At 33.3% G+C, this 134,201-nt stretch overlaps 14 protein-coding genes and 1 non-coding gene across 22 annotated transcripts; 8 read left to right on the top strand and 7 right to left on the bottom strand.

The window, feature by feature from the left end:
- The first annotated feature begins 23,564 nt into the window (after nucleotides 1-23,564).
- LOC130944947 (uncharacterized) lies at nucleotides 23,565-28,419 on the top strand. 3 transcript variants are annotated; one of them, XM_057873564.1, is made up of 6 exons: nucleotides 23,565-23,650; nucleotides 23,801-24,349; nucleotides 24,927-25,030; nucleotides 25,337-25,513; nucleotides 26,246-28,092; nucleotides 28,189-28,419. In XM_057873564.1, exons 2-6 carry the CDS (start codon nucleotides 24,162-24,164, stop codon nucleotides 28,318-28,320), a joined length of 2,448 nt encoding a protein of 815 aa, XP_057729547.1. In that variant the 5' UTR covers nucleotides 23,565-23,650; nucleotides 23,801-24,161; the 3' UTR covers nucleotides 28,321-28,419. The 3 variants fall into 3 exon arrangements, with proteins under 3 accessions (XP_057729547.1, XP_057729558.1, XP_057729539.1); XM_057873575.1 differs by having other exon boundaries at nucleotides 23,578-23,650; nucleotides 24,090-24,349; XM_057873556.1 differs by lacking the exon at nucleotides 23,565-23,650 and having other exon boundaries at nucleotides 23,669-24,349.
- A 1,204-nt stretch (nucleotides 28,420-29,623) lies between these two features.
- On the top strand, nucleotides 29,624-31,784 carry LOC130940891 (uncharacterized). The gene is made up of 4 exons (XM_057869172.1): nucleotides 29,624-29,679; nucleotides 29,889-30,367; nucleotides 30,668-30,827; nucleotides 31,469-31,784. Exons 2-3 carry the CDS (start codon nucleotides 29,938-29,940, stop codon nucleotides 30,796-30,798), a joined length of 561 nt encoding a protein of 186 aa, XP_057725155.1. The 5' UTR covers nucleotides 29,624-29,679; nucleotides 29,889-29,937; the 3' UTR covers nucleotides 30,799-30,827; nucleotides 31,469-31,784.
- An 843-nt stretch (nucleotides 31,785-32,627) lies between these two features.
- LOC130947310 (putative clathrin assembly protein At5g57200) lies at nucleotides 32,628-36,158 on the bottom strand. Its single transcript, XM_057875979.1, has 14 exons — nucleotides 36,069-36,158; nucleotides 35,894-35,963; nucleotides 35,547-35,644; nucleotides 35,308-35,446; nucleotides 35,062-35,195; nucleotides 34,860-34,952; nucleotides 34,535-34,651; nucleotides 34,378-34,443; nucleotides 34,212-34,292; nucleotides 34,047-34,124; nucleotides 33,692-33,868; nucleotides 33,530-33,608; nucleotides 33,282-33,397; nucleotides 32,628-33,071 (listed from the first exon to the last, which is right to left on the bottom strand). Exons 1-14 carry the CDS (start codon nucleotides 36,156-36,158, stop codon nucleotides 32,628-32,630), a joined length of 1,782 nt encoding a protein of 593 aa, XP_057731962.1.
- An 8,828-nt stretch (nucleotides 36,159-44,986) lies between these two features.
- On the top strand, nucleotides 44,987-49,940 carry LOC130961773 (pathogenesis-related homeodomain protein-like). Its single transcript, XM_057887781.1, has 12 exons — nucleotides 44,987-45,261; nucleotides 45,525-45,606; nucleotides 46,122-46,675; nucleotides 46,899-47,064; nucleotides 47,220-47,343; nucleotides 47,440-47,552; nucleotides 47,665-48,003; nucleotides 48,345-48,578; nucleotides 48,686-48,775; nucleotides 49,047-49,097; nucleotides 49,219-49,419; nucleotides 49,518-49,940. The coding sequence occupies exons 3-12, from the start codon at nucleotides 46,143-46,145 to the stop codon at nucleotides 49,782-49,784; spliced, it is 2,118 nt and encodes a 705-aa protein (XP_057743764.1). The 5' UTR covers nucleotides 44,987-45,261; nucleotides 45,525-45,606; nucleotides 46,122-46,142; the 3' UTR covers nucleotides 49,785-49,940.
- A 197-nt stretch (nucleotides 49,941-50,137) lies between these two features.
- LOC130940707 (tRNA-specific adenosine deaminase TAD2) lies at nucleotides 50,138-52,164 on the bottom strand. 3 transcript variants are annotated; one of them, XM_057868931.1, is made up of 7 exons: nucleotides 51,457-52,164; nucleotides 51,285-51,351; nucleotides 51,024-51,183; nucleotides 50,857-50,953; nucleotides 50,664-50,764; nucleotides 50,504-50,571; nucleotides 50,138-50,419 (listed from the first exon to the last, which is right to left on the bottom strand). In XM_057868931.1, the coding sequence occupies exons 1-6, from the start codon at nucleotides 51,546-51,548 to the stop codon at nucleotides 50,504-50,506; spliced, it is 585 nt and encodes a 194-aa protein (XP_057724914.1). In that variant the 5' UTR covers nucleotides 51,549-52,164; the 3' UTR covers nucleotides 50,138-50,419. The 3 variants fall into 3 exon arrangements, with proteins under 3 accessions (XP_057724914.1, XP_057724921.1, XP_057724909.1); XM_057868938.1 differs by having other exon boundaries at nucleotides 50,138-50,379; nucleotides 51,457-52,163; XM_057868926.1 differs by having other exon boundaries at nucleotides 50,138-50,429; nucleotides 51,457-52,161.
- Nucleotides 52,165-58,642: 6,478 nt separating this feature from the next.
- LOC130941563 (protein CHLOROPLAST IMPORT APPARATUS 2) lies at nucleotides 58,643-61,846 on the bottom strand. The gene is made up of 3 exons (XM_057870120.1): nucleotides 60,243-61,846; nucleotides 59,400-59,555; nucleotides 58,643-58,779 (listed from the first exon to the last, which is right to left on the bottom strand). The coding sequence occupies exons 1-3, from the start codon at nucleotides 61,308-61,310 to the stop codon at nucleotides 58,732-58,734; spliced, it is 1,272 nt and encodes a 423-aa protein (XP_057726103.1). The 5' UTR covers nucleotides 61,311-61,846; the 3' UTR covers nucleotides 58,643-58,731.
- Nucleotides 61,847-72,708: 10,862 nt separating this feature from the next.
- LOC130960700 (RNA-binding KH domain-containing protein PEPPER-like) lies at nucleotides 72,709-76,861 on the top strand. The gene is made up of 6 exons (XM_057886148.1): nucleotides 72,709-73,243; nucleotides 73,902-74,160; nucleotides 74,456-74,604; nucleotides 74,761-75,018; nucleotides 75,403-75,594; nucleotides 76,394-76,861. Exons 1-6 carry the CDS (start codon nucleotides 72,830-72,832, stop codon nucleotides 76,571-76,573), a joined length of 1,452 nt encoding a protein of 483 aa, XP_057742131.1. The 5' UTR covers nucleotides 72,709-72,829; the 3' UTR covers nucleotides 76,574-76,861.
- A 2,011-nt stretch (nucleotides 76,862-78,872) lies between these two features.
- LOC130967617 (uncharacterized) lies at nucleotides 78,873-80,298 on the top strand. Its single transcript, XM_057892566.1, has 3 exons — nucleotides 78,873-79,127; nucleotides 79,223-79,423; nucleotides 80,073-80,298. The coding sequence occupies exons 1-3, from the start codon at nucleotides 79,017-79,019 to the stop codon at nucleotides 80,106-80,108; spliced, it is 348 nt and encodes a 115-aa protein (XP_057748549.1). The 5' UTR covers nucleotides 78,873-79,016; the 3' UTR covers nucleotides 80,109-80,298.
- LOC130967612 (uncharacterized) lies at nucleotides 80,238-83,175 on the bottom strand. The gene is made up of 2 exons (XM_057892552.1): nucleotides 81,692-83,175; nucleotides 80,238-80,917 (listed from the first exon to the last, which is right to left on the bottom strand). Exons 1-2 carry the CDS (start codon nucleotides 82,778-82,780, stop codon nucleotides 80,759-80,761), a joined length of 1,248 nt encoding a protein of 415 aa, XP_057748535.1. The 5' UTR covers nucleotides 82,781-83,175; the 3' UTR covers nucleotides 80,238-80,758.
- Nucleotides 83,176-84,156: 981 nt separating this feature from the next.
- Nucleotides 84,157-88,051, bottom strand: LOC130941859 (transcription factor bHLH35-like). Its single transcript, XM_057870487.1, has 5 exons — nucleotides 87,796-88,051; nucleotides 87,541-87,709; nucleotides 87,117-87,386; nucleotides 86,553-86,723; nucleotides 84,157-84,787 (listed from the first exon to the last, which is right to left on the bottom strand). The coding sequence occupies exons 1-5, from the start codon at nucleotides 87,864-87,866 to the stop codon at nucleotides 84,698-84,700; spliced, it is 771 nt and encodes a 256-aa protein (XP_057726470.1). The 5' UTR covers nucleotides 87,867-88,051; the 3' UTR covers nucleotides 84,157-84,697.
- Nucleotides 88,052-91,348: 3,297 nt separating this feature from the next.
- Nucleotides 91,349-96,190, top strand: LOC130940760 (mannosyl-oligosaccharide 1,2-alpha-mannosidase MNS2-like). The gene is made up of 14 exons (XM_057868994.1): nucleotides 91,349-91,762; nucleotides 92,211-92,258; nucleotides 92,382-92,588; nucleotides 92,919-93,031; nucleotides 93,209-93,274; nucleotides 93,425-93,596; nucleotides 93,918-94,007; nucleotides 94,202-94,326; nucleotides 94,440-94,505; nucleotides 94,621-94,729; nucleotides 94,803-94,901; nucleotides 94,997-95,077; nucleotides 95,151-95,321; nucleotides 95,445-96,190. The coding sequence occupies exons 1-14, from the start codon at nucleotides 91,568-91,570 to the stop codon at nucleotides 95,691-95,693; spliced, it is 1,791 nt and encodes a 596-aa protein (XP_057724977.1). The 5' UTR covers nucleotides 91,349-91,567; the 3' UTR covers nucleotides 95,694-96,190.
- Nucleotides 96,191-99,213: 3,023 nt separating this feature from the next.
- Nucleotides 99,214-99,286, bottom strand: TRNAA-UGC (transfer RNA alanine (anticodon UGC)). The gene has a single exon. It is a non-coding gene; the product is annotated as a tRNA-Ala (tRNA).
- A 9,508-nt stretch (nucleotides 99,287-108,794) lies between these two features.
- On the top strand, nucleotides 108,795-112,870 carry LOC130984620 (protein SMAX1-LIKE 4-like). Its single transcript, XM_057907597.1, has 3 exons — nucleotides 108,795-110,296; nucleotides 110,994-111,132; nucleotides 111,214-112,870. The coding sequence occupies exons 1-3, from the start codon at nucleotides 108,795-108,797 to the stop codon at nucleotides 112,810-112,812; spliced, it is 3,240 nt and encodes a 1,079-aa protein (XP_057763580.1). The 3' UTR covers nucleotides 112,813-112,870.
- A 1,501-nt stretch (nucleotides 112,871-114,371) lies between these two features.
- Nucleotides 114,372-115,525, top strand: LOC130967590 (caffeoylshikimate esterase). The gene has a single exon (XM_057892522.1). It carries the CDS (start codon nucleotides 114,379-114,381, stop codon nucleotides 115,360-115,362), a length of 984 nt encoding a protein of 327 aa, XP_057748505.1. The 5' UTR covers nucleotides 114,372-114,378; the 3' UTR covers nucleotides 115,363-115,525.
- Nucleotides 115,526-116,494: 969 nt separating this feature from the next.
- LOC130967572 (protein TRANSPARENT TESTA 9) lies at nucleotides 116,495-124,372 on the bottom strand. Of its 4 annotated transcripts, none has more exons than XM_057892496.1 (22): nucleotides 124,220-124,372; nucleotides 123,848-124,109; nucleotides 123,667-123,718; nucleotides 123,503-123,579; nucleotides 123,283-123,416; nucleotides 123,076-123,172; nucleotides 122,880-122,937; nucleotides 122,421-122,529; nucleotides 122,173-122,296; nucleotides 121,884-122,070; nucleotides 121,447-121,772; nucleotides 120,792-120,880; nucleotides 120,647-120,717; nucleotides 120,049-120,159; nucleotides 119,870-119,935; nucleotides 119,563-119,700; nucleotides 118,762-118,867; nucleotides 118,599-118,688; nucleotides 118,444-118,502; nucleotides 118,167-118,326; nucleotides 117,254-117,420; nucleotides 116,495-117,149 (listed from the first exon to the last, which is right to left on the bottom strand). In XM_057892496.1, exons 2-22 carry the CDS (start codon nucleotides 123,898-123,900, stop codon nucleotides 116,820-116,822), a joined length of 2,604 nt encoding a protein of 867 aa, XP_057748479.1. In that variant the 5' UTR covers nucleotides 123,901-124,109; nucleotides 124,220-124,372; the 3' UTR covers nucleotides 116,495-116,819. The 4 variants fall into 4 exon arrangements, 2 of the variants coding, with proteins under 2 accessions (XP_057748479.1, XP_057748487.1); XM_057892504.1 differs by having other exon boundaries at nucleotides 118,599-118,670; XR_009081386.1 differs by lacking the exon at nucleotides 116,495-117,149 and having other exon boundaries at nucleotides 117,977-118,326.
- Nucleotides 124,373-134,201: the final 9,829 nt, after the last annotated feature.

Genomic DNA, 134,201 nt, shown 5'->3' with positions numbered 1-134,201 from the left:
GCTCTTACAGTTGGAATCCTCCCTTAAAAGTCGCAACTCCCGCGACGAACAAGAAGAACCACCCTTAGGTGGGGAGGATCCCTTCAGCGAGGACATAATGAGGGCTAAAGTTCCGAGAAACTTCAAAAGCCCTGACATGGACCTCTATGACGGAACCTCGGATCCAAAGCATCACCTGAGCAACTTCAAAAGTCGGATGTATCTAGCTGATGCTTCCGACGCTACGCGATGCAAAGCCTTTCCGACCACTCTATCGAAAGCAGCGATGAAGTGGTTCGATAGCCTCCCCCCGAGGTCAGTTACTAGTTTTGAAGACCTCTCAAGGAAGTTTTTGATGAGGTTCTCAATCCAGAAAGACAAAGTGAAACATGCACCGAGCCTCCTGAGAATAAAACAGGAGGTCGGAGAATCTTTACGAGCCTATATGGAAAGATTCAATAAAGCATGTTTGGAGATTCAAGACTTACCCACCGAGGCAGTAATAATGAGGTTAGTCAATGGGCTTAGAGAAGGTCCCTTCTCGCAGTCCATATCCAAAAGACACCCCACCTCTTTAAGTGATGTACAGGAAAGAGTTGAAAAGTACATCAACATGGAGGAAAACGCCAAATTAAGAGACCTGAGTTGGCGACCCGGACCCTCTCCCTCAACAAAAGAGAGAGAAAGGGAAACCAAGAAAAAGGAAGAACTCGGTCTCGAAAGGCCAAGAAAATATCACTCCTATACTCCTCTGAAAGTTTCTATAGTGGACGTATATAGAGAGATTTGTAACACTAAGAGATTGCCACCCCCTAGACCCATTAAAAATAAAAAAGGGGGAAGCCGCAACGATTACTGCGAGTACCATAAAATATATGGTCACTCCACAAACGACTGTTACAACCTTAAAAATGTGATAGAAAAGCTGGCTAGAGAAGGTCGGCTTGATAGATATCTCATAGAAAGGTCGGACGGTCACGGAAAGAGAAAGCGAGACGACATGGATAGAAGAGACCCACCACTGCAGACACCAGAGAGACACATCCATATGATCTCAGGAGGGTTCGCGGGAGGGGGACTCACCAAATCCTCTCGCAAAAGACATCTCAAAAGAGTTTATCAGGTCAGAGAAGAGTCATCCGACCTCCCTACCATTTCATTCACAAAAGAAGATGGGCAAGGAATAATCCCTGGACATGATGATCCAGTAGTGATAACCATGATCCTAGCAAATGCCCACCTCCATAGAACCCTAGTAGACCAAGGAAGCTCGGCGGACATCCTTTTTAAGCCTGCTTTCGACAAGCTAGGGTTAGATGAGAAAGAATTAAGAGCCTACCCCGACACCCTATACGTATTAGGGGACATGCCAATAAAACCGCTAGGATTTTTGCCCCTTCACACTACTTTTGGAAAAGGGGAAAAATCAAAGACTCTGAGTATAGACTTCATAGTCATTGATGTGGGGTCAGCATATAATGCTTTAATCGGCAGAGCTACCCTCAATCGACTCGGAGCAGTGGTATCTACTCCTCACCTCTGCATGAAATTCCCGACCTCAGCGGGAATAGCAACGGTAAGGGGAGATCAAAAGTTGGCAAGGAAGTGCTACAATGAAAGCCTAAATCTAAGAGGGAAAGGCAGAGAAGTTCACACGATAGAACTCGGGGGCGCAAGGGCCAAAGAAGAGCTGCGACCACAACCGGGAGGAAAAACCGAGGAGATACAGGTCGGTAAGGAGGAAGGGAAAAATACTCATATAGGAGCCAATCTAGGGGAAACCCTAAAACAAGGATTGGCTAAGCTCCTAAGAGATAACTCCGACCTCTTTGCCTGGAAGGCCTCGGACATGCCTGGAATAGATCCCGAGCTCATGTCCCACAAACTCTCGATTTATCCGGGATCCCGACCTGTACAGCAAAGAAGACGGAAACTCGGCCCAGAACGAACCCTAATAGTAGAAGAACAAGTACAGGCACTCCTGGAAGCTGGCTTCATCAGAGAAGTCAAGTACCCAACATGGCTAGCCAATACAGTGCTAGTCAAAAAACAGAATGGCAAATGGAGAATGTGTGTCGACTACACCAACTTAAATAAGGCATGTCCTAAGGACCCTTATCCCCTACCAAGTATTGATACCCTAGTGGATTCCAGCGCGGGGTACCAATACTTATCGTTCATGGACGCCTACTCAGGATATAATCAAATCCCGATGTATGAGCCCGACCAGGAGAAAACATCAGTCATCACTCCCAGAGCTAATTTCTGCTACGTGGTCATGCCATTCGGATTAAAGAATGCGGGGCCACATATCAAAGGTTGATGAATAAAGTGTTTTCCCCTCATCTGGGGAGTCTAATGGAAGTATACGTCGACGATATGCTGGTAAAGACCAAGAAGGAAGTCGACCTCTTGTCAGACCTCTCTCAAGTCTTTGACACCATAAGGCTGCACGGGATGAGACTAAATCCCGCAAAGTGCGCCTTCGCAGTGGAAGCAGGGAAATTTCTAGGGTTTATGCTAACACAAAGAGGGATCGAAGCTAATCCCGACAAGTGTAGAGCCATCCTAGAAATGAAAAGTCCGACTTGTTTGAGAGAAGTCCAGCAGCTAAACGGCCGACTTGCAGCCCTCTTCAGATTCTTGGCAGGATCGGCACTGAAATCCCTTCCACTATTCTCCTTATTAAGAAAGGGATGCCAGTTCGAATGGACTCCTGAATGCGAGGAGGCATTCCAGGAGTTCAAAAAGTTTTTAAGCCAGCCTCCTATTCTAACCCGACCAGTACCTGGGAAAGACCTCGTCCTGTACTTATCCGTAGCAAACAGGGCTGTCTCATCAGCCCTGATAAAAGAAGACGAGGTCGGACAACATCCAGTCTACTTCATCAGTAGAGTTCTACAAGGCCCTGAACTAAGGTACCACAAACTAGAAAAGTTTGCCTACTCCTTAGTAATAGCCTCACGAAGGCTACGACCCTACTTTCAGGCCCATACAATAAGAGTCCGTACGAACCAACCCATGAAGCAAATCCTCCAAAAGACGGATGTTGCAGGGAGAATGGTCCAATGGGCAATAGAGCTTTCCGAGTTCGACTTAAAATATGAAACTCGGACAGCGATCAAAGCTCAATGCCTCGCAGACTTCGTTGCAGAATACGCAGGGGATCAAGAGGAAAAACCAACTACATGGGAACTCTATGTAGATGGATCCTCCAACAAAACGGGAAGCAGCGCAGGCATAATATTGGTAGATGAAAGAGGAACCCAGATAGAAGTTTTCTTAAAATTTGAATTCCCGGCTTCAAATAATCAGGCAGAATATGAAGCCTTGATTGCTGGATTAAAACTAGCAGAAGAAGTCGGTGCTACAAAGGTGATGATATACAGCGACTCACAAGTGGTAACCTCCCAAATAAGTGGAGAGTATCAGGCAAAGGACCCAAATATGAGGAAGTACTTGGAAAAAACTTTGGAATACCTTGGGCGCTTCGCAGAAACCGAGGTCAAACACATAACTCGGGATCTAAACAGCAGAGCAGACGCCCTATCTAAGTTAGCAAGTACCAAACCAGGAGGGAACAACAGAAGCCTGATCCAAGAAACCCTTCAGGAACCCTTAGTAATAAAAGACAAGCAAGAAGTACTTGAGGTAGTCGGTTTAGACCTCGGATGGATGAACCCCTTAGTTGAATACATGAAATTCGACATCCTCCCTAAAGAGGAGAGAGAAGCTAAAAATATCCGAAGGGAAGCACAACACTACACTTTGGTGAGAAATATCCTCTACAGAAGGGGGATATCAACACCACTGTTAAAGTGCGTACCGACCTCAAGAACTGACGAGGTGTTGGAGGAAGTACATAGTGGAATCTGCGGAAACCATCTTGGAGCAAGGTCACTAGCCAGGAAAGTAATCCGAGCTGGATTCTATTGACCGACCTTGCAGAAAGATGCCACAGAATTTGTGAAAAAATGTCAACCATGTCAGATGCATGCAAATTTCCACGTGGCTCCACCAAAAGAGCTCATCAGTATCACTTTTCCATGGCCTTTTGCAAAATGGGGAATGGATTTGTTAGGTCCTTTTCCCGGAGCGCCAGGACAAGTCAAATACCTTATCGTGGGAATAGACTATTTCACGAAGTGGATAGAAGAAGAACCATTGGCCACCATCACTGCTCAAAGAAGTCGGAGGTTCCTCTACAAAAATATCATCACAAGATATGGGATACCTTATTCCATCACTACGGATAATGGAACCCAATTCACCGATGCTACCTTCAGAAGCTTAGTAGCCAGTATGAAAATCAAACATCAGTTCACCTCAGTGGAGCACCCACAAGCCAATGGGCAAGCCGAGGCAGCCAACAAAGTCATACTGGCAGGACTAAGGAAAAGATTGCAAGAAGCAAAAGGATCTTGGGCCGAAGAGCTCCCCCAAGTATTATGGGCTTACAGGACAACGCCTCAATCCGCCATCGGAGAAACGCCATTCCGACTAGTCTATGGCGTAGAAGCAATGATACCAATAGAAATCAATGAGCAAAGCCCAAGGGTAATTCTCCATAATGAGATCGGAAACATACAGGGGCACAAAGAGGAGCTCGACTTGCTCTCCGAAGTCCGAGAAGACGCCCAAATAAGAGAAGCAGCGTTGAAGCAAAGGATGATCACAAGGTACAACAAGAAAGTCATTCGAAGAACGTTTGCTCCAGACGACTTGGTCTTAATCAGAAACGACATCGGAGCCAACAAATCAGGAGAAGGGAAGCTCGCCGCAAATTGGAAGGGACCATACAAAGTCAATGAAGTTTTAGGAAAAGGTTATTATAAAATAACCGACCTGAACGGCACTGAGCTCCCGAGGTCGTGGCATGCTTGTAACATAAGAAGGTACTACAGTTAAAAGCGAACTTTACTCCCTGATGTACTCTTTTCCCAACTTCATGATTTTTTCCCAAAAGGGTTTTTTCTGGAGAAGGGTTTTTAACGAGGCATCATAGTAGAGGCTAAGGAAAATAGGCTATTAAAACCTTTAGTAGCAAAAAGGTACCTCCCCAATTAATAAAGATCTTTTTCATCTACGATATCTCTTATAAAATCCTTTTTATTTTCTAAAGTCTTTCTACGAAACGCGCCGACTTAAACTCGACAAAACGTGAAAATCCCATGAACCGACCTAGATGGTCGTCAGGATAAAACGACGAGGTACAAGTCGGTGTAAAGAGGTTATATGAGTCGATCGTAAAAACTCGGGAACAAATCCGACTCATAAGTCGAAACAAGAGCCCGAGTAGAAAAGCTCGGAAATACTTCGACCCGTAAATCGGAGTGAAGGACCGAGTAGAAGAAAAATGCATCGCAAAAATAACCTAAGTCATAAGAACTCGCTAAAACAAAGTTGAGTATAAGGGATAACGAAAAGAGATTGGAAAACCTAGGAAGAAGTTTAAAGGATGCCCCAAAAGTCCTTAAACAAAAAGTTCAGAAAAACAAACAAGCCAAAAAGAAAGGTTTTCAAAAAAAGGTCAAGGGGAATTCAGAAAATCAAAAAAGCATACACGCATAAGGTAACTTAAACCCTTATCCAAAAAAGGGTATTTATTTTGTTAAGTTAAAACCCTTATTAAAAAAGGGTACTCATAAAATATTTTGTTTACGGCCTCAAAAGGCCAAAGAAAATTGTTCAACGTCACCAACCAGAAATAAATAAAGAGTTTAAAAACGGGGGCCCATAGGCCGGACCCCAAATAGCCATAAATCATTTTTTAGAAGGATCACCACCACCGGAGTCAGGAGGAGCGCCACCAGAGGCATCCATGGGAGATGAAGAGATAGGAGGAACTACTGAAGAACTCGGAGCGTCTTTAGAACGAGGAGGGGACTCAATAATCCTCTGCCCCCGAGTCTTCAATTCTGACTCAGAAACGATTACGGGGGCAGGAGGATCCACGATGGCACCATCAATAACAACTTTGTCAGGATGTAAAGGAGAAAGATCCAAGTCGGGATCAATCACCCTGACTTGCTCCAAGAAAATCCTCCAAGACTCCTCGGCGCCATCAGCAATTGAGTCCTCCAACTCATCATATGCCTTCCGAGAATTCAGCAGATCATTCTTCACAGACACAAGATCTTTGAATAAACTTTGATAGCTGGCCTGCGCTGTTTTTCTCAACTCCATCTCCATGTTGCACTGGGCTTGCAAAACCTTCCCTTTCTCCCGGAAGGTATCTCTCTCCTCCCTCAGCTTGGCGATCTCCTTCTTCAACTCTCCCTCATGCTCTTGATATGAGCGAAGCCTTCCCTCCAGCTCCTCGACCTTCGAGGTCGTCCTTAAAGAGCTGAGGGGAGCCTTCTCAAAGATATCTAAGAGTTTGCCACAAACCCCCGCCGCTTTGAGACTCTCCTCGACCATAGTGGTAAGGTGGCTCCGAACAGACATATCATCCATGCCTATACGAACATGGGGATAGATATTCTTTCGAACAAACTCAATAGCATCCGCCTTAACCTCACCAGAAGCACCAGACTCTAAAGTCTTGCGCTTCTTTGGATCAGGGGAAGGTCGGACGACGGGGAGCGGCTGAGGGGGAGCTGAAGAAGAAATTACAATGGGCTTGGAAAGAGTCCCAATGTTTCGAGGAGGAGGAGGAGGAGAGATAACCCTAGCACCACCAGCCCGAGCGCGAGACTTGGCTTTGGCCTCCTGGACTCTCTGGAAAGATTCTTGAGCATTTGTCTTAGCCATTTCTGAAAAAGAAAAATAATAGCTAAGGAATCAAACAAGTCGGAATGATCAGTTGATAAGTCAGAAATTTAAAACAAGAAAAAGTTACATAGCTGCGCTTGGATAAAGGTCGGAGACCCTTGGAGAAACTTTTTAGTATCCAAATATGGGGCCCTCCCCCACACTTCTCGGAGGAACCCCACAATGGCAGCCTCTACTTCATCCAGGTCATCTAGACCATATTTCTCACAAGGGGAGGCCTCCAGCCAGTATAAGGGAAAGCGAGGAGAAAAGTTATCATCCAGAAAAAAAGGGTGGTGACCCTCTACAGCTTGCACTTTGAAAAAATAATTTTTGAAGTCATGGAAGGATTCGTCAAAAAGGGTGAAAATTCTCCGACCTTGTATGGCTCGGAAGGACACCCATTGCTGTTTGTTGTTTAGCCCACTAAAGGGCTTAGTCATGTGGAAAAGAAAAAAGAAAATCCTCAAAGAAGTCGGGAAGTCCAAAGCTTGACTAATAAATTGATAAATTTTCAGAAAACCCCAAGAATTGGGGTGAAGTTGGGTAGGGGCAACTCGACAGTGGTGCAAAACAGACATCTCAAAATCCGAAAAAGGAAGAAAGACACCCAGACGGGTGATCATACATTCATACATAAAGAAAAAATGAGAAGACGCCTCATTGGCCCTCCCAAAGCAAACCCGGTCTTCTGGACCTGGGACTACCAACTCATACTTCGGCTCGTCATCCTCAGAAACACAAATCCTGTGATGAGTACGAAGATGAGTAATAAACTCCGCATCGACCAAAGGTTCCTCTCTTAGGACTGTGACATCAACCCATTGAGAAAGAGCCTCTACAGAAGACATTTTTCTAAAAATACGATGAAAACCTACAAAGGAAAAAGGAAAAAGAATAAAAAACGAGAGTCCCTAAGGGGATACAAAGGCCTACAACGTCACTTCTCCCTCTCCAAAGAAAATAAAAGCATGCAATCACAAAGCATGTCATAAAAGTAAAACACTAACCTTTATCCAAAAGCGAAGGTTGGAAGAAGCAGAGGTCTCCGAATGCAAGAATGAAGCACGAACAAAGCAAGAAGAAATTCGAAAAATTGCAGAAACGAAAAAATGAAAGAGAGGGAAAGTATTTATAAACATGCTAAGGGGCATAATGGTAAAAGCAGGCAGTCATTAATGAGAATGCACCGTTACCAAAGTCTACGCACATCCCTAACGGACACGACGCTTGATTAGACGTAACTGCCAGAACCGAAGAGACACGGAAAGTCACGTCGGTTTCAGAAAATCACGTCGGTCCTCCAACAAGTCGACTACGACCCTGAGTAAAATACTCGAACCCAAATCTTATAAAGATCTTGGGCTCAAGTAGGGGCACTGTTCCTACCCTGGCCCAATAATAAAGGCTCAGGTCCAAATAAAAAGCCTAGTCCAGAGGATTGAGCCTTACTAAGCACCAACCTTCACACTAAGAAGTCGGTGTCAAACCCGACTTACTCCCAAGAAGTCGGGACGGAGAATAGTTGGCAGATAAGCACTCATTCAAATGAGTAACTGCCCCTAAAATCTCTCTAACTACTTTATCGAGCCATATCTTAACCTCCCTAAGATAATGAGACGGTTAACACCCTAAAAATATGGCACTACTCCAACGGTGGTTATTGGCTCACCACTATAAATACACTGACACCCCTCAGGTATCTCTAAGCCCAATACTCTCTAGACCTGCTCACACCCTTGCTAACTTAGGCATCGGAGTGTCTTTGCAGGTACCACCCCCCATTCATTCACGAGCACAAGTCGGAAGGAGGCTCCAACGTGCAAACTAGCTCAGAAGCCACCATCCGCGGACGATTGGGCCAACCAAAGCCATTTATCTTATTAATTTTCGGTTACCCACGGTAACACTTTGTATAATTGATTTTTTTTAATACATATAAATAAGGTTGAACATTCATCAGTAATATACTATAATGTAAATGATATAATTTTTTATATTTATTATTTATCTAAAAATTTTGAATTTAAACCTTACTTTTAACTTTAAAAAAAATATATATATTATGACCCCTGTCGAAAAGGATGGGAAAAGGGCAAAAACAATTTTTTTTTATTTCCCCGAAAAGAAAATCTACTTTCATTGGCAGTTGATGATAGCTGTCTGGTTGAAAAATCTATTATTAGTGATTAGAATTCAAAGTACCATGATTAACAAACATAAGTGCAATACTACTTTCATCTCTGTGAATTGATTACCTTTTTCCCCCTCGCTTTATATTATCCTTTTTATTTCACAAAAGTTTAAATAGTTTTCATGCCAATCATTCTATCATGCAATACATATACATTAGGGGGTGTTTGTGGTGCAGTTTAGATCAGTTTTGAGTTAAAAATTTATCCGATTCGAACACTAATTTTATTTGCGGGTACAATTTGAATTGAATGATTTTAAAAAAAAATCCGATCCGATCCATTTTAATTTCAAGCGGTTTAGATTATTGGATTGGATTTGCGGTTTATAAATTAAAATAATTAAATACATATAACAAGTCTCAACATCAAATTTTAAATAATCAATAATTATATAACAAGTCTCAATAATATCTTAAAAAGCCAACAATAACATAACGATAGAAATAAAATTATAAATTAGTTAAAATAAATAAATAAATAACATTTTGAACATGAAATATTTATTAAATAATAATAATACATTAATAATATAAAAATCTATGAAAAAATTAAACATATTATAAGTATAATTGTAAATATAATAATAAAATAATAATATTATAGCACATTGTGCGGTTTAAATTGAATTAGATCGGTTATAAAAAGTAGATCCGAAATCCGATCCGATCCAGCTGTTTATAAAAAATAGAATCTAATCAAATCCGAATTAGTACGGTTTTAATCGATTTTCGGTTTAGATTAGATTAGATAAACGGTTTAATTTGAATCGGTTTAAATTTAAACACCCCTAATATACATATTTTGAAGCTAAGAAAATGGAAAATTTTGTAACAAGATGAAGGACGAAGAATTTGATTCTTTAGTTTTGTTATTTTATTAGAATAATTTAATTATTAAAGTTAAAAATATAAATGAAATTAAAATATGATCAAGTCTCTCAAATTTAGAGAATTTGAATTGGAGGAGAGAGCTTTGGTTATTCAATAAAAAAATTTAAAATTTTACTTTTCTAATAATAATAAAACTCAAACAAAATTCAATCCGAAAACTTTTCATTTCACATCCTAAATATTTAAAAAAATTATAAATTACTCTAGTTAAATATGTTTTACTTGTCCACCTCTTTCACCTTTTATATAGTGTATTCCCGTGTGTAATAGGACACTCATAGTTGATGGATTTATAAAAACTAATAAATAAATAAATAAATAAATAAATAATTGATGTCCACTCGTTCATCTTGGTTATAAATGGGGACAAAAGTGGTTGCAAATGTGACAAAAGGCAATATGCTTTTTTTATGCCAATTAAGAGCACATAATCACCCTAGTAAATTCTACAAATGTATCCATTTTTATCCATTTGATAAAAATTCAAGGACAGTTAATTAATAGTCGTTATATAAAAATTTAGTAAAATTAATTAAATTATTTAATATTTTTTAATTATTAATTTTATATAAAATTAACTGCACATAAATTTTTAGTTATTTATTTATTATTTTTAAGAATATTATTTTCGAATTATTTTAATTTTTGAATTTTCATCGTTGCTAATCAACCACCCATCTGTGTAGAAGAAAATTTAGGCGATTAATAATTGTTTACCCAATATATATTAAATAATTTCTTTTTACTATTTTTATTGCAAAGAAAAGAAAGTAAACGCATTTGATTTAACTAATTTTCTATACATTGACTATAATAAATGGTAAAAATTTAGGTACAGATGACTTTATATGAAATTAATAGTTAAAAGTCGTTAGATAAAAATTTAGTCAAATCAGTCAAATTATCTAACGACTCTCAATTATCTATTTTACGTGAAATCGACTGCACCTGAGTTTTCATCATAATATATATAGATTGTTGAATTGGATTTTTCTTTCCCCCTTCTTGACCGTCATTCAGTGAATTATAGTAAATGCAATCCCTGGTTAGTCCCTACTAGTAACATGTTAATTTTTTAAAATTTGGTCCATGCTTAGAGAGTTGTGATATAAAGTTATAAACAATCTATCAAACATGTGAGGTGGGCTCTGAATTTCATTATTCTAATTTGAATAAATCACGGAAAAAATGAAAAATATGTTTTAATGTAGTGACTTGCGACATATTGTTGCTCGATTGATATAGTTATTGGCATCGATGAGCCAGAATTGATGATAGTTTGGATGTGATGGGAAAAAAAGCTATTGAAATAGTGCTTGAAGAGACACTAAATCGCAAAGAGTTACATCTTGATAATCATCGAGTAATAACGTGTCATTTATGATTATAAATTAAAGTTCTACGAAAGAATGAAGGTTGAAAATTCTTTTCAAAAACAGACTCACACAGTTATCACATCTTCAACGATTTTCTGAGATTTAGTGGTAAATTAATTTTTTATACGTTTTCTTTTATTTTTCTTTCTATTGTTCTTTGTTATTTTGTACTTTATATTTATGCCATCTTTATTTATTTTAAATTTCATTTATAACTTTCTTTTACTATTTTGTCAAGTATTGTACCGATTACTTTTGATTTTGAACTTTTTGAAATTATGGGCAATTTTTTTTTGTATGTTTGAATACTTTAAATTTCTGCAAATGTGTTCTAAATTCTATAAGTAGTTTTTGTTTGTTTGCTTGTCTACCATTCTGCATGTTATCATCTTTTTTATTGACAAAGCATAAATTTTGATGCACATGAAACTAATATTTCACTACCAGAAATGCGGTGATTAGCCACGGAAAAAACTGTGGCTAAAATCAAGAAATTCTATGGCAACTAAGCGTTAACAACGAATACACTTCCGTGGCTAACAAGGGCGACGCCTTTTCAATTAGCCACGGTTTTCGGCCGGTTAGCCACGATTTTATGATCCATGAAGACATTTAAATAGCTACGGTTTCTACGTTATTGGCTACAGACTAAATCTTGGCTAAATGACAACAGTGTAACCAATAAATATAGTTTCGCCACAGTCTTTCTGTGGCTAATACTGATAGGCTGGGCTTTTTTGCCACATTTTTTCTGTGGCTAAATATTGTTGGGTTATTTAGCCACGGTTTTTCCGTGACTAATCATAAAAGATAAATAATAATAATAATAATAATAATAATAATAATAATAATAATAATAATGCTACTTAGAACAAAATTATATCATACAAAATTAAAAAGATTAGCCATATCCATATAAGTAGTATTTTTAGTAATAAAAATATGAAATTTAAGTAACAGTGTTAAAAAGCAAATATTCTGAACTAAATGAGTTTAAACTATTACAAAATCAAGTATCAGAATGTATCATTATTAGATCTCTAACATCTTCATTGGAATACCTGCAAAAACATTCAAATAAGATTGTGTTATCTCTTAATTCATGAAAAAAAATCCCAAGATATTATTTAAAATAATATTTTAATGTACTTAAAAAAAAGTAGGAATGCATACCCAATAATGCTGAGTTTCTATTTTCACAACATAAAACATCTTATTGAACTCGTCATCAATCAATATATATATTACTAGACTTGATATCCTGGTGAACAACTTTCAATTCAATTGCTTCATGTAAGTAAATAAGCAAGCCTGTCAAGAATGAAGGTAAAATAGAGAGTGATATTAATGATATTTTCTCATATTAAAACCTAACTATAGTATTATTTAACAAGACAAAAGAATACTATTAACCAGATATTGAATTGCAATCAAAACCATTTAGAGACAAAGAACTTAAAGTAAAAATAAAAATGTGTTAGAAATTACCAAGGTCAATATTGTAAAGTAGAAAGTAACTATCGAATAAAACTTTCATGCGGACCTCTTAGGGAAGTGTTCCTTGTTCCCCGGCAACATGCATCCATTACTCTAAGTTACCATTATTCACATATTTATCCATTAGCAGCTTAAATATTGAAATAAACACTAAAACAAAAATGCTATTGATAATACAAAGAAATAGATAATTAGATACTATGTACTCGGGAGTTTGAACAATTTAAAAGAAAACACAAACTTGTATGGAGATCCCTGCATGGACAAGAGCCAAAGTTGCAGCATTGATACACGCAGATCTAGATCTAGTCCTACACAGGAATATTGGAGAAGAGTTAGTGAATAGTCAAAAAAATAGTCTTTTAAATAAAAAAAAGAATAAAGATTCGAGAGAATATTAGATAAACATAAAAAGGGGCTGCTTAGGGTTCCTTCCATTCTTCTTTGTAATTCAGGATTGCTTGCAAAATCTTGATTTCCGCTATTTTGGGACCTTCTTTGGTGACTCAACGCTGAATTTACTAAAGATACAGAGAAACTGAACAATAGTATGAACCTGTGAGGGAGTTCTTCTAATTTTCTAGTGAGTGGGCTTTACTTTGATGTTGAGTGAAAATTATTTTTAAGTTTTTCGTCCAAAATTTCACTTGTATTATTGTAAAAGTTCATTTGAATTTATTTCAGTAATTGAGATTTTTAATTTAAATTAATAGTTAACTATAAATTAAATAATATATACCATATTTCAAAGACGGTACATACTACTTACTGTTTCAAAAATAAACTTACGTTAATTTATGTTGGATTTTTTTTACTAAATTGATAAAAAGATAATAAAAAATAAAAAATAAAATTTAGAAAAACTAATGCATATTGTGAATAGACAAAAAAAAAGAGTACTCTTTTTTATCATGAATTTTATATATACTTTTAACATTTATTCTCAATTAATTAAAGCAATAAATATATACTCTTTTTATACTATTTCAACTAATGCATCTTCCGGTCACAAAAAAAACTAATGCATCTTCGGTTACTCAAGGCTAAATTTATTAAGGATACGGAAAAACTGAACAATAGTCTGAACATGTGAAAGAGTTCTTCCGATTTTCTAGTGAATGGACTTTACTTTAGTGCTAAGTGGAAGTTATTTTTTTCCGCCCAAAATTTCACTTGTGTTATTGTAAACGTTCATTTGAATTTATTTCAGTCACGTAATTGAAATTTTTAATTTAAATTAATAGTTAACTATAATAAAAAAATATAAAATTATAATTATATATCATATTTCAAAGACGTATATACTAATTAGGATTATGAATTTTGACTCGGATTTAAAAAAATAAAAAAAGTTGCCAGAGAAAAAAAATTAAAATTTTGTAACTATTTCAAAAATAAACCTACGTTAACTTATGTCGGATATTTTTTTATTAAATTAATTAAAAAAATAAAAAAATAGAAAAATTAAATTTAAAAAATTAATACATATTGTGAATTAGGGACAAAAAAATTATACTTTTTTTTATCATGAATTTTATACTTTTATCATTCATTCTCAATTAATTAGAGTTATAAGTATGTAGTCTTTTTATATTATTCTAACTAATGCATATCTTATTAATTGAAAATGGCTGGGAACGGGAGAGAAAAAATTATCGACAAACTAAATAAGTTTGCACTCTTAAAAATTGAAATTTATTATTAAGGTTTAAATTTGGAAAAAGGAGGAACTGCATATAAAATTTTTGAAAGGGATGGAAGGAAACACTAGAAGCGCGTAATTTGAAGATAAACATCGTTTGATTTCGCCACGGTGAGCATTGGTTTTGTGGCAATTGAGAGAATCCAATTCAAATTGGCCACAGACAAACAAGAACGTGGAAAACTTTCGCACAATTTAACCACAGAAAAACAAAACATTGCAAGTGATTACGACGATCATGGAGATTTATCACTGTTTCTTGTTCGTGGGTATTTTTCCGTGATAAACTATCGTATTTCTGGTAGTGTTTATTAAAAAAATAAATAAATTTTGCTCTCAAATATTAGAATTCGAACTACGATTTACTTTTTGTTTAATCGTTCTTTGCAAAACACAAAATCAGCATAACATATATTGACAAATCAGCATAATAATATTATGCTTTAATGTATGTGTAAATTTGACTCTCTTTCTCAGATTTGAAGTAAATTGTTAACAAAGATGAGGGCTTCATCTCAACACATATGAGCAATAGTTAGAGTAACAGACGATATATTAGCCTTAGTTAATAAGCCAAGTCTCTGGTGGCTATATCTATGGTAATTAGTGGTGGCTAAAGTCACACTTTTAATTTAAAAGTGTAGCAAAGAAAAGCGTCACCTAATGGAAAAAAGTAAATTAGAAGATTTAAGAGAAGAAATAATTAAGTTATCAAAATTAATAGATCAAAAATTAATGATTTTAACTAATATTAACTGTAATGACACTGAATTCTTAAAATCAATACAAAATGATTTTTCTCAAAATCTTTATTTTATTATAAGTTTTATTGAAGGACTTCAAAAACCTAAAAAACTTATTTTTCACACGGAATTTCTAAAAAATGTTATCATGGAAATGATTCCCCACATCTATATCATACTTTTAACCCACAATTAAATTCTATAGTAGATATGCTTGAAGAAATATTAACATCCATAAAATTTCAAAGAAATAAGGAAAAAGAGAATCCCAAGGAAGAAAATTTTCAAAACATAATTAACATAACAGATTTAAAAGTAAAACCACCACTAAAATTATGAATATTGAAGAAAAATTAGAAGAAGTTACAATGCTTTTTAAACAATTAAAAATGGCTCAAGAAAATAATATTATGGAACAGGAATTTCAAATAGAAGAGGAATTAGTAAATTCTGAAAATATAGAAAATGAAGAACACATTCTAGATTATTCAAGTGACGAAGAACCAGCAATTCCAATACAAGTAAAAAATGAAGCTGGAACATCTAAGGATAATCAATCTCAATTTAAATGGGAAACAGGTTTTGATAATTATGCTTTTAAAAAAGGGTTTATAAATAAAGATTCAAAATATACAAAAATACCATCAAAATACGTTCCTAAAATCCAGGAAATGGAAGGAGAAAGAATGCTCGATTTAGACTGCAAAAAGAACGAAAAAGAAATTTTCGAAAACTGGTTAAATTCCTTCTTATTAGAAGCCTTTACTAATCCAAAACTTAGTGAATTATCTGGAAGAGACATTTGGAATTACATAGGGTTTCATACTAAAGGAACTATAAGAGATTATATGACATCAATAGAAAACCAAATAATAGAAGAATTAGAAACAAAAACAACAACTTATGATAAGATATTATATATAATGATGATTCTATATAAAGAATTTTTTGGAAAAAATATTATAGATCATAGACAAGAAGTCTATAATAAAGAATATCAAGAAGCAAAAAACCATTTAGCTAATATCCAGATATATGATTTATGTAATGTGGAATCTTATATATGTGAATATAGAATACATTATTACAAATTAAAAGAAGAAGATAAAAATCATTATCTTAGTATGTACATAACAAAACTTCCATATCCTGCTAATGAATTTATAATGGGAAGATTTATAAGAGAAATAAATAGAGGAACAATTGAAAATAATTTTGGTGGAGCAACCTCTGCAATAAGAGAGGAAATAAAAGAACGTTGTATGCAAGAAGCAACTCAAAAAAGATTTGCAAATATAATCAGAATTTGCTGTCAGGATAATGAAGAGATACCTCAAAAATATGGTCTTAATAAAAATTTTCAAAGAAAAAGAAAATATCAATTTAGAAAAAGAAAATACTATCCAAACTGGAGAAAAAAGAGATATTTTAGGAAAGAAAATAACAATAAAAACAAAAGACAAAGAAATAACTATTGCCCGAATAAAAAAGAAAATTGTAAATGTTGGTATTGCCAAGAAGAAGGACACTACGCAAATGAATGCCCGAAAAAGAAGGATAAAAAGGATCTTACTAAACAAATAGAAATTGCTAAGTCTTGTTTCATGGAACCATTAGAAGAATCTGATGATAACTTAGACTATATTTTTGAATATGTCTCGGAAACAGACTCAGAGACTGAGTAATAATGCTACATTTATTACTATAAAAATAACAGAAAAGTTTATAAATGCTTTCATAGATTCTGGGGTAACACAATGCTTTGCTAGTTCAAATATAAAACTTGATTGGAAAAAATTAAAGAAACCATTAAGAGTTAGAATAGCTGACAAATCAATACATAAAATTGACCAAAAAACAGAGATGGTTGAAATTTTTATTCAAAATTATAGGTTCATTGTTCCATCTATATATATGTTAGATTCTGGAATGGATTTTATCATAGGAAATAACTTTTTAAAGCTATATCATCCATTCATTCAAGAATTAACATATATAGTTCTAAAAGCCCCACACGATTCTTCAATAAATCAAAAATCAAAACGTATAAAAATACCAACTACTACTATAGATAAGATCTTAAAATTTAAAATATTTTCTATATTAGAAACATGTTATTTAAATTTATACTTTCAGATAAATATTCCAAAAAATAATCTTGAAATAAAGATAGAAGAACTTTTGGATGAAATTTGTGCTGAAAATCCTTTAGATATTAAAAATACAAATAACGAATTAGTAAGCATTAAATTAAAAGATCCCACAAAAGAGATAAATGTTCCAAATAAAATTCCTTATTCCGCAAGAGATAGAGAAGAGTTCTCATTAGAATGTAAAGATCTTTTGGAAAAAGAAATTATAAGATTAAGTAAAAGTCCTCATGTGGCTCCAGCTTTTTACGTTGAAAACAATAATGAAATTAAAAGGGGAAAATGAAGAATGGTAATAAACTATAAGAAAATGAATGAAGCAACTATTGGTGATGCTCATAAACTTCCAAGAAAAGATTCTATTTTAGAAAAAATCAAGGGAGCAACTTGGTTTTCATCTCTTGATGCAAAATCAGGATATTGGCAACTTCGTTTAGACGAAGAAACAAAGAAATTAACTGCTTTTACTTGCCCAACAAAAGAATCAACAAGTGTGTTGTTTTATGAATGGAATGTATTACCATTCGGATTAAAGCAAGCCCCAGGTATTTATCAAAGATTTATGGAAGAAAATCTAAAAGAATTAAATGAATTTGTTTTAGTATACATTGATGATATATTAATTTTTACAAAACAGAATAAAGAAGATCATCTTCAAAAATTATTAATAGTTTTAGAAAGATGTAAATAGAAAGGATTAGTTCTTAGCAAAAAGAAAGCAAGAATAGCAAAACAAGAAATAGAATTTCTTGTATTAATTCTATCTACTCAAGGTAAGCTAAAACTTCAACCAAATATTCTAGAAAAGGTAAATTTATTTCCTAATAAAATAGAAGATAGAAAATAATTACAAAGATTTTTAGGGTGTATAAATTATATTTCTGATCAAGGATTTTTAAAGAATATAACAGAATACACTAAAAGTTTATTTCCAAAAATAAGTACTAAAAAAGAATGGAAATGGGATGAAAAAGATAGTATGCAAATTCAAAGAATTAAAGAACTTTGTGAAAAACTTCCAGAAAGATACATTAACAAGAGAATGGAGTTCGTCTACAACGCATTAGATCAAGAAATCCAGAAATACGAACAAGAACTCGAAAAATGCAAGCATTGTCAGCAAATAAGGACACAGATCCAATCCCTCAAGAAGGCCATCGAAGCAATGAAATCAACACAACAACCAAAACCATCAGAGTTCAGCCAGCTAAGCGTGGTGGACAAATCAGGTGAAGAAAAAATTTCAGAAAATAAAACAATTGCCGAAATTATCAAAAAATCCACCCAAGATAAAAAATATTATGTAATTTATAATGGCCCCATGAAAGGAATATATGATGCCTGGGAAAAAGTAGCACCATTTACACATCAATCAAAGATAATTCATAAAGGAGGATTTTTAACACTGGAAGAAGCAAAGGAATCTTTCAGGGAATATGAAACTCTTCATCCAGAGCAAACCCTAAAAAGAGCAGATAAAGCTCCAATTCAAATCCAGAGAACAGGAATAATAAGAAACATTCCTACAAGGGCTGAAATCAAGGAAAAGAAAAGGGTCTGTAGATCAAATCTCAGAGAAACCCTTAACATAGTCCTGAATTGGACTGAAGAAAAAAGGGCAATCTTGGGATATTATTCTATTGCCAAAGAACAGCTAACAAAGCTGGTTATATTTTCAGATGCTTCCCCATCTGACACCTATCAGTTTTTCCAGTATGGACTAATTGATACAATTTTAATTTTTAATGATTTGAAAATTATTAGTGAGTTTCCTGCAGGATTCATTGATGCAGTAAAGAGATTTAAAAATATGATTGACAACGTAAATCCAAGGGATATATCCCTAAAATTTACGAATAGTCAACCTATTTTTAATGAAGAAGAAGAATGCTTGGTTCCAGCACATCAAGTAATCTTCATGTCCGTCTTCCCAGGAAATTTTCAACCAATTGATCAAGTTCAAGATTTAACAATCTACAGTCATGAAGGAAGACTAGCCAGCACGCTAGCAATGGTCTTCGAAAGAACTCAAAAGATAACAAGGGAATCTCACACAAGAATCAATTATAAAAGTAGAAATACTTTGCTTGTGTCCAGTAAAAGGAATGAAATTGAAGAAAGAGAGATGAGACTCTTAGTGGAATTTGAATCAGCATTCTACAACTTATCTGGACTCTTAGAAAAGCTCCCCGAAGGGATAAAGAGGAATCTCTGCTATTTGATAAAAGACAGAGAAGACCACAAGTGCCAGCTATGTGTCTCAGAGTTATCTGAAGAAAGCAATAATGAAACAGAATCAACCCACATGATAAAGGAAGGAGACAACGCATCCGAAGGCCACATAATGAAAGAGGAGGACAACACATCTGAAGCATCTCTCAACATTATTGCATAATGACGTAAGCGCTTAGGTCATAGAGCACCAACAATGTAGCTGGTGCAAGATAATAAACAATGACGTAAGCAATGACGTCATAAGAAGGGTAAGGATGGGAATTGTCCATCAGACCCAACCATTATAAATAGGTTGCTTAGGCAATTGTAGAAAGCATCAAACCATAGAAAGCAGGAGGCTACGAGTACTCATATGCTAGGAGAGTAAGGAGGAAGCTGCCGAGGCGATTCTATAGTTTGAAGAAGAATTCCTTTAGGAAAAACCAATTCTAAACTCCCCTCTGGAGTTAGTATCTACAATCTCCCCTCTGGAGATAAAAATATCTTATGTAAAATATACTAAATAAAGGAAGTTTTTCTTCAGAAAGATACGCCTTTATCCTAATTTCTTAGTTATGAATTATTTAGAAAGCCTAGAATTAACAGAAGAATCTGATTATTATAGATTAATTGCTTTATTAGATAATGAAAAATAGGTTGTTCTAAAAACAAAATTAAATCTCAAATCAAATGAAAATTTCAATAAACAAAATCTTTTAAAAGAAGTTTTTAATAGAAAAAATATAATATACTATGGAAAAATTCAACTTGAAGCCCCTATAAAAATAAAATCTGCCAATGGAGAACTTGAAATAGCTCTGATAAATGATGAAGAATTGAGTAAACAGATTGAGAAAATTAAGGATCAACAAAAAAGATCTAAAATTGGATGGATTCATATTAGTACTATACAAGTCTTAATCAAATCTACATATATGAAAGGAATTAATTCACCAATAAGCTTAGCAATCTGTGATAAAAGAATTACTGATGACCCAATAGATCAAATAATTGGAATTGTTCATGGAAACTTGGCAAACGTAAATGTTAAATTCAATGCCCATCTTGGATATGCTATACCTTTATCAACTGAAAACCTTGGAAGATCTATAAGTTTGGCTTATAAATTTCATAGAAAGAATCTAATGGAACAAGACGATGAACCTTTTTCAATTACATATGCAATAAATTATGCTTTAACAAACAGCCATCATAGTATAATATTTAAAAACAGAGAAAGGATTTATGTTGATGAATTATTTTAGAAAATTGTAAAAACAGAAATACCAAAATATAAAGCTATTGAAAATCCAGTTCTATTACTAAAAGAACCATCAGGAAAATTAGTTTCATCGAATTTTCAAATAAGAGAATCTAAAATTAATAGCTCTTTAAGTTTATCTAAGTTAAAAATTAAAGAAGAAAGTTCTGAAATAAAAGAACTAACAAAAAAGGTCGAAAAATTAAATGAGACCCTAAACACTAAACTATGACAATAAATAAAGAAGAAATATATGTAACTTATCAAGACAAAAAACAAGAGCTCTTTGAAAGAGAAAATCGTTTGAATTATTTACAGTTTTCTGAAATAAATCAAAGAGCATTTGAAGCCCTAAAAATAATTTATGACAAGTTAAAAAGAGAAGTTGAAGAGCTAGAAAAATTAATAGAATCTCTGGAAAATAGTGATGAATCGATGATAGAGTTTGCGGAAATTTTAAATAATGAAGCATAAAAAGATTGAAAAACCAGAAAATAAAATAAGAAGAAATAGGACGAGAAAATTAAAAGTAAAATAAAGGAGTATAAAAGGGAATTAAATAATCTTCAGATTGAAATTGAAGATCTTATAATAAAAAGGATAGAAATAAGAATAACTATAAACAAGTTGGAATTAAACTTAAAAAATTTATAAATGCCTGGAAAACCATATTACGACTTAAAAGAATTAAAGCTGCTGAAAGAAAAAATGGAGAATGAAATTGAAAAATTAAACAGATATTTAGAAACAAGAGAAAGTGTAGAAATAAAAGAAGTAATTGAGGATTTGAGAAATTATATTAAAGAAAAAGACAAACAGATAAAAGATTTTATATACAGTAATCCATGCAAAAAAGAATATTATAAACTAAAACAAGATTAAAAAGTTATAAATATACATCAAAGTAGTAGAAATGGTTAATACTATAGAATTTATAAATTATTTTTATTCAAAATTCAAAATTTGGTATCAGAGCCAAGTTAACGATTAAGGGTAACACTTTCTCTTTAAACAACATTTTTAGTGATACGTTTTAAAAAAAAAAAAGTGACCAGATGTCCACAATTAATTGAAAAACTTCTTTGTAGTCACCATAGGTACAATAAAACAATAGGTACCATAGAAGGCACCTAGTTAATATTCCTTGTTTTGAACCCTAATTGTTAATATGTTAAGAGAGCTACACACTAAAATTTCCAATAATCAAACAAGATAGCTGCGGCTTGGGGAATAACTTGGACTTGGGTCAAGCTTAAATTAACTGTTGGACCTTAAAAAAATATATATTACATAGCATATTTTAAATCACTTAGTTGAAGTTGAAAAGTTTGAAATGAAGTACTTTTACTAATTGTTTTAATGACTAATTTTTTGAATAAGCTCTGTTTTCATCCTCCAGTGAGGCGGTGAGTATCAAATACGGGAGAAATGGTTAAAGAACATAGACCTTCATCCATATGTGCCAACTTGGATTGGTTAAATAATCAATTTTCACTGCTTTGATATGCATATTTTTTTAAAAAAAGTTGATTTAAAACATTTTATACTCTAACCAAAAAAGAATACACTAAAATATGAAGCTAAATCCTACCATTTTGATCCTATATATTGGCTATGGCCCAAACATGAAATTGGGTCAGACTCAAATAAATTATTGGGCCTTAAAACCACAAAATAATTTGGGCCATAAAAAACTGAAAACTCAGCAAGACACTTTTTTTTTTAAAGTCACAATTGACAATATTTGATCGAAAGCAAATGAAAATGAGAGAGCAGACCTATATGTATTGCTGATCTTTGAATATTGGAACTTAGCAAAGATGATTTGATGACCAAGTAGATGTTGATATATCATAATCATATGATACTCTCTTCATAGTTATTCTACCATGAGTTTGGTGTACAAAATGTAACAATAATAATCCTTCACAGAAAGCATACATGCTTGAGTACAAAAACATGTCACATCATGATAGGGTTAAACGACATAAGAAAACTTAGGCATGTCAAATAAAATTTGTCAAATGTATTTATAAAAGTCCATGTGAGAATGATTTGCCTAAGGTGGTGGTAGCTTTGTTCCTTTTCTATAACACGTGTAAACAAAATATTGGTAATAACTACTACCTAATAGAGAAAGCATAGAAAATTAGAAACGTTTATGAATGTATATATATTTAATTTAGAATATATATTCAAATATATCTTTAAAAAAATTTGCATCGGATATTTTTATTTTTAAAAAAATTTATTATATTGAAGTTTTTGAATTTTATAAAAATAAGATATATAAATTTTTATTTTTAGCCGAATTCATTATTTCTATTTAGATAAATAAATTTTTTAAAGTGTGACAAAAAAATATATATATCTTATTTTTATAAAAATTAAAAATTTTAATATAATAAAATTTTGTTGAGAACCAAACTTGGTAATGCAAAATTTTATAGGAATATATTTGAATATATACTGTTTTATTTAAGGTTGAAATTCAGGTGCAGTCGATTTTATGTAAAGTTGATAATTGAAAATTGTTAGATAAAAATTTAGTTAAATCAGTCAAACTATCTAACAAAAATTTAGTCAAATCAGTCAAACTATCTAACATCTCTCAACTATTAACTTCATGTGAAGTCGACTGCATTTGAACTCGCATGCTTCATGTGAGATAAAAATAAAAATAGTAACGCTTCTTTACAACAATTAATTAATTAATTAATAACAAGTTGAACCAACAATGAAAATTAGGAGAGTTATTGTTTTAAATGGATAATAATAGAAACAAAAGAAATGAATTGAGTCAAAATAAACCTGAAGGTCAACGTCACATAGCAGAATATTCACAGGAGAGAATGGCAGAAATGAGAGGAGTGGTAGAAATTTGAAGAAGGTGACAACTCAATTCAAATCTATTTTTTAATTCACACATTATAATTGTCACAAGTCACAATCCTCTGTTATTTAATTCTCCTTTTTCTTAACATTTTCTTTCTTATTTTTTTAATTTTTCTCTCTTCTTTCTCTGTCTCTGTTGTTGAAGAAACGCAGAGACAGAACAGAAGAAGAGGCGGAGGAGAAGAAGAAGAAGAAGCAACTTTTCCATTTCTTTCCCCACACTCTCAATTTTTCACGTAATTTCATCATTTTTTTCCTTCAATTCAGCTTCTTCTCCTTCAATTTCCCTTTCCCTCCTTTTTGTTCTCTCTTTGCCCCTGCGCATTAATCAAATTCTCTTCATTCTTCGTGAATTCAGTGTTATATAGCTCAATTTTTTAATTCTCTGACTCAAAAAACGATTCATCTAATTCATTTCGTTTCTCGGGGTTGAGCTTCGGAAAATTTTCACGATTCTCTTTGCGTTTGATCATCTTGTTCGTTGAGGAATTTTTCCTGGCATAACCATGCCACCAGCTATGGTGCTTTCGCCATTGCCGGAATCCCCGTCGGTGCTGTCAGTTCCGGAATCCCCGTCGGAGACTCGTCGATTCGGAGATATCAGAGGTTTGCAGTGGCGTATCAGTCTCGGGGTTTTGCCTTCTTCGAATTCCATTGATGATCTTCGTCGTGCCACCGCTAATTCTAGAAGGAGGTAATAACCATGCTCAATTATCATGCCTTATATACTCTTTTTTTTAATTATTGTTTGTTGGTGTGGATATAGATTAAATTTTGTTTTGTTTTTTTTTTTATAATTTTTAAATCCAATTCCAATTTACGCTCTATTGATCCTTTCGAGAATATGAATCTTGTGTTTATTTATCTCAAGTTCTAGATTGAATCCTCGGTATCGATGATAAAAGTAACAATTCTACATACGTAACATTGCAACAATGCTAGTGGTTTTGTTTCTCAATTCTCAATATATGGGAATGGATATAGTGATACGAAAATAAAAGAGGTTTTTTGAATTTTAATTCGAGAAAATGATTACTATTCTATATCTTCTCTGTTTTTATTTTTGGGGGAAAATAGTTGTTTCTTCAATCTTCAATTGCATTGAAGGTTAATTCAAATTGTTTGCATTGGTTTTGGATTTGGCATTGGCATGCATTATTATTTTGAACTAAAATATGCAGTTGGATATTTATTCTGCCAGTGCCTTTGTCTTCTCATATATTTTTGCCCATGTTTTGCTTGGTAAACATGACCTCTGTTTTTTATGTCAGATATGCCAATTTGAGAGGTCGCCTCCTGGTTGATCCCCATCTTCCAAAAGATGGAGGTAGTCCACCCAATCTTATCATGGACAATCCACTTTCACAAAATCCAGGTAAATCAAGTTTGTTTTCATATTACACCATTTCCTTCTGCACCAATATAGACATGCTTCCTGCTCATTTTGTGGCAACTCAACTGATAAGAAGTTTAAGCAAAGAGTTAACCGAAATAAGAACATGCGTGGAAATCGTAGCATATGTAAAAGAAAGCAAGTAAATTGTTGCATATATTGTAATAGTGTTGTATTGTCCTTAGACTTTGGACTTCCGTCAAGTAGATTTCTAGTTAGTCTAGGTAATGTTCTCCATCTTGCAAATTTTATCTCTGTGGTGACAAGAGTATGGCCTTTTATATACAGATAGTACATGGAGTCGCTTTTTCCGCAATGCTGAGCTGGAGAGGATGGTTGATCAGGATTTATCACGTTTATACCCAGAACATGGGGGATACTTCCAGACACCAGGATTCCAAGGCTTATTGAGACGGATTTTATTGCTATGGTGTCTCAAACACCCAGAGTGTGGTTATAGACAAGGTAAGTTGTTCATCCAAGCAATATCTGTAGATGCAGACAATCACTTATGGGTGTGTTTGTGAGTTCTATTTTGGAGGAGAAGGAATGGAAGACAAGGGATTTGAAGAGTAGTTGTAAGTCCATTTTACTCTTCAAATTCCCGCCCCTTCCAAATGAAACTAAAAAAACGCACTCTCTGAGGGAATATACCTTGGTTATTTCGTCTTATGTATGTTTTTATCCTTTTTGTATGGTTGCATTGTTTTTCTTTCTAATTACATATATGAAACTATAGGATGATCTATAGTTTAGTAAGCTTCTTGTTTATGACAGGTGTCTTGTTTTTCCTGCCATATATCTATAATAAACTACAGTGCGTCTAATTGGATATGAAAAAAAAAAAAGATTATCACCATCTCAAATGAAGGTTCATCATGTGCTTATTAATAGCCAATCTCATGTTATGAGCAACGGACTTTAATTAATGTTTCTATCATATATTCTTAACTGTGAACGAAATTTTAAATATTTTCCTTTTGAGTCACATCATCTAAATTGTGCATATTCAATGAGAAAATTATTAGCATTCCTCCTGATCAATAAATGATCAAATTGTTTGGAAACCGTTTACTTGGCAAAAAACAAATTCCCTTACTTTGGCTTCCAGGTTCCTTGTAATTTGTTTTCTACTAATAAAATAAGTTATGAAAGAGTTGACTTCACATTATTGAGTTTCATTCATTTATCTTACAGGAATGCATGAGTTACTTGCCCCGCTGCTATATGTTCTCCAAGTTGATGTGGAACATCTTTCCGCAATACGAAAGCTTTATGAAGATCACTTCACAGACAGATTTGATGGCCTTTTCTGTCAGGAGAATGATCATCGTTACAGCTTTGATATGAGAAAATCTACAGACTCAGAGGATGATATTGGTTCCTGTGGAGATGCATTGAAAATCCAGAGTCTCGATGAGCTTGACCCTAATATACGAGCGCTTGTATTGCTAGGTGATGCTTATGGGGCTGAAGGTGAACTTGGTGTTGTTTTGTCCGATAAATTCATGGAACACGATGCTTACTGCATGTTTGAGGCATTAATGAGTGGTGCTCATGGTTCAGTTGCAATGGCTGATTTCTTCTCTTATTCACCTGTGGCTGGGTCCAATACTGGCTTGCCTCCTGTAATTGAAGCTTCAAATGCATTGTATCATTTGTTGTATCACGTTGATTCATCTCTACACAGTCATCTTGTTGATCTTGGGGTTGAACCCCAGTACTTTGCTCTTCGCTGGTTCCGAGTTTTATTTGGACGGGAATTTTCACTCGACAACCTCTTGATCATCTGGGATGAGATATTTTTATCAGATAATAGTAAAAAGCAGAAGCTTGCTGAGGACACTACAGAATCTGGTTTTATGATATTACAATCACCTCGTGGAGCCTTTATCACGGCTATGGCTGTTGCAATGTTACTTCGATTAAGATCTTCACTACTGGCAACTGAAAATCCCACAATCTGTCTTCAGAGGTTATTAAACTTCCCCGGGGACACAGATATTGATAAACTACTAGCAAAGGCTAAATCCTTGCAGGATATTGCATTAAGTACTGAAATTTCATCATCAATACCTTCATTTGTGTGGTTTCATAACCAAGCAAAATCAATTAGTGCAAGATCTACGACTCATCCATCTGACTCAGATTCTCCGAGAACTCCTCTGAAACTGTTGACTGATAGCTACTGGGAAGAAAAGTGGAGAGTTGCCCACAGTACCGAAGAACTTAAGCAAGATGGAGCCGAAAATCAGGTTCCAGCTCAGAAAAAGAAATGGACAGAAAAGGTAAATGTCAGTTTAAAGAGAACAGAATCTGCCCCTTCTCCATCCACAACTAATAATGGTAAAAAGGAAAATAAGGAAGCTGTTAGACGCAGTTTGTTAGAAGATCTTTGTAAGGAACTTGGCTCAGAGGTAGATACAGAAAACCTGTATGTATTCGAGCAGGATAATTGTCCTGTAGTAGTTGAAAGGGAACAACAAGATGACGGCTCTGAATGCTGCAACAATTACTTTGCAGATGTTAGAGGTCTAAGTGTAAGTACTAGAAGTGAGGGAAATTCACCTATATTTTCTGGCCTAGCTAGTCCTCGTTTGGATGTCAATCGTCGAAACTATTCTGAGAAAAGTAGCATTCCGTATAATTATAATTTGTCCTTTCTTGAAACTGAAATCAATGAAACTGGTTCACCTCTTCCAGTCTCTGATTGTCCTGAGAACTTATCTCACACATCCTCCTTCAACAATGATCCTTTGGGAAATTCAGCCTCACATCCTAAGTGGGGAAAGCTGAATAAATTCCAGTGGTTTTTTTCAAGGCTTGGACGAAACAGTGATGAACGTACATCTGTCAAGGGTGGAAGTCCTTCTCAAGATGCAAAACCTGCCAAATGCGAAAATCAAAGTCATGTAATGATACCCTCTTCTTCTATAGCAAATGGGCATTGTAGTCCTGTTAGAAGCCAAGGGGATTCTCCGATAGACCAGAATATGGTAGGAACTATTAGGAATATTGGGCAGTCTATGCTTGAGCATATTCAGGTAAAGTTCTTTCTTACCATTCTCGAATTTTTAATAGTGTTTGTGCATGAAATGCTGTGGGCACCTGAAACTGAACTATGTATCTGTATGTGGCAGGTGATTGAGTCTTCTTTCCAACAAGAACAGGGAGCTTCGAAAGATGTTGTGGTTGGTAAAGGGCAGCTTGCTGCCATGACAGCAGCTCTGGATGAACTTCGAAAAATTAGTAATCTTTTGTCTGAGATGTGAGGACATTGAGGTTGAGCTGTACATATATTTTGTAATTTGTAATTACAATTCGTTAGGCTGAGTTTCTTTTGATTCTCTTTCACAGCTCATTAGTTCCAGAGTGTTAGAGATTATGAGCGAGATGATTATGTAAATACACACCAACATCACTTAAATTATGTGATGATTCATATTATTAATGGTTGAGTTATCCTTCTTTGAGTATTTTGGTTCAGCAAAGGAAATATAACATTTTACTTATAAACTTAAGATTATGTTTACTTTGACTTTTACATTTTTGAATTTTCTTTTTATTGTACAGATTCATATCTTTAGTCGAATACTTATATGGAATTGTTTTCACTGTTTGACTAAATTGTTATTTATAAATTTTTAATTATTAATTTCAATTTGACTAAATTGTTATTTATAAATTTTTAATTATTAATTTCATATGAAAATAATAAACGTGAGTTTTTGCCTTATATTTAACTGGTTAACTGTCATAATAAAAAAGTTAAGGGATTAATTTGTATATATTTAAAACGCAAAAACTAATGTATATGTTACATAGATAATATACAAGAATATAGAAGAACACTGCACCACCTCACCCTTTCTACTTGGGAAAATCCAAATGAATAGACATGAGAAACCCAAGAAGGTAGACATATTATACTTTTGGTTTAGGAAAAAATTGAAGGAAAGAAATTCCAAGAAAAAATGACAAGAAATTGGATTTTTAATTTGGATATTAAATTACATATTTGAAATGGTATTAAAATATAAATAAATATAGCATTTATATTTTATGATACAATAAGATTATGTATGGCTTTACATAGTTTTAATTTTCTCCTTTTAAATTTGTCTTCTCTTTTCTTTTAATGTAAACAAAAAAATATATTTCTCTCCTTATTTTCCCTTCTATTCATTCTCTTTCTTTTTCTTTCTTTCCATTTTTTTTTCTTCAACCAAACAAAGCAGAGATAGACACTTATTACAAACAGGGTTCAGGAAAACACTCCACCTTCCATTCTAATCCATTCACATTATATCGTAATAGTCAAGGTCAACGTCAACAAATTATAACTTCATACAGATCTCACCTCTTATATGAATCCTTTATTAAAATAAATTAACAATCAATTAAATACTAATTAATCCCATAAATGAAATAAAAACATTTACATAATTTTTGTATAGTATATACCCTATACAATTATCAGGTATTGTCTATTTTTAAAAATAAGTAAATTATCAACTCAGCTTCTCTCTTTTTATAAAAAATAATGTGATTTTTTATTAAAAAAAATTATTTCGATTTCTGTTTTCTATTTTCGTGAGACAACGCGATCCTTCGATAAATTTGTTAAACAGGTGAGATAGAAATTAAATACTAACGTAAATAGTTAAGAAAAAAGGTCGTCTCTTTTTACATTTAAAAGGTGCTGCCTACTTCCAAAAATAGAAAAATTTGTTAGGTAACCACCCAGTAATTCTAAAAAATTAACTAATATTTATTTTCCATTTAGCTTTAATGCTTTTTCTATTTTTTATTTCATAATTCATATATTAAGGTTCTTCAGTTCTTATCTTTCGTTATCTCTGGATTCCTTTGTTGAGAGAGAGAATCAAATGGCAAGGTTCATCGGCAGGACGCTCCTCCGTCAAGCCACCGGCGCCCACTCCCTGAAAGACGGCAGCTCCGCCCCCCGCGTGGCGGTGACTCACCAGCGGCACCGATCGTCCCAAGCCACGAAATTGAAACCCCAATCATCGAAGAAGGAGAAAGAGGGAGAGGAATACGATGTGGCTCTGAAGCTTCTAGACGATCACATACACCGGATTCTGGTGAAGAAGGCAACGCCCGATTGGCTCCCTTTTCTTCCGGGATCCTCGTTTTGGGTCCCACCGGCGCCTTCAGCTTCCAACGTCGCAACGTTCGTTCACAATTTCACCAACCACCTCACCAATCAGCATCTTCAGCAGAAGCAGCTTCAGAAGCAGCCTCTTTCCGTCTCCACCATCCGTGGTTGGCCCTCCTCTCAGCATTTCTTCGTTCAAGGTTCCCCCTTTTCTCTCACCCTAACTCTTTCTGAATTTTCCTTCTTTTCAGTAAATTGACTAGATCCAGGGTTTGTAATTCTCATTTTGACCTTAGTGTTGTGCATCCATCATGTAGCTCGAATTAATTCATGATATATCAACACAAAATTGATGCTTTTCTGACTTAAATTGAATACTTGAAATTTGGGAATATTAATTGCAGCATTCAATAGTTTCTATTACCACAACATTTTTTTCTTTAATTTGTATATGGATTCTTAAAAATATTTAAAAACTTATATGATCGTATGACTTTCAGAGAATGCATCTCCTCATGGTGGGGATACTGGGTTGGAGTTGAATAGCCCGGAAACCATGGACATGTCAGTGCAAGTCAAGGTTCTCACATTTCCGGAGAACATAACTCTCTCAGAAGATGAGGAAGGATGATCTCTGATTCACCTTAGCCCGTTGCTCTGGTAATATATTTAATTTTCCAACTTTTCATGCTACCCTTCTAACATTTGTTGATATTGGTATTGTAAGTTTTCCGGATTTTTACTCATCCTCCTTTTTTATCCAAATAGGGACTGATGAGATATGGAAACAGAAACAGCACTTGTCAAGATGTTAGTTCTTAATAGTGTTGGTTTTAACATTTGTTGTAAACTCTTTCTTCTTTCTTCTTCTATTGTTTGGCTTTTCGTGCTTCTGCTTTCAGCAATTCACTTAACCCATGTTGTTTCTGAATGAGATTTAACAATTCAAAAGAATGTTTTCGGCTGGTTTGTGCATCTGCATCTTGGGAAACAGAAGTTGACATACCAATTGGATAGGATTTTTTTCCCCTTTGAAAAGCCTAGAAGATTCTGAAAAGTTCATATGCATGTAGTATTTGTACAAGAGGACAACATAAACATGTATGGCCAACCAACCATGACTTGTGGGTTTATATTGGCAAATGTTCGGAGTTTCTTGATTTTAACTTTGCTCCCACATTTCTGTTTGGGTATCTGCCATCTGGGTTCATCTGAGAGGCAAAGGTCAAATTGTGTGTGTGCGTGGAGAATCTTTGTCATATCTTTCTACCAAGCTGAGCTCAATTATATACGATTTTCAGGGTCACAACCTGATCTCATGGAGAAGGCCAAGATGGGAGTGAGGGGACTCTGAACTATTTGAAGATAGAGATTGAGAAGCAAGGATAATGCATTCAACTGGGAAATCGTACAGGTGCTGAGGTGCAGTACTGGTGGTTTGGGATTAACCTTCTCTACTTAGTCTCAATGTTTTGTACATAGTTGGTTAGTGAACAGGTTAATTAAATAACCAGTATATGTTGAATAATTTCAATGTTGTCACTTTGAACCTATTTACATGGGTTATGTATGTATTCATGAAAGTTGAAAACTATTAAAGAGAAGTTTTTTTTAACATTCCTCAACCCAGTGCATATATTTAGTGATGTATACACAACTGTAGTAAACTGGATAATTAAGGGGAAACACCATATTTTGCCTCTGGAATTACAAACTGGCTTATGTTTTTAGCGGTGCATGAATCCCAATAAACTCTTTTCTTCTCTCTACTTTCCATTCGTTTAGAGACAGCCAAGGAATCTAGATGCAAGTTGCCACCTTTTGCTCGTGACTCCTTTTTCATTCATTTTGATTTTTCATGTTATTTAAACAGGAGAAAGTGACATGATTTGTCCATCTTTTTTTTGTCTATTCAAATCATATTATGTATTTATATATTTTACATGACTGTTTCCTCGCTATTTCTGAACGAAAATTAGATATCCCAAATCTTTGTTCGAATTGGTCAACTTGTCATTTAGTATTGCTCTTAAGGACGCGTTTTTGTATTTATAGAAGTAGAGGCCACAATAAAAGATAAACAATGGCTCGAGACTCTTGTAGGAAGATTAAAATATGATGAAATAACAGAGATAATCAGCAGTAGCATTCTTACTGTTGTTCTGGTGTTCATGATATGAATTTCAAGGGAGAATCTGTGAACTGTATCTAGTTTGTGGCAGTATTATACTATTATGTGACAACAACAAAAGCGTAGTACTAACATGTATGTGTTCAACGTCAACCCATTTAAACTTAAATCTCAGACTTTATACTGATACTTGCAAAATTAGTTTTCCATGAGTGCGTTTGAAGAACAATGGATCCGTGATAATTACAAAATAAAACGGCACGTTACAATTCACTGGCCAACAAAGAGAAGAAAATTCATGTTAACCCTACTTAAAAGATAGTTGGACTCTACAACAAATTGTAATTTCCTTGCATGGAAGTGTGTTGATAGGTGGGAACTGGTAAGGGATCTCCAAATGGATTAGAAGAGTCCACAAATTGCATCTGTTGAGGGTATTGAGACTGATATGGGACCATCATCATGTTATTTTGATGGTACATCATTTGTTGTTGCTGTTGTTGTTGTTGTTGTGGATACATCATTTGTTGCTGTTGGAACATCATTTGCTGCTGTTGATGTTGCTGAGCCATCAATGACAATTGCACATTGGTTGGAGGTGCTATGTTGTTGGACACTGCAAATGGATCATACTGATTACTATTATATTGATCAAATGGATTATGAACAGCTGTTCCTCCGTATCCATAACCTGCATTTTGGAGCTGAAGTTGTCTTCTGGAGTTTTCATCTTCATACAAGCTTTCTAGTAGTAGCCTATCAAATCCACCAGCCTGCCTCAGCATATTAGATTAATAGATCAGTAAGAGATTAATCCATCACGATCATGAATTGAATGAAACAACACAGTGACAATCTTAACTAGTCCTGATATTTGATTGAAAGTAGAGAGCCAGAATTTTCGCTAGAAAATAGATTTCAGAATAATGTGGTAGCATTGCGCTGTTTGATTATAAGCAAGTGATAGAGCGGAGAAAACAAACCATTTTTCGGTCTATTGCTTGGTTGGTATGGTTACTTGGTGCCGTAACCAGTGCAAGTTCCCAACCTGTAGTCCCACCAATGTTACTCAATGCAAGATCCCTCGGAATGTTGTTTCCTACATAAAATTTGCAGATCTTAGAGCTTCATAAGCATCAAATAAATCGACTTAATAGGCAGTTTGGCACGACAGAGATGCAAAAGGAAAAAGAAGAAGAAAAGAAGAAAGATATTATATCTTTGGCCTTACCACCAGGTTGTACAATTGCAAGTGCCAAAGCATTGGTCTCCTCTAGTTCTCTAGCTTTTGGATTTATTTCATGTAGACCCTTCAATGTTGCACAATGTATGAACCAAATCAAGCATTCATGATGTTGCATAAGATTGAGATCATTTAAGCAAATAAACATACCAGCAAATCATCACCAGTTGATATCAGAGGAGCAGGTTCGGCCTTCTCTAGTTCCTCGGGTTGTGGTTCAGGTTCTTCCTGGATTTCTTCTTCTTGTTTCTCATTTTCTTGAGGCTCTTCGTCCTCTTCGTGCTCTTCGGTTTCTGGTTCTTCTTCTATGGATGATTCCTCCTTTTCCTTAGGCTCCTGACATTGCATCACAATTATTAATCAACCATAAGATATAAACTCATTGCAGTTACAACAAATGCAGAAACTTCAGAGGCAGGGTTATATGTAATATCACATAACTAATAAACCTAAACATAGTATATAATGCAACCTCTGCTTAATTTGTGTTTTCATTCTTTCTTACCGGGTTCTTTCTAGGCATGCCTGCCTCTGGTGCTTCCTTGATGTACTCTTCCATTGTACCGAGAAAAGTGGAAGGTGGCTGTTGTTTTGTTGCAGTGAATAAATTAGTGAGAAACCATTTACGATATCAAAGGAAATGTTGGTTACTTGAGAAGCAAGAAAGAACCTGTCTCAGAGTTGGGAATTGGAAGTTCCTAGCAAGATCCAAGCCCTTGCAGTATTCATAGAAATTAGCAAGTTGATCGCACTACATAATAGCAACGATGATCACATGGACATGTTTTTTGAGAACAAAAGCTAAATTCCAATTTGAAAAAAGCATCATTGTATACCTGATGGCCAGCTCTCTTGTAAATAAGCAAAGCCTTCCTGGCATCATGTTTTTGCATATCAAAGAACTGAAAATTTCATGGGTTAGTATAAATATAAAAACTAGACCTAAAGTGAAGTTATCAAAACAAGAAATTAAATAATAAGATATACAATTACCACATCCACAAGATTGATGATTCCATCATTGACTGCACAATATATTTTGAAGCTCTCTTTCAATACCAGGGCCAAAGCATATTGCACTAGGTAATTGCTGTAAGCTCCTCCATCAGGCTGCAAGATATTAAATCAAATCAGTTGTCTAAGGGACAGCAAAAGTGCCAATTTCAATGCTAACATATATGTCCAACAAATTAGGAACATAGAAATCCTGAATACCCCCTCTATTCCGTTCTATTTTATTTGTCACTGTCAATGCACTAAAAATTTAACAGAACAGAAAGGAATGGAGGGAATATGAGTTTTCACATCAAATTGTTACCCGACAATTAATAAGGCGGTATAGAAGTTGCTGCAGTGCAGGCAGTTGCTCCAATAGATCTTCAGTAGGCAATGACCGTGTTCTGCTTTGTACCTGTCAAAGCTGAAAGTAGTTACTGATATTCTGTAAACATATAGTAACAATAAAAGCCGCATGGAAGTTTTAGTTTATGAATAAAACCAAACTATATATAGACACACACCTTAGCTAAACCCTGCCCTTGTGTCGGTTTTTTTAAACGATCTGACTCTATGTCATACTTAAGGACTCTATAACATTCAAGCCTTTCTTCTAAAAACAGTGCATAGGTTCTAACCCATGCAGAACAGTCCCAAGCTGCACAGAGAGATGTAGCCATGAAATAGGAGAAATAATACATATAACATTTGTTAAGATGACACAATCACACAACATAATGATCAAATAGTACCAAACAAACATAAGTTACCTAGGGTGCTTGAGTCATCTTTGAAATTGGATATTTGGAGAATGTGTCCCCTTCTTGAATAGTTGACAAGGTCTTCTTTGAAAGTAGGATCACCCTCTCTCAAAATCCTATGAATAACTATCAATGTCTTTATGGCAACCTGTAATTATAAGCATGAGTGCGGCTGTCAAACAATCAAACATCTTGAGTGCACTACCAACGAATTATTATTATTAAGTATGAAAAATGAAATAACGCACTATCCAATTTCTTGTCTTGGAAAGTCTCTTGGCGAGTGTGTGTATGCAGTATGCCACATCTGCCCGTGGTTGATGTGCTGCTGTGGCATAGAATATTTCTGCATTGATAATCCAACAAAAAACCAAATTAAATCAGTCTTATGAAATCACTTATCCTAAAAGCTTAAACTAATCCGAAGAGACGCATCAATAATTATATCTCTAACACTCTGCTATCTACATAATACCTCAAATTCGGCGCGCCATAACAATTTCATTTCAAACAATGGTACAAAAATATATTTAATTTGATGATGATGATATATATCATATGAAAATGAAAAATGAACGAATTAAGAAGAACTCACTTCGAACATGACGTTCCTTGGGAGGATATTCTACGTGACTGGTAGCTTTTACAATTGCAATATCCAATTCCTTGAATCAAATGCATGCATGCATGCAATTAATTAACAATTAATCAACGTCAAAACATTCATGCAATGCAATTAAGATAGAAAATGATATCCATGCATAACGTACCTTGTATTCGCTATTGACCTTGGCTAAGCCAACCTTGGTGGAATCCTTGAGAGCACCGTAGGCTCTTCTCCAACTCTGAAACGTTCCCATTCATGAACAATTATATATTTGCTTTCTTGGATTTTGGAAGGAAAGGAGGTAAGAAAGAAGGAACAGCAACGTGCTTGTTCTTCCTTCAATCTCTGGGAACAATTCGCAAACAATCCATTGCTACCATCAAAAAAGGGTATTTTGGTAGTTTCAACTCATCTCCCAAATAACTAATTTATGAATTATTTGACTGCTTTCTGTTTTTTCCATTATCGATAAATAGCAAAAGGCGGGTTCTCTTAGCTTTCACATAATTCCCAAAATGCCCATTCTACCTCAACGTGCTTACAATATGTATAATAGGATACAGCTATTCAGCTAATATAAGCTCTTCGTGCTTTTAATAAGATTACTAGTAAAAACTTCTAAATTTAATAAGTATTTTATTAAAAAAATCGATTTATAATATTGAAGAACATATATGGTAGTTTTTTTTAGTTTTACGCAATGGATTGTGGTATATATTGAGCGAATTTTGAATTTTTGACACTTATTTTACTTAAATAGATTAATAAATTAATTATTAAAATTTAGTCTGGTAAAATTTTTTAAAAAAGTGTATGTATTTTTCAAACGAATAAATTTATTATTTTGTATTTGATAAATCAAAAAAATTATATACTTATATTTATAATTTTTGAAAAATGTGAATATTTTGTAAAATACTTAGATTTAGTTTAGTAAAATTTTTTGATAGGGGTGACAACAGGGTAGAATAGAGGCAGATTTTTGCTCTATCCGACCTACCTCGCTCTACAATAACTTGTATAGAACATGTCTCACTCTTATTCGCGAGTAGTAAAAAGTTGAACTCTGACCCATCCTGTCCTTATCCGTCCCTATAATTATTAAAATTCAATAAATAAAATTAAATTTCAAAATTTATATAACCATCATCAGTTAACATAAATTAAAGTAAAAATTTAAATATAATACAATATTATTAATTATTTTACTAATTATTTTACATATATTATATATTAAAATTATATATTATATATATATATATATACCGGTGCGAGTAGGGTCGGGTATTACTTAAACCCAACCCACCCCAAGCCCGCCCAAGAACCTGCTTCGGTAAAAATCCGCCCCAAGTGGTGTTGTCATCAAAAGTGTTTGTACTTTTTAAAAGCACAAGCTCCTCATTTTGCGTTTGGTAAATAAAAAAGACCTTGTACTTGTACTTGCATCTTTTAAAAGATCGGATACTTTTGGAAGTACCTAAGGTTGAGCTTTTCAAAATTGACTTGTGATTTTTAAAATTTAAAAGTCTAATATAACGTCATATATTAACTAATTTTCAAATTTAACGCTTAAATTTATTTCTCTTATAGTATTTTTAAATTTTAAAAGCTACTTTATAAAACGTAATTATTGTTACTTGTGTTTATTGAAAGTCATTTTTAATTTAATTTACCGAATATAAATGCTACACTCTTTAAAAAACCATATTTTAAAAGGTAACTTTTGCAAGCTACTTTTAAAAAATAAAAGTTTTACTAAACTAAACCTTAAAGTGGAGCTTTTCAATAATGACATATGCTTATAAAAATTATCTAATATAATATTGTATATTAATTAATATCCAAATTTAATTCTTACATTAATTAATATCTATTATAATATTTTAAATTTTTAAAAATTATTTTAACAAATATATTTGTTGTTATTTATGTTTATTAAAAGTCATTAGGGGTAAGTATTGTTTTGATCCCTAACGTTTAGGGTCGGAATCAAATTTGTCTTCACCGTTATTTTGGATTCAAAATCATCCCCAACGTTTTAATACGGTATTAAAATCGTCCTTTTTAATAAATTATTTTTCTAAATGATAAAAATCCCATTTTCTACCATTTCACTCCTTCTTCATTTAACAAAATTCAAACTATAAATCCTTCTTCTTCCATTAACAAAATTTAAAATTACAAATCCTTAAATACAATTAACAAAACTATAGATTGTGATGAATGAAAACAAGAACAAAAATTAAGAAATTAGAGATTGTGATGAACAACATCAAATTCTCAAATCCAACAACAACAACAACAGATTCAGATTTAAAAACAAAAACAAAAAGAATAAAAAAAATAACAGCATCTAAAAGCAATCCAGAAACAACAACAAAATAAAAACAAGAACAAAAATTATTCTTTAAATCCAACAACAACAATAATAACAACAGATTCAGATTTAAAAAAGTAAAAAATAGAAAATATAAAAACAACAGCAATCCAAAAACAAGAACATAACAAAAACAAGAACAAAGATTAGAGAAGGTGGTTGCAGTAGCAGCAGCGATGTAGGGAGGAGAGCAGCTCGCCGATGACCTCCTTTAGCCTCGACGGAAACCACTACAGGATTTGTGATGAATTTAAAAATTAGGGATTGTGATGAATAAGAGTAAGAATTAGGAACTTGAATCTTAATTTACCTGTGATGGCAGTGACGGTGGAGCTGCGTGGTGGTGGTGGTGGCAGTGAATTTGGATAGCAAAGAGTAGGGACGGAAGGGAGAGGGAGGCACGGCGGTGATGCTGGAAACGCGATGAACACGATCACCACTACCACCACCTCTCCGACGACGACGAGAAACAAGAGGCAAGGGCGAGGGTCAAGTGCGGCGAGGCCAGGGCGAGGCACAGTGAAGCAGGGGCGAAAGGAAAGGCGAGGTGCGGCAAGGCGAGGTCGAGGGGGAGGGCGTCAATGATCAAGAAGGCGATGGCGAGACTTTCTTCTCTTCTTCTCTCTCTCTCTGAGTCTCTGCTCTGAGTTTCTGCTTCTCTCTTCTCTGAATGTGAGTGAGAAGAAGTGAAGAATGAAGAAGAGCCTTGCTTCTCTCTCTGTCTTGTGATATACCCAAGGGTAAAATAATCTTCCAAAAGGACGATTTTAATACCAAATAAAACATTGGAGACGATTTTAAATAAAAAATAACGTTGGAGACGAATTTGATTCCGACCCTAAACGTTAGAGACCAAATCAATACTTACCCCTAATTTAATTTACCAAATATAAATACTATAACTTTCAAAAAATTATCTTATTTGTTACTTGTGAGTACTCTTGGCAGGTGTGGTGTGCATGAATCTTGGCGTTTGGACAGGCGTAGACTGTTTCCGGTACTTTGAAAGAATACTTTAAGAGTTGGAGATCCATACCGGTGAAAAAAGATCTGCGCAAGTATTAGCAAGTTGGGTTCTTCTCAGTTATATAGATTATTTGGTTACAACGGAATGATATCATATTTCAGAACAAGACAACAAAGATCGTAAATTATGTGGATCAATCGTTTTCATGTGTTATTGAATAGTGTGGTAAATAACTCATGTTGTTGATGGTTATATCGAAAATGACATATAAATTATTTTGTCTTTTATGGTTTTTGTCTTTTCTTTTTTTTTTGCTTTACATGAATATTGAACTCTTTTTTTAAAAAAATATGTTTTAAAATTAATTTTTATAAATTATTTTTGAAAATTAATAAAAATTTTATCAAACCAAATCTAAATTAATCCAAATTGATTAATATATACTGTAGATAAATCCAATATATATATAAAAGCTAACTTATTAATTTTGTTTAATAAATAATTTATTAATTTATTTAAATAAATATTAAATATTTAAATTTTATTTTGTGATGCAGCATACCGTAAAAAAAATATTATGTACTATATTCTGATGTATATGTAGCTATATCTCTCGTATTAGATAGAATACGGTTTATGTTAATTAATTCACATGACCTCCATATCACTAGATAAAACAAAAATGTGGATTTTATTTCAATAATATGTGAATATATGTCCATTATTCATAGAAGAATAAAAAAGCATTAATTTTCTTGTAAATAATTAAATATACGCGTATAATAATATACATACACATTAGTTGAATTAATTAATAAAAAAAGACAGCGTATAGTTTAGAAATGATATATATATGGACGAATTTTAATATATAAATAATAGCGGGGCAGCACCTTGTGCTTGGCCAGGACAAGGGGATCGTCTCTTAAGTTTGAGCACGACGTGAGAACGGCGAGCGACCTGTGCGCTCCTGCAAAGAACAATATTGCAATTCGTCCAGCATTCGTTGTAACGTACTCAACATTTATTGTAATGATCTTCAGCTAACGTTGCAAATGCGACCTACTTCTGTTACAATGCTCCCATACAGAAGCTGTTGTAATGGATGTTGGACGTGTTGCAACGAATGCTGAACGAATTACAACATTAGTTGGAGGGCGTTGCAATATATATATATATATAGTTTAAAATATATAGTTTAATTTTAATACACGAATAATATATTACATAATTATTTAATTATATTTTGTTAAAAAATTATTTACGTAATTAATTAATTAATATAAAAAATAGATATTTTTATTAATGTACGAATATATAATTAGATGTACATATCTATTATTTAGCATAAAAATTAAATTCTATATATAAATAGATAATCATAAAAAAATGTGGGGTGACGCAGGTTATTCGGGATGAGAATTGAATAGAAGGCTTGATTGAGTTTTTGATTTGATGCATGTATGTGTGTATTTGCAATTTTGCATAGATCGAAGAAGAAGGGTGTGAGAATGACGAGAACGGGGCCGTTAAAGAACGGAAAAGGGTTGATAGAGAGAGCTTTGGAAAGGTACTACGAAAAATACATAGAAACAAGTTCGCCGGTGCCTCTCTACGACGTTTGCTTCGGTGGCATGATTTTGTCCTACTTTGTCGAACTCCCCTTTGAACTCCGCCACCTCGAGCACGAGAAGCACGCCAAGGAACATGGCGGTGCCGCCGCCACCACCCACTGATCCATCCTTCATTCACCGGTCAGATCTCCGTGCTTTCTTTTTATTTCATGCAACGCAAAAATTCTTATATATATATATTGTGAAATTAAGGCTAATTGTGAATAAGGAATACATCATTCATGTGAAGTTAATAATTAAAAAATAATAAATTATATATATATATATATATATATATATATATAAAATAAAAATTTAAGTGCAGTCAATTTTATGTAAAATTTATAATTTGAATAAATGAAAGTTGTTTTTAAATTATTTAATAATTTTTAACTATCAACTTCACGTAAAGTTTACTGAGTTCCACCTTATATTGCAAAATTCAGGCTAATTGTAAATAAAGAGTACATTTTTCACGTAAAATTGATAATTAAAAATTATTAAATAATAATCTACTAAAAGTAAAAATTTAATTATAATTAATTTCATATCAAATTGATAATTGAAAGTCGTTAGATGAAAATTTAATTAAATTAGTCAAATTATTTAACGGTTCTCGACTATAAATTTTATGTGAAATTTATTGCACTTGAATTTTCACCTTTATTCAAACTTATCATATTATTTGATAATTCGTAACGAAAACAACTGCCCATAAGTTTCACCATAACACATTGCAACAATTTCTTCTTACATTGAATTTTATTATATTTTCTGGTTGATAACTATATGCAACGTCTTTCCTCTTTGTTAACAGGATCGGATTGGCTCATGATCGTTGATGAATTGGAGATGGTGGTTTTTTTTGTTAGTGTTTCTTTTTGTTTTAAAATATGAAGGATAGTGAAGGCAGAAAGATATTGTCATATTTCCTGTATGGAAATATTTAGATTAGAATATAAAATAATAAATGTTAATTGTATGTTTTATAATTAAGACAGTTTGTCTTTAAAAAAAAAAAATAAAGAATCTGATCTATACCTGGAATACTTTGTTCGATCTCTTGATTTCTCTTTTAATTTGATGTTTTACTTATTTTTACATTAAAAACTACTCACTAAATCATTCTTAGTATATAATATATATTCAAATACGAATTATATATTTAAAAAAATTAAACAACGTATATATTTTATATACAAATATATAATAATTAATTTTATGGTTAATTTTTTTATATGTAAATATTATTTTTATTTTTTTAATAATTTAGACTCAAGATTATTGATCAATCTCATATTGATTATCATTTAATTTAATTTATTAGATACATGAAATAAAACAGAATATAAAAAATGTACAATCATGCTAATAATAACAATAATAATTTCTTTATTTAAGTTTCATCTAAGGTCCAATAAATTATGAATAAATTAATCGTTTGACCAACTCAAATTAGTTAAATACAAAAATACTTATAATGATTTTCATGTGAACTAATAGTTAAAAATGATAGATAATTTTCTATATTTCACCAAAGTATTTAATATAATATGTATTTATATTTTAATAATTATTTTTATGTAAAAATTATTTTAACTATTTTCATATCACCATTTTAGAGAAAAATGAATTTTTAATTTTTTTTTTCAATTAATGTGATCTCACATGTTACAAACAAAAATTTCACATATTTTTTAGTCCAACTTAAATTTTTATGATGTGAAATCACACTTACAAAATCAATTAAAAAATAAATAAAGGATCCATTCTTCCATGCAATTAGAATGGCATGAGTTAAGTTATATCCAAAACATGATCACCTAGTTTCCGTCAATAACGGAGTTAATTTTCGTGCATGCTGTTATTGCGGAAAACCGAAAACAACAACATTTCTTAGAAAAATAGTTTTTTTTTTTTTTTCTGTAAAGTAATTATGATTAAAAAGATTATTTGAAGACTTGTTGAGATTTTTCAGATTTATCAAGTACTGTTTGTCTTTAAAGTAGTATTTGTTTAGTCACCAAAAAAAAAAGTAATATTTGTTTTGAGGTACTAAAAAATAGACTAGAAAATTGAAATTTAGTATCATGTTTGTTGATTTAGAAATTTGTATTTAAATTTTTGTCTCTAAAATTTAAGTATTTCAGTACTTCTAAAAAGTGGAGACACAAGGGACTAAAATTTTTAGATATGGAGACTGAAATTTTAATAATATTTTATATTTAAAATATCTTCATTTCAATTAATTAATTTTAATTTTACTTTTTGTACAAATTAAATTAGAATTTTATTCTTAACCGAACAGAATAGAAAAATTTATTTCAATCTCTATCCCTTAATTTCTGTCTTTTAGTCTCGATCTTTCCGTTTTTATTTTACCTAAAGAATGATGATTGTGAACTCAAAAATACTGTCTAAGGGATGTATTCAATTAAATTTGAACAAACAACATTTATAGTTCATTTATTCGCATTAAAATAACTCTTGGTATGATTAATTACTTAATTTTGACGGGAGTGGATCCCTAGTGAAAAAAAAATAGATAGTATCGAATGTTTAATCTCATTTTTCATTTGATCTCTCCTATTTATTGACCACAATTTTATTAGTATTATTTTTCAATTGTATTTTGTGTTTAATTGCCATTGCCAAACATATTTCCTTTCTTCGTTTAGATACTTGGTTGTTACATGTTCGAATCTTCAGAAGTGATAATACTTGTAGAGTGAGATGTATATATTAATTATCAATTTGTGCGGAAATTTTACTAAAAATATACAATTTTATAATAATTTAATCATGTTATATGTAAACTAAAAATTATTTATTTATATAAAATATATATTAAAAATAAATTAACTATTATATATATTATATATAAATACATAACTAATTTAATAACTAACTTTTATAACGTGCATATAACAAGATTTATAATAGTGACTAATTCGCTGCCTGTTATTTATTTTAAAATTTTTCTCTTTAAAAAATCTAAATTCATCACACTTAACACATACATGTATATATCAGAATTACTTGTTTTATGTCAAATAAAATTTGTATATAATAATGAATTGATAATTTAATCCATAAGGGTTTTTTTTGTTTTCGTTATTTAATAACCCGTAAAATTTGTAAATGAAGTGTATTTAATAAACTAATCACCAAAAGAAGTGTATTTAAACTACAAAAAGCATATTTAACTTGAGATCTAATTGGTCCAAATTTTAAAATAATGATATAAATATTCAACTTAAATGAAAATTATGTTTTTTCCCTAAAATTTGATATTAATTTGAGTTGAATATGACAAAACTAGAATTTTTTTGGTGTAGTTAGTTGAAAGTAATTAAATAAATTGATTAATTTTATTAAATTTTTATCTAACAATCTAAAATTAACTGCATCTAAGTTTTTATCGATTTTTTGGGTCAAAAAAAATTGAAAAACACTCAAAATAATCAAATTTCCGTAATAAAATAGAATGAAATATATAAAATTAAACGAACAAGTGAGTTAATCATTGAATTAACCTAAGCTCGCACAATAATAATAACCTAATGTAAATTTACAAATACTTTTATTTGGATTTAACAAATATAAAATCAAGGGTAACGTATATTTTTTGTCTCTAAAATTTGGTAAAAGTGTTAAAAATACATCTAAGTTTTATTTTGTTTTAATTTTGTCCCAAAAATTTTCGATTTGTATCGAATATATCCTCGACGACTAAATTTTCAAAAAATTTAAAACCAATCTAACAATAATGTATGAAAATTATGTTTGATTTGCTTATGTTGAAGAGTTGTTCTTATGAAATTATTGTTGAATCGGTTTTAAATTTTTTTAAAAATTTGTCGTCAGGATATATTTGATGCAAATCGAAAACTTTTGGACAAAACTAAAACAAAATAAAACGTAAGAATATTTTTGAATCTTTTATCAAATTTCAAGTACAAAAAATATACTTTAAAAAAACTTTCAATTTTGGGGATATCTATTCGAAGATCACAAGATGACCAATTTTTTTTTTTTAAAAAAAACTCTCCCTTTCTGAAAATAACTAACCAGATATATCTTCTTTGAAAGAAGAATGCTGCAATGCATCTATGTTTCTGCTTCCTAAATTGCAATGCAAGTTTGAGAGACACATCAAAAGTCCAACACACACACATTCAAGATACAAATCACCACATTCATTCATATTCATATATACCTAGACTTTCAGCAAGGAATCTGATTTCCCCAAAGAGCAAAACTGTTTTTTCTTTTCTTTTCTTTGTTGTGCCACAAAACACAAACTACTCAGTTAAAAAGACCAAAACCAAAAGAGAAAAAACAAAGACGACGACTTCATAGCATAGCATAGCAACGTCGACAACAACAACAACAACAGGTAAAGCCTATTCCGGCGACTGGTCCACACATCAACATTGGGATTCTGAGTCCCAATTTCAAATTCAAATCAATCACAAAACTTTCACTTGATGATGCAGTTTTAGCACATTCCTTAATTCATTCGTGCCCATGTTGTGTTGCGTGTGTGACAGCTTAAGAGCTATTTAAAGTTCTAATCTTTCACCATATTAATCTTCCATTACATGTTGGTTTTCGTTAATTTGCCTCAAAACTCATGTGGGTTTCTTTTCTTTGCAATAGGAACTTATTTGGGTCTTAACATCTGGATTCAAGTCAAGGCTTTTTTCAGCTATTTGTCGCAGTGATCACTTTGGGGTATTTGGTATGTTCCTTTTCTGATCACAAAAATGGCTCTTTCGAAGATTGAATCATGGTTCGAAGAAGAGATTGACGATACTAATGATTTGCTTATTTTGCAGTGTCTTATAATATAGTCTTTACTCTTTAAATTGATCAGGGTCTTAAGCATCATACAAATTCAACTTCCCTTCTTTACTGAATTCATCAATTCTTGATTCAGTATTCTACTTGGTCTTGTAATGTTCCACCAGCTCCAGATTCATCTTTTGCTGAAATCTTTGGAACCATTTTTCGTCTGGCTTTTTGGTTAACTATTCACTGTTCAATGCTGATTCGATCTCATATGCATTGTTTTTGTCCCTGTGCAATAAGGGTTCTTGTGTTGTGTGATTATGTTTTTCCAATGGCTTTGCTTTTCCGAGTGCAGTTTCTGTTAATCAATGCCCTTCTTCGTACAAAATTTGTGCTGAATGATTTGATCTAGATTATCAACTACAAGTAATTTTGATGTAATTCTTCCCAATTTTCACCTTTCAGGATTGGTAGCAATACATTAAGATGAGGGATGGCAAGAAGTCAAATAATAGAGGGTTGCAAAAGTCCATTCATCCAAAGGCGAAATCTGAGTCAAAGCTAAATTCATCCTTGAGAGTCAAATCAAAAAGCACAAAGTGTCAAGGGAAGAAGCATAAGCTGAAACCAAAATCTCACACACAAAGAAATGCATCTAACATGTCAAGGAAGAGAGCTACTGACCCTTCCATCAAAGGGCCTAACAAGGAGCCTTCAAAAAAGAAATTGATTATTAGGTTTAGTTTGCATGAAACTGATGATAAATCTTCAAAGAAGTTGTCCTCAAAGCTAAAGGGTGAAAAGGTTTCTTTTAGGTCTAAAAAAGAGGGTAAAGATGTTGATGGCAAGGTAAAGCTTCAAAACAGAAAGAGAAAGAGAAAAAAGAAAAGGCAGAGGAATAATGCAGATATCGATGATGCTTCTCGCCTCAAGAGCAGAACAAGATATCTATTAATCAAAATGAAGCTAGAGCAGAACCTTATTGATGCTTACTCTGGAGAAGGTTGGAAAGGCCAGAGGTACTATAAACTTTTATAGTCCTTTCTTTTCCCTTTTTTTTTTTGGTAAGAAAATATTTATACTTACCCTTTTCTTGGTTATGTAAGTAGTTGTTACCCTTTTGTTAATTGATTTTAATTATTGGTTATAAGTAGCTGTTACCCTTTTGCAGTAAGGCATGGTGATAAATTAACTATTAGCTACCTTACCCTGATGTAACTTTTATGGAAATGCCAATTGCAGTCGAGAAAAGATTAGGCCAGAAAAGGAGCTACAAAGAGCTCGAAAGCAGATTTTAAAATGTAAACTTAGTATTCGTGATGCTATTCACCAATTGGATTCTCTTAGTTCGTTGAATAGCAGCAAAGATTCTGTCATTGTTCCAGATGGATCTAACTGCCATGAACATGTGAGCAAACAAAAACTGTGAAAGATTCAATTTGTAATGTTCAAGCATTTTGCATTCATTCCTAGACTCATGAGCATGTTTATCACCCTATATTTGTGTGGAAGTTTTGCAATTTTAAATCCATGTAGTCATTAACATATTTTATCTACATCTAGAAATACTGTCAGAAGTGCAACTTGAGAGAAGCTCTTCGAGATAAGGATATTATACGATGCGATGGTACATGCAATCGCACTTTTCACAAAAAATGTCTTGATCCTGCCTTAGACACTGAAAATAGTGAGTTTGCACCTATGTTTATGAAATTGTTTGTATGTTGTAGCCTCCAGTGTGCTGACTTCCTTGGATAATTAATAGTTTAATTATATATTATAGTTCCTCCTGGAGAACATGGCTGGCTTTGCAAGTTTTGTGGATGTAAGATGGAAATACTGGGGGCAATGAATGCTCATCTTGGAACTCACTTCTCCTTACACAGTACTTGGCAGGTTTGTCTTGACTTTCTCATCAATATGTTATCACTTGCAGTTTATTTTCAAAAGTGCTCACTCTACTTAGAGGATTGAATTCTGTATAATCTACTGGTTCAACTAACCTTAGGATGTATTCAAAGAAGAGGCTGCTAAACCTGATGGTGATACTGCGTTACTGAACCCTGAGGAAGAATGGCCATCAGATGATTCTGAAGACGATGATTATGATCCGGAGAGGAGAGAGGTCTGCCATAACATCAACACAGAAGGAAGCAATGATGATGCATCTAATAATTTAAGCAGTTCTACCAGTTTATGTTCTTCGGATGGTGAATGTTCTCTAGTAGATGAAGGTTTCAACCATGAATATTCATCTCTTGATGGATGCATAGATTCTAATGAATCTGAGGAAAATGTCTGTGGCCCCAGGCAGCGAAAAACAGTTGACTACAAGCAACTTTATGATGTAAGGAAAATTTTTCATTAATGAAAGTAAAATTGTAGTCCTGAATGTTTAAAGTTACAACCTTTGTGCTAGCACGGAAGTTACAGATTACCGGCTTTAATGTAGTTTAGAATTTAATGTCTTAAATGTGTTTCTCTTTTTATTGGCATGTAGGGTTGCTGATTCACATTACAAAATTATGCCGATTTACGAACTGGGTTGCAAATAATGTTTGTTTTATTTGGACAAATTTTGTGATTGGAATATTACTAAGAATTAGAGCTTTTATTTTATTTTATTGCTATCAATATTTGAAGGATGACTTAAATTATGCAAAGTTACATTTGAGTACAATATTTCAGGAAATGTTTGGGAAGGATGCTGCTGCATGTGAACAAGTGAGCGAAGATGAAGACTGGGGTCCTACTAAAAGAAAGCGACGAGACAAGGAGTCTGATGCTGTTGATACTCTCATGACTTTGCATGAATGCCAGAATAGAATTCACAATAGTGAGAACATCAACATGGAACGAGAAGGTTCTCCGAGCAAACAAATCAAGAGGTCTTGTTTTCGGATTCCTCGTGAAGCAGTTGAGGTACTATTGGTAACCCTTGTAATTTTCTTTATGTTCACTATATATATATATATCGAGTTGCTTATGCACTGATTTATGTTGCTTTCATTTCTTATGAAATGAACCAGAAGCTTCGCCAAGTCTTTGCAGAGAATGAACTTCCTCCAAGATCCACGAAGTTGGCTCTCTCGAAAGAGTTGGGACTTGATATTGAGAAGGTTATGACTTACTGTATTAAAGAGTATCTTATTTTTATCTGCGTCTGAACAGCTTAACTTTCTCTCTATAGTTGCATTTAATCTTCTTTCATGTGTAGCTGCTCTGTTAGCATGTTTGGTTTAACTTTTGAAACCTCATCCACAGTTTGTACAAAAGCTACAAGAAACAATCTTTTTTCCCAAACCATAGTTTGAATCTTCCATAAGAAAAACAAATGTTGCTATTTATCGGTTCAAGCTTTCAGATACTGATTTGTTTCAGCAAATACAGGTTAGCAAATGGTTCAAAAATGCACGTTACTCGGCACTCAAAAGCAGAAAGGTAAACTGCTTTATTTTGCTAGCCTTTTTCCAATTTCTCTGCATTTTTCTAGGCAATTTCTCGTACCGTTGCATTGATCAAGCTTTTGCAACAAACTCTAATATGAGTGACTTTTGTTCAGCAACACACAGAGGGAGCTGATCCGCCTCAGACTTCTGGTTCAAAGGATAACAGGTTACAAGACTTGGAGAGAGCTGAGGTTTCGAAACCAAAGGCATCAGAAAATATTATTAATCATTCTCTGAAGAATGGTAAGGCTGTCAATGGTAGAAAGAAAAGACGATCAGAAGTATCTCCAACCCAGCGAGAAAAGGGCGATAAGGTGCATTTGTCTTCAATTTTTATGTATTGTGTGCTTGACAGTAAACACTGCTATTTAAATGATATCAATGCAAATAGCATTTTACTTTTTTTCTTCAGGAGTTGGAGGAGCTCAGTGATGATGTATGCTTGATGAAACTGTTGAAAAATAAAAAGAAGAGGTTGAACTCTGCATTTGAAGGGCACTCACATACAGCAGAGTTGGAATTTGAAAAACTGAGCAAAGTGAAGGCTAAATTGGATAATTTGAGGCAAAAATTAACTGCAATTCTAAATTACAGGGCAAATGCTTCTAATGCATCCCATTCTAATGAACCATCAATTATGTATGTGCCCACTGCTGTGTTAAGGGAAAAGGTTGCATAGTACTTTTTTGGTTTCTCTTTTAATTTTTTTGTTTACATCAACACAGCAGGGTAAGAAATTGTACTACATGTTCATTGTTAATCCAATTTTCATGCCTCACCTTTTATGTTTAGAGGAAGCAATTGTTTTGAAGTTTAATAATAATCAAATTATTTATAAATGCGGCATAATTGTATTTCTATAAGTGTGGTTCTCCATATCGGCTACCTTCATCTTAAACTTGTACAATTAAATTTCATCACAAACTAATTGTTTTATGTAGTAATTTTTATTCATTCTCGCATCAATATGTTAAGAGAATCAAAACTCCAAAAGGTAAGAAAACTTTGTGATCAACAATAACTTAGCCACTTTGGTACCCAGAAAATCTGTAATTACATCATTCATTTCAATATATAGCAGTGACAAGGGTCATTTATCAAGATAAAATCAGACGAAATCTTTCCTTTTTTTTTTCAAAATCAAGTATTCTATAATCATACATCAATGACAAACTAAAACAAAGCCTTTCTCATTGAATTGAATGGATGAACAGTATTATATTCCAAATCCCTCACATTCTTCTAATTGGTCAGCCTTAAGCATTCTTCTTGTGCTGGACATTGAAAGACAGCTTCAACCATATCAGCAACTAACTGGACAGAACTAAAACAATAGAAGAAACTAGTATAAATCACAATATTAGTAACATGAAAAAAATAATAATAAGGAAAACCAACCTATTCATGTACAAGTTCAAGTTCATTCTTGTCAGAAGCTACTGCTACAGGCCTATGGGGCTTCGGAGCTGAGAATAACATTAAGAAAAGTTATAAAAATATAAAATAACTGACAAAAAAAAGCGTTCGAAATACATAGTCAAACTTAGAAGAAACCAACCATTTGGATTTCCCTGTTCATAGAATGTTCGCAGGAGAAGCACCGCTTCTGATGCCATTATACCTCCAGTACATTTAAACCCTTTTCCCAGTGGAACTTCACTATTGATCAGAAAAAAGGGGAATCTAATGTAAATGATGACTTGCAGTTCAACACAACAAAAATGAAAAGAATTGATTTTGGGAAAGCATACTTGTAGGGTGAGTCAGTGCTACTTTGATGCAATGACAATATTGATCCACAACCTCCAAATTTATCATTTGAGCACCCATAAAACACTTCCTTTATACCTGAATACAACTCACCAAGTTCATACAAATGGATGAGGAAACAGTTAAGGGAACATACCTACCTACCTACCTAAAATGGACAAAGCAGAAGCACACATTATGCATGGTTCACAGGTAACATAAAGGGTGCAGTTTGAGAACTTTTCAGCAACCTCAGACATTGATAATCCATTTTTCTGCCACTGCTCTAAAAGCACGTCCACTGCTTCCATTTCTGCATGCCTAGTAGCCTGTGAAAAAAGAAAAAGATCATTAACAAATAATCACAGTTCCAAACAACAAAAACTAGATGAGAAAAGAAAAGAGATAATAATGTAATGGATGAAATTACATTTCTAGTCTCAGTGGTTCGGTTCCTGCCGGAGGATATAACCTTCCCGTCATGAACAATCACACAGCTGCCACGACATAATGTATTCAATTGCAAGTTGTTCACAAGTTCAGTGTTTGGTATCGTAATTTCAATAATTCAAATTTTATGGAAATGGAGGTAGATGACTTACCCAACAGGTACTTCAAGGGCATCCATAGCTAAGTTTGCCTGATCTATTGCAAGTTTCATCAACCTAACGGTCTCCGAACACGAATCACTCATCCTCTGCTGGTGGCGGTGGCTGCTACGACCAACACCAGGGGGTTCCGACGCTGGAGTTTGTAAAGAGAATACTTTTTGGGTCAACTGGCCCACGGCCCAATAACAGAATGGGTCAAGCCCATTTTAACCCTCCTTCGGTTTCTCTCTCTCGATCTACAGTGCAGCGACGGGTTTCAAGTTTCAAAAGGGCGTTACAGCTCCAGGTCACAGCAGATGAGGGACGGGGAGCTAAGAGGGTTGCTGCATTGATGGAGGAGTTTACCGATGTGGGATCCTTGACATTGATCTAGGCTTTTCATATTGGGCTGTTGGTAGAATGCTGAAGATCTGTCTATTGCATGTGCAAACGACTACCCTAAATGTAATCATCACAACTGAGAGGTTGTAATTGAAGTGATGAAGTGTCTTTGTGGGCGGTGCCCTTGAAGCCATAGTTTGGCTGCTGTAATGGAGATGATTCGGCTGCGGTGTCGCACCATCATGCCGTCACTAGTGCAGAGGATAGTCGTCGGTGGTTTATTGAGGTCGTCACGGCTGCGCCACCAACGTGGGTGAGTTTCGGGTTCTCATTTGGACTTGGGCTCTTATTGGTCCAGGTCCTCGGCCAAAAAAAAAAGGGGCGTTACAGGGGAGGGAACAGGGGAAAGTATTGGTTATGTTTTCGGGTTGGTTTTGGTCCGGGTGGTTTTGACCTGCCCCGGGACCGTAAAAAACCCTTCCCCTGTTTTTTTTAGTTGGTCGAGTGGTCAACTCACTCGCCCACTTAAGCAAGTGTCAGGGGTTCAAATTTTGCCTTGCGCATGTAGCAACCCATTGAATAGAGTTTAGATCCGTGACAGATTAATCCTTCACCTGTTGGGTTGGAGATAACTTGTGAAACCTGCAACAAACCAGAGAAATAATAGGGATTTAACTCCTTTTAAATATACTTATAAAAGGAGAGGAGAAAAAGTAGCAAACTGAATTTTAAATTCTGAAACTCCACATCTTTAGGATAATAGTTATAGGATTAGATATTATAAATAGGAAGGCTGGAAAAGTAGGAAATAAGTGGAGTGAAAATCTAGAGGGAGAGAATTGACATCTTGAAAGTCAATTATTCTTGTTATTCTTTCATTTAAAACTATAATATTACTCTATCAGTGGGATAATTATCACATCAATAATTTCTTCCTCTGTTCAGTTATTCTGTTCTTTCCTTCGACCCTTATCTTCTACACTCAATTCTGCCCTAACAGTAAGGATACTAGAGAAACTGTAACAATTGGTATCAGAAGTTCGATCTGGACTTCTTCCTGTGAATGGTTTCCACACGTAGCGGAGGTGCGATGGAAGATCGGATTGAGAGTCTGGAGAAATAGTTGAATGAGTTTCGATTTGAACAAAACAGAATAATGGAAACGATGACGCAAATGATGGATGAATTAGTGATGCGAAACCCACAACAGGATTCGAGCAGTGGGAACTCGCGCATCAACGATCCGAGTGGAGGGCGTCAGCGAGATCCAACTCCAAACAGGAGTGATCTCAATTGCAGAGTGGACATTCCTTCGTTTGATGGCTCGGATGCGAGTGGGTGGTTGGTTCGAATGGATCGTTATTTTCGCATATTGAGGATTCAGGTGGAAGAGAAACTCGAGTACGCGGTGCTTGCACTTCATGGGGAAGCTTTAACGTGGTTTGAATGGTGGGCGTCTCAATCCACCTTCCCTTCATGGATTCATTTTAAACAAGATTTGCTCAAACGATTTGAGCCAGGTGTAGATGTGAATCCTCTTGCGCCATTATTATAGGTGAGACAGCATGAGTCGGTTATAGAGTATCGGAGAGACTTTGAGATAGCGGCTAGGGCTCATAGACATTTGGGGGGAGATACTTTGTTGTGCATGTTTCATGAAGGACTCAAACCGTCAATCAAAGCGGAGATGAGAGTTGCCAAGTTTGAAAACCTCCTGGCACTGATGGATAGGGCCATGATGTTAGAATCGAAGAATGAAATGTGGCGTGAAGAAGAAACGCACCCAGGAGGAAGACGAAATAAAAATACTAACTGTTTGGGCTGGAGCAGAGCTAGATCCAATAATTGGGCTCGGCCTACTTCACAATCTCCTTCAATAACTAAACAGCCCACATCCATCCCACATAGTAAGCCAGAATCCAATACTTCCTCGGCCCCTTCCACCACTAATATAACAAAGCCTTCATCACGATGGATTTCAAATGAGGAATGGAGTGAGAGACAGCGTAAATGTCTGTTTCCGATGCAGGGACAAGTTGAATTCTAGCCACGCATGCAAGTTCAGACATCAACAACTCATTCTCTTAGGGAAGGAGGACGAACAACCCGAGGATTGTTGCGAAGATTTGGCCTCGGAAGAACATGTAGTAATCATTAACAGTCTTTCTCTTCGTCTCTCTTCTCTAAGTTATTGGGGACTTACATCACACCAAACTTTGAAGGTACGAGCTACTATAAACGGTGTTGAGGTGGTCGTATTGGTTGACCCAAGGGTTGAGGCAAATTTTATTTCATCTTCTCTTGTCTCCATACTGAGTTTGCCATTGGTACACCTGCCTCCTTTCCGAATTGAGGTTGGAAATGGAGCAATAGAGCAGGGGTTATGTGGCTGTGAAAAAGTGAAAATATTGGTAAAAGAAAATTCTATTGTGGAGGATTTCTTGGCGATGGAATTGGGACGTTCTTAAGTAGTTTTGGGTGTGGGGTGGATTGCTAGTTTAGGCAAATTTGAAGGGGATTATAACGCCTTATCCTTGAGCTGGATGTTGAATGGGAAGAAAGTGACTTTGCATGGTGATCACGGTGCTGGACAAATTTCCTATTCCTATTATAGAGGAGCTATTGGATGAGCTCGATGGTGCCATAGTGTTTTCCAAATTGGATCTCAAATCCGAATATCATCAAATTCGAATGAAGGAGGAGGATATTCATAAGACAGCTTTTCGCACCCACGACGGCCATTATGAATTCCTTGTAATGCCTTTTGGCCTCACAAACGCTCCATCCACTTTTCAAGCTCTCATGAACACTATACTTCGTCCGTTTCTTATAAAATTTGCTATAGTTTTCTTTGTTGACATCCTTATTTATAGCAAGGATCTCCTTAGCCACAGAGGTCATTTGCAGAATATTTTTGAGGTATTGAGACAACACAGTTTATTGGTAAATAAAAAGAAGTGTTGTTTTGAAGCAACGAGTATTGAGTACCTTGGCCACGTTATTTCTGCCGAAGGGGTGGCGGCTAATCCTAAGAAACTCAGAGATATGCTTGACTGGCCTCCACCAAAAGATATTCGCATCTTGAGGGGTTTCTTGGGCTTAACCGGATATTATCGGCGTTTTGTAAAGGGGTATGGTGCTATTGCTGCTCCTCTCACCCGACTTCTCAAAAAGGACTCTTTTAATTGGGGTAAGGATGCTGAATCTTCTTTTCAAATGCTCAAAACAGCTATGGTTTCAGTTCCAGTTTTAGCCGTTCCATGCTTTTCTAAACCCATCCAGCTGGAAATTGATGCATCCGAAAAGGCAGTGGGTGCTGTCTTGATGCAAGAGGGTCGGCTAATTGCTTTTATGAGCCAAAAACTCTTGAAAATAGCCCAGCAAAAATCTATCTACGAAAGAGAGTTGATGGCAATTGTTCTAGCTGTTCAAAAGTGGAAACACTATCTCATGAGACAGCAGTTCACGGTTTTTACTGATCAAAAGTCCTTGAAGTTTTTATTAGATCAGCGAGTAGCAGAAGAAGACCAGCAGAAATGGTTATCCAAGTTATTGGGATACAATTTTGACATTAAATATAAGGCAGGGACAGAAAACAGGGTGGTTGATGCCCTTTCTAGGAAATTTCATTTCTCCTCCTTGTCTTTTTTCATGGCAGCAGAATGGGATGATATGGAGGCTAAAGTATTGGCTGATGAGAAATTAAATGGGATTATGTAGAAGTTGTTGGTGGGGGAAGAAACTACAACCGGTTTTGCATTAATAAATGAAAAACTCAAATATAAAGGGAAGTTAGTGCTTGCAAAAACCTCTAAATGGATTCCAAAAATTCTGATGAAATTTCATAACTCCAAACTGGGAGGCCATTCGGGCTTCTTTAGAACTTACAAGAGGATTTCTGATATCCTTTACTGGGAAGGTATGAAGGCAGCAGTGATGAACTTTATTAAAGGATGTGAAATTTGTCAGCAAAACAAGCATTCTACCTTGCAACCTGCTGGTCTCCTATAACCGCTGCCGATTCCTTCCAATGTATGGGCTGACATCTCCATGGATTTCATAGGGGGATTACCCAAAGCCAAAGGGATGGATACGATATTTGTGGTGGTGGATCGCATGACTAAATATGCTCATTTCTTCCCACTTTCACATCCCTTTACAGCAAAGGATGTTGCTGTTTTGTTCATTAAAGAAGTGGTACGCCTCCATGGTTTTTCATTTTCAATTGTCTCCGATCGAGACAAAATATTCATGAGTGCTTTTTGGACTGAAATTTTTAAACAGGCTGATACTACCTTGAAGATGTCATTAGCCTATCACCCACAGACCGACGGCCAAACTGAGGCGGTGAATAAATACTTAGAAACCTACCTGTGATGCTTAACTGGTGCTAAACCTAAACAATGGCCAGCTTGACTTTCTTGGGCAGAGTTTTGGTATAATACCTCATACCATGGCTCTATTCGGATGACACCTTTTCGAGCTTTATATGGTAGGGAACCTCCATCTTTATTACGAGGAGGGATGAAATCTTCAGTGGAGGAAGTAAGGGTCTTATTGGAGGAACGAATCAGATATTGGATGAAATTCAATTTCAGCTTAATAGGGCTCAGAACAGAATGAGACAAAGTGCAGACAAAAAAAGACGTGATGTGTCTTTTGAAGTAGGAGACTTTGTGTATCTCAAACTTCAGCCATATAGGATCAAGTCTTTGGCAGCCAGATCAAATCAGAAGTTGGATGCAAGGTTTTATGGTCCTTTTGAGGTGCTAGAAAAGATTGGGGCAGTGGCCTACAGGCTGAAATTACCTGACACCGCAAGAATACACCCTGTTTTTCATATTTCCCAGTTGAAGAAAAATGTTGGACCTTCCTTACATCCTCAACCATTACCCGAAGCACTTACTGAAGAACGGGAATTGCAAGTCGAACCTGAACAAGCCATTGACAGCCGCTACAACAATCAGGGATATCTTGAGGTCCTTATCAAATGGAAAGAATTGACAGATTTCGAGAACACTTTGGGAGTCAACAGCAACATTATAGACAACATTTCCCTCTTTCCATCTTGAGGGCAAGGTGGCTTTTCATGGGGGAGGGGTATTGCAACAAACCAGAGAGATAATAGGGATTTAACTCCTTTTAAATATACTTATAAAAAGAGAGGAGAAAAAGTAGCAAACTGAATTTAAATTCTGAAACTTCACATCTTTAGGACAGGAGTAGTTATAAGATTAGATATTATAAATAGGAAGGCTGGAAAAGCTAGTAAGTAGGAAATAAATAGAGTGAAAATATAAAGGGAGAGAATTGACCTATCGAAAGTCAATTATTCTTGTTATTCTTTCATTTAAATCTATAATATTACTCTGTTAGTGGGGTAATTATCATATCGATAATTTCTTTCTCTGTTCAGTTATTCTATTCTTTCTTTCTACCCTTATCTTTTACACTCAATTTTGCCCTAATAGTAAGGATACTAGAGAAATCATAACAAAACCCTTCACCTCGTTTTAATTTCAAGCTTCCAACTCATTTCGATCACTAGAGTATTGTATCTTTTTTTACTATAGATTTAATATATGTAATTTTTTAAGAATGAAGAATTTTTTTAGTTTTATTTTTATCTTAAGGGCTTATAAAACCATCATAAAATTGATATTATTGATAAATTTCATTCACCCTAAAATAAGAACAATTAATTTAAATTTGGATAATTTCTCATTTTACAATAATGCTTAGCATATAATTAGGTGAGATAAAGATTCAACGAAGACAATATAACTTTGCGTTCAAAAATGTTATTTGCACATTAAAATTACTTATCAAAATTAGTTATTATGTATAATATATTTGTAATTTAACTTAATTTTTATGCGTATTTTATCTTTTAATATGTATTTTAAACTAACGGTTAATTTTAGTAGATAATTTTAATATACATCTAACATTATTTTTTGAAATATATGATGTTTGAGTGATAAATATAAAATATTGACAAAATGAAAAGGCATATTAGCATGAGGAAATGTTATATTCAAAATGTAGTATTAGCATGAGAATTATCAAGTTTCAAAGTGAAATCCTAAACATTGTGGTTATGAATTTATGATTCGATTCCACTTGCACACAACCACAAACCATATTTCTCTTTCACCCAATGAAATAATCATAAACCAATCCATGCGTCAATTGAAAAAGGTAACACACTGAGCAACGATTATGAATATTTTGAAGCTAAAAATCGTATTTGAGAACATAAACAGTGTCTATCTAGAGCGACGGCCAGCGCAGCAATTAAATTGAACTCTTATTGGTTTTTATTTCTTTATGAAAAAATTGTCAATCATCATACTATCATATTAGATTAAGCAAACTTCAAACTCGTGTCAACAGTCGCATGATAATAATGCGCAATGTAACATAATTTCTTTCCCTTTTCATTGGTCGCGTAAGAGAAATTAGCACTCTAAGCTTTTTGATAATGACGCTCTTTATCGATAATCGCTACTTGGGAAGTTGTGATTTGGAGTAGCCCACATTGGAACATAGTAGAAACCAAAGAGAATGCTAGAGGCCCATAGTGTGAAGAAAGTCAAACTATTATAGAATCTTAGCCAATTAACCATACTTGTTCGCTTAATTTGAATTTTATCTTGTGTATGCCAGTAATTCATTGATTAGGGATAAACCCTTAAATAAAATTCAGAACCGCAATGAATTAGTTCTTAGTTTATTGAGTTGAGGCAAATTATTGTTGTTGGTGGTGTTTTGTTTTTGTGAGTTCTTCATTGCTTTATCCTAGTCTTAGGATGCCTCTTTTACCTCTTTGGTTCTTTCAGTAAAGGAAGGAAGAATAACGCAAAAAGTGAAGAGAAATTTTTAAAGAAAAGGTTACAAGAATTAAAACTTTATTTTTAAAAGGAAGGTCACAAAAAAGCATGTTCATCTGTGCGCATTTGAGCTAGAAATCGGCCTCCTAACAAATCGTCCCTGCCACATCACAAACAAGGTACACCTGTTACCTCAAGTCTTAACACAATGAAGAAGCCATAATTCAATTTTATGTTTTTAGTTAAACCTCCCCTTAATTATTTTTAAGTTATTAATTTATAAAGTTAACACAACACTACTTCGTTGCTTAACTGTCGGACACAACACTAAAATTGAAAATATCGGAACCCTTATAGGGATTTACGTATGATTCATCATGTGATATGGTAACGTAGATTTAACAACATTATTACCTTCTTTTTGCCACTATAAAATTAAAGAATCTCGAGAATAGCTTTATAGATAGGGAATGAGCAAGTCCGTAACATATTTTAGGACTTATTAATTGATTGAAAATAAGAAAGCATGTGAAAATGAAAATCCTAAACATAGCAAATAATTTGAATAAGATAGATCCTCAAAAAGTTGGACGAAAGTGAGCAAGCACGCTATGCTAGGGTCCACTCTCCATAACAAAAAAGAAATACTCTCGATCTGTGACGCACCTCATTACCAAAATCATGAAGGAGATTTTGTTTTCCCCTTTTGTGACACATAAAATACTGCTAAAACATATATATAATTTTTGCTGGAATGTCCTGAACTCAGCTGGGTCGTACCTGCATTCTGGGCCGTCGATCTGCGTTGACCTTCCTAACTTGGTACCTGATCTTCTTCGAGAAGAGGCGTGTACGCCGCTTTTCTTTGTAGCGAAGCACGCTAGCCTCTCTCATTCCCCCATTCTCCCATAACAAATCGATTTGTGACAACCGTGCCTGCGCCAAAGTCCAAAACAATTCAAAACCGTTACAAGCTGTAATTATTCCGTGCTTCGGCATCATAATACACACTCATACACCCTTCAACCGTGACATCTCTTGCACAATTCATTTTCTATTTTCAATTAAATATTTAACATAAATATTTCCTCCTCATAATAAACGAACGCGTTCGGAATGGTACCACCACTTATTTGGAAAAGGGTACAATTAATAATAAGAAAATGAGATCTTGTAAGGAAAAACAAAAACCTTTTGTAGGCCAACCAACGAAGGGAAAGTTGGAAACAATTAATTAAATATTAGTTTAGGGAATGTTTTCAAAAGCATAGAACTTTGGGAAGTAAATTAAATAAGAACGGAGCATGATATGCATGAAAGTATGAAATACTTTTTATTGTTGAAGAGTGAAAAGGTGTGATTCTAACGCTCCACGTGATTAAAATGCCGACCAAATAGTGAACTCCAAAGTCCAAACTTTGTAACTTGTATAATTATAAATTACTATAAATTATAAAGTATGTCTTAATTTTTGAAATAAGTTAATCTAATGCAACAAAAAATAGAAGTCAATTTAACATAAGGAAAAAGACAATTAAAAATAAACAAAGGAAATACTTTGAGGGGTTTAAGGAATTAAGGTGCCAACAGTAATAAATAAATAAAATATGATTAGAGACGTACGGTGACGTCATTTCCCGGCAAGTCGGAGGCTGAGCCGTTGTCGCCGAACGGCGAGCCCCTGTCGGACCAACTATCCCTGACACCGTCGTAATTCAATTTCAACATCAATCCGGAATTCAATTTCGGCACAGCGGCATGAATATTATTCAGCTTCGGAAATTCATCGCTCTTATTCTTCACCTCAACGCTCGGTTTCTCCACCTTCTTCTTCTTCTTCTTCGCCTTTTCAGCTGCCGCAGCCACCGGTTGTTGCGGCGCAGGCTTGTTTACGGCCTTAGGCGATATCTGAAGGATATCAACCGCCGGGAAATTCCACCAATTGCCGTCGTCGGCGCTTCGGAGAGCCCTCACTCCGGTCCTCCGCAACCCTAGCCGGAAATCCAGTTTCCCGCCAAAACAACTCCACGGATTATTATCCGAAGAAGCTCCATCAATGGAGGACGATTCCAATTCTACCCCGCTCCCCATGATGCTATCAATTCCCTCCTCGATTTCCTCGTCGAGCATCGATTCGGCATCGAAATCGTCTTCTCCGGCGCAGCAATGGTTATTATTATGGTCCTCCAATTCCAAGGAATTCACCCTGGAGCTTATCTCCCCTGGGCTCTGGCATGGCTTATCGTGCTGCACACTCACCACCTTAGGCTCCACCGCGAAGCACGACGGCTTGTACTGGTGGAGCAGAAACGACGACGTATCGAACACCCTGAACGGCAACAACAGGTCCGACGATTCGTCCAAAAACGACGCCGTATTGGAAATATTACCGTTACTGTATTGCGGCGATGGTTTGGCGAAGCTTTTGAGGGTGTTGGATGAGAAGAGGTTGGGGTATGCGGTGGAGAGAAGCGCCGCGGCTTCGTTGTAGGTTTGATTGGGTCGCTTGCGAGCGGTTCTGGGTTTACGGGTGGAGATTGCCAGCTGGCTGTTGCTGGATTCGGAGATTGTTGAAGACGGTGATGATGAAGTGTGTGAAGTTCTGGTGATTGATGAAGATGTTGACTTAACGAATTCGAATTCGAAGCCATAGGTTCTTCCGCCAGCTCCACTTAGACACGATGATGACATTCTATTAATTCTTTCTCAATTTTAGAAATTAAGAGCTAGCAGCTAAACATGGTTGATAGAACAAAAAGTACAAAACCCTAAACCCAGAAAGTACAAGAACTTAAAATAAAACAAATGGAAGAAAAGGCCAAACAGAGTCTCGGAGTTGAGGGATTAAAAAACAATTCCGGCAAGAAAATATCTAAGGGACTGGATTGGTGGAGTTGAGGGATTAAAAAACAATTCCGGCAAGAAAATATCTAAGGGACTGGATTGGTAAAGTAAAGTAAAGAAAAACCCTCCAGAAAGAGTAAGAACGAGGATTGGTGTGTTGGATTGAGAGAAAGAAAAGAAAAAGTTGACCACTTCCGGAAAAGGAGAGAAGTATTTAATTTGAGAGAGGAATTGAAGGGGTTAAGAAAAAGAGGAAAGAAAAGACCCGTTGGGGTGCCTATACATATAGGCAAGTGGCACAATGGAGAGTGAGGGAGAAAGAAGAATGGAGTAATGGAGATGAGAAGCAACGGAGGAAGAGACAATGCTCGGTTTCTCTGCTGTTCCTACTCTCTCAGTAGGGACCACTCTCCTTTCTTCTCCTTTTATCCCCTCCCTTCTTCCTCCAATTATTTTACCCTATTCTTTTACCATTATATCCTTCAACCCTTTTATATTCTCACTACTTTCATGGCTTTTTCATCTTTCAATAAGTATTTATGGATATGCGAAGTGCACAAAATTAATAATGGAATGAAATCAATGAATTAAATAAATGTGAATTTATCATGTACTCTAAGAGTACATGTGTTTACAGTTACAAAACAAAAAGTTTTTTATTAAAAGTATAATTTATTTTATATTTATTAAATAAAAATACTTAAATTTTTATTAATGATAAATTTATTATTTGTTTTAAAAACACATGTTAACTAAATTTATTAAATAATTATGATTTTGAAAATAAATTCTATGCACCTGAGCCAGCCTTGCTAATCAAAATCATTAATTTAAATTAGTAGCCGTTTTTATCTAATAATTGTATATGTATTAATTTTCTTCCAAAACAAAACAAAATATCTATTAAAAAAAAAAAGGCTCAAATAAGATACATCAAGCATTATTACAAATTACTAATATATATTATGAATACTAACAGTCTTGCTAACACTAACATGTATTCTAAACAAAATATTCCACTTAAAATTATAAAAAAATATATAATTTTTTAATAAAATTTGATTCTTTTACTCTCATTCGAATTTTAGATAAATTATAATATAAACTTTATATTCGGTAATGCAAATCTTGAAGTGTAGTTTAAATATTGACTTTTCAAAAATCTTGCCAACAATATTAGCACGTATTTAAAACAAAATATTTTATTAAAAATATAAGAAAATATAAAAAAAATTATATAGTGTTATTATCTTATGTTTGGGTAATTTGGTAATTGAGTAATTAAAATGTTAAGGATAGAGGAGCCAGGAAAGGAAGTAGGCAAAGGATTATTATTTGTACCCCATACCTGCAAAAAGCAATGTTATGGGAAAGGCTCCTTATCTGATGACATGGAGCAGTGTGATTGGATGGTTTAGATTTTCTGGGGCTTACGTGGCATATGCTTTAGCGGTTCTTGAGTTGTTCACGTGTATGAAGGGAAGAGGTGGGTTTTTGGATTTTTGGATTTTTATCAATGATTCCAACCTTTTTGGTGTCTTCCCCATTACATCTGTGGCACTCAATCATACTACGTTTCCCTTATTTTGTTCATTTACTTCCTTATTAACAATCTTTTCTCACCTATTATCCTCTATTTTCCACATTATCACTCTTGTTGCTACTTATGTTTTTATTCTCAATTTGCATTTTCATATTCCTTCTCTTAATAAATCAATTTTATTTCATTCTTAGTAAACTAACCGTTATATTTTTAAATATCTTTCAATAAATTAGACTGTCCATAATGTTAATTTATAGTGTATTTATTATAAGCATAGTTAGCAGAACCGGACCGGACCGGTCGGTTCGACCAAAAAACCGGTGAACCGGACCTAGTATTGGTCCGGTTTGATATTTGGACCGTACAAGGTATAAAACCGGAACGAACCAGTCAAACCAAGAGTAAACCGGTGAGAACCGGTCAAATTCGGTAAGACCGATCTGACCGAACCGTTTGAAAGGCAAATTATCCAAAATGTATGATATGGGGTTCGAACCCCTATCTGCTGGAAGATCAAAACCTCTCTTTGCCACTGAGCTGTGTTGATTTACATTAATATATATGCAAATTATAATATATATAGATATCTTTCATCAAATAGTTTACTTTTATTTATTTTATTTTAATTTTAGTTATAAACTCACTCATTTTTAAATTAATTATATTTTTATTTAACAATAATTATAAACTCACTTATTTTTTCTTTTCATAATTATATAATATATTAATATTATTTTTAATGAATACATATAGCAATTTTTTATTTTACTTATATTCAATTAATTTTAATTTTAAAGTCACTCATTTTTAAATCAATTATATTTTATTTAACTATAAATTTTATTAATATATATATATATTAAAAAGATAAAAAAATTATTAACCATAATTTATTTTTTCTTTTTATGATTATATGATATCTATTAATATTATTTTTTCAATAAATAATTGTAGCATATAATAATAGGTAAAGACTCACATGCAGTTATCTTCATATGAAGTTAATAATTGAAAATCGTTAGATGATATTTAGTTAAACTTGTCAAATCATCTAACTGTTTTTAAATATCAACTTCACATGAAAATTAACTGTATGTAAGTTTTTATTTATAATAATACAATAATACAATAAATATAAATTAATTAATAAAGTATTAAAATTTGAAAATAATTATTATTTTTATAAAAACAAAATAAAAGTACTTATAATAAAGAAAAAATAATTAAATTTTACATAATTATTTAATTATACCGGGTTAACCGGTTCGACCAGTGACCCACCGGTTGAACCAGTAATCCAGTGACCCAATGATCTTACCGGTTCGATCACCAGTTCGGTTTTGACAACTATGATTATAAGGGAGAATTAGACTTGGTTCACTAAATTCTTTAAAGATGACACCTAGTTTTATATTTCATAGATAAAAAAATGTTATGTAGAAGTAAAACCAAGTAATTCAGTATATGCTTAAGGTATTCATGTAGTTGATTTACTTTTATTTTATATGTTCACTAAATTTAAACTCCGTAAAATAATGAACTAAAAAAAACCAGTGACGCATCACCGACCTTAACTCCATATGAAGAAGCTAAGAATAAGATGGCTCCATCAATAAAATTATCGGGTGGGATAGGGGTATTTATTTTCCATTATTATTGTGCCCATCTGGTGGCATGGAATTTTATATTTTTCTGTGAAATTTTCTATTTTCAATTGAGTTTAAAAATAAGATTTTCTTTGTAAATTTTTTGGTTCCCAATATAATTTCCCTTTTTTTCTTATTCTTTCGAGAATTATATTTTAAAACTTAATTAAAACAAATAAGAGAATATTAGATTTTTATAGAGAATTCTCATAAATAAATTTAAATAGCTTAAACAAAATGGTATAGATTATGGATTAAGGTCCAGTAATTAAGTTTTTTTTGAAAAAATAATTTAAACAATAAATTTTTATATTAAAAATAATTATGAATAAATTATTTTATATTTAATTTTTTAATTTTAAAAATATATTTTTTAAAAGAAATATAATAAAAACAATATTTTTTAATTTTTTCATAAATATTTAAATAGATTCTTAAAAAATTATAATTTAATTTTAAAAGTTGTACTAAATATTAATACTAATATTTTTTATAAATAAAAAATAAAAAAATATTTTTAAAATTTTTCAAATAAATCCTAAAAGAAATATGAACAACCATAATTACACTATTCTATATATAATAGTTGATGGATTTTTTATATGAATAGATAGTAGTACTAAATACTATTATATTTGTTGAAAGGAATGAGTCCGGTGATTTTTTGTTTGTATTTCAGAGCCGAATGTCCTTTTCCCAATTAAGATATTTGGGAAAATATCAGATTGTATCTTCCAATAAGATGAAGTTAAAACATTCTTGAAGAGATATTTGTCTATTTTATATTTTCATCGCTACCTCCGATACCGGTAAAATTGAAAGAGCCTTGATTGTATTCAGAATTATATTTTTTACTTTCTGTTTTTTTTTTTTCTAAAAATAATAATATGATTACGTTTCTTTTCATTTTTACCATAATAAAATAATTAATACTACCGATCCTAATTATAACTTTAATTAAGTGTTAAATTTTGATTTAAAAAGAGAGATTTTCAGGTCATTTCAATTGATAAAATATTACATTTTATTCCTTAATCATATTATTATATTTTATATATATAGTTGAATAATTGCATATGAAACCCTCCAAATAAAATTATTTGAAGTAATTAATTAAGTAGCCATTTATGTGACAGATAGAGTGATGATATATGTATAGAAAGAATTATAAATGTATCAGAAATATCAATATTTTAATTATTTTAATTGTTGATCTAAATTATAAAAAATATATATAATATATATTAATTAAAATCAATAGTTATAATAATTAAAACACCGATATTTTTAGTATACTTAGAATTTTTTAAATATACAGTAGTAGTTGATATTTGGTAGTACCTTATCACAAAAAGAGGGTGACGTGGAATGCCTAGAGCCATTGAAGTTGGATAAATGAATGATAGAGGTGCGTACGATTAATATAAGGTAGAAATTAAATCAAAACATGTGACCATAGTCTCCATATGAATTTAGTTGGGATCTTCATGTTATCTTAATATTATCTTCAACTTCATCATATAAGCTTTTCAACGAGTGGATATGATTGCATTTGCCACAGCTAAGACGCAATCTCCGCCATTGTGGACTTGACGATTTTATATTCACTTAGTGCAATTATCTTTACATTAATGCTATTTTTCAATAACATACAATAATACATCATAATCATAATCTACCTACAATCCACGTACGTAACATAAAGTTCATACCCATTCCACGTATTAAATTATAATAAATTCTTACAAATTTGGGATTACGGATATCACTAATGATTTTTGCTAGTTTTGTGTGTTCATATATAGTAGTTATTTTGGACTAAGTCAAAGTTCACGAAAAAAACGACGTAATTAATTTTCACATTATAAATTATGACAAAAAAATTTATAATATTAAATAAATTTTTAAAAAATTGTAAGAAATAAATATAATAAAAAAATATTTAATGACACATTTTAATTTATTAAATTATTAATATAAATTATAAATTATATAAAGTAAAACGAACAGAACAAAAAAAAAAGAAATAAATAAGAGAAAGTAAGAAGAAAATTTACTAATTTTTGTAAAAAATATTTTCTCTAAATTTTAATAAAAAAATATCATATGAGACATTTTAGTTATTAAATTAGTTCGTAATATATAAATATAATATATAATAAAATTATATTTCAATTTTAATACTTTAATTTTAATTTTAATTTAATTTGAATATAATTAAAGAATGCTATGTTATATATTTTAATTGTTAAATTTATAATTAGTTATTGATAATGATATATAAGAGAGATGAAATGAATGAAAAAATAAAAAAAATAAAAAGATAAAAAAACTTTTTATTTTAAAAAGAAGTATTTAATTTTAATTATAATAAAAAATGATACGTAATATATTTTAGTTGTAGAATTAGTAATATATAATAGATGATTAGAGACGTGAGATACATAGTATCAGTTTAAATAATAGAAAGAGGTTCAAGACTCAAGATACTTCGAATGCATGTCACTCGGAATATTGAAAATATGCACAGGTATAATGAATATAATTATGATGCACATTAAAAAAAATGTATACCTAAACTTGGGTGGAACTTGCGGCAATAAATATATAAGTTGAAAATTTAGATACAGTCAACTTTACATGAAATTGATAGTTGAGAATTATTAGATAAAAATTTTAGTCAAATCAGTCAAATTATGTAACGATTTTTAATTATCAACTTCACGTAAAATTGACTGCACCTGAATTTCTATAAATATATAATATACCGAAATAAGAAAGTATAAGGTAAGATAATTTGAAATTTAAAATTGAGCATAGAAGGTTTAGTGGGTAGCAGGGGTGTCACTATCTGAATTCTAACAGAGCAAACAAGTTGATGAACAAACACAGATGCTTACAAAATAACACATAATTTTGGGACCATATATTCCATCCTGCCTAAGCTATAAGTATGGACACACCCTCCCACTTCATCTCTCACCTTAAACGTCTATAATAATCGTCACGGTAAATAATCTTCATATTTTGTTTAGATCGGGTAACACTTTTTCAGGTTGGATATTGTATAACTAAAGAAACTTAGTATGTTGTTATTACGTAAAATATTAGAGAGATATTAGAATTTATTATTTTTTATTAGTAATTAATTATTAATATTTAAATATATAAACCAAAATTATGTTATTTAATTATAGAAGAATTTAATTAATAATTAAAAATAATAAATTTTATTAGTTGTCTAACATTTTTGGTTGTGTACAGTACCGTTATACGGCCTTTTCGCTTAACCTTGTATTGAAGTTATTGGATATACGTTTTTTTTCCCTTTCTTTTTCCAAAAATAGAAAAGTTGTTAGAGGGTTACAGGAAGCAATTTGGAATTTGGACGCTGCACTGTATAGGAGTGTTTGTGGTGCGGTTTGAATTTTTGAGTCAAAAATTTATTCGATTCGAATACTATGTTTATTTATAATACAATTTAGATTGGATAATTTTTTTTAGAATAAAGGACATTTTCGTCCCTGACCTTTTTTTTCGCGGACATTTTCGTCCTCAAGTAATAGAAAATACATTAAAGTCTCTGACCCCTGAAAAACGTGGACATTTATGTCCTTCCGTTAAATTCAGCCGTTTGCACTGGACGGAAAAGGATGAGCTGGCAGAGGTGGCGCTGAGGTGGCCGTAACGGAGGCCAGGTGGCATGGAGCATTTCGTAACAGGACATATAAGTCCTTGGAGACAAAAACGACGCCGATTTTGTAACCTCCCCCAATTCTCTGCCTTTTCTTCTTCCTTCGTCCTATTCCCTTCCATTCTTCTTCCTTGGCCCCTACCTCCATCACCGCCGCACAGCAGCGCCTCCGTCAGCCACCATCAACACCGGCGACCTCCTCCTCCCTCTCTTTTCGCGTCTTCTTCCCTTTCTCACTCCCTTACTCCCATTAGTCTCTCTCTCTTCTCACCCTCCTTCCACCCACTGTTCGTCCGCGACAACCTTTTCGGCGACCCACTGCCGCCGCGCCGCCGCCTCTCTACCGGCGCACCACCGTCGCTACTAGGACCCAACCATTATTTCCTCTCTCTCTCATTACTACCACTGTGCTTCTCAGGTCTTCTTTCTCTCTATTTAATTCACTCTGTTATTAATTAATATTTTTTAGTTAGTTTTGTTTAGCTAATTTCAATTTGGTTAGATTAGTTAGTTACATTAGGTTGTTAGAGAATCTGGCGTAGATTAGGTCTTGCTTGCTTAATGCTGTTGTCTGTGCAATCACTGTTTGTAGTTCATTATATTTAGTTTGTTCAATTGTTCTTGAGTTGTTAGGATTAGGGTTGGTTAATGAAAATTGCTGAGATTAATGTTTTACACTGCTGCTGTGTAAATTCTCATTGCCTGTTTTGGTTAACAATGAACTCTTATGTGCTCATTTTGCTGTCTAATGCACATCTCTATTTTAAAATGAGCTAATTCCTTTGATTTAATGATACACTTTTGTTAGGTTTCATGTAGCTTACTTTTGATATAATTGTTAAAGGAGATTTATGCCGGAGGTACTATTAAAATTCAAAACTTTTCTTGCTTTTGTTCCCTTCAAAAACAAATATTCAGCTAATTTACTTATCTCCTTCTACAATCTTTCTCTTTTCTTAATTTGTAATTTAGTTATCTCCTTGTTCACAAGATGGACATGAACTTTTATACTTATACTTTTTCAAGTTGAATATGAATTTGTGTTTCTGTAATTTCATTTGGCATCCTCATGTTTACCTTTTGCCATTCAACCATATTTTTCATCAAATGTAGCCATCACATACAAGGGTATCCATCAATTCATATCTTCCGTAAAGGAAGTGATATCAGGTAATAATACAAATAACTTTTTTTAATTCAATTTTTGAGCAATAATAAGTAGCTCATCTCTGTATCCCTTTAGATATTATGTACCTTTTATGGTGCTTGTTTATTTTCTTTATATTGCATTTTCCATAGATATGATATTACTGTTTTGGTGCATATCTTTTTCTTTTTCTTTTTTCTTTCTTTTTTTTATGTGCATCCTACCTGAATATTGCAACTCTTTGGTCAGTGTCTCTGTGATTAGTTTTAGAGATTTTCGATTGAATATAAGTTTAAAAATATGCTTCCTATTTCAGAGATGACCATGGAGATCATGATCATGAGTCCTATTATGGAGATCGTGATACAGATAGCCTAGTCAAGGTACGTATTATAGCGAAAGGACCCATTAAAGTGATTAGGAAGCTCATGAACCTGCTGACTTTTGCGAAGTTTTCTCAAGGTTCTTGCCTTTGATGGATAAATCTTACAGTAAAGTAGAAAGTTTCAAATCAAGTGCTAAGGTTCGGCCTGGTGAGAAGAAAGTGGACTCCTATGATGTTGATTATGAAGCTTTCCAAAAAGCTATTGTTGGAGGTTTTGTGCCACCATTTCCATCATCAGAGGATGAACATGAAACCCATCTTCCTGCAAGAGAGAGTAGTTGGAGTGCCTTAAGGCCTAAAGTTTCCTCTTCTCATATGAAGGAAATTGTCACAGCCCCTAAATCATCCCTCCCAAGGGTTTATTTCGATTCTATGTTGTGTATTCATTCAACAAAAACTTCATTTCCATCCTTATCATCTATATTCTATATTATCATCTTCTCTCTCGTATATCTCTCCAGATTCTGTTTTTTCGCCCTTGTATATCTCTCCTTGGAAGGAGGGTGAGAAGAGAGAGAGACTAATGGGAGTAAGGGAGTGAGAAAGGGAAGAAGACGCCAAAAGAGAGGAAGGAAGAGGTTGCCGACGTTGATGGTGGCTGACGGAGGCGCGGCTGTGCGGCAGTGATGGAGGCAGGGGTCGAGGAAGAAGAAAAGGGAAGAGAAATTTGAAAGATTGGGGAAGGAGACGAAACGGCGTCGTTTTCGTCTCCAGGGACTTATATGTCCGCTAACTTTTTGGCCCCTGCCACGTGGCCTCCGTTACGTGCCACCATAGCGCCACCCGTGCCACCTCAACCTTTTCCGTCCAGTGCAAACGGGTGAAATCAATGGAGGGACATAAATGTCCACGTTTTTCAAAGGTCAGGGGCTTTATGTATTTTTCATTGCTTGAGGACGAAAATGTCCGTAAAAAAAAAGATCAGGGATGAAAATGTCCTTTACTCTAAAATTTATTAATATGACACATTAAGTAACACTATACAATATATTTTTTAAAATTTAAGTTGGTTATTAATATAATAAATTTATGAAATTAGATAAAATTAAAATTTAATTAAAAAAAACTTGAGATATTGAAATCCTTCAATTTAAAGTTGATTTGATCTAATTTTATAAATTATTCATATTAATAATTAATTAAAACTACTAAGTGTGTGTTGTGAATTAGCAGTGAAAATAACGGAAGGACTAATATAACTAATTTAAAATCTTTAAAAAAAGAATTTGATTCAAAAATCTTTCGATGACTAATTTAAAAAATAAGTGATTTTTCAAAAAATAATTTGACCATTTATTCAATATTATAAGCTTAAGAATTAAAAATTTCTTTTGTCCGATAAATTAGACAACTCTCAATCCTAAATATTATATCACGACCACAATTACCCTATACATACAATCAACATTTAAGAATTTTACAACTTGACTTATGCCAAGTTTTAAATCCAAATGTAGCCTATTAAGAGGCACAAAATTTTACCACTTGCATTAAGTCTCAACTGCAGATTTAAGAGCTAAGACGGTGAAATTGTGACAGTATGGAGCCAGAATTTGAGTGGAGTTTTGTAAACTCCACGCTGAAAGTGAGAGCAACTTGGATACGTATTTTGGATCCGAACCTAACACTGATTATCCGTTTTGGGTTGGGCCTTCGTTCTCGGACTTGGGTCTTCTGAGCAGCTTGGTATTGGGTTTTTACAGCTAAACAAATATTAATTTCAATATATATTTTATTTTATTGATATGAAAAAAAGACATAGCATGAACGAAAAAAAGAAAAGAAAAGAAAGAAAGTTAATAGCTCAATATAGTAGTATGATTACTTTGTTTATTGGTTTATTTTCCAATATTTTATTAAGATTTTAATTTTTATCGACTAATAATATAAAATATTTTTACACGAATATTTAATGGTATATTATCATATCATAAAAAATAATAAATTATTGAATTTGTTATTTAAAAAACAAATAAATAGTCAAATTAAATTTTAAAGAATTATTTATTTTTAAATTAGTTTTTAAAAATTTTTAATCAAATTTATTATTTAAATATTTTAAATTAGTTATATATTTATATTAGTCCTTGTATTTTTTTAGTTGCTAACGCTGATGCTCGTAAACTTATTATATTAATAATCAATTAAGATTTTTAGATGTACGTTGTGGTGTCACTTAACATGTCACATTAGCAAATTTCGATATCATATAAAGGAAATGGCGGAAGAACTAATATGACTAATTTAAAATTTTTAAAGTTGTGCTTGTTTTTTAGAATAACAAAACACTAAAAACAAGACATAAAAGACAAAATTCAGAAATTTAGTGTTCTTGTATTCTAATAAAATAGAACAAATTATGAAAATTTAATTTATTCTATCTTTTTTTATTAAAAAATTTGAGAAAAAAAATATAATAATAAAAAGTATAATTATGAGAAATTAACAAGAATAATAAAAATAAATAGAAAATAAGTTGTGTCATTTATCAGTGTCTCTGTGTTTTTCTGTCAAGATGGACACAAAATATATTGTCTCGTCTCTGTAAACAAATACATGACGAATTTGATTAAAAAAAAGTTTTAAAAATTAATTTAATTATTTAACTTTTAAAAAACTATTTACATGTTTAAGAAATAATTATATAAATTTTTTTATAACATTAGTACATTAAAATTAATAATTTTAAATATCAAAATTATTAGAAATGGAGAAAGTATATATATAGGTTTAGCGAAGTTCATTTAATTTTAATTGAATAATAAGATAGATTAAAAGGGCCTGTAGTCTTCTAGACCTAAATTCCCAAATTCCAAATTACCAATTGGAAAAGAATAAGAATAGTAGTTAAGATTAAGAGTAATAGCGCTAACTTTTAACTAAAACTACAAACCCTTAATCGCTTCAATTCGGTTGCAACTTGCGACACAGAACCTAAGCTCCACGCGTCCATGGCTACCGTCGAACCAATCCAGAACGGCACCTCCAACAATGTTTCCCAGCCACTTGCACCGGCAAATGCCGCCGCCGCCGAACAACCCTCCACCGCCACCACCACTACAACCGCCTTAGCGGCAGCCGCCACCGAATCCACTGCCGTAGGCAGCGCAAACCCTTCAACCGATGCACCCGAATCCGAGGCGGTTCCGGCACCTGAAGCTGCCGCAACCGGCAGTACCACCACCACTCCGCCGGAGAAGAGATGGCCTGGTTGGCCCGGCCACTGCGTGTTCCGGCTCATCGTGCCGGTGCTCAAAGTCGGCAGCATAATTGGGCGGAAGGGCGAGCTCATTAAGAAGACATGTGAAGAGACTCGAGCTCGCATTCGCGTTCTAGATGGTGCTGTCGGCACTTCCGATCGAATCGTGAGTCTCTCTCTCCATAGTCCATACACATCTATATTTATTGGGTTTTCTTTATCATTCTTTTTCTCAGTTCGTTCAAAGGTTTTCTCTTTATAGATCAGCTCAGAGAAAAAAACACGCATTTAACTTTATATACTCCTTCCTCTGAAGCTAATCACTGTTTTCCTTGGTTAAATGCAGTTTCATTAATTTTGGATATACGTTACTCTACCTTATCCTTTATTCATTAAGTCGTATGTTATAACTAATGTTGTAATTTGATTTCATGTTTGCTTTCGTCGTTCAACTTCAATTTTATCATAATTCATCAGCTTTTGATGAATTTAGCTATCGAAACAGTATTAATAGGATTAAATTTCAAGGCTACCCGTATGAAGTAGGTTCCTGCAGGATTTCCATTGTTTAAGCAGGTTACTTCGGATTCTATCTTCATCCCTGTACAGTCAGTGATACTACATGATTTTTTGTCTTGTTACAGTAACTTTCAGTATAGGTTGGGAATTAGCTCACCAATTTAATTGGTTTATATATCGTACAGAATGCAGATGATTCTCGACTTCACACTGTTGGCATCTCAAAATGTTTATGTGTACATGAGGATATTTTATTAATTTGTATCGAATTCTTTTGAATCTGAATGTGGATTAAATGTCTGTAGGTACTTATATCAGGGAAGGAAGATCCAGAGACAGCATTCTCTCCTGCAATGGATGCTGTAATGAGGATTTTTAAGCGTATATCGGGATTATCTGAAACTGAGGGCGAGAATATGACATTGGGAGCTGCCGGGGGCAATTTTTGTTCTATCCGTTTATTGGTAGCATCAACACAGGCCATCAATTTGATTGGAAAGCAGGGCTCGTTAATCAAATCCATACAGGAAAGCACTGCTGCTTCTGTTAGAGTATTGTCAGGCGGTATGCTTCCTGTCACATTTATGTAATTTTACATAATGAACCTATGATTTTCCCTCTATTTTAACAGCAACTAGTGATTTTGGGTTATTAAGGTGTGCTGAATTCTATGTTCAATCAGATTTGTGTTGGGTCGATGCTCTTTTCTTGAGCCTAATTTTTGTGCAGAGTCCAATTTGACTTAAGTTTAGATTCCTGTTCTCATTTTTATGTACCTAACGAAATGAGCATTCTTTTTTAAATACATTTTTGGTTAAAAGATCGGAATGTTTCTGATGCCAAATCATTTTCATGATAGACGAGGTGCCATTTTATGCTGCGGCCGATGAAAGGATTGTAGAGCTGCAGGGAGAAGTCTTGAAGGTGCTTAAGGCACTGGAAGCAGTAGTTGGGCACCTGAGGAAATTTTTGGTGGATCATACTGTTCTTCCCCTATTTGAGAAAACTGTAAGTTTGATATCTTCTAAACGTATTATTAGGCTTAAAAGCTGATTCCAGTGTATATTCTGCATGTTGGACTGCCATTTCATTTACATGAAGGCTATCTTATCTGGTATTGCTCTACCTTACTCTAAGATATGTGAATCCTTTGTTTTGTTCAAGTACAATGCAACAATCTCCCAAGACCACCAGGTGGATACCTGGGCTGACAAGCCATCGCTGTATAGTGCTTCCCAACCTTCCATTGTTGCTGATGTTTCTCTTCCAACAAAAAGGGATGCTCTCTTTGTTGAGCGTGAAAGTCAATTGGATTCATTACTCCCTTCCTCCTCAGTGTCACTGTACGGGCAAGATTCTTCACTTTCCGGTCTTCGTTCTTCAGCTCTGGGCCGTGCTGCTGGTGCTCCTATTGTTACTACGGTTAGCATTTTTTAGTGACACATTTTTATTTGGGTACTATTTGCTATTGAAACTCCGTTGACAAAATATATCTATGATAATAATTTACAAAGTGTATATAAGATTTATTTTGCAAAAGAAAAAAAAAAGAATATCATTAAGACAGAGAGAAGAATAATACAAGAAAATGGAGGATAAGGGATTCTCCATACAAGAGAAGAAGATCATAGGCTTTACTTAAATTAGAGATTAATCATCAAATCCTATCCTGTATAACTTGCTTATTGATAACCCCTTTCCAATTCTAGCATATATGCTTGCACCTTGGTCTTATTTCCCCATTTATTTTGCCATTGATTATCATGATAACTCTCACCTTACTCCCATATTGTTTGCATTTATCAGGTAATACAAACAATGCAAATACCACTGTCCTATGCAGAGGACATAATTGGTATACAAGGGACTAATATTGATTACATTCGCCGTACTAGTGGAGCCATATTGACGGTGCAGGAGAGCAGAGTGCCTGATGAAATTATTGTGGAAATAAAAGGCACCTCATCTCAGGTTCAGTTGGCACAACAACTGATTCAGGTACTAGAGCTGGGCCTATGAAAAGAAAGTTAAAGTTACATTGATCTGGTTCCATTGTGTATTATAATGAAAATGCCTAAGCATATCTGTATATTTTGATAGGAATATGTTAGCAAGTATTAATGCAGAAATAGGCTTTATTATCTTAACAAATTTATTGCCCAGCTGCTCAGTTTTATAGCCATTATTGCTTCCCTTATTTGAATGATTTAGACACTTGCTATTTAGTCTATATCCCCATTCCATGTATGGGTTAAAAGTTATAAACCATTTCACTTGATAATTTGATTGAGATGTTGAAAGGAAGTAGTAGAAAGGGGATTGAGACGTTTCATCAGTTTAGCATAGTTTGGCATTTTCGTTCTGTATATTTTGGTAGGAGCAGAAGACAGATAAACTGTTTTTTTCACATTTCCATAAATACCACTCTAAGCAGAGCATTAGTAAGTAGACATCATCTTAAGTAGTCAAAACAGATGACCATTATTGAATGTATACCAGACCTGAATAAACCTATCCTTAGATAATATTTATCTCAGGTTGATGGGGTGGGGTTGCACTAACTGTATATTTGTTCAGGAAATGTAGTTATTGCTTGGATGTAAGTTCATACAATAGATAGATATACATGCATGTCACCAGGACAATCGTAAAAGTAATCATTAAGGAATAAAAAGTTTTGCACGATTGTGATTGTGATTCATATCCTCTCTTTATGTATGTATATATTGCTTAGTTTTTCCACCTCCAGTTTATATTTGCTTTTGCTGAGAGAAACGCTTTACTCTGCATTTTACAGGAAGTGATAACTAATCACAAAGAGCCTGCCGCTAGTGCTTACAGCAGGTTAGATGCCGATCTGAGGTCTACTTACGCCCAATTGGGCAGTACATCATACTCATCATCTTCGTTGTCCACGCAACCTTACAGCGGTTATGGTTCTTCTGGTCTTGGAGGCTACAGTTCTTTCAGACTTTAAAATGGTTTCGCTGTATTCACAAGGAATCGATTTCTAGTTAGTTTGTTCTAATATATATATGTTGGGTTCCACATGTTTTTTTGTTTCTTTTTTTTTTATGATATCATGTAATCTGGTATTGTGGCTAAGAGTGGAGTAGTGCCATAGAAAATGTAACGCAATATTAGTCAATTTCATTATTTTAGTTTGTACTTTGTAGTGTATATTATGAGAATTGTAGGTTTTCACTAGCAACTACTCACCAAATTATGAGCAACTAATCATACATTTTCTTTTTTGGTATCGTTATTTTTGTGCCCAGTGTTATACATGCCGTTTCTTATTGTCACCCAAACATTTATCATAAGCTTGCATTTATAAGTCGAATCCAAGTATTGGATATGCTAAGCTTAGGGCGAACATACTATAATTTGGAGGTATATTCATTGTGACTCCAAAATTATTTTCCATACTAGTGAAATTTTATTGATTAAGTGGTTTGAATTGGCTTATTTGAGTGCGGAAAGTAGAGTTCATATTCAAATTGATTTCTATTCAAATTGATTTCTGAAATTTTTTAAAATAAAATATTTTTATTATGTTTTAAATACATCTGGATGCCTTTTTTTAAAACATAAGAGTATATATTCATTTTGGTCTTCAAAGAATTTTAAATCAGATATTTTAGTTTTCAAATAAAATTAATTACTCGATTGATCTCTAACAATTAATTTCGTCAGTTACTTAGGTCTTTGGCTCCGTTAACTTTAACAGAAGACAAAATGGTTCCTGAAAACTCTAATATGTGACAAAATGATCCCTGACTCCTTTATTCGAAAACGACATTGTTCTTTTCCAATTTTTATTATATCTTGCATAACTCTAACATTCATACTATCATTCTTCATCTTCAGTCTTCTTTTCCATCTTTTCCTTCCTCCTCTTTAGTTCCAAAATTAAGCCATGGTGTAATTGTCACACGTGTCGCACCTATCTCAACATGTGATGAACCACACACTTTCTAAATCTGTGACTAGTACATCTACCTCCTCTGTACTTCACCCACCAAAAGCATCCACTTTCACATCCTTGATAACATCACCTCCAACCCCGACAATGTCCGCGACATCCTCAAGACCAAGTTCCACAACTACTCTAAGGGCACGCATTTCTCCACTCTCCGGCAAGCAATATAGATTATTGGACATTAGGATATCATGAGAAGATTCTCCTTCGACATCATATGCATATTCTCATTTGAAATAGACACCGAGTGCTTCATTCCTTCTTTCCTGGAGTCCAAGTTGGCAGACAGTTTCGACCTCGCATCCAATCTATTACAACAAGCAATGTCATCGTTGCTGCTCATATAAAAACTGAAGCGATTACTAAACATTGGTTCGGAGAAGAAGTTGAAAGAAGCGATCGGAGTGGTGGACAATGTGGTCATGGAGATGTTAGGGCAGAGGAGGAGGGAGATGGCAACGACAACAACGAGTCTTAACAAATTAGACGTGCTGTCTAGATTCATGGGATCCATCAAAGATGACAACTAGTTGAGAGACAAAGGCATTAGTTTTCTGAGTATGAATTTGTTGAGAACAAGTTGAGGATTTTTTTTTTCTTGTGAACATTAAATTTATAGAGTGTGTGTTGTGTAGTTTGAAGTTATAGTGTTAGACTGTTAGTGTTATGGGAGATATGATAGAAATTGGGAGAGAACAGTGTCGTTTCCGAACAGAGGAGATCAGGGACCATTTTGTCCCATGTTAGAGTTGTTAAAGACTATTTGTCCTCCGTTAGAATTAACGGAGTAAAGGACCTAAATGACTGACGGAGTTAATTGTTAGGGACCAATCGAGTAATTAATTTTAGTTAGGGACTAAAGTGTCTAGTCTGAAATTCTTTGAGAACCAAAATGTATATATACTCAAAACATAATTTTATTGAATAAAAGTCAACAATACTTTGGTTTTAAGAAAAATAAAAACAAAAAACGTTTTTAATGCTTAAATTTTTTTTTTTTAAAGTCAATCTAAATGTAAAATAATTTTTATTTACTTTTATTTATAAAGGTTTTTTTTTTCAAAAAACAATCCAAATCTACTCTAAATGAGGTAAACAATGTTAACTAAGTGATAGTTAAAAAAATTGAAAAAATGTTTAAACATGAAAAATAAAAACAAGGGAAAGATAAAAGGAAGTAAGTTGGATATACATTACAAACTTTTGATAAACATCAAAAGCAAATTTTTATAAACATAATGTCTAAATTGTTTTAAATTCAAGTTTTCTATAAATATGGCAAGAATATTTCTGAGTACATTAATAATAATTATTATTATTAACATGTGCCAATATAGTAGTAAATAGTAATAGTACTATAGGCTTGTTTTGTGAAGAGAGATAGAGCTTATCCTTAACCTAATCTTTGACCCAGCGGTGTTTGGAGGTTGCAGCAGCAATGCCGACGCTGAACTTGTTCACCAACATCCCCGTCGACACCGTCGTTGCTTCCGACATTCTCAGAGACGCCACCAAAGCTGTTGCTAAGATAATCGGAAAACCCGAATCCGTTAAGCACACCTCTTCTCTTTTTCTTGTTTCTGCATTGCACACCTCTTGTTCGATGAAATTACTCTGAATCCCTCTGGGTTCTTTCTTTTGCAGTATGTGATGATACTGTTGAATGGGAGTGTCCCTATTGCGTTTGCTGGCTCTGAGGAGCCAGCTGCTTATGGTGAACTCATCTCCATTGGTGGCCTTGATCCTTCTGTTAATGGCAAACTAAGTTCCACCATTGCTGACATCCTGAAAACTAAGCTTTTCATTGATAGTTCCCGATTCTATATCAAGTTCTATGATGTTCAGGTCTATTCCTGCTTTCTTAATTCATATTTGCAAGTATTCGCTTTATTCTTATACCCCATGTCGATATTTCATAAGTTCCCTTCTCTAATTCACTCTTTCCTTGAATTTGGAGTTTCACTCGTTAAAAAAATCTTAATTTTATACCGTTGTCCAATCACATCTATTCTTTTTAAACTATCATGTACGCTGTCAATGTAAAAAGATAGATAGTTTTACTGACTTATCATTATTTGATATTTCGTGTAAAACTGTTTTAATCTGGCAGCACATCTTATTATATATCCTTCCATTTATGATGGTATTTTTTTCCGTTATAATGCATGTAATTTAGTTCAATATTGAATTCGCAAAATTGTTTAGCAGTAGTAATAGCTTACAATATCATACAACATATGTGGCCTCTTTTTTCCTCTTAATCCTTACTCGTATAAGGTGCTACCTAACGTTTTCTTTTGTTTTCCAATTCTGGACTTAGAATTTGCTAAGATATATAAGTATAACACTAATCATGCTTGTTGGTCAACAATGGTAATGCCTATGAAAAAGAGATGCCTTTCCATGAAATAAATGGCAGAGTTACAGCTTTTCTTTGTAACTTATTTTCTGCACATACATTCTTGATCTAATTTTATTTGTTTTTTCTGTGCAGCGCTCATTCTTTGGGTTCAATGGCTCAACCTTTTAGATCAGACTATAGTTGTGGGCTTGGACAGGGACAAAATCCGGCTAATGATCATTCTATCGACCGTGAAAAATCTGTTGTATGCATGATTGTAGTTAACCAATAAACTTGATATATAAATTGTGTAGGATTGTTAAACAATACAGTTGTCCTTTTTATGCCATTCATTCTGATATTTTAGAATTCATGCTTTACATTGAAATGAAAGTTGGAGTCTACTTGAGTACACTGTTAGTGTAGAACTAGGAGAAAAACACACATGACAAGCTAAATCACTTAATGACTTCTAAGCTTAAACCTTAATTTGCTGTGTTCCCACAACCACCTTCGCTTCGTCAAAAATCCATGGACAAACTTTTGGATTCGACCCAGAAGCCACTACTCATGTAGAAGAGAATTCACACAAGCTTCCATTTGATCTCAGGCTAGATAAAGAAGAAAGAGGAATGCGATCAATCTCAAAATACAGCAAATTGCATATTCCAGCGCATACACATATCATCGCTTTAAATTTGCAAAGAGAACACAGCAAACATACAAATCTCTTGGAAGAACAGTGAAATACAAGGGCCGCAGTCATACATGGGAACTTCCCTTTTGTAATCCATGTTTCAACGGAAGTTCAAGAAATTGCAAGAAAATCCTCCCTCATATCACCATCCATATTTTGCTTGTGTTTCAGCTTTGGTAAGCATACCCTTTGCGCGCCGCTCTGCGAGCTTCATTTCATTTTGTTTCATATCAAAATACAAGGAACCAATTTGATGCTTCCTCTTATGCAGCTTTGACGGCTTCCCTTTCGTTGATACAGGCTGCAAGAGAACAATTAATATATGGTGAATTATATGATAAAGATGTAAGTTTACAGATCTTTCCTTTTATGAGATGAAAGAGAGATTGAGAAAGTTAGGACCCACATTTTGAACAACAATAAAATAATAAAAAATAACTATAAAAAGAATTTATATTCTCTCTCTATACAATTTTAAGCTGTATAGTAGGGTGTCCCTATATATATACAAATTAGCATGGTACCAATACAACAGAGTTCCCATTGGAGTCAAGTAATATTTGAATATGGAAACAGTAAAACACCAAGCACTTTATCTATAATTTAAAACATTGTCCATCATCATCCCCATTAAATTTATTTTCTAAGAGAGCCCTATAATTTATGGCTTTTACTTGTCACAAGGAAGTTCAGAGTTCTCTCAAATAAGTTTTTCTTCTATATTCCCTGATGGTAAACCAAAAGACCAGCCCTATATTGAGCTATTGACTACTCTCTTCTGTCTCTAATCATCCATTTTCGAGTGCCAGAGATTTAAACTGACAAATGACCATGATATCCGCATTTCCACATGCATCAGAGTTTGATGAGACAAACAAACTATTACACAGAATAGCTATGTCCTATATATGAAATTCAACATTTTCAACTCAATTAAAACTCTTAACATTAACATGTCCTATATATGAAGTACTATACCAACACAAAAGATGGCAGCTTTATACCATGAAATTCGATCCAAACAAATCTAAGGGAATTTACTACAAAAGATGCACAAGCAGGCAAAGAGTAGTACCTGATAAGAGGGTCCAAAAGCTATCCCAGTGAGCTTGACCTGATCCTCTCTTGGCCGGTTCTTGATCAACTCATCCTGCTTCACCTCTATGATTTCCGAGGGAATCTCATTCCTTCCTCTCTTCTTCGGAAATATCGCCGCACTCTCCGCAGGCCCAGATGCCAGCGGCTCTGCGGTCACTGAAGCTGACGACCCATCACTCCAATTATTTCCATAATCAGCATATGCACCATAATTTGCATAGGCACCATCACCATTTCCATAACCAGCAGTTCCAGGAACCCCATCCTCTGGCTGAAAACCCGAACTTTGATCATAGCCAGCACCATAACCGCCGTAACTAGTACCACCATCCACGTAATAACCTGACCCTGCATTCTGGTCACTCCCATATTGATAACCGCTGTAACTCTCATAATTCACATAACCAGCTGAATTTTGATCAACAACAACACCGCCATCCGAAACACCAGAACTTGAAGGCAGAGCTGGTTCTGGCTCCGGTTCCGGTTCAGATGCTGGCGCCTCCGTCTCAATGATGGATCTACGGCCGGAACCAGAACTGGCTTGGACGCCTAGGGTGGCGGAGTTGCGGGGCGCCGGAATGCTGGATAAGAATGACTTCACCGATGGAGCTTGAATTGAAGACGCCATTCTCCTTCTTCGGTTTCGTTCTTCTTCTTCGTCTTCATCATCGTCATCGTCGGGTGCGGAAGATCTAGAGATGGGGATAGTTGGAGGCCTGAATTGAACCACCTTTTTGGGTTGTGGTTGTGGTGGTTGGATTTGGGATTTAGGTTTGGGGAGAGAAGTGAAAAGGGAAGAGCTTCCGGTGAATTTGGAGGAAGAGGGTGCAGACGTGTCGTCGTTGTCATGGATTGCGGTAACTGAATGTTGATTCGGCTGAGGAAGAGATTGAAACAGCGAAGAAGAAGAAGATTTGGGTTGAGGAAGAGAAGAGAAAAGAGAGGAGACAGCGCTGCTGGAAGACGACGTCGTTTTGGAGGGAACAGCTGCGGTTAGTTTCTGCTGTTGTTGCTCATCTTCTTCTTCGTCTGAAGAAGCGTAGCTCGCTAACAGAGAATCCATGATTGAATTAGGGGTTAGGGATTTGCAATTATCAATTAGGAATTACGGATTTTGAGATGAACAATTTCAACATCCAAACCCTATATTTGCTTCTTCTTTTCTTTTTCTTTTTTAACTTAAGTGAAATATATGTATTTGGGCCATATATATTGGATCATGGGAAAATTATTGTAAGGAGAAAGGCCCAAAACTGAATAACCACTCTGGACATAAAAATAAGTCCAAACTTGTTGTTTGTAATATCCTCATTTTGTGAAAAAAAAAAATGCCAGAGGTCTTAGCTCAGGTGTAAACCATATGTCTCTTAATATGCTGTATTTAAATTTGAATCTATAGGAATTTTTCAGTATTGTGTGAGTGTGTTGTGGTAGAAAACCAAAAAAAATAAAAAAGAAGTGAGTTTTTTACTTTTTATTATTTCATCTGATGGATTATCAAAATTCAAATATAAAATCACATGAAATTTTAAATTAGTTTTTTATCTCTAAATAAAATTAATTTCATCAATGTATGTAAATATTCACATGTATGATGAAGACAATTTTTTTTTTGCCTTGAAAATTTTGTGTGTATTCTGAGAATAAATGAATGTTTGTTACTCTTGTGTCATTTAAGTTGTAAGTTTAAAATTAACTTCTATTTTATTAGCATTTCTAAAATTTAAATTAGAAATAATAATGAACCTAAAATACTAATTAATTTATTAAAAAATTATTCTTTCTCGTAAATCTATTTTGCCATACACTTTAATAGTGGAGAAGTTTCAGTATTATAATTCGGTGGATATTCCAATAAAAATTTTATAATTGTATTAATACAAAAATATTTTATTTTAACTATTAAATAATAAATTGTAAAATTTGATTTTTATATAATATGACTAAATAAATAAATCGCACTTTTTAAACAAAAGACATTGTGAGAAGATTTTCGACATGCTCCTGAAAATAGTTGCCTTATAATTTTTGTAAAAAAAAAATCGTCTGTTAGATTTATACAAAAATATTTTATTTTGACTATTAAATAATAGATGGTAAAATTTAATTTTTATAGGTTATAAAAATGTTATTTTTATTCAAAACGTGACTAAATAAATAAATCGCATTTTTTAAACAAAATATATTAGGAGAAGATTTTCGATATCTTCGTGAAAATAGTTGCCTTATATTTTTGTAAAAAAATAAAAAAAAATCGTCTGTTGGCTCAAAACCAAACATAGCATACATGTCATGTGAAGTAGAAAAAAGAAAGCTGCTCTAATTCAGGGAGGAAGAGAGAAAAAAGAAAAAAATAAAGCGAAAGGGATATGGCAAAGTGCAAATTTCATGATTATAGATGTATGCAAAATGGGGTTCACAAAGTTTGGACAGTGAAAGAGCACAAACAAAAGCAGCAAACATATTATTCATATCTTCACTAAATAGTAAATACAACAATTAGTGGCAAATATCCTAAAAATTCACAATTCACCCCCACATTTCTTCGTTCATCAAAGTACACCCAACACCTCATGACTCACGAAGATTAATATGAAGGACAAAATACAAAAATAGTAATACAAAGATGTGTTCCTGTGAATATAATAAATTAATAACTAAGATGTAGATATAACGGATAAGATATGAATATAATGACTAATAAGACTTACGTGCAGTTATCTTTATATGAAGTTGATGTCGAAAAGCGTTATATAATTTAATAAATTTAATTAAATTATTATTTAACGATTCTTGATTATCAACTTCGCGATTTTTATCTAAATATTTTTAATTATAGTCTTCATATATAAAAATATTTATCTAAATTATCTTTAATGTGTATGAAATAGCTCGTTATAGGCAGTGCTAATATTCCACTCCAATTAATGTGAAATGATTATAATAACTTAATTAACCCTCTAATTAATTCATCATCAAATCAGATGCTCATTGGGCTTTGGGGATCATTAAGAGCTGCAATGGCTGTTTGGATCCTTATCTGCAGATGATCTTTTTCTTCTTCATCTGCCTGAGAAAACATAACCACACAAATTAAACAAAGCAACAAAAACGCATAGCTTAATTAATAATTAATTATGTTAATTTTCAGCCTCATATGCTCTAGATAATTAACATGAGGCCACAAATTAAAACTTTATAAATGCTACCCCGGCTAGCTACCTAGCATTGGATTCTATTAATTATCGTTCCTAATCAGCCTGGTCAATTAGTGAATAGTGATTAGTTATACAGAACCTTCTTTAATTTTAATTTTTGGCTTAATTATGTTTGAATAAGACTGCTAATTGATGTGATATTAATACTTAGCTTGTAGTAATAATAGAGGGAATCACTCAGATAAAAATATTTAAAATATTTTTTTTAAAGATGTTTTTCAGTAATTAAAATTTAACATATATAATCGATTAAATCATGTTATTTTTATTAAAATTAGGCTAGACGAATTGATTTAACCAAAAAAATGGTGAATCAAATATTAAAATGGTCTAAATTAATATTATTTTTTTATAAAAAATAACTACAATACCCTTATTATAGAGAATGATTAAAATACTCTTATTATATATATATTAATTTTAAAAATTCTAAATCCTAATCCTACTATAAAAAAATAAAAGACTAAAATTTAGGATTCTCAAAATTAATATATATATATATATATAATGAAAGTATTTTAGTCATTTTCTATAATAAAATATTGTAATAATTTTTTATAAAAATAAATATTAATTTAGATTAGTTTAAGATTTGATTCACTATTTTTTGGTCAAATCAATTTGTCTAATATAATTTTAACAAAAATAATACGATTTAAATGATTATATATATTAAATTTTAATTATTCAAAAATATCTTTATAAAAAGATGTTTTCAACGTCTTTAATTGACTCCCATATTATTATTCATAAGAAATAATCCACAGAAAGATTTAAATAAGTCACTTAAACTATTGTGACAGTGAAATGCAGTGGAAGGTTGCTATTATTTTTATAAATACAAAAACGTGTCTCAAAAATTCAGAAATAGCACCGCGTGGAGACTGGTAAATTAAATCTATCAGAAATTCCAAATGAGAAACACGTTTTATAACATTCTTATTATTTTCTATCTAATCTTAATATATCCATATATAGGAAATTTTATATATTTGATAAGAGTTTCATTTTGTCCCACTCGCTGTTACAGGGAAACGTGTGTACGAAGTTGTGAAATTAATATAGAAGTTGGACTTCAAATTCTTTTATGAACCCAGTGAATTTTACCTAAAATTATGAAAAAGCAATAATATTGATCATGGATGGGGTCCTCTCCCTGATCTCCTCAACCATAAAATCCATACTCATTCCCTTAATTGTATTTTCACTTTATTAAAGTGATTCATCAATTTAATTATCAGTTTTCTAGAAATATATATTTTTTCTTCCAAATTAAAAAAAAGAAAAGTAATTAATTAAGTAAGACAAACTCTTGGACTTAGTAACTTTTAATAATTTTTAGTCATTTGATCAGTAAAATAAATACTAAATTATTTTTAACAAATAAATTTTATTAATTTATATATACAAATTTTAAAAAATATAAATACAAATATTTGAATTCATGTGTATAAATTATAATAAATATCAATAAATTATATATTTATTTTATACAAAATTCTTATAAATATAAATATAAATTATTATTAACTAAATACTAATTAAAAAATAATAATATCTGTTAGTCTTGTAACAGTGTTGGATAATTAATCTAATTTACTTAATTAAAAAACTGACCTCAACAAAGAGTGTCTCGGAGAGTGTGCCTGAGAAAGAAGTAATATTAGCAGTGATGATCTTGAGCTTTAAAGATTCAAAGACCTCACAGAGTTTCACCATTGTATCTGTTCTTTTGCTGCATGTCAAGCTCACCACAAATATCTTCTCTCCCTTGTATGTTACCCTCAGCTGCCAATTCATCCATATAAATCTCATCATCATCATTATTAATTAAATGATTAATTATGTATTACTATATCGAAAATACTTAATAACAAAAAATTATCAAAATTTGTCTTATTATTTAGTATTTATTAATTTTAGCAATTATTAATAAATATTAAATAAAATAAATTTTGATCTTTTTTTGTCTTTTTAATTTTATAAAAAAGGATTTGAATTCTCTAAAATTTGAATTTTATTTTAAAGAGTAAAGTGTGATCTCTCACTATTTATTTTATAGGTAGGACCAAAAATAAATATGAGAGAGAAACTATTTAAAGGTAGAATATCACACTTTATCCTCTAAATTACAAATTTAAAATCTAGAGAATCCAAATTTTATAAAAAATATATACTTACATCAATGAGTTCAATGGGAAAATAGTTGGTGTTATTTCTTGAAGAAGAAGAAGCTGAGGTATCAAAGAGAAGGTTATCGGGTCTCTTCTTCTTAGATCTGAGAAGAACAGGAAGATCCTGTTCAAAATCGTAGTCTCCTGCTGCTGCAATAATTGGATTCTTGAGCTTCTCAGATTCAAGCTCCATTATCTCATCTTGGATCCTTCTCTCTTGTTCATGCAAGTGCTCTATGTAATCAATTGCATCCTTTATGATTGATGCCTTATCCATCTATGTAATAATAATTTCATGTTAATTATATGTCATCATTAATTAACCACTAATAATCACTCATTGAAATTTAAAGATCTGAAAGATTATCTGATCTAAATTTATCTTATTTAGCATTCATTTAAATAATTTAGTTTCTATTGAATCTATATACCTTGGTGATGTTGGGAACCACTGCCCTAAGTGCAAAGAGTCTTTCATTGAGCTTCTTCCTCCTATTTCTCTCGGAGACAATGTTCTTATTAGATGCCGCCGATGAAGCTCCGCCGTCCGGAGAGCTGGAATCGTAGTAGCCGCCGGAGAAGGCCTCATCCAATTGCCAGCTGTGTCAATTAACAAATTAAATAACATTAGAACATTATTATAAGGTAGTATATATACTATGATTTGATTGTATTAGTTGACTTACCTGTCCAACTCTTGGGTTTGGAGGAACATGTTGGTCTCCCAGTAATTCTTGTAATCCTCACAGTCCTCCATACCCCAGTTTGGTTTCTTTTCTGTATATGTTTCATAAAATATTATGTACGTGTTTGAAGTTGGGTGGTACTAAGAGCAGCGTGCCACATATATATATACACACACACAAATAGTCAAACAAATATTAATATGTATTATATTAAAGAATTTAAGAGTATGATTTTCTACATACACACGTGAAATTAAAGGAGGTTAAGGGAATGATTGTATTAACAACTTAACATGTTGTACAGGTGGTTCATAGAAGCATCCTAAAATAGAGCGTCAAACATATACTTTTGTCTTTGCGGCCGCGTTCTTTCACACTATCATTTTTCCGAAAAATAAAATATTAATTTAAATAGTTTAAAATTATCTTATTTAATATTTATTAATTATTATTAGATAATTATATAATTTTAAATATAATAAATATATAATTATAAATATTATGTTAAAAAATATTAATTATATGTTTATGCATGCTAGGGGTGTCATAGACCAGGTGATGAAATCGGGTTTGATGTGACCTGACCCGACCCGATCCGAAATATATATCGGACCTATTTATTAGACCTGAATTCGACTTTAACCCCGATGAAACCTATACCTTTTTATAAACTAGCATGTGAAAATATCCAAATTTTCAATACTCCAACTATTATTTGACATGGTAAAATTTACTTAGAAAAATATAACAAGAACCAACTATTCTCTAAAATTAAAGCATAACCATAATCAATACTAATATTATCTAATAATACCAAATATTTAAATCAATACAAATAACACAATATTATGCATTAATTAGTCTAAAATCTTATGCATTTTAAAGATAAAATATTAATTTATAATCTTATAATAACTAATAACACAAAATATTAAGGTTTACAATACTTAAATTCTACATAAAAATAGCAATCATCCATCACTAATAACACAAAATATTAATTGTATATGATAACTGGGTCACCGAGCCGATTTCGGGTGACTCGAGTCATGGTCCGAACTCCACCTAAAATAATAACCGAGTCTATTTTTGAGATCTTTATCCGACCCTAAACCCAATAAAATCACACCAAATTAGTCCCTAAAGTGTTCGGAGTCGGGCCGAATGTTTGGATCGGCGCGGGCTATACACACCCCTAATGCATGCATGTTTCACTTCATTCTTAGGCTCACACTTGATTTGTTGTTTAGGGGTTTGCGCATGTTACTTGTGCGAAATCTATTTGGACCACAAATTAACTGCTGGAAATTAATATAACATTATTCACACTTCACCATGCATGCAGGATGCAGCTCATATAGCAATTATATATACCAAATCTCAGCCACAATTTAATATGAACATTAATTATGAATCCTACGATACCATATATATTAATAATTGAAATTTAATGTCTACAATTTTGAAACAAAAGCTTCATTTAAAATTAAACAAATAAATAAATGAGAAATGCTAAGGAGTTAGCAATTTTGTTATTTTATAATTATCAATTGACTATTAATAATATTTTTAATGGTGTGAAATTATATCTAATAGTGAAAGATTATTCATTTTTATTTTAATGATTAAGTGCTGACTAGAAAACACAAAAATTACTGATCTTTTAGACTTTTCCTAAATAAATAACATAGTAATAGTATGTAGTGCTCGTGGTGCTACACGTTTTGGTCAGTAAATTCTTCATCGACGTGTCTCAAAGTTTGACTTATGCTTTATGAATCAACACAACAACCATCCACCCTTGTTTTTTATCAACAATTAATATGTACAACTCACTTTGTTCATTTATGTCTTTCAAAAGCATTTTCTAACAATACCTAGTCTTGTTTTGCGTCAATAGCAATGCCATGTTTGTGGAAAAAACTACCAAACATATTCATGAACCTTATAAATACTGACAAAATTTATAAATTAAAAAAATTTAATTTTATATTTATAAAAAATAAGTTTTGTATGATAAAATTATCCAAATCCAATGTACCTAGTCTTGTTTTGTCGTCAATAACAATACGATCTTTGTATGTACACGATTTCATTCAATTCTAAACTTGACCTGGATCCAAAACACATTTTGAGAGATTTGGATTTATTATTTTTATTTAATATTATTTTCAGACTGAATTTGAATAATATTTGGTACAGACTCGGTTTGACCTATACTAATGTCACGTTCTATATCTAAAATATATATTTTTAGTAAAATTAATATAAAATACTATACTTTTTTTACTTTAAATAATGTTTTTATATTATATAATATTATTTTTGTTTTAGAATAATTTATTTTAATATTATATTATATTATAATTTATTTGTTTGTTATATATAATTTTTAAATTATATATTAATTATATGTCTAGCTAATGTATCCATCTTATTCAATTCGACCCATAATAAATAGTGAATGAGTCATACTCATGCATAGAGTCAAAGTGTAACGCAATTGAAACTTAGGCCCAATCCAAGTTTGAAGCATGCTCCAATTCAGTTTGTGTTAAATCAATTGAAACGGAGAACTAAGCCCTGCCAAAGTCATAGTTCACTGATTACAAGAATCAAGGAACTACAAAGGAGACTGTGGAAAATTCAAAATAAGCACATGACGAGAGAAACTAATAAATGTGCAGAGCTTGCATGAGAGGATTGGAACTTGGAAGTGAAGTACGACTTTTTATTTCTCCTTAGTGTTATGATGAATGGATATTAAGATAGAATATGATACAATATGAAACATGTGGAAACATAAACTTAAAATTTTATAAGAATAAAATAATTTTTATTTTAATAATTAATAATATATATTATTTTTAAATTTATTTTAAAAATATATATTAAGAATAATATTAAATACGTTAATATATAATGGTGTTTTAAGTGTGTTTAAATATATTTAAATTTTTTTTATTTTTATTAAGATACTATCTAAATATAAAAAATACACGTGTCAGATAAATATCAATAAATATTTGTATCTAAAATAAGTGGGACACGCAAATATAACAAGCAAATGTCCGCGCGGGAAAGGTACATTCCGTAATGTAGAAGTGGTGCTGTAGACTGTAGAGTAACCACTTGTAGTGCTGTGTGTTTGTTTTCTTTGTTGTTTTCTCTCTTTTCTTGGGCCTTGGTCCTTTTACTGTACCGGGAAAAAATGTTTTGCATGAAAACTAAATCCATTGAGCCTCTTTTTGGTTTCAAAAAAATATAATAATAAAAAAACATATATACAAATTAAGTTGAGTTGATCTAATGGTTAATTCATTAGTCCACTTAAATAGATATTAAAAATTCGAATCACGCATGCTGCATGCAGCAATCTATGAGCCAACAACAAACCCTTACACTGAGTTATTACTTATTAGGAGTGAATTCTCCAAAAATAATTTAAACTATGTATTATAAATTAGCGTAAAACATGACAAGATTTGGTTATAGATATTATTGAATAAATAAATAAGTATAATTTTGAGGAGATGATTATAGATGGTGATTGATTTACGTAAATAGTAAGCTTAAGTTTTCCCAAAAATGGAGACTTTCGTTAACCTCCATACGTTGGTTAGTGCGTATTGTGTCATGTGAAGAGAAGATACAAACTTTACGAGGCAGAAACGAAATAAAAGCAAAATTCCTTCGTTCCGATAATCAATGCTCCGTCTGAATAATCCTTAGGCTCCCTTCAATCCAAAAACCTTTCCATGATTCATTCATAATGGGGAAGAAATCGTCGTCATCATCGTATTCATCAGGATCGTCATCGTCGTCGACCACATTGCGGCGGAGATGGCGGTTTTTTCAGCCAAGGTACTACGGAAAGAGGCCAAAGAGACTCGCTTTGCTCATTCTCCTCTGCGTCTCTGTCACTTGGATTTTCTATGACCGTCAATCACTCAACAGGGACCATCAGGTTCCTTCATTTTCATTTAATTTCCCTCTTTTTCATTGTTTCACCTTCATGGCACATGTGCTTTCTGGTTTTGGAGCTTCAAAGTTTAACTTTTTATGTAAAATATATAATTGGGGGTGGACAAAATGTCTAAATGCTGAGTACATAGTCAGTCTTGGCATGCTTCAAGTTAAGGGATTGGAAAAGTAATGGGAAAAAGAGAAAGCTGATTTCTTTATCTTCAGGCATTTGATTGCAGTCAATTGTTGTTCTGAGAATCTATAGAAAAAGTTCCAAGTTCATAAAGATGGATTATTACTCCATAGTAGTATGCATGCTCCATCTCATACCTTATGTTTTGAAACGAGTGTGTGTTTCCCATCATTGTTGAAGTACCATGTGTTGATCATGTTTTAAATGTGGCATTGTTCAAGTGAATGTCTTGTTTTATTTCCTTTTTTCTGTTCAGGAGGAAATTTTGAGATTACAAGAAGAGGTTGCAAACTTGCGAAGTGCGGTAAGATCTGCATATTGTGACTCTCCAAAGGATTGCTTTATTTTATTTTCTTTTACTTTAGAAGTTAAAATTTTTTCCCTTTCAACGGCAATGTTGCTTAGTTGAAGTTATTTGAAATTGCAGCTGGAAGCTATACATGACCATATGAAAACCTCGGCTGAAACTGAAAGCATCCAAAAACATGAAACAGAAACTAGTATTCACACCAAGAGCACCTCTGCTGAGGACGATGATTCTATTTGTGAAAAACGGAGACAGAAAGTAAAAGATGCTATGCTTCATGCATGGTCATCTTATGAAAAGTATGCATGGGGCACGGATGAACTTAAGGTTTTTTGCATAATATTTTTAGTTTGTTAATAGTTAATCTATCTCTTCATAGGTCTATCACTTGCATTGCTTGTTCCCTCCTTTTGCATAAGGTAGATGAGTTGTCTTATGTTTTACCACACAAGTTAATGAGTAATTGCTATTAGAAGTCAAACTGAGTTTTATCCAGAACAGAGATGAAAAACTGCAACATAGCATGTCCTTCATATTCATTCTTAACTCTAGTTTGGAATGGTCTTCCTCATGTAAATCTGAACGTTTTGTTTATAGTGTTTGCTCATATTTTGGCTCTTGCATGCAACTCAGTTGTTTGCTATTCCTCTCTCCCAGCCAATATCAAGGATTGGAGTTGACAGTTTTGGTGGACTTGGTGCAACTTTAGTAGATTCTCTTGACACATTATATATAATGGGCCTTCATTCTGAGTTCCAAAAAGCCAGAGAGTGAGTTACCTTGTCTTTAATGCAGTGAACTATGTAATTGGTTTATAAGTGTGTGTTTTCTTATATGTTTTCAAAGGAGAGAGGAGTTCCACAATTTGTGTGTGTTAGTTAATGTTAATAAGTTGCTGTTGTTCTTTTGTTCAACAATTCTAAGAGTGCAATATGATAATTTTACAGGTGGATTGAGAAATCTTTATATCTTAAGAAGAATGTTGAAGTGAGCGTGTTTGAGACAACCATAAGGTTGAATTAGAAGGTTCAATCTTTTTTTTTTAATTTTTTTTAGTGCTTTCTCTCCAGCCTAATTATTATTGCAAATTTGGCTGATTGTGGCAGATTTTGCATTCTGGTCCATTCTCCTCTCATCTATCTATTATCTTTTGTTGTATTCAGAATTCTAGGTGGCCTTCTTAGTGCATACGATCTCTCAGGTGAAGAAGTCTTCCTTGAAAAGTCAAAAGAACTTGCAGAGAGGCTGTTACCTGCTTGGGATACACCTTCAGGAATCCCCTATAATAGAATTAACTTGGAACATGGCAGACCAACTAATCCTAGGTGGACACGGGTATGTTTGCTCCTTAATATGCACTCCAATTCATTTACTCACTCACTTTTCTATGGCTAATGTCTTGCTAAATTTAGAAGCTCTGATTTTTATCATAAAGTTTTCTCATTACTGGCAAAATATTGTTGTCGATAATAGTCTTTTCGCATCTTTGTTTGGAGACCTTTTGGATGTGACCTTCTCAGACCCTAACTTGTGATGCTTGAGCATCCGGCTGCCCTTTATTTGAAATCATATTGTTGCTCAATGAACCTGTTAGGTTCTTTTATTTTCCTTGTAAATCTAACAATATGTTGTTAATTACTTGTTTCCTGTTACTAGGGAAGCAGTATTCTTGCAGATTCTGGTTCAGAGCAGCTTGAATTTATTGCTCTCTCACAAAGAACAAATGACCCTAAGTACCAGGAAACGGTAATCTCCTGCTTTATTTTAGATTTTTGACAATCAATAATTGTCAACATTATAATTATAAGTATCTTTATCGAGGTGAACTTGTTCCAAGTACTGCTGCCTTTTTACATGCATAAGCATATCTATCGATAACGAGAATGTTCTGATTTTCTGCAAGAACGTGGAAGTTTGTCTTCTGAACTTTGATATTTCAGGCAGAGAAGGTAATTGAACGGTTTCGTAGAATTTTTCCTGCGGATGGGTTGCTTCCCATATATATAAATCCACAAACTGGAATCAACCCAACTGGTTCAATTACATTTGGTGCTATGGGTGACAGGTGATGGCTCTGATAATTTCTAAGAAACAACAAAAATCTGGTCTTGTTTCGTTATAAGGTTAACTACATTAAATAATGCCATAATTAAAAGGTTGCCAATTTTTGTGTTTCAGCTTCTATGAATATCTACTCAAGGCCTGGATTCTTGGAAACAAGACTGAAGCAGTAAAATACTACAGGTATTGAACTTGGAAAGTCAATTTTCTTTGGAAAGTTGAGGCATAAATTTGTTGATCCAATTCTCCTGAGTCATAAGGCATTTGACTTTGCCTGTTACAAACAAATGGTATTCAGAGAAATGTGGGAGACATCAATGCAAGGTCTTGAAAGCTTGATTAAGAGATCAACACCGTCATCTTTTGCATACATAACTGAGAAGCTTGGAAATACTGTCTATGACAAGGTACTATTTATTTATACATCCTTAACTGTGTATGTTGTGAAAAGAATCTCTAATCTCATTGTCTTCATTTCAGATGGATGAATTAGCTTGTTTTGTTCCTGGGATGCTTGCTCTGGGATCTTCTGGCTATGACCCTGAAGAAGCAGGCAAGTACATGTCTCTAGCCGAGGAGGTAATTCTTCTGAGAAGTTCTCGTGTTAATTCTTCGTATTTCTTGGTTCCGATTGCTACTTATCTTTCAGGCTTATACTGAATTCAATTTTGCAGCTTGCACGGACGTGTTACAATTTCTACCAGTTAACACCAACTAAGTTAGCTGGGGAGAACTATTACTTCCGCCAGGGAGAGGTTTGAATCTTCCATTAACATTTTGCTCTCCAAATTTCCAAGGTTGTTCTGCTAAAAGTAAAGAAAATTGTAGGATATGCTTGTTGGCACTTCATGGAATATCCAAAGACCAGAAACGATTGAGTCACTCTTCTACCTCTGGCGTTTAACTGGAAACAACACATACCGAGAATGGGCTTGGGATATTTTTGAAGCATTCGAATCGAACTCTAGAATAGCTTCAGGATATGTTGGACTCAAAGATGTAAGAACTTTGCAAACCCCTTCTTTGATGATTAGATTAGTATATTTTCCTCTCTGTTTAAAGAAAATGATCATATAACAAAGTCCTTGAGTGACTGCTTTCTAACTTTGCCTAAATATTCAGGTGAATACGGGGGCCCAAGATGATATGATGCAGAGCTTCTTCCTCGCCGAAACACTCAAATACCTCTATCTCCTCTTTTCTCCTCCTTCAGTCATCTCTCTTGATGAATGGGTGTTCAACACAGAGGCCCACCCTTTAAGAATTAGAACTAGAAATGATGTTCATGAGGAACAACTGAATTTAGACCAAGAAGATAAATTTCCAAGCCATTTGCTAGGTAGAAAAGAAGGTCGCTTGGAAAACAAGTAACTGAGAGTTGTTGCTTTAGGATCTTGGCGAGCGAAACCCAAAGAATGTGCTTAAGTTCCCTACCAAGTTAATTAGTTATGTTTGACAGCATTTGAGGCTGATCAACCACCTTGATATCAATGGTTGCAAAGGGGGACAGCTTGTTACAATTTATCAACATTTTCTTGGGTTGTCTATCACCACCAACGATCTTTTGTATGTGGTGATATGGTGAAGATTAGCTTAACTACTTTTTTTCTTTTTCTAATTAGTAGGATAACTCTGGTTGTAAATGCCTATGTAAAAGTAGAAGCCCTACTTAGTTTCAATCAATTTTTGCACGGTTGTAAATCCTCTGTGGAGTAAGCTTAAAGTGAAATGAAATCTAGATATCAATTACTTGGTTTTGAGATTTCCTTTTCTTTTTTTCATGTTCTAAACATCCCCCTTTAGGCTTGAATATCAGATTAGAAAAGGGTGAGTAAAAATATGTATGAAGATGTAGTAACGTATAGAACTGTTGCAATAAAGTTGGACACTTATTAGCATTGTGTTAATCTAAATGATTCCGGCAGTTGATTGATCCATGATGTTAACTATTATTCTGTGTCAGCACTTTGTTATTATCAGAACTGATTTATATATGTACATATACTGATATTAACAACCACCTTAACCATCATTATTACTGAAAGTTCATTTTTTAAATAATCTGTCACAATTAGTTAAATAATTAGCAAAACTTCATTTTTCTACTGTTTTTTACTTTCCAAGTTGAGAAAGTGGTGGCAAACAAAGAATAAGAGAAGGTGACTATTCATGTGAAGATGATAAATAAAAATCGTTACAATTTAGTTAAATATGTTAAACTATCTAACTGTTTTTATCTTTGTCTTCACACAGAGACAATTTCACATAAGTGATCATGGTAAGAAAATTGAAAGAAGGAAAAAAGATGAAATGAAAGAGGAGGTGTAGAAGAAGCTCAAGCAAAGAGACACTCCTATGAAAAGAAAGAAAAGAAAAAAAAGGGTATAAATTAAACAAAACTAATAGCATAAAAGCAAGGCATGATGCACCCCCACCAACTCAGAAGCAATGATGACACTAAGAGTGGAAGTGGAGTCTTTTTAAAGGTAAAAAGCTTGGGAAGAACTATAATGACAGAAAAAGTATCATTCCATCATACCCTACTAGTCTTCTTAAAATTTCCATGCAAATTTAAGGCAGACAACATGACATTATTCATATTTTAACTCTTCACTCAAGAATAATGTGTGGCATTTTAAAAGGAATAATGTGAGGGAAGCAAAAAAGTTTGAAAGTAGAATCTAGTACTATCTCTTGAGAGAAGTGATGAGGATGGCAAAGAGAATCCTTGTTATGGGGGGAATGGAATGAAGAACTTGAAAAGGTGAGCCTTGAAGGATGAGAGAGAGAGAGAGAGAGAGAGAGAAGGGCTATTTGTGTCAGCTTGGGAAGGCATGCGTTTTTCTTTGAATGAATTTTCGGAAAACTTGTTTGTTTCTTTCTTTGCTGAAACAGACACATTAGTAACAATGCAGCAATTTCTAAATAAATAGGCTATAGCCATTGGCTAAGGCTTCATTCATTCAACTCTCAAGTCTGAAGCCTCATCAGAACTTATATTCTGTTCATGAATTCTTTGGGGTAGTATGACACTCAATTCTATGGAGGATATAACCAAAAATCTTCAATGAACACAAGTTTTATAATCCATATTATTTATATATATTTATAAATTGTAACACTTGTACTCATATAAGAATTTCTGATTGTATGTTAATTAATGTATATATATTATGCATACAATTGCAATAACTCTCTGAGGGTGTGTGAGAGAGAGAGAGAGAGAGAGTTGTATAAGTTATAAGGTGGTTGGTATAGACTATATAGGATTAAACTTTAAAGACATCAAACATGTAAAGATACGACAAAAGCTTTTTCTGATTTGATCCTCAATCCAATGATTTAAATACCATAGATCCATTTCTTATTAGTGAATAAAGCTGGGTCCAAAAAAAAGTTGTAAAAGGTGAGTGAAGTTTTTTTGACTATCACAGTGGTGTTGTGCATATTATGCTACCATTAATCTTAAACCTATCTGTTTCTTCAAGTGAAGTAATAATAGAGAATTATCTATTAGTGATAGTGATAGCATAAATAAATAAAAATTTGCAGGATAATGATAAACAATGCACTATTATCAGCTAAAAAATTAATGAAAATACCATAATTTAAAATCTAGCCATCTTAGCTAGTGACCCCAGCCATTGAACTTTAAAATAACAGTATACTAAATTCCAAAGCTAGCTATTGTCTTTTTCTTTCTTTTTTTTTTAAAAAAAAAATAAAGAATTGTTCATCTTTCTCTGTGAACTTGTCATTTCACCTCAATAATATGCATGAAAAAATTTGTGTGCATTTTGCATTAATCACAAATTATTAAAACCAATTGCATGCATACTGTGAAGAGAACTTATTATTAATTATACTTTGCCTAATTAACAATTTAATTTTGATGTTTTATTGAGAGAGAAAAAAAGTAATTTTAATAATTCCATGGTTCCAAAGAAATGCATATATATAAAGCTGTATAAATGCAGTAGCATGTGATTGAATTAGAATGGACAAAATGCATTGACAGAGTTTGAAAACAACATCAAATCTTGTCCAATGTCAACCCCAGAGACTGTCTCAGATGATGTTAGGATAGTTTTCCGGGTTTGGTTTGCTTTGCTTTGCTTCACTGACATGAAATATTTCAAGACATACATTGTTGTGCACAACATTACAACAATAATGTTTATATATACATGAATGTATGTATTCATATAGATTCTTATTCTCTATGGAATCTGCTATCAAGGATTGCAAATTCTCATTCTCTTTAGCTAGCATTATATTCTCTGCATGCCTACTTTCCTTACACAAATTAGGATTGAGATGAAAGAAAGTTGAAATATGATATGTACTATTGGCTTTGCCTTATTGGATTTCGTATCATCCATATATATATATATATATTAATTACTTGTCACGCTTGAGTAAAAAGCTTTTCAGCAAGTACTAGAATTAGTTGTTGGGTTGATTAACTTGGTTACATCTTTGGATTTAAACTTTGGAATTTATGTGAAAATAATAACAACAATAATAGATGTAAACTAATATAATAAGCTAAGAAGAGCAAAGAGCAGTTTTAAGAGGGAGATGAGAGAGGTCTATTCAAGAGTCAGGATTATTCTGTGAACATATTGCATTATTTTCTGAATTGAAGAATCTTGGTCTCATCTATCTAATTGTTCATTTTGATTTTGAGAGGTCTATTTCCAAAGCCAGCAGATTTTTGTTTGTTATGAAGTATAGTCTCTGACCTATTTTGGCACCTTATTATATATCTATAACAAATATATTATGCTTGATTTGCTCTGTAACATTATTATATTTGTTATATCAGTTTAGTTGGACTAATGTTGCATATGTAGAACTGAAAAATGGATCAGAAAAAATAAATTAAAATTGGAGATGCGGGGGATCGAACCCCGTGCCTCTCGCATGCAAAGCGAGCGCTCTACCATTTGAGCTACATCCCCTTGTTCAGTAAGTTTTCAGGAAGTAATTTCTTATAATATTATAGAATTATGGGCTATTTAAAGGGCTTAAGGCTGGCCCTAGGGCTGGGTACAAATTCATAGCTCTAATTTTGTTTTACATAGATACAACAAACCACCTTGAAGGTGTTTGGTTAATGATTAATTATTGCCTATTTACTTCTATCCTCTATGGTTAGATCTCAGTGCTTACATGGATCACGATGTGTGGATTATTATTTGGTGCTTTGATATATATGTCAAGAACTAATTAATTTGTCATGAACTGAAATTTTATATAGGGTGTGTGTGGTTCAAGTATTACATTATTATAAAGATTCTATTTTTATGGGAATTAAAGATACCCGGCTCAAGGAGAAGGTGGGAATTGAAATGATGGTATTTTGATTTCCTGAAATCAAATTTGTTTAGGAATAGTTTTTTAAACTTTGAATCTTTATCCTAGTTCCGCCCTGATTAGTTCATAGTAATATTTGTAGCCTCGACCACTGAGTTAGTTACATAGATCCATAATTTAATTAGAGTAGTAATTTATACATTATGTACCATAGAATCCCTTTTAATTTGATATTGAAAGAGCTAATAAAGACAATGTTATAATACAAAAAAAAAAAAAAAGAAAGAGATGGTAGTGACATAACGGATCAAAAGAAATCTTGAAGCAGCTAGCTAGCTAGGTATGTATCTGACCAAGAAAATAAAATAAAATAAAATAATTCATGCTACATAATATTCTTATTCTTTTATCCTAGACAGCTTTTGAAATTAAATTAGTGAAAGCTAAGGGGGGTGTGTCTCCAATGTAGTGTGGTAAAACAAGAGAGAAAGCTAACATTTTTATCGGGATTAACAAACAAAGAGAGGGTGGCAGCAATGATGGGTTAGTGTTGTCATCGTTTTGCATGCAAATTAAAATAAAGGAACATACTTTCATGACATGCTCCTTTTTTGTCTTTGATCACTTCACTTTCTTTGCTTTCAACTTTAATCTGTCTCTTAGATTTCAGTAACAAAAGCCACCCTCTTCATTCTTTCCTCTTTTTCTCTCTTTAACCATTACATATTCTTTCTTCATATATATCTCTTGTTTTACAAGTAATTATATTACTTTAACCTTAGTTATACTAATTAAGAATTATTGTCATTCATGTATAAAGCATGTCATGATGAAGGAATGCATTATTTTATTTTCGGATGCAATCATGATTGGAGTGTGAATTTTTTGTAATTTAAACTTAAATTTGATTATTCTATTATTGTTACGAAATTACTTGTTTCAAAAGTTTAATTAAAAAGTTCAAATTGGTAAGAGAAATTATATGTTTTAATAATTATATCTCAAAGCAATTTTAGTGCAATTCTTATTATAATGATATTGTGATTATTGAGCCTTAATTTAGAGAAACTAAAATTTATTTTTCAACAATTGATAAGGTTTGCTTTGTCTTGTTTTGTAGTTTTTCTTCTGTTCTTATTTTATAATTATATAGTTTAGCTAGAAGTGAAAGGTAATGAATGTTATTTAATGCTTGTTTGAATGTCATTATTTTGATAAAAAAAAATTTAATAAAAAAAGATTTTTTTAGTTTTTCGTACATTTGACAAATTTTTAGTAGTAAAAGTAGAAGCACTAGAAAAATAAAAAAAAACATATTTTTTGAGAAGTTGTAATTTACATTTTTTTTAAAAGAATTTTTTTTCTTAAAAAAATATGTTTTTCATATAATAAATAAATAAAAAATATTTTTATATTATTATACCCAAACATAATTGATAAATAAAAAGATATTTTTACATAAAATATCTAAACTTAAAATTACTTTTACTTTTACATAAGATCTTTAAAAAAAAAAAGATAACTCGAAAAAAGATATTTTCTTGAAAATTTACCGAAATAAACCCTTAGTCAATTAGTGAATGCTAAATAAAAAAAGGAGTAGAACTTTTAATTAAATTTTAAATTATAAATTATAAATATAAAATATAATAAATAAAAAAATAAAATTTATTTAATTAATAAAAAAGACAATACTATATCTACTAAGTAAGAAATATGTAAGAATGAGCTGTTATTTAAATACCAGCCATTATGTAAAATATTCTTTTCCTCTACAACAAGAATGTAATATATACAAGTATATAGTGTTATTAAATATTATCTACACATGCATGTGAGTTGATTCCAACCTTATTATACACAAAAATAGTATAGTTGAATTCTCTGATCTTAAGTTGCTTACAAATAAATGAACTGAACTGATTTATGCAGTTACAATAAGAGAATCATTATTCATGTATGTATAATAATACTCATTATTCCTTTTCGAATGTCAGTCTATACCATCATTGTGTCGCACCACATAACAAATCATTTTCTTATCAAAACAAAAACAATAATGACATGCAATTTAAGACTACTAGCTAGCATGTAAAACTTGTGATCTATATGTGCATTCTTCATTATTTGGTTGATATTTTCTCTAATCATTTTGTTGGTGATAAATAATTATAATAATGCCCTAAAACTTATTAATGAGAAAAAAACGCTATTGTTGATCTCGTTGAATAAATCATCATATAAGTAGGAAAAAAAATCTCATTTTTTAGGTTAATAAAAAACATCGAATATTTAACAAAGACAAATAAATAATCTAAAATTAAGAACTATATATACTATATACTATATAGTAAAGGGAGAAGGCATATTTCAGGCACATGAGGAAATTAACTCTGAAGCAGAGAATTATTAATTAAGCACTATTGTCGACGGTATTTTTTAATTCGATAAAATAAATATTAATTTATCGCAAATCTAAGTTCTATTAAATTGTTGCATGCAAAGTAAGATTTAAATTTTTAATATTTATTTAAATAAACTAATGGACTGATTATTCAATAAATTTAAAGTAGTTATTTAGCTAGTTAGCATCACGATAAATTAGTAGCAAATTATCTATTAAGTAATGAATACTAAGCATTCCCCGAAGAAAAGGGTTTTTTTTTTTTTTTAACAAGAGCATAGGTAAATTAAAACTAAGATAGATAGAGAGATAAATATAGTGGAAATGGAAAAACGAAAAAGAAAAATGTATGTTTCTGGCGACATTTATTGTATAAAGTTGCACGCTACTTGTTCTTTTCACCTCCCCAAAGATCAAATATATATTCTAAATAAACCTTTTGAGTCACCAATGACTTGGAATCAGAGATCAATTCCCTTTGCAACTTGTGGGTTCCACTCTCCTTACCTCCTTCGTGGGACCAATCCTATACACCTATACATTCATACACTCATTCTCATCCTTAATTATTATCATTATTATCATCGAAATTCTTGTAAATTACTATATTATGATGATTTATAAAGTTCGGAAATTTTATTGAGTTGTCATATTTAATTATGTCTTAATAAAATTTTTTTAAATATATTTAGATATATTTAAATATCATTATGTATTAGTCGTATTTAGTATTATTTTTATTATGTATTTTTAAAATAAATTTAAAATATTATATATATATTATTATTTATTAAAATAAAAATATTTTAAATATTTTATATAATTAAAATAAGAATTAAAAAAATAACTAAATTAATTTATATTTTATATATACACATATTTTTTGTTTTATAAAATTTTATAATTTATATGTCGACATGTCTCATGTCGTATCGTGTCGTATTCTATATCTGTATTAATGTTTGTGCAACACTTAACGTTTATTAACAATAATTTTTCATGTTAAATTAATTATTATATAATAAGCATGCTACGTATACCGAGTTACCGACCATTATATTCTACAAAATCTCATACGCATGAATCTCAAGATAGATACGCCATGCAACTCTAAGTTGTTTATAGTTAACTATATAACCCTGAAGAAAATAAACGTAGGTTATTATCTCAGATCAGATGCTCTTGATATGTGTGCTTCTTCTCATTAAAGACTTTTTTATATGTGATGACAAGCTTATTCTTTTGACAAATCAAGCTTTTAAGGAATTAATTAATTAATGAAGAGATGCATGCTAATTGATTAATGTTTTAGCTAGCTAAGTAGAACCAATGTAAATATCAATCATGTCACCATTCAGCGACTCTATATAAAATTACATATTTAACATCTATTTTTTTATTGTACTATTATAAATAAATTTAACTATTCTACTATTGCAGATTTAATATTTTATTACAGCAAGATTAAGGGTCTGTTTGAAAAATTTTAGAAGTAATTTTTTTTTTATTTTTGATTTGTGAAAAATAGTAGTATTAATGTCTGGTACAATTTTTAAAATCAAATTGTAACTTTTTAAGAAGCTATTTAAGAATTTATAGAGAAGTTAAAAAAATGACTTCTCTCATAATACTTCTACTTTTCATTATATTTCTATAAAATAAGTATTTTAGAGTTAAAAATTTAAACACAAAATAACTTATTTATATGTTACTTTTAACAGAGTCATTTATTGTTTAAGTTATTTTATCAAAAGGAACTTAATTAAGTTGGTTACCCAAACTGAACCTAATTATCCTAAACTTTTAATAACTGATTATTCAATTAAAAAAATATATTATATATGATATGTTGGTGTTTAATTTTTTAATTATTAGATACAAAAATAAAAAGTGAAATTTATCTTTATTTTTCTCATTTTTTTAGACAAATTAAATACTAATATCTTAGACACTATAAAATATATATAATAATTATTTTAATAACTGATTTTTTGTGTGCTATTCATTTTTGTATATATATATATAATCACCACAAAATTGACCTTTTAGTACTTGAATCAATAGGAGATTATTGAAAATTAAACTTGAAATGCAACCTTTGAAATTTTTTTCTTCTATGAAATTAAAGGAAGATAAGATAAGGAAGGCCAGGCAGCTGTAAAAATATTGAGAGTGTGAGGGACATGCATAGTCCATTGTGGAACAGTCAAACCACGCAGATTCTTGCACTTCCTTTCTTGCTCTTTTTAGAAATATTTGAGTAATCACCTTTTAAGAATAATTAAAGCTGTACAAGTAGTTGTAATAAAATTCCAAATCAGATGTATATAGAAGCTAATAAGGGGAATTAGATCATAAACAATATAATAATATAAAAGTTCTTTTACATAGTGATTAACTCTAACAATATTTATGCATCAAATTATTAGGACGAGGTATAAAAAAATTAAACTTTGTGAAATACCCGATAAGCCCTTGAATTTATGTATAGGTGGGCCTGATCTGTCTGAGTTAATGAAGCCTCTTAAGTTTACTTTCATATGCTTTGTTGAAAATCTGTTAATGAACATGCAAACCAAATCATTCCATCATCAAGTCCAAAGATATTAATATTACGGTGAAAATTCAGGTGTAATCGATTTCACGTGAAGTTGATAATTGAGAGTTGTTAAATGAAAATTTAGTCAAATCAGTCAAATCATTTAACCGTTCTTAACTATTAACTTTACGTGAAGTCTACTCCATCTAAATTTTCACCTCCTATTATTATTATTATTATTATTATTATTATTATTATTATTATTACATTTTCGATCACAATGAGTAACACATTCAAAATTAATTCATAAAGGGATCAGAGATCCCTTGCTTCAAAGTAGAGAAATCCAATAATACTTTTCAAACTTTGAAATATAATGTTCCAATGATTTGAGCACGTAACCCTTCCTTTTAATAAAAACCACATACATATATATAAAATTTTTTTTCTACTGCTAAAGGGTTGTTGTAAGAGCATTGATGAGCCCAAAATGAATGAGGCTAATTATTACCTACTTAGTGGTGCACTTCATCTTTAATCGATCGGAAGAAAAAGATAGTAATAAAGAGTGTTCAATGATGAATACATTTATATATGTGCTTCCATCTCTTCCCTTCTCTCTTTCCAAAAATTCTACTCATATTATGATATGATATGAACCACTCACTGTGTTTTTGTTAACTTTATTTAACTTTTCACAGTAAGCAAATTAAAGCAAATATCATCTCATCATATATTATGAAACTTTCAATCATGAGATAAGTGTAAACGACAAGCTTAAAAGGGTATTAATTGGATATATTCCATAAATAAATTAGCCTTTTAGAAAGAAAGTAACAAATAAACCTAGCTAGGTCATATCTTTGCCTGCCATACCTTTTAATTTGACTGTTCAAATTGTGTATAGTTAATTAATTAACCTCAAAAGTTTCAAAACTCTGTTTGTTGTTAGTTTAATTTGTGTACTAATTTTGAATTATGGTCATTTATATATGCTTCTTTGATAATGTTAATTATGATCACATTTTACATACACTTTCAAGTGTTCTTTAATAAATTTTCCACATAGTTCTTCTTAGTTACAATACTTAATTTTTTTTGGGTGAATGAAAATTTTAAACAACCAAGTAGAAAAGGAAAATAAATTTTTAAAGCACTGAGATGACGCAGGACAATTCCTTTGAATATTCATCTCAAGTTTCTTCTAAGGTAATGGAAGTTTTACATGCTGCGAATACGATTTTAACGCTGTCTTTGTCATGGTATTCCTCACAGTGTTTACATCTCACATAATCAAGCGAAAATCAACACGTCACTTTCAAGTCATGATATCTCTTACTTTAAATGCCAAAAAATCTGCATATCCGACATTATAATGAGAATTGTTAACAAAAATAAAAGGCTCGAGATAATTCGTTTCGAATCACATATGATCTCTTTACCCTAAATCATAGACTAAAAGAAATTTTCTCTAAATAGCAAGCAACTCTTCTTATTAAAAAATGAAAAATAGTGTAGCTCTCTATTATTCTCAAACAGCTTTGTTGTCAATTTCTGTTCCAATCTTTGCTAATACTTAATTAGAGTGGAAAATATGGAATATACATATATAATTAAAATATATTTAAGATTATCTTTTCTATGCTTTTGTTTGTTTATTTTTAATTCCTCTATATATATATACCTTTAATTTTATTTCATGTTTTGTTGGGCTAGGTAGCTATTTTTTAATTTTCTTTTAGAAATTACTAAGGAAAAATTGAATAAAAAGTAAAGGTTATAATGATTAAATTTCATATCATAGGCTTCGAATCTAGCAAGGGGTCAAATTAATATGACTCTGTTAGGACCCATATGCTTCAATTCATTTGGTCAAAGATATGTCTAATCCTGCTTTCTCAGTAACAACTATTTATTTTGCATGGGAATTATTGAAGACGTCACAACGAGTGTAGTCATCAAGTACCAAAAGCCGAAAATGTAATTTAGGAACCTTCGTATAAACATTTTATTCATTTTAATCTTATCTTATTAATATTACAAAAATCTATCTAAATCATATATATAATAAGTAGTGTCACTGTCGTCGTTGTCTAGATCTATTTATTCCTTTAACATTATGTCATCTAATGATAAAGTTAATTATATCAAAAGTCCTTAATAATTATCATGCACAAATTAAATAAAAGCAACAACGTAACCCTTATCTAACAAAAATGTAAAAAAGGGAAGTTATTATTAATTAACCATATCTAAACAAATATATACTATATATAGTACGATATATATCTGGAGATCCTACCCCTCATGCATCGATCTCAATAAGAATCTAATCTATTGATAAGGATAAGATAAAGCTTTTATTAACTCGGATTAAAAGAAGATGGAAACTTATTAGTTTCAATCAATTTTACGTAAAATTGATAACTGAGAGTCGTTAGATAAAAAATTAGTCAAATCAATCAAATCATTTAACGGTTCTTAATTATTAACTTTATGTGAAGTTAACTGCACCTGAATTTTTACGTTAAAAGAATGAATAAAAGGAATAATTTAACTAAAATAATGCAACTAAAGTTAAACAAAATATTTTAGATTGAGACAAAAAAACTAATTTGGCTTTGGTTTGGTCGAATAGTCAACTCACTCGTCTGCTTAAATAAGTATTGGGATTCTAAATCCCACTTTATACATACAGCAATTTATATTGACCTGTGATAAACCTTAAATAGAGCTTAATCTGCGACAAATTAGTCTTTAACCTATGTTACGTGCAAAAAGTTTAAAATTAGGTTAAACTCTTGTAGGAATTCAAAGAGAATAACAAAATGGAGCAATAATAACTATAACTATTGTGCATTGAAAAAAGGCAATAATGGTGGTATAGCACAGAAACACCCTTGCTTTTTGGGTACTTGGGGGGAATACTATGGTCTCTTTATTAAGACAAATTATGTTTTGGTATATGTATCCATGTTTATGTTTTGTACAAAGGAGAAAAGGAAAATGCATGTGATCTATTATTGCAATTTACTTTTATCTTCTTTTTATATTTTTAATCTGTTTGATGTTATTGTGTTCATTCTTTTTCCCTTTATTTTTGAATATTTTTGGTGGCCTTGTTGTTGGGTGGGAGTGGTGAGTAAAAATTTTGAATTTTTCGGGGTCCACAAACATGGGCAGAGAGACATGCAGTGAAGCAGAAAATAACCAAGCAACTTAATCGAATCTACGTAGTCAATAGTTTTTGTGATCTATATATATGCTCTTCTTCTATCTGTATAATAACGATCCAATTATTATTAATCATGCATCAATAATATTATTCTGGTGCACCTACCACAGGAACACCTATACACTGCAGTTAAATTAAAGTTAAGCTTTTTATACTTGTTTCTCTCTCTATATATATGTCCTTACATATATATGATTGTATATTATAATATAAGTTAACCATGTTTTATATAATACAAAATTAATATAAGTGCTTGAAGACAAAATTAAAATAAAGAGATAGAAGTGCTTGAAGACAAACATAATCATCTGTTGTTTTTAGTTAGTAATGTTTAAAATTATGAATTATTAGAGTAAAAAAATTGAGCTAATTAATAACTAAAAATAAAAAAAAAACAGTTTTTGCTATCTCTTGAGTTTTTTTTTTCTAAAATAAAATTAATTATAAAAGAAAACTTATTAATCTAATGTAATAATAGCTCAACACATTTTTATATTGTTTTTTTTTGGTAGAAAAAATACATGAATAATTTTATACCTAATATATCTTTTTATACTATATATTTTTTTTGTTTGGATAAATTTTTGCATAATTCTTTTTTTATATGTCTGATTCTAAATTTTTTTTTGTGGAATTAATAAAGATCAAAATTTAGACTTTTATATTATAGAAGATCTATAGTATATATGATAATTAAAATTATTTCTTTTAAAATTTCAAACTAATAAAAAAGATATATAAATAATTATATTTCTGATTTAGTTAAAAATCTTTAGATAACAATTTAATAAAACATATATCATGAAATTATCTAATATTTATAAATTAATAACTATCATGTTGATAAGAAGACATATTTAAATTTTGAGTGAATCTAAATAAATTCTAAATATAGGTTGATTTAATTAACAAAAATAAAGCTGCTTTTAATTTAAATTAAAAATTAAAAGAAAAAGGAAAAGGAAAAGGAGAAAGATGGAGAATGAGAAGAAGTATAAAGAAGGTGGTGTGTGGTGTAATATTATTTGTATCTACCATCAACGATTCGATCATAGAAACCAACGAAATTCAAAAGCTTTCTCTGTGAGGTGGCGGCGGCGGGGTGGGGGTTCCATTCAAGTTATGCGCTCATCAGGACTACCTAACTGCGGCGGTTTGCAGCAGACTCTCACGGCGGAGGCTGCTTCTGTTCTCAAACACTCTCTTGTCTTGGCTCGCCGGAGAGGCCATGCACAGCTCACTCCTCTCCACGTGGCACCCACTCTCCTCTCCCTCTCTCCCTCCTTCAAACGAGCCTGCCTCACTTCTCACCCTTCTTCTTCCTCTCAACACCTTCTTCATTGCAGAGCCCTCGAGCTTTGCTTCAATGTCGCCCTCAACAGGCTCCCCACCACTCCCTCTCCATTTCTTCACTCTTCTCTTCAGCCTTCTCTCTCCAACGCCCTCGTTGCCGCCCTCAAGCGAGCTCAGGCTCACCAGCGCAGAGGCTGCGTCGACCACCACCACCACCACCACCAGAACCACCAGAACCAGCCTCTTCTCGCCGTTAAGATCGAGCTTGAACACCTTACCATATCCATCCTCGATGATCCTAGCGTCAGCCGCGTCATGAGAGAAGCTGGCTTCTCCAGCACCGCCATTAAGAACAACTTGGAAGACTTGTCTAATAACTCTTCTCCACCTTCTTCTGTTTTCCATTCTTACAACGCTTCCGCTCGCGGTGGTGGTGTCTTTTCTTCTCCTTGCTCCCCTTCCGCTTCTGATAACACCACCAACCACCACCTTATCTTTTCTTCTCCGCCTAAAAAACCACCGTCCTTGCTGTACCCCTTCATCACCACCACCGCCACTGCACCATCATCTTCTTCTAAGGAGGATGATGTCAAAGCAGTTATGGACATTCTTCTAAGGACTAATCATAATAATAATAAAAAGAACAAGAAGAACGTTGTCATAGTTGGTGACTCCGTTTCGTTAACGGAAGCTCTTGTCGGAGAGATCATTGGAAGGTTTCAGAGGTCAGAGGTGCCTCATGAGTTGAAGACAACACAGTTCATCAGATTCCAACAATTCAGATCATTGAAGCACATGAAGAGAAGCGAAGTTGAGATGAAACTCATGGAACTCAAGAGGAAGGTGGATGATTCTTATAATGGCCATGGCATCATTATCTACATTGGAGACCTGAAGTGGACAGTGGAGGAAGAAGAAGAAGAAGGGGACGAGGGAGTTTGTGGCGGCGGCGGCGGTTGTTATAGCACAGTAATGGATCATGTTGTTTCGGAAATAGGCAAGTTGTTCTCTTCTACAACAACTGAATGTGGGGAAACAACAAAAAAAGTGTGGCTAATTGCAACAGCAACATATCAGACATACATCAGGTGTCAAATGAGACAACCCCCTCTTGAGATTCAATGGTCTCTTCACCCTCTTCTTCTTCCTTCACCTGGACTTGCCTTGACTCTCCATTCTTCCAGGTACTAACTAATCATCAACCTTTTCAATTTTTTTCATCACATTAAATTGTTTTCATGCGACAATAACTGTTAGATAATTTCACATAATAATTTATAGAAAAGTTGATTAATAAATAGGTTAATGTCTATTAGTAACTAGCTACTTTAGTGTTTAATGTAATTATGGAAAAATATGTAATCAGTGACTAGAAACTGCCTTGGTTAATAATTAACTAGGTTGATTTATTAATGCAAAAATTGTGAAGAAACAAGAATGGAAGAGAAAGTGAAAAAACATAAGCATGTAAAGTTGGGCAGGCATGATGATTCGGGTTGAAAGCTTTATTGTTTGTTTTGCATATTGTTTCGTAGTACTATGTACGGTGGTCTGGGCTATGGTCTCAAAAGCAAGGTTGGTTGGTATAAGGCAGAAGTGATGCAGAGAAACCCTTTTTCTGCTTCGCTTTATTTTGTCAGTGCATAAACCTCTTAATTTGACATTACGCATTCACATGATACTCAGTTTGGGAAACACACAACTTTTACTTTATCAAAAGCAAGAATAATAATAACACAAGAAAAGCAAATCTTTTCTAAACTATGCATGCAACCCTTCTTGTTATTATTGGTATCAATTATGAACCAATAGTCATTTATCATCATCAATCAAGTGATTTATCATTAGTTTATTTATTGAAGATTATTTTTTGGCCACTAGTGTAATGGAAACAAAGCTCAATTGCTGTGAAGAATGTGCCTCAAATTATGAAAAGGAATCTCAATTTCTCAGACCAGGCCACAAGAAAACGTTACCTTTATGGCTTCAGCCTCATACCACCGAAACAAATCATCAGAAGGTATTAGTTAAACAAACAAATAAACTAAGTTTAGTGATTAGTGATGGCTTATGAATAATAATTGAATGTATTAAATTTCAGGATGAATTAACCGAGTTGAAAAGAAAATGGAATAGGCTATGCCAGTGTCTTCACCAAACCAAACAAGAAGCTCAGGATTATTGGAGCAACAACAATAGTTGGAATGCAAAGTCCTACACTTTTAACAATAATTCATCAAGTTCTGTGTCTTTTACAGCTAAACCAACACCAACACATAGCTCCAATCTTGTACCAAGATTCAGGCGTCAAAATTCATGCACCATTGAGTTCAATTTCAGCGATAAAAGGCAAGCAACAACAGAACCAGTCTTAGGTTCCATGGAATTATTGGAAGGTAAAGAAGTAATAAAGACTACTCTTGCTCTTGGGAATGGTGGTTCTGGTTCAGGTAGTGAAACGGTGGTGGTGGAAAATATAACCGATAGAACACTGCGAAGAGCTCATTTTTGTAAACTGTTGCAGGAGAATTTGCCATGGCACTCTGAGACTGTTCCTTCCATAGCAGAGGCCTTGCTTCATTCCAAATCCGCAAAACAAAGTAACATCACTTCGTTGTTCTTGCAAGGAAATGACAAAGTTGGCAAAACAAGGTTGGCACTTGCTGTTAAAGAATCACTTTTTGGCTCAGAAGATAACAAGTTTCTTCACATGGACATGCTGAAGAGGAAAGAGGCTTCCTTGGCTTCACATTCTGAGATGCTGGTTCAAGCATTGAAATCCCATCATCAAAAACTTGTGGTGCTGATTGAAAATGTTGACTTTGCTGATGCCCAGTTCAGGAAATGCATCTCTGATGGATTTGAAACGGGAAAGTTTGGAAATTTAAGAATAGCTGAAGAGAATTCATCAAGCCAAGTAGTGTTCATATTGACAAGTGGTGGATTCACAAGCAATAATGAAGAGAAAAATCAGGACTTTGTGATGAGTTTTATGTTGCAGGTCAGTGAAACCAAGCCTAATAACTTGGAGCCACCAATTTTTGGCCACAAGCGCAGGGCTGAGCTGGATTTGTTTTCCAAGATCAAGAGCCCAAGAATTGAAGAGAATAATGAAGATACATCCTTGGTTCATGAACAATGTAGTAGCAGAAAAAAGGACTTATCAAGAAACTCAAGCTTTAACACCCTTGATCTCAACATGAAAGCTGATGAAGATGATGATGACAAAACAGGAGAGAGTAGCCCAATTTCAAGTGATTTGACTCTTGAAACTGCGGCTGATCCACTGAACCCAAATGGATTTCTTGATTCCATTCAAAACAAGTTTGAACTCAACACAAGTCCAGCTAGGGAGAGGGAAAAGTCAGAGATGTTCTTAACTAAGATCAAAGGGTGTTTTGAGGATGCTTGTGGGAAGCAGAATCTGGTGAATTTTAGTGTAGATGAGAGGGTAATTGAGGAAATTTGTAATAGGTGTGGTTATTTTACTAACAGCCAATTTGATAAATGGCTGAAAGAAAGTTTTCAAAGAAGCTTATTAGAAAGAGTTAAGTATGGAGGGGGGGAAGAGAAGGGTATACTTTTTAGACTTTGTTGGGGTGGTAATGGTAAAGGAGATAATAGAAAATTGGATAGGAATGAGGGGTTTATGGGTTCATCTCTGCCAAAGTGTGTTCAAGTTAAGTACTTGATGAGGTGAACGATTTTGGGTACTATTTAGAGGGTTTCTTTGTAAAATTGGTGCACAAGGTGTAAAATGGAAATGGAAATAGCTTTGTTTAAAGTGTTAATTAATCTTTCATAATAGCATGTGTTTGTTTTCCTTCCGTTTTATTTACTGAGTTCAAATGGTCTTGAGAGAGTGGTGTTTTATAATATGCAATAACAAGGAATAAATAGGATCATGCAGATATATGTCAGTGTCAAATGAGTAATAAATTTGCATCTGTGTAAGTGTAACACATCCTTAATACTCACATTTAAAAAAAAAAAATTTGGTGCTTTGGAATGAAAGGTTGGACCAAATGACAGAATAAGGTAAAAACAAAACAAAGTTTTATGCTAATTTTTCAAAACTTATTCTTTTATGTGCTGTGTAATCGAAGAACACCCCATCATTATTATGTGTCTTCGAATTTCACCACCAATACATAAATATAGATATGCAGAAAGTACTAAGCAATCTAGCTTTCTACACTAGAAGACAATATTGACATTATTGTTCCAATTTTATTTTTTTAAAGTTGTGTATCATTACTTTGATCTCAAAGTGTTTCATGATTTATTGAACGGTAGAAACTAAGTGCGTGCGTGTGTCTTTTTTCTCAAATTAAAAACACCATTATGATTTTAATTTTCTGCATTAAGATCAAGAAATTTTATATTGGTTTTAGAAAAAAGCATGCACTTGAATGTCCTGCTATTTTACTATTTTCATAATTATGCTCTATGATAGTTGAATGATAGATATTCACGATGGACATAAAATAAAATTGTCGTGGCAGTTCAAACTATGATTCCGAGAGGGAAAAAATACAAATACAAATTCTTTATGTGAACATGCATACCAGTTGTTTGCTTAATATATGTTACCTGAAACTATTTTTCTTTTACTAAGATCTTAGATTGATTCAATATTATAAATTGATTCATTAAGAATGTTATTTACATTGTCCTAGTTGTGGCCCACCGTGTGACATTCTTGGCATTTGGTATATTGTACCAACCACATAATGATGGCATTGAGTTTCTCCAAAAGGCATGCCTTCTAATTTGGCTCTTTCAAAACCTCAATGCTACTTGGGTCCCTCGCTTTAATTAGTGGTAAGAGTTATCCAGTTTTTTTAAGTTGACAGAATAGTTCACAAATCACATTGGTGGTGCAGTTCTTGTTGTAAAGTAAAGTACTCCTACTAAAGTTTTTAAAAAGAATACAAGTTTTAGGATCAGCGCAATAAGGCTGAAATCATTACCATCCTTGAGAAATGAAAAAGGTGTTGTGTTGACCATCTCTCGCATATTTTATTAACGGCCCAGTCTAAGAATAAACAGGCCAAAGTAGGCCCAAAAATCGCGAAAATGGTGACCAAAAACATAGGGCCCAAAAAAAAGTCACCAACCAGAAAGAAGGACTCGTTATCAGCTCACCAACTAGAAATTTTGGAGGAAGTGGTGGGGTCCACATGGGTCAGTTCACCAACTTCGAGGGACCCACCGCCACCTACTCCGAAGGCCATTCTTCTTAATTGCAGTGACTCGATAATTGATGCAAACAACAATGGCAGCAGAGAAAGCGGAGGTACCCCCTAACTTCTGGGGCCACATGCCCGAGGAGGAGTACTACACCTCCCAGGGGGTGCGAAACACCAAATCATTCTTCGACACGCCACACGGCAAAATCTTCACGCAGAGCTTCCTCCCATTGGACCTTCAACCTAACGAAGTCAAAGCCACCGTCTTCATGACCCACGGCTACGGCTCCGACACCGGTTGGCTCTTCCAGAAGATCTGCATTAACTTCGCCACCTGGGGCTACGCCGTCTTCGCCGCCGATCTCCTAGGCCACGGCCGCTCCGATGGCCTCCGCTGCTACCTCGGCGACATGGACAAAGTGGCATCCGCCTCGCTCTCCTTCTTCCTCCACGTCCGCCGCAGTGAGCCGTACAAGGATCTCCCGGCGTTCCTCTTCGGTGAGTCCATGGGTGGTCTCGCAACCTTGCTTATGTACTTTAAATCAGAACCCGATACGTGGACGGGCCTGATGTTCTCTGCACCGCTTTTCGTGATCCCCGAGGATATGAAGCCCAGCAGGCTTCATTTGTTCGCGTATGGGCTTCTCTTCGGATGGGCCGACACGTGGGCCGCTATGCCTGACAACAAGATGGTTGGGAAGGCAATCAGGGATCCCGAGAAACTGAAGATCATAGCGTCAAACCCGAGGAGGTACACGGGTCCACCTAGGGTTGGGACCATGAGGGAGCTCCTTAGGGTTACCCAGTACGTGCAGGATAACTTCTACAAGGTAACGGCGCCGTTTCTCACAGTGCATGGCACCTCTGACGGCGTTACGTGTCCGTCTTCGTCCAAGTTGCTGTATGAGAAGGCTTCGAGTGAGGACAAGTCGTTGAAGCTGTACGAAGGGATGTACCATTCTTTGATTCAAGGGGAACCTGACGAGAGTGCTAACCTTGTATTGAGTGACATGCGGGAATGGATTGATGAGAGGGTTCATAGGTATGGACATAAATAGCAACAATTCTTGGTAAAAATATTCGCTGGGTATGTATGAGTCTTAAGGGTCATTACTCATTATTCAAGACTTGATTAAAGATGAAGTGGAATTTGTTATCTCACTTATATGAACGGCGTTGTTAACATTTTAATTATATTATGTGGTACAACTTTCACTTGTGTCTTTTTTGCGTTCACAATTCACACATAATTTGAAGGAGTTTGTGATCCTGGCAGCTCAAAAATCTTGTCTATACCTGGTACCTACATTTAAACAACAAAATGCTATTGAACTACCTGACTAGATGCTGATGCAGTCATGCAGATCGCAAACCATAAGCCAACGCAATAAAGTGTGTAACATAGTGTTCCAATGCTGTGTGATCCGCCCCAATAGGGTAGGGTGCCTCTTTTCGACTGAACAATAGGCAACAAACTAGCGGCGCTCGGACAGTCAGACGGGATTTCATTTACAAAATAGAGAAAGGGTTAGTATAGTTCCATCAGGAAAAAGCTTCAATAATTAGCAATGTCAATGCATCGGCCAAACTCCAGTGTTGATTTTGAGTGCTCGACCGTTTTGATCTAACGAAATTACATTGGAGCAGCCTTTGTAGCTTAGATAACTTGAAACCAACGTAATTAACCCCCCAACAACCATACTCGAGTTGTTGCAGTATTACCCTCAGCAATGAACAATGACACGTACTCTATACCTCTTACAATGTATTTCGAACCATTAATTTTATGTTAAAATTCAATCATTTTTAATAAAATTGAGATTTTGACGATTTTATTGTTAAGAAGTTAATGGACTACCTTGTCCACAAAATCTACAAAATCCAAACCCCAAATGCAAAGTATCCAGCTCAGAGTGTGAGACGTTGTTTCTACTCAATGCATTGCTTCATAATGCTTCTTTCTCCTTTATTGCATTACGAGATAAAAATGAACAGTACTAACACAACCCAACATAAACATAAGTATATAGCCAGTTGAGCAAGGGGGGAAGAGAGAAATAGGCAAATAGCTTTCATTACACCATATAGTAAGCGTTAGGGCACATTTATACCCCAAAATAAAGAGAGAAAAGGAGAGAAGAAAGGAGGAGGAGGAGGAGGAGGAAGGGGGGGAGAAGAAGACAAGAAAAAAAAAGGGGGAAAACAAAAGGAGGAAAAGCTTTCTTTATGGGGTTCCCTCAGATTTACAATTGCTACAGAGCGTACATAATGGAAATAGGGAAAAAGAGATGGGATGACCTAAGTTAGAGCTGCTACAAAATGAGAGGAGCAAGGGCAAAACTTACAAGATCAAGGCAGGGAAAGGCTAGTATACAAAAAGAATGACACTAAGCCACATTTGCTAATCTACAAATCTGCTATATATTTTGGGAGCATATACAAAAGGGTGACGAGACTTAAATAATTTCTCACCCCTCAACCAAACAACCCACTACGGTAAACCAAGCCAAAGAACTTACAATGAATTAGGATGTGTTCTAAACGAAGAGGAATCATCGGGATCACATACAGACGAGCTTGATGAATCTGTTGCAATTTCAAGGTTGAGCAACGGTTTTAATCTTCTATGAACCTCATCACTCTGCAAACCCATCTCTTCAACAATCATCAGTAAAGCAGACTTGCAAGATTCCTCATCCCGGAAAGCTAGTGTCCATCTTCCATCTATCAAAGCTTTTGTCTTTGATTTCCCATTATCATTGAATTTTGCAGGATCCAGAAAGGGCAAAGAGGATGGCCGGATCCGCACATGCAACCATTTCGGATGTTTATCATCAATCTTGGGCTAAACAATAAGAATAAAAAAATTCATAAGACTGTCATATGGAGATTAGCTGAAGTCTACAAACCAACGCCCAGGAAGATAACAGTGTGAGGCAATATACATACGTTACAACCAGCCAAAGGTGCAGCAACCCGAATGACCCCATGGGTCTGCCTCAGTGGCAATTCTTCTGCAAGGACAAGCCACCCAGATGTTCCTACAGAGATTGCAAGAAACCAAAAATGGCGTTCTTTGCCCCTTTCAAAAGCAATTCTACAGGGCACAGCATCACCTGCAAATAGAAAAATAAGAGAAACTTAACAATCAGTAGTTGTGGCCAACTTAAAGTCAGAAGCATGTAGCATTCATAAGTAGAACAGAAAGAAACTACATGGAAAATACAACCTGATGGAACTACCATTCATGTATACAATTGAGAAGTCACTACAATTTACACACTAAGTTATTATTAAGACAACTCAGTCTTTCCTTAAATGTTAAATTTGGAGAAGTTTACCGCCAGGTCTGAAGTTTATTGCCAGCTTTATAAATTTAGGTTGCTTAACCATCATAATCCATTATATGCCATGCCAATTTCCCCAATCCATTTTACTGCTTCAAAATCAACATGAATCTTTCAATATATTATTTCATAAACACACAGTAATTTGAGATGAGAGATCATTTGTTTTGTGCATGACCACTGGCTAGTACAGAAACTTCAAAACAGGCATCTCATTAAATGCTAATGCCAGAATAATTTTGTTGTCAATCATTAGTCCATTACTTGGTTATCAAGGTGAGCATATATTTACTATTGGTTAGGTTTGACTAGTTCACTTGTGTACATTGTGTTGGATTCTTGGACATCGACTTGCAACTAAGATTACCACTGAGATGTCCTTCCCTCTTTTTTCCTTATCTCCCTCTCCTAATTATCTTCATCCTTCCTTTATTGTTCTATCCATCCTACACCGAGTAAAAACCTCAAGTAAAATCAGTGGAAAGAATACAGGATTGGAGTTTCGGACAAATTACCAAGGCTGAGTTCAATGCCTGGCTTTGGGCCCGACACATCAAGCCCACAAGTCTTGGCACGATGATTCACAGGGAGATCCCCAGGAAGATGAATTGGAGGTTGTTCAGGTAAAGGTTTACCAAGAGCGAATATTTGAAGTTGATGTTGCAGTACAAATACCTAAACAGGAAAAAGACACCATCCATGAAGAACAGCAATTAAGAATAGTCCACCGGTATTGGACATCTGTATATTAATCTGCATTTAAAATAAATGAACATAATATAAAGCACAAACCTTCACCAACTCAAGCATTCTTTCTCCAGCAACAAATGATGATTCATCTGGAACATCAACTGTAGAAAAACACACAGGTAATTTAACTACTCAGGCTTCCTTTCATTACAGCAACCAGGCAAAGGAAGTTTTTTTTGAAATAGATAGAAGCTTACCTTCAGAAGAGAGCTTGTGTGGTGGCAAAAGCATGCAAGTCCATTCTTTCCGAGGAGATGATGACTCCATTGCTACAGTTTGAAAATTTTCTAGATCAAACACATAAGTAAACTCTTGAACACTACAATAATTAAGCAGCACAATAAATTATATGAAATTCACCTCTTTTACACTTTCTCCACTCTTCACAGAGAACAGTAACAAGAAAGTCGGACCAAATACCTCTAGCCTCCTCCATAAGAGCAGAAGCACAACTATTGTATGAAACCTGCATGAGTAATTTCATCCGGAAATGCATACGACACCACAGATGAGATGAAATTAGTATGTCCCAGGGGCATATATAAAATCTTTTCTTTTTTATCCTTGGTTCATATATGGATTTCTACAATCATGGTTCTAAATGCGGGTTCAATATCAAAGACAATGAGAACATAGAGCAGTGCTCACCAAGACATGGTTTATCAACAAGTGCAATATTTCAAGAAACCCTATTATTAATTCTACTTAATATTCTCCTATTTACTTGTTTCAATTTCTATTTTCTTCAGTATGCAGTATCCTGTCCTTTATACCAGTCACTCACATGGGAATGATAAATTCATATCTGTACTCATGTTATGTACCAGTTCGTCATTAATCATTTAAATCATTGGTACAATTGCACGGTAAAGAATCCCATTGCTATAGATTAAAAAACAAAAATGATTCCATCATAACATTTGTAATGCATGTTAGACTACTAAATAATTTTGTATTGGTATCTTTCTCAAACTACTCAGCTTCCTTTAAAGCTCTACTGAATTGATGTTTCAGAAAGTAGTCTAGAAACTAGAAAGTGACCATCGGTACTTCAATATGGCAAGCATAAATATCAGTTCAACTTAAAAAGCAAAAGTGGGAAGCTTTGATATATCTGTAAAACGATATGCAAATTGCTGGAGAAGACAATTTTGTACGTACTTTCAGCAATTCAAGGTGGTTGCTGTTGAACTCTGACTCACTGTAAGGAAGCAACTGGCGTAGAAGCCAACCACCATCCCACAATGTCTCTGCAGATATATTAGAACGACAGAAGAGGCTAACTAATGCATCAATCACCTGAAAAATACACCATACATGAACATAGGAATTAAAATTTTATTTGGATTTGAATAATGTGGCAAGTTATCCATAGGAACTTTAAAACGGTCTACATAAACTATTGCAAAAACAATAAACAAAGTAAAAATTATATCATAACAAGAACATACTAGAGAGAAAGATTTACCTGAAATCTACGTACAAGAGGACTTGTTCCCACATCAGTAGCCTGAGACGATACTCCATAATGCTCCTGTAAAACATGGTAATTATAAGGAAACCAACTATCAAGCCATGGAGCTTCTAAATATTGGCACCGAGAAGTAAAAATAAAGCAGTTAAGGATGCACAGAGGGAAGTGCAAACCTTGATCTTTTCATGATAATACTCAAGCTCACTACCAATTCCGTCCCTAGCTAAGCTATTTTTGGGAGAAAAAAGTTGCTCTTCACCTGAAGCCTCACCAACCAAAGCTTCCTGCAAGAATATGCAATGCCAATCAGGCATCATATTTACATCAAAATAAAACAAAAATGAATATTACTAGGTTGGCTGGTTTTCAAACCTTCAAACAAAAGGTGAATTTTGAACATAACTCACATCAGTTTATATCGTAAAATCAACCATTGTGTCAGTTCACTTATAATTCAGCTCTCATACTGATCAAGGCAGTCTATGCCACTTAATCCTTTCAATTGTCGGCTTAATAGCTTACTTCTCTAGAAGTGATTATGATCTAAGCCTCTAACTTAACATGCCACCCACTCGAGCACTCTCTTCCTCCACCACTACTTTAAGAAGCACCCGACCCACACCAAGAACACAAGTGATAGGTGCCCTTCAAGCCCACCCCAAACACGTTAAATGAATCTACTATACCAAGAAATGAAGCAGTGCAGAGTGCAGAAGCCCATCGTAAAATTTTACATACTAGAAATAAGTTAAATGGAAGAATGTGCCTTACCAATAAGAGTTTCTTGTGTTGTTTACGTTGGGGTAGAATTCCAAGTCCATCTAGCATTGACTCGTCAAGTTCTACAAAATGAGATATATCAACATACACAGAAAGGGATGTAATGGTAAGGCAAACAAACACACAGTGGCACAACCTTTAGTTTGCAGCAGGGTTGCAAGCAGACCCAAAGAACCCAACACTTCAATATCGTTCCCTTTTGTTACATATGCTAGCAAAACTTCCCTACATCAATCATAGAAGTCATTAAAGGCACTCGACGTGAAGTTTTGATCACAACTTAAAGTAGCACAGCTGCATCAAAAAACTTGTTTTTAACATACTTTAAAATGTATTATGTCAATTTCGATGTGTACATAAGTACACACAACAATTTCAAATCAATATCAAGCTTTATAACAATAGACTTTCTATACAATGGTAAGTCTAGTAAAAAAGATAAAAATAAAGAGAAGTTACCTAACGATGTAAGCTTGTTTGAACTTACATTGATAACTTGACCTAGATCATACATATATAAACTCCTAAGTTGCAATTTGCTGTATTGAAATATGTTTTAACTCTACGAGCATCATCAAAAGGATGTATGTATGTGTGAACCAAAAAGCTAGTAATTTCTCTAATACAACACAATATGATACCCTCATTAACATATCCAGGACTGTTTGGGCAGGAATGATACACTCATTTACATGCCCAGTTCCAGTGACAAGCAGGAAAACAAAGAGAGAGAACAGTTCTTGGTGTAACTTGACATTAGTACAAGAAAATATGACTTAAATGCCTTTTACCTTAAAGACAAATTTGAACTGCTACAATCATTTTGTGAGTGAGCATGGGCTGAATGAAACCCTGAAGAACTAGGTATGTATGGAGCATTGACCATCGAACATCTTGGATCGTAGCTGTTAAGATTATCATTTTCTGACACTTCAGTTTTAGATGTGAAACCATCACCAGATATATGACCATTGAATTTACCCCAAGAACTCTGTGTAAAGGCCTCTAAGGGATAAAAAAGAGCAGCAGCTATGGTATTTGCCAAATCTTTGATTTTGAGTATCCTCAGTATGCAACAAAGTAAGTAGAGAGAAGTGACAACACCACTTTGCATTTCCTGGATTAATGTACTACTAAACATTAATAAGAACCAGCTACATAATAAGAACAAAAATCTACCTAAGTGGATCCAGGTGAAATAAGAATGTCATAAAGTGAGGTTTCATACATTATCACCAACTATCCTCAAGGAAGGAAAAAGTAACGGAAATATCAGAACCACCAGAAAGCTGTCCGTTATTAGCGTCCCAATATCAGGTATTCCAGCGGAGACAATATCACTGAAGTAGTACAGGTTATCCTCAATGTCATCAACAGCTGCAATTATTGTAGAGGTTGAATCTGGTCCCGGATTTCTGTCTCAGTATTTAGTAATGAAGTAACCACAATTGCTCTTTCAGGACACAAGAAAGTCTTAAACTACAAGATGAAAGAGAGATAAAACTTATGAAGCTTACGTCAAAGTATCAGAGACGAGTTTATTAAAATCCATGCTCTGCTTCCTAAAAAATGAAATCAAGTTTGAGAAGTAATCTGCATGAGGTGCACTGGTTATATATCTATTTACAGCATCGTCGCCAACTGAAAATTAAGCAGAATATGTCATAAGAAATCATAATTTTCATAAAAAAGAACCAAGTTCTGGAAGGAAATGAAGAAAATAACAAATAGAGTTCAGGGTTTATGTAAAACAGCAAAATCTCACCGTGATAAACATTAAGGGTTACAGTTCGTACTGCAGTGCGAACCATGTTCTCCTCATGAAATGCAAACCTTATGGCCTCAACATACAGTGGAAACGAGACAATTTCATCCTAATTCATAGAAAGATAAAGTGAAAATGCTTGGACATCTCAAATATATAAAGCCAGTTCTCTCTCCTGTCTTCCCCATCCAAAAGATAAATTCTTTCTTTAAAAGAGAAAAAAAGCAATCAACTATTCTTAAAAGAAAACCTATTTGAATAACAAATCCACTTAAGGTAGAAAAGCCAGTATCATTGTCAATCTTGTATAGTCAAAGCCTCAAAGGCATACAATTTCAGTGCCTCATAAATCATAAACACAATAGTTGCTAATCAAGTATGTTGAAGAGAATATTACGCAATTCTAAGAGATTTCAAATCATCACCAGAAGACAAATATTCTGAGAGCATAAATCTTACATCACAAGTCTTCACAAGCAGAGAAATTGTGTTCTTGTTCAGCTTTCCACTTATTGCTCTACAAAAAACCAACACACAAATAGCCAGGGATATGATTAGCAATGCCAATGGGAAAGATGTAAAACAGGTTTTACACAGTGCAACCATCAACAGCACTCGTCAATAAGATTAATTAGAGTGAGAGCTCAAAACAAACCTTAAAAAAGATATGTAGTATGACAATAGTTCTTCATTCCGAAAGTCAAACGAATACGTTATCAGGTAGTTCATATGTTCGTTACTGAACATATAATCTGCAAAATTTTCAGCAGAGAAATATCATTAAGCCCACCAACATGCTTAAATCTGATTGAAAGACCAAGTAAACTGCAGAACAGGGAACTTCACTAGCTTATTAACTCACATATAGCATGTTCACTTCTAAGGTTCTGGATCATAATGCTCACTGTTTGCAGCAACTGAAGTGGAACGCTACTGATCCTGCTCAGCTTTAGTATTCGCACAAGCTCGCCCATGACTTGCTTTTCCATGAAGTGTCTGCCACAATCCAGGAGATATATATAAACTTGCACACCATAACAAATACGTAATGGAACATAACCACTAAGAATTAGGAATCTCACTCAAAAAATCTAGGATCGTGCTGGTCGCCATATGTTATCAATTCCGCAATCGATCTCAGTGCCTCAATAACAAAATCCTTCCCCACACAAAACACAACAAAATTCAGAAAACTGGAAACACAATTCACAAAGCTCTTAAGCTGATACGGAGCTAATCGTGTTACCTTGTTAATCTCATTAACAATTTGAATCTTTGTCAATTGATCAGTTAAGTACCTAAACACCAGAATTCAAATGAATAACTCAGTAAAAGCACGAATTAACCAGAATTCTTCGAGATTCAGAATGCGGTTATGAATAATTTGAGCGAATTGGAGATAAACGAGGGGGAATGAGGAGTGTGACCTGAGTTGATCTAACGAGAAACGATCTCTGGATCTCCAGAAGGATAACCACATGGTTGTGTAGAATCAAGCGTCGAAATCGAGCTCAATTGAATTCATCCTGCATCGAAGATTGAAACTGCTCGTCGATCTTCGCGAGCAGCTTCGGTCGGAAGAGAGAGAAAGAGAAGGAAGAGATAGTAGGGTTCTGGAATCTGGAGAGATCGTGCGTTTTGCCCGAAATAGTGAAGACTGAGTTTTCGATTTATGTGAGCTAGTGCAAACTGCAAAATTGCAAATAAATAACTAACAAGAACAATAATAAATAATGATGATAATAACAATAAATATTTAAATAGTGAATGATGAATGAACAGAAAACACAACAACACACCACAACTGAAGGTGGTGGAAGGAAGTGCCGTATCGAAGTTCGAAGGGGAAACTGGGGGATTTCTTTTTCAAAATTTAATTAATTGTTAATTGATTGGGTTAATGCAATTCGTAATACATGGACATGGAATATGCCAGAATGGAATGACATGCGTTACTCTTGCGTTCTGTGGAGGTTAATGTCAACTACAAGACACGGAGGATAATGGAGCCTTTTTTTGGTCTTGAGGATAATGGACTATTAACCAAGCCAAATTCCAAAACAATAAAAACAAAACCAAGCTCCGAATTGCTACGGGCTTACAACCCAATTCCACATGTTATTCTTTCCGGCCCGGGAATGTATTTCGGCCGGTTAGTTGATCATTTTAAAACGAGTTCCGCTGGGGAACAACTACGGTCCACTCACCAACTTTTTAAAGGATTCGATTTTGAAACTCGCATATCTTGACCAAAAAAAAAAAAAAATTCGCATATTAAGTTGATATACATAGATGTTTTTTTTGTTAAATATTATGATATTTCTTTTTTATACTAAATAGATATTTTTTAATGTATTTTTTGAATTTTTTGTATTACTGATGTAGATATTTCTATTTTTTAAGAATTATATGATTTTTTTTTTAATTCTATAGCTGGATATTTCTTTTGTTAAGCATTAGAATTTTTTTATATTAAATAAATATTTTTTATATATTTTTGTAATTGTTTAAAAACAGCCCTTGCTCCATCACTCCTTCTTCCTTGATTGCGGGTGACTTTAGCACCATCACCAACCACCTAAAAAAGGTTGGAGGTGGCATTGAATCAGCAGCTTTCATTGCTAGTCTCACATATTTTATTGATAGCAATGAGCCGCACGACTTTGGTATGGTGGACAGGCCTTTCACGTGAACTAACAGACGGAGGAATGATGCACTGGTTGAAGAACTACTTGAAAAAAATGCTAGCACAACAGGATTGGATTGATATTTATAATTCAGATGCAGTGTTTCAATTATTAGGGAATGACTCAAATAACTCTCCAATACTATTAAAATCAAGCCTCTAATCGAAAAGAAGTAAGAGGAAGTTCAAATTTTAGAAGAGGTGGTATGACACAGAGGAAGTTAGAAATCTGGTTATGAATGCTTGGAGTTCCCAAATTAAAAGCTCAACTATGTTCATTTTGATTCAAAAGATGAAGATTTACTGCCACAAAATAATCAAATGGCGTAGGAGACCAAATAAAAAGACAAGGAGGTACATTGATGACCTTCTTAAGAAGTTACTGGAGATGTGCTTTACTGGAATAAATGGGTGTTCCAAAAGAATTGGCCAAGAACAAGATTGTCTTCATGTATGGTGTTCTTGTTGAGATTGTCCGGTGTATAACTTGCCCGCCGGTGAATACTTGTAAGCTCTCTGTTAAGATGAGGTATATGTCGGCAATGAAAGAACAAGAGGGTAGATACCTGCAAAAGACACTCCGACACTCAAGTCAGTAAGTGTTTAAGAGGTATAAGAATTGATCCGTCACCTTATAACTCAGTCTTTATTATGCATTATGAGTTATAACTCGACGTTAACTATCATTCATTCTTTTGCTTGTAACTGACACCTTCATTACCGACTTAATGACCATCATTTCTATCTTAATGACCAAACGGTCATAACATCAATTCTATTCATCAATTCTATGCCTATAAAAGAAATCTTCTATATCTAATCTCAGGGAGTAACATGATAAGTTATATATCATGTAATACATTCTATATTCATAGAATTATTATAAACACAACATAACACATGATAACTTTCATTTCATGTCTTACATTCTATATTCATAGAATTATTATATACCTCTTAAACACTTACTGACTTGAGCGTCGGAGTGTCTTTTGCAGGTACCCACCCCCTTGTTCTCTCTTTGCCGACGTATAACTCATCCCGACGAGAAGTTTGAAGACATTCATCGACGGACGAGCTATACATCGGCCAAACTCAGCAAAAACAAGAATAATTCTATAAATATAGAATGTAAGACTTGAAATAGAAGTTATCATGTGTTGTACATTATAATAATTCTATGAATATAGAATGTATATAGAATATATCTAAAATAATGTCTCTAGAATGTATATAGAATGTCTGGTGTATATAGAAATTTGTGCCTTTTATAGGCATAGAGTTAATGAATAGAGTTGATGGTGTGACCGTTGATCATTAAGTTAGAATAATGGTCATTAAGTCGGTAATGAAAATGTCGGTTACAGAATGAATGATAATTAAGACCGAGTTATAACTTATAATGCACAATAAAGACCGAATTATAAGGTGACGGATCATAGCCCCCAAGTTTTGTCTGCCGATCATATGATCCAGGCTAAGCTTAGAAAATAAAATGATTTATAACTCGATTAAAAGATAAGTGAATAATGATATAGTGAGCCCCCAAGCTTAGTCGGGTTATTATGTCGGCACTTATTCAAAAAATAATTGAGTGATAAGAGTCATTCAATCAAGATAGTTGTGTGGGAGATACTTTTCTGCTTAAGAACAATTTTAGCATTTGATTGTATGTGAACTGAAAAGTTCAGGGATAGATATCCATCGACAGAATCGATTGTATGATCCGGGGATATAATGGTTAAATGTCTTGGGAATTTTTTCGACCCACAACAGCTTATTGATGAATTTCTCGCTCAAAGCAATTAGTTATTTGAATATTTATAATTTATAGTGAAGGTCTAACATGAATAAGATAAATTGAGAAAATGAATATGTACAAAATCACAACATATATTGAATAATATATATTGTAAAAATAAAAGAGTTCAAAGTAAAAAAATATACCTTGAAAGTTGATAATTATAAAGAAGAATATGACATATATGAATGTCATACATGTCGAATGTGAAATTCTGAATTTTGCTTTCTAGGATATGCTTTAATTTGATAATAAAGCAATAAGATAACATTCATATAATAATATAATAAATTTTGTTTAGCTATGAGGTACATTCTTTGTGCAAAAGTAACAAATTTGCATGTTTGTAACTATTTTTTGTTTAATAACTTTCTGCATTAAACAAATAATAAAATAAAATTTAATAGCATAAAATGAATAGTGTAACAGTTTATACAATTAATTTTTTATGGAATCTAATTTTAAGATTCGAACTCATCATTATCGTCATTTAGTTGTATAAATGAAATCATCAAGCAATAAGAATATAATACATAATGAAATAAAAATGCAATTGACGTGGTTGTTATATGCCATTATTGTATAGAACATATATTGAGATTTGAATATAACTAATAAATCAGTAAATATTAGTTACACAAAATATAAATGCAAAAGTATGTTGAATAAAATATATAATTTTACTTGTGTAAATAGAGAACTTTAAAAAAGTAAGCAAAATTGATAAATGAGTTTGTGCTCAAATTGATTGAAAATCGAGTTTGTTCTCGGATTGATTGAAAGACGAGTTTGTTCTCGGATTGGTTCATTGATCGATTATGAGATGTGAAATATTATGATACGTAAAAATGAAGCAATTTGAATGTATAAAGTACATACTTTATGAAAAATTACGATAGATTATATTTTGATAAGAGGTATTAAATAAACTCTTAAAAAAAGATTGTTAAAATTGGTTCAAAAATTTGAATGTAAATCAAGTTTTATGAAGCTAAAGGGAGTGGGAACGAATTATTTTATTCGTCCCCACAGACGGCGCCAATTGTTCTTGCTGAGATTGGCCGGTGTATAACTTGTCCGCCTGTGGATACTTGTAAGCTCTCTGTCAAGATGAGGTATATATCGGCAATGAGAGAATAAGAGGGTGAGTACCTGCAAAAGATACTCCGACGCTCAAGTTAGTAAGCGTTTAAAAGGTATAAGAATAATTCTATGAACATAGAATATAAGACATAAATAGAAGTTATCATGTGTTGTATATTATAATAATTTTATGAATATAGAATGTATATATAATATATCCAAAATAATGTCTCTAGAATGTATATAGAATGTCTATTGTATATAGAAATTGGTGCCTTTTATAGGTATAGAGTTGATGGTATGACCGTTGATCATTAAGTCAGAATAATGGTCTTTAAGTCGGTAATAAAAGTATCGGTTATAGAATAAATGATAATTAAGATCGAGTTATAATTTATAATGCACAATAAAGACCGAGTTATAAGGTGACGGATCACATAGTTTTGCTTCTTTGGCGGCAAACTTTTTGAGAGAAAAAATTTGTGTATATTATTATTGAGGGTGTATAGATTAATATAGAAAAAAACATATTTTTATAATTTTTAATTAAATTTAATTAATCAGTTTTTAATTAATTTAAACGTGTATCTTGTATTTTAATATATATTACGTGTTAGTATTTATATTTTAATAGCTGATTTTATTATATACCTAACATAATTATATTAAGATATAGTAAATATATATTTAAAAGAATACTTAAGTTAAGGAATAGTTTATAACATTATATCATTACTAGTATATCAATAGGTACTAGGATGTCTATTGATTATTTTTTTTTATTTATTAAATATGTATAAAAATAATAAAGACTGATTTAGTTGAGATAGTAAATACGTTATAATATAACCAAAAGTCTTGAATTCAAATCTTAAAAATAATATTTTTTTTATGAATCATATTAACAAAAAAGTATTTTGATAAAAGAAAATTGGACCCTAGTCCTTTTTGTATTTCTATTATATATAGTGTAGAATTATAGATAACAATATGCAAGCTAATTATATATAAATACACTATCATCAAACCAAATGCTTATATCTATAAAACATCTAAGATAATAGGTTATTATTGATCTGAGTTAAATATTTTTTTAATATGACAAAACACTTATATGATATAATTATATATTGAAAGTAGCTAGCGGAGAAAAAGTGCTTATTATTAATAAATCTTTTGCATTAGGATTTAGAGTACAATCTTTGTTATTTTGATCTCATAATTAAGTAAGAAAAATTACAGAAAATTAACTTTTAATTGATTACTATTAATTAATTTTAATATTTAAATTTAAAAATTAATATAAAGATTTATAATTTAAAATTTAAAATTTAAAATAAATAATTTTTTTTACAAAAATTTTATCTAACATTACTCTCTCTCTGTATATATATTGATATAGTCATGTTATCCATTATTTATTTTGGTCTTAAGCATCCCCAACCTTGATCTGTAAAAAATTATATTATTATATGATATTTCAGGTATATAATGTGTTTTATTTTATTGGTTTAATAAATATTTAATTAAAATAATAAAATAAAAGAGGTTACATGATTATTTTGAAATATAACTATTATGATGGGTAACCAGAAATTAGTGGACTGGACTCGTAAGGTTGGTCTAATCGTTTGAGGGGGGAGGCTTTATGACCTGGTTCCCGTCTAGGTGTCTTCGTCCGACTCGTGTACGTGTGAAGGAATGGGAGTAGTACCTGCAAAAACACTCTGATACCTAAGTCAACAAGAGTCTAAGCAAGTTTAGAGAGTATGGGAACTTAGAGATATCTGAGGGGTATCAGTGTACTTATAGTGGTGAATCCATAACCACCGTTGGAGTGGTTCCACCTTTTAAGGAGGATAACCGTCCTTTTATCTTAGGGGGTTGAGATTTGACTCCTAGAAGTGGGTTGAAAAATTTTAGAAACAGTTACCTTTTTAAATAAGTGTTATCTGCTAACAAATCTATGTTCCCGACTTCCTCGTAGTGGAGCCTACGTCGAACCCGACCTCATATGAGAAGGTCGGTTGCAGAGGGATACCAATATTATGAATTGGGCATTTTTATCTTAGTTGGACCTGGGTCTAGATATTGGGTCAGGGTATGAACAATAACCAATTTGATGAAAGTTTATTTTTATAAAAATAAATTAGAATTCAGTCCTCTCTTTTTACCTATGAAGTTTTTCTTTTTCACTCACCATCAATAATTTAATTGAAAAAAAAATTAAGAAGATAAAGGAATAGATAAAGTGAATTCTTCTTAATATCATTATTATCATGGATCAAAGTTAGTAACTTTTTTTATTTCTATTTGTCATAATCATAAATTTCAAGATCTTTTCTAAAAATGATAATTTTATAATGTATATTAAAATTATATTAAGTTTTACATGGTCTTCATAAGTAACAAGGGTGTGCCACAACCTGTATACTTGAACAACTTTTCCTTTAATTTATATATATATGTCGCTATAATAGATACATGCATTTTGGTTGCTGTAGCTATTAGTAATGACTTGCCAAGCAAGACTTCTTTAATTTTCTTTCTTTGATAAATAAATAATGGGGTTGTTAGCATCAAACATTGTTGATCTGCATCGCCTATCAACATTTAATATTATATTTGTTGCCCTTCAAGTTAGGTGCAACATTTTCCCCTTTAGCCTCTTAAATAAATTTCCAAATTAAACAACAACCTCTGAATTTTATTTACTTATTTGTATTCATGCATGCATGCATACAACGCATAGCTATTTATGTGAGGATAATTCCACTTTAGAGTTTGGAGATTCTCGTCGACGCAGGATTATTTGACTAATGTGTTTATGAAAGGTACATTTAATCTTTTCAATATCCTTTTTTAATTAAAAGTCTCAAGAATTTTTTCCCCATCCATTTAACTAATCTATCTCTCACTTTTTACTAAATATTTTTTATTTTAATTAAAATATTTTTAAGTGTGCATATATATAATATAGCTTTCTATTAATTTAGTGATTGATTATTGCACACTAAATAACTAGAATGCAAATGGAGATATTTAAGTTTTTCGTGTTAACATGGATAAAGGAAAAGCTCACCAAATGTAATTAATATTTTGCTTTGTTTTAAACCAACGTGAGAATGATGGATTGAAGAAGGAGGATTTTATTTAGTCTGCCAATCATAAAATAGCCGCCACAGTGCTTGAAATGTTGACGTTGGTTTGAAAAAAAGAGTGGCAGCCAAGAAATTGAGATTTTGAGTGAGATTATATAGTATGGTCCAAACACAAAAATACAGAATTCAATTCACAGGAAACACTACACGCACGTATATACGTACATGAACTTGCATTCATTTTCAAACCTAGGGAGAGAATGAATTTGTTGAACAATATGAATAATCACCAATTAAATAAAAATATTACACTTTTAATTTAATCTTCTAAATTTTAATATTAAAATAACCATCCATACACTAATAAAATGAACATCCAATATATCTATTGTTTATATTATTTAATATTTTAATTATTTACCTATACTTTTTCATATAATAATAGCTAAATTTTCTGTGATTCACTTTATGTTACAAAATTAATATACGATACAACGTAACGGGACTAACGGCTCTTCTCTTCAAGCCAAGCTAAGTGTATTTCTGAAAGTAGCCATAAAATGATTTTCTTTCTTTTTTCATTCACCAGTCGTATCATGCATTAATGAGGCTTTGAGCGGTGGAGTGAGCGGGGAAGAGACTTTGAGGGTGAAACACGGTGAGGCAGCCGATAATGTCGGCGGAAGAGATAAGGGGGAGAGCGGGGGAGGGATTGCATCAGGAGAAAAGGAGGATCATATTTCGGGAGGGGTTTCTAAGCCTTTGAAGGTTTCTTTCAGGGACAAAGTTGTGGGTTCCAAGATTGCTAAAGCTTTTTCACTTGTTGAAACTTTATCGGGAGATAACATTGCGGTAGTTTCTGGGAAGTAAGGAGATCTCTTACCACCGAGTGTCACATTTACCCAAGAAGCTAAGAATTGCTTGGCAGAACCTTATAAGGATGCTATAGTGATTAAGGTGTTAGGTAAACATTATAGTTACACTGCATTGTCTCATAAACTCCGAACGGTATGGAGGATTAAGGGAGGTTTTGATTTATTGGACGTGGGATTTGATTACTTTCTTGTGAAGTTTGATGTGGCTGAGGAGCGAGAAAAGGTTCTCTTAGGAGGTCCATGGATGATTGAGGGAAATTATGTGGCTGTGAAGCCTTGGGATCAAGAGTTTAGATCAAGTGAAAACTGTTTTGGAGCAACTTTAGTGTGGATTAGAATTTCTGGATTACCAATTTGGTGCTACCAAGAAGATGCAATACTCCGTGTTGCGGCTGCAGTTGGCATTCCCGTTAAGGTTGATTTGGCAACAAAATTAGCTGAAAGAGGACGATATGCTCGAGCCTGTGTTCAGATAGATTTAGGATTGCCAGTGACTAAGAAGATTCTTGTTGAAGGTGTTGAATATGAGGTTGAATATGAAAGTCTTCACCTTATTTCTGGCTCCTGTCTCAAATTTGGTCATGATATGAAGGTGTGCAAGACTGACAGCAATGCAGGAGGAGGAACTAATGCCAAGGTGATCAGCGATGTAGCAAAACAGCCAGAAAGCTCAAATTCAAAAAATTCAGTGCATGTGGAAAAGGCAAGTTTTCATTTTGGCAAGAATCTTGGAGATGAGACTGTAAATGTTACTGTCCCGGATTTGGTGGAGAGTGATTTGCATGCTGTTCATGTAGACCATGCACAACATGAGGATTTAGAATGTTGGACTCAAGTGATTAGGAAAGGAAAGTATAAAATGGGTCAAAAGCCTTCTCCTAGTACCCATCAGGTCCAACCAAAAGCAAAGAAGACTCCTAACAAGGCTACCAGTACTTGGACAAGGCCTAACCGCCAACGTACAACACATGCTACTGGATCCAAAGTAAAATTAAGCAAGGGCATCAATATTGGAAAATCGGTTAGTGTGGCTTCTTCGGGGACCCGGCACAATGTTCATCATCAGCAGCAATGTGAGACAACAAATGGCACTGTGCGAAAGCGTCCTCGCCCAAACTCTTTGCAGAATTCACCAGTAGATAAGGATGGAGCATCGACGACAGGTATGGTGCAAGTTTCGACGGAGAAAATTGGGCTGCCACTTGAGAGTCCATTAAAAGCAGGATTGTCGAAGACAGGGACAACATGTTGAGTCTCGGGTTTGTTATTGGAGTTCCCTTTTTGCTGTTTTTTATGGATAGTTTCAATATCATAGCCTGGAATGTGAGGGGTGCGTCTAACAAGATGGCCCGTGTGCATTGCAAAAATTTGGTGAGAATATATAAACCATCTTTCTTCTTTCTCTTTGAGACTCATACCATGTTTAATAATTTAAAAATTTTTTGGGATAAGTTGGGTTTTCATTGTGTTGGTATTGAGGAAGCAGTAGGACACAGGGGTGGCATTTGGTTTCTATCTTCTATTGCTAATGCTTCTTGTGTGGTTATTGATCAAATTGACCAATGTATCACAGTGAAAGTGAGTGTGGGTAACTTAGTTTGGCTTTGTAGTGCAGTATATGGGAGTCCTCAATTCGAAAAAAGATGTATGCTTTGGGATCATTTGCGTTCTATTAATTCAGGCCATAATAGACCATGGATGGCCATTGGTGATTTTAATGAGATTGTGGCACCAGATGAGAGTACAGGTGCTTATTTTTCTTCTCACAGAGCTAGTCTATTAGCTACTACTATAGATGAATGTGAGCTCTTTGATCTTAAAGTGACTGGTAGGAGATATACTTGGTATAGAGCAGTTCAGGCTAGCAGGGACTTGGCTAAAAGGTTGGATAGAGCTCTAGTTAATGAGCCGTGGATGTCAATGTTTCCTGAGGGTTATTCTGAAATTCTTAGCAGGCTTCATTCTGATCATTGTCCTATTTTAGTTCGTTGTCATGGTAGCCCCAGAGTGAAAGGTTCTCGTCCTTTTAGGTTCCAAGCTGCGTGGGCAACACATCCTTCTTATAAACATGTTATTAGTAAGGTTTGGAATCAAGAGTTTGGAGGCGTTACTGAAAGGCTTAAGATGGTTCAACAGGCTTCTTTGGATTTCAACTCAAAGATTTTTGGAAATATTTTTGTGCGAAAAAATAAGCTGGAATATCAGATTGATCAGATTCAACGGCGTTTGGAGGTT

The sequence above is a fragment of the Arachis stenosperma genome, chromosome 1, assembly GCF_014773155.1.
Source record: "Arachis stenosperma cultivar V10309 chromosome 1, arast.V10309.gnm1.PFL2, whole genome shotgun sequence".
In the NCBI taxonomy this organism is placed as follows: domain Eukaryota; kingdom Viridiplantae; phylum Streptophyta; class Magnoliopsida; order Fabales; family Fabaceae; genus Arachis; species Arachis stenosperma.
Note: the sequence above shows the minus strand (reverse complement) of the source record. Positions and strands in the feature narration are given on the sequence as shown.

What these genes read in the sequence shown, in the direction of transcription:
- LOC130944947 (XM_057873564.1), top strand. Translation starts at nt 24,162, where the DNA reads ATGCCACCAGCTATGGTGCTTTCGCCATTGCCGGAATCCCCGTCGGTG. An exon ending in ACCGCTAATTCTAGAAGGAG is followed by an intron (nt 24,350 to 24,926) that starts GTAATAACCATG and finishes TTTTTATGTCAG; the next exon opens with ATATGCCAATTTGAGAGGTC. An exon ending in TCCACTTTCACAAAATCCAG is followed by an intron (nt 25,031 to 25,336) that starts GTAAATCAAGTT and finishes TTTTATATACAG; the next exon opens with ATAGTACATGGAGTCGCTTT.
- LOC130940891 (XM_057869172.1), top strand. Translation starts at nt 29,938, where the DNA reads ATGGCAAGGTTCATCGGCAGGACGCTCCTCCGTCAAGCCACCGGCGCC. An exon ending in TCAGCATTTCTTCGTTCAAG is followed by an intron (nt 30,368 to 30,667) that starts GTTCCCCCTTTT and finishes TATGACTTTCAG; the next exon opens with AGAATGCATCTCCTCATGGT.
- LOC130947310 (XM_057875979.1), bottom strand. Translation starts at nt 36,158, where the DNA reads ATGGGAACGTTTCAGAGTTGGAGAAGAGCCTACGGTGCTCTCAAGGAT. An exon ending in AGATGACTCAAGCACCCTAG is followed by an intron (nt 35,196 to 35,307) that starts GTAACTTATGTT and finishes CTCTCTGTGCAG; the next exon opens with CTTGGGACTGTTCTGCATGG. An exon ending in ACCGCCTTATTAATTGTCGG is followed by an intron (nt 34,652 to 34,859) that starts GTAACAATTTGA and finishes AATATCTTGCAG; the next exon opens with CCTGATGGAGGAGCTTACAG.
- LOC130961773 (XM_057887781.1), top strand. Translation starts at nt 46,143, where the DNA reads ATGAGGGATGGCAAGAAGTCAAATAATAGAGGGTTGCAAAAGTCCATT. An exon ending in TTCCTCGTGAAGCAGTTGAG is followed by an intron (nt 48,579 to 48,685) that starts GTACTATTGGTA and finishes GAAATGAACCAG; the next exon opens with AAGCTTCGCCAAGTCTTTGC. An exon ending in TGGGACTTGATATTGAGAAG is followed by an intron (nt 48,776 to 49,046) that starts GTTATGACTTAC and finishes CAGCAAATACAG; the next exon opens with GTTAGCAAATGGTTCAAAAA.
- LOC130940707 (XM_057868931.1), bottom strand. Translation starts at nt 51,548, where the DNA reads ATGAGTGATTCGTGTTCGGAGACCGTTAGGTTGATGAAACTTGCAATA. An exon ending in GCCCTTGAAGTACCTGTTGG is followed by an intron (nt 51,352 to 51,456) that starts GTAAGTCATCTA and finishes ATGTCGTGGCAG; the next exon opens with CTGTGTGATTGTTCATGACG. An exon ending in TTCTGCTTTGTCCATTTTAG is followed by an intron (nt 50,954 to 51,023) that starts GTAGGTAGGTAG and finishes AGTTGTATTCAG; the next exon opens with GTATAAAGGAAGTGTTTTAT.
- LOC130941563 (XM_057870120.1), bottom strand. Translation starts at nt 61,310, where the DNA reads ATGTCATCATCGTGTCTAAGTGGAGCTGGCGGAAGAACCTATGGCTTC. An exon ending in TGCCGGGAAATGACGTCACC is followed by an intron (nt 59,556 to 60,242) that starts GTACGTCTCTAA and finishes ACTTTGGCGCAG; the next exon opens with GCACGGTTGTCACAAATCGA. An exon ending in ATCGACGGCCCAGAATGCAG is followed by an intron (nt 58,780 to 59,399) that starts GTACGACCCAGC and finishes GTGATGTGGCAG; the next exon opens with GGACGATTTGTTAGGAGGCC.
- LOC130960700 (XM_057886148.1), top strand. Translation starts at nt 72,830, where the DNA reads ATGGCTACCGTCGAACCAATCCAGAACGGCACCTCCAACAATGTTTCC. An exon ending in TGTTAGAGTATTGTCAGGCG is followed by an intron (nt 74,161 to 74,455) that starts GTATGCTTCCTG and finishes TTTTCATGATAG; the next exon opens with ACGAGGTGCCATTTTATGCT. An exon ending in TGGCACAACAACTGATTCAG is followed by an intron (nt 75,595 to 76,393) that starts GTACTAGAGCTG and finishes TGCATTTTACAG; the next exon opens with GAAGTGATAACTAATCACAA.
- LOC130967617 (XM_057892566.1), top strand. Translation starts at nt 79,017, where the DNA reads ATGCCGACGCTGAACTTGTTCACCAACATCCCCGTCGACACCGTCGTT. An exon ending in TAATCGGAAAACCCGAATCC is followed by an intron (nt 79,128 to 79,222) that starts GTTAAGCACACC and finishes TTTCTTTTGCAG; the next exon opens with TATGTGATGATACTGTTGAA. An exon ending in TCAAGTTCTATGATGTTCAG is followed by an intron (nt 79,424 to 80,072) that starts GTCTATTCCTGC and finishes TTTTCTGTGCAG; the next exon opens with CGCTCATTCTTTGGGTTCAA.
- LOC130967612 (XM_057892552.1), bottom strand. Translation starts at nt 82,780, where the DNA reads ATGGATTCTCTGTTAGCGAGCTACGCTTCTTCAGACGAAGAAGAAGAT. An exon ending in CTTTTGGACCCTCTTATCAG is followed by an intron (nt 80,918 to 81,691) that starts GTACTACTCTTT and finishes GTTCTCTTGCAG; the next exon opens with CCTGTATCAACGAAAGGGAA.
- LOC130941859 (XM_057870487.1), bottom strand. Translation starts at nt 87,866, where the DNA reads ATGGAGGACTGTGAGGATTACAAGAATTACTGGGAGACCAACATGTTC. An exon ending in TGGTTCCCAACATCACCAAG is followed by an intron (nt 87,387 to 87,540) that starts GTATATAGATTC and finishes ATTATTACATAG; the next exon opens with ATGGATAAGGCATCAATCAT. An exon ending in TTCCCATTGAACTCATTGAT is followed by an intron (nt 86,724 to 87,116) that starts GTAAGTATATAT and finishes ATGAATTGGCAG; the next exon opens with CTGAGGGTAACATACAAGGG.
- LOC130940760 (XM_057868994.1), top strand. Translation starts at nt 91,568, where the DNA reads ATGGGGAAGAAATCGTCGTCATCATCGTATTCATCAGGATCGTCATCG. An exon ending in GGGGCACGGATGAACTTAAG is followed by an intron (nt 92,589 to 92,918) that starts GTTTTTTGCATA and finishes CCTCTCTCCCAG; the next exon opens with CCAATATCAAGGATTGGAGT. An exon ending in CTAATCCTAGGTGGACACGG is followed by an intron (nt 93,597 to 93,917) that starts GTATGTTTGCTC and finishes TCCTGTTACTAG; the next exon opens with GGAAGCAGTATTCTTGCAGA.
- LOC130984620 (XM_057907597.1), top strand. Translation starts at nt 108,795, where the DNA reads ATGGAGAATGAGAAGAAGTATAAAGAAGGTGGTGTGTGGTGTAATATT. An exon ending in TTGACTCTCCATTCTTCCAG is followed by an intron (nt 110,297 to 110,993) that starts GTACTAACTAAT and finishes TTTGGCCACTAG; the next exon opens with TGTAATGGAAACAAAGCTCA. An exon ending in CCGAAACAAATCATCAGAAG is followed by an intron (nt 111,133 to 111,213) that starts GTATTAGTTAAA and finishes ATTAAATTTCAG; the next exon opens with GATGAATTAACCGAGTTGAA.
- LOC130967590 (XM_057892522.1), top strand. Translation starts at nt 114,379, where the DNA reads ATGCAAACAACAATGGCAGCAGAGAAAGCGGAGGTACCCCCTAACTTC.
- LOC130967572 (XM_057892496.1), bottom strand. Translation starts at nt 123,900, where the DNA reads ATGTGGTTATCCTTCTGGAGATCCAGAGATCGTTTCTCGTTAGATCAA. An exon ending in AGTTCAAATTTGTCTTTAAG is followed by an intron (nt 120,881 to 121,446) that starts GTAAAAGGCATT and finishes TGATTGATGTAG; the next exon opens with GGAAGTTTTGCTAGCATATG. An exon ending in ACCACCTTGAATTGCTGAAA is followed by an intron (nt 118,868 to 119,562) that starts GTACGTACAAAA and finishes TTACTCATGCAG; the next exon opens with GTTTCATACAATAGTTGTGC.